We start from the raw sequence: 107,841 nt of genomic DNA on the forward strand, positions 1-107,841 counted from the left end.
CCTCCAGATACTCCGGTTTCCTCCCCAGTCTAAAGACATGTTGTAAGCTGATTGGCATTTACAAATTGTCCATAGTGTATGATTATGCACCCCATCCAGGGTGTCCCCTAGCTTGTGCCCCAAGTCCCCTGGGATAGGCTCCAGGCCAACCCGTGACCCTGCGTAGGATAAGCGGTACAGAGAATGGATGGATGGATGGATGAATGGATTGACATTAATCAAATTGTATAATAAATACATAATACCTTGAACATCAGTATGATATATACTGTATAAAATAAAATTCCAATTTAAACATTCATTTGGACACCATGGTGGCACAGTGGGTAGCATTGCTACCTCATAGCTCCAGGGTCCCAGATAGGATCCTTAGCTCAGGTTACTGTCTATGTGACAACCCTAGGTGAGAATGAGAATAATAGGTTGTGGCTGCCATAGATAAAACAAAGCAAGCTGCCACTGTTGCAAACTACTTTCATACATCAGTGCCCCTGCCACATTAGGAGAGGCATGAGGCCGTGAGTTGACTGTAGTAAGATTTCTGCTTATAGCAGGTGAGGTAAATGTAAATATACCTGCACTGACAATAATTTGATTGAGACAGACTACTGGAAATTTGAGCAAAACTGTGGGATGTAGGTTAATGTAAATGTACTGTAGGACACAAATGATCATAAATCAAAATCTGCCTGTCTTTAAAAAAGTGTTTTAGTGTCACTGATCAATTTTAGATCTACCAAGACTTAGTACAAGACTCAGTAACTATAAATGTATGTCATGTCTATGCCGGAATCAACATTCTATAACAATACAGGGTGTCTGAAAAGTCAGGAACCAATGAAAGTAAAACTACGAATATTTAATTTTGTATTTATTATTTACAACATAACATGCTCTACATGTTCACTCTTACCCTATCGTGTTTTTGTGGATTTTGCTCAACATATTCGGATTGATATATTTACTCAACATTTTCCCAATGGTTCCTGACTTTTCAGACACTCTGTACATTGAATTACACATATATAACAATAATATCATAACAATAAATAGCCTGACATCTTTCATCGCCTGGGTGGCAAAATTTATATAGAATACATAAAATTTATGAGAGTTTGTGTTAACATCATGGCTGTCATTATTACTCGATTAAATTCGAGTACCTGATTTTCAAAAATCCTCGATTGCAATTTACCGTTTCGAGTATTCTGCAAAATGGCAGTGGATAGACAAGGGACCGTGCAACAAACAATAAAGAATGTCAACTGTGTAGAAGCACTTAACATTAGATGTGAAAAACAATGCTGTTGTCTGCCATTACTGCAAAAACGAATACCATAACAGCACATCTTCTATGCTGGCGCACCTGAAAAGGCAACATCTAGGTTTCACAGAACCACCACCAGACACAGCATGGCAAATTCACTACTAGATAGATTTGAATAATTTTGAATAATCTTAACTGGCACACCTGTTTTAAGCACAAGCCCAAAAATGATGTGTATTATATGTATGATGTGTGTGATGTGTATGATATATTCGCATCTCATTATGAAAGAGTTTTTCACCAATTAAACGCCTGTCAGAGCGCACAATTTAATAGAAAGTAGATAGAAATAATATAATAATAATAATAAGAAGAAGAAGAAGAAGAATCTCTGACCAAATATGAAGTAAATGTGAATACGTAAGTATTTTTCCAAATGTTCACATTACTGTTCATCGCATGATTCATAATGAGGTCGTAGGTTCTGCTCTGAGTTTGCATCTTTCCATGGTTACTCACCACACAAATCAAGGAATTATCATCACTGTAGCATTTCTATTGTAAAACAGTGGTCACATATTGAGTGATAGAACCTTTTAAATTATATATAGTTTGGAAAGATTAAATTATTATCTTAAGTGAACTTATTGCTCACTTAAGTCTATTTTTATTGTGAATTTTTAAAAAATCTGGTTACTCGATTAACTGTCAAAATAATCGTCAGATTACTCAACTACCAAAATAATCAATAGTGACAGCCCTAATTAACAATTTTAAAAAAAGGAATAGCAACTCTGTCAAAAAGTACCTACTCAGGACCCTCAAATGCTTTAAAAGCAACGTGTAGGCTGTAGCACAGGTACGTGTAGACTGAACGGATGCCAAAATAAGCTGATCATAAATTCATCTCAATGTCTAATCTAAATGCTCATGTTTCATGAATTCAACAAATAACTTCAGTAAGGAATTGCTCAAATACCATGATAACCATGAGAACAAGGCAAATTAAAAGCACGTATTGTATCAGTTATAGGTTCGTAACATGCTGTTATTTGAAATCTGTTTTGGTAGTGACTGATTAGATATTCATGCCAGGAATTACAGTATCAGTTGCATTATATAACCCTTATGGTCTACAAGACTGTTCCCGCCAAGAGACAAGTGATAATTCATGTTGTCCACAGCTGGGCATCTGTTATGAGTATTTTTACACGATTAACCTTCCATGGTCTTTTCTAACATCCTCGCTACCATAAACAGTCTGAATCGGTGTTTGTGTCAACATCTCGCATGATGACATCAGCCTATGCTGTGAGTGCCAGTGTGTGTGTGTGTGTGTGTGTGTGTGTGTGTGTATGCGTGTGTGTGTGTGTGTGTGCATACTTGCATTTTACAGATCGAAAAAGGGACCGTTTTTATTTACCACAAAGCAATATTCACAACTTGTTAAACAAGCAGCCAAAGGCAGATAAATCTTCATAGAGTGCAAATTATTGCTCCTTTTTTTATTCAAGAATCTTTCTTGCTGCACAAACAATATTTGCTTTAACACTGCAATTTGTTTCTCCCGGCAGCCATTTTTAATGGACTCTGTACATTTCATATTCATACTGGCATGAGCAACAGATATCACGGTGAAGGTTATTAACACTACCCTCTCCAATAATCCATTGAGTCACATCAGTGATCATTTGAAGAGGCTGTACAGTGAATTATGTAAAATGTTTGGCAACATTTCACCTGATATTACTGCAGTAAATCACAGCGGGTCCTTATGAAGAGTCAGGAGTCCTCCGGAAATCTATTTAGGGGAGCTGCGACTACACAGGCTTTCTCCTTGATAATTAGGGTTGGGCTGCAGCCTTGCTTTATAAAACATAGTAATCTGTTTTATCAGTTTGCCAAAGGAGAGTACTCAAATGTAAATATAGTCTTATATTATTTATTGCCAGTGATGTTGGGGTAATGAAACCATGAAATATGCAAGCACATTGCCCTGCACAAATAGTAACGGATGACTTGCATGCCCTTTACTAGCAATAACACATACAGTGTTGTATGCTTTTTTAAAAAATGGAATGGAGATTGTATAAAGGGACTGTATATGCAGTACAGAGTATCATTTTTATGTCAGTAAATGTTAGGAAATATTAAAACATGTGTTTGGGGCTTCAATGTGCTTGGTCACCAGTGAAGAGTCACAGCGTAGCCAATTACTGCGTGATGTGTCTGTCTGTCTGTGTGTCTGAGCATGTCTGTTTATCTGTGTGTGTGTGTGTGTGTGTCTTAGTGCATGTGTTTTTGTTTCTGTGTCTGACTGTCTGTGTGTGTGTGTCCTTCTATCTGTCTATCTTGTCTGTCTCTCTGAGTACATCTGTATCTGTGGCTCTCTCTCTTTCTGTGTGTGTGTGTGTGTGTGTGTGTGGGTGTGTGTGTGTGTGTGTGTGTGTAGGAGGTCTTCTATTGAGGTCAGTTTCAAAAGGTGAAAACTATAATCCATCAGCACCCCCCTCCCCAGTAACCCTGCTGAACCCCAGGTCCAGCGTCTGTTTGAAGAAAACCAGAGGTTGCCTGTCCCGCACGGAAATCCCTCCTCCCCATATATAGGGCTACAAGAGAGATACTACATCCTGTGTTGACAATGTGTAACTCCAGGGCTTATCTCAGGGCAACGTTTCAGTTTTAGCAGTGAATTAATCAGTGTGACGTTGGTCTGGAGGGCTGCTAGTTGGTGATGGACAGAGTGGCCATTGCACATACTGATTGCTGACAGTTCACTAGTTCTTTCCTTAAAAGAGGAGTAGCATGTTGTTGTTTTGAATCCTTTCTAGACAGAGCACAAGCATGTTCCTTTTCCTGAAGAAATAAAAACAGAAACTCAGACTGTCTGCATTTCTATGGAATGAAGCTCACAAGTAAACAGTAGAATAATTAATATGTTATTTTAAGCTTCCTCACTAAATCTGTGTTTCTTTATTTTTGTTGTTTTTCAGGAAAGCAGAGGTTTAACATCGTGAGTTAGTTTGTTGGAATGACTTAGCCAAAGTTGCTGGAGGGCAGGCTTCTCTAGAGCAGAAATGAAGGTATTAAAGGCTAGGATGGCTGCTGGCCCGAGGAAGGTCGTGCTAGCCTGCATTTTTTTAATGAGAACAGCTGCTCCCTCTGCTTCTCTGTTCACATGCATGTTTGGGTAATCATACAGTCTCCCCTGCAGGGTGAAGATAATGTGGGCAGCTTAGGTAGCAAGAAGCCAGAAAGAGAGCTTCAGAGGGTGAGAGAGGGAGGGAGAGGAGGAGAGACAGAGAGAGAGAGAGAGAGAAATGAGTGCATGATAGAGATAGGGAAAGAAGATATCTGGCATGATAACTATAAGGCATTGGAGAAAAGTGAAAAAAGATGACTGGGAGGATGTTAGGAGCCTCAGGTTTTGAGGTTTTCAATGCAATTTATTTTGACAAAAATGGGGAATGGAGAAACAAAGGATGGATGTAAGATCCTTTTTTATGAAAGATGGAAATACTGATCTAGCACAGGGCTATGAGTACTTGCCCCTTTTAGCCTTAGACCTTTCAATCTGTCAAAATATGGATATCCATGAAATACTGTCAATACACTTCTCACTGTCTGAGTAAATGGTCAAAATTACTAGATCTCATATATTATATATATATTAGAATCACATTAGTACAATTTAGAGTTTTCATATTACTGAAACCAGAATAATCTCTCCTGAGTTTGGGTTACAGTTAGAGTTTTGCATGTTCTCCCCTGTCATGTCCCTCCAAGTGCATTTTTGTTTACTGCAAAAAAAAAAGATATCTTAGCAGATAAAAATATCTTGAATGTAGGCAAATCTAACTAATATTTCTCATTCTTAGATTATGAAAATGCCTAGAGTATGCCTAATTTGTCTTTACCACCTGCTTTACCTATATTGACTTAATACATTCACACACAAAATTATGACAACAGCTTCTTGTTTACACCACAGCTGTGTGTATGCATATGTCTTCATCTAGATTATTTATCTATGCTTGAATAAATCATTTACAACGTTAGTGAGGGAGATTGTACCACTACAAATATCACTGCACCTGATTAAATCTTTAGTGCTCCAATTAATGAGATAATACATTCATTGCACTGTGTGATGAAGCAGTTTGATTATCTGTCTTGACAAGCAGAATTCAGCTCTTAATACTAGAATTAGCATTAGCGCAGGCCAGCAGTAGTGTTTTTTAATCTTCAGCTCCTTTTACACAGTAAGTATGTAACCACGAATATTAGTATTAATCACCTTTAAATAGGCACTTCAGCACATTCATAATTGTTTAGTTAATCTGTGTCCACCACATCTGTAGTGTATGTGTGATTGTCTGCAGTGTGTGTGTGGAACAGAAAAGGAAAATTAGTTTCCATGAAACTCACTCATAATTGATGTCAACACTTTACATTAAGGTTCTCTTTAGCTAACATTAGTTACTGCATTAGTAAGCATTATCAAACCATTGACATCAGCATTAATAATGTTCTTAATAAAGTAATAAATATAAGTTCTGTAAATGATTTAATTCATGTTTGTTTAAATTACTGCTGACTGGTCATTCCATGTCTAAAAATAAGTACACTTAAATGAGTAAAAATTAATTTATTAATTTAGGCACCTAATCAGGTTGACAGATTGGATTTTTTTCAGGACAGTGTGTGGGTTTTCCCAACGCGCATGCAAATATCATTGTCCTCATCATCATCAAATGTTAGCAATGTGACAAAACAACAGTGGAGGACAGCAACAGTAGTGACTATATTCAGTGGAGTGAGAAAGGAAACTGGTTATTTACTTGATATTTGGGGACTCGATTCAAGCTAAACTGAAACTGAGCAGTGAAGCAATTGCCCAAGAAATCTATATGCGTATGCATGGTGTTTCAGAGGACAGGTACATTCAAATTACAGACAGATTTGGTTCACTTGCAGTTATGAATGTGAATTGTCAAGATAGACAGATCCAGTTTGAGCAAAAAAAATCAGAACTGTGTAAAGAAGCATGTAATATGAACAGAGCATTAGAGCATGTCCGTGCAGTAAATGTTGATAAAGTGTAAATATTGGAACATGCTATACAGTCTCAGTTCAAGTATGGCAAGTGAACAACAACAAATCTAGGCTTGGAACATCCATTTACTGCCCAATTCACTGGTTTCACTAATGCAGTTTTCTCTGAATCAGATACAGTAACAGAAGGTGGAATGGTGTGCGGTGTCCATGTATCCTTTGAATCAGTCCTGTACAAATAGGCCATTTGAAACAGAAGCTTCTTTCTAACAAACCTCAGACAATTTGAGATGACTCATAATAGCCACTGCAGCATGTCTAAAGATACACAATTTGATTTCAGGTGCTACGTTATAAAGCTTGAAATGGTGTAGGCCAATGTTCCAGGCACAAGGCTAAACAGCGGCCAAACACTGGCTTGGCTTGTCATGCATTGGCCCAGATGTCAAAAGCTGGCTGCTGAGACAGTGCAGCAGAGGCAAAGAGTGAGTGGAGGCAGTCTGTGTCTTTTATAGTCTAATTTTGACAGCAGAGCGAGCTGAAACAGAAGCCACTGAGCCCTGGAAGTCTGGCAGCATCTGCAGACCCACAGGGAAGCTCAATACTTATGGGCAATTAGAAGGACCCACTGCTGTTGTTCTTAGGCCCTGTGTGTTAGTGCTAAACTGTAAATATACTGCTCATACTCCACAAGCATCCATACTCATTCAGATGCATTCATCACATGATCACAGGAACAGTCATGATCGCATGCAAATGCACACACACACACACATTCATTATCCTATTTGGTTTCTCTATACAGGGCTATAGACTTACTGGAGACTGGAGGGGTGGGGGGTTGGGGGGCTGTTGGTTATCATGGTATCATGGCTGTATGTGTTATGAGTGGCTCCTTTAGGAGATATCACTCTGCCCCTGTGGCTGCTCTGCTGCACTTTTCTGCTGTACTGAGTCATATGATACATAGCTGAGGATCGAGCACACTGCAATGTATGAGCATAAAGGGGATGAATGTGGAACCACGTGAAATCTTTAAATAACCAAAATCTTAGTGTGCTCCTTTGTTTCTGCTTTACTGCTTCCGAATAAAAGCTGTCCTTTCTTCCTGTTCCTCACTGTGACTTGCCCTTTTCCATCACACTGTGTGGTGCTGCATGGTGCGCTAACAAATCCATGATCCCACATGTTGTTATTGTTTCCACTACCAAGTAAGCTGTATTGTAACAAAGTACCTATATCATAGCTAAGGGTGCCATTTTCCCCATGCATGCTGTACTGGGATATACCGTATAGGTGAAATTAAAATAGTGGAGACCATTGATTGTTCAACCACAGTCACCAATGTCACTGGCTAGAATCACGTGTTTACCTGACAGCAATCTTCAGTAGTAGTATCTGCCCAACTTTCCTTCTCTTTTATCATAATTGTGGCAATCTCACAATTGTGTTATACGATTTAATGTTTCAGAATTATTTATTTAACCATGATAATGTTTTCTTGTCACTGATGTTTAGCATTATCTCCATCTGTACAATTGACATTTAACATCCATAAAATCCACAATCTTCATTCTACATTTTCACCGTTTGCTTACGACATAGAATATAACATACTGACATTGTACACCCTGCATAGTGTGCTATATGTACTATAGAATGTCATTTCAGCTTCAGACACCAAAAAGGAATGACTTTATTTATATTGGGTTTTAGCATTTTTATTTTATTCCTGTCAAAGAAAATCAATATTTGAATTTTGAGTAGTATTTTCAAATGGATTTGGCTGCTACTTGTATAGCAAGTGTGCTTATCACTAGTTATCATGACATTCTAAACATATCTCCGACTTTCATGTACAGCATTATACAATGGGTAACAGATATTTGACCAGGGACCAGGGACAGTTCTTGATTCAGACTCATTTGTGCCATACTTCATTGTCTGGTACTATTAGAGTACTAGCCAAAGGACACGCTGAGAGATACTCCCATTGAACTCGTTTCACACTTTTCTCTAACTCGGCAGGTCATAAATCCTCCCTCCTTCAGCTGGATGGCCCCTGCTGGCACTTTCACGAGCTCACACATCACTGTTTGGGTGCGTGCAAGCAGCCGTGCTGCGCCGTAACAGAGAGGCACTGTGTTACTGAGCGTGCTCAGGACAGTTGACTAAATAACACAGCACTCTGTATGGGAGCTGAGGAAGAAGACTGTTTTTCTTAAGGGGCAGCACAGGAGAAGTGACAGTTTCTCCTTTAGAGTTAGACCATATTGATTTGTCAGTGGTGTATTGTCTCCCCTGTGGTGAGAGTACTGAGGGATCATGTTGTAGTGGTATCTTGGGCCTTTCTAACATCACACTTTACCCAGTCACTGATATGCCTGGATTAAGACTATAATGGCATGGGATTTCTTAGAAGTTGCATGATAGCGCATGACAACTGCTTGCACTGGTTTCTTCCATACAATACTGTTCAGATGTTTTGACTAGTTAGCTTGTACTGTCCTGTGTATTTAATGTTCTGGGTATATGGCTCATACTGTTGTGTATTTGTACTTTATGTAGTCCTGTGTACTGTGCTGCTCTATTATTATGTTACACCATGGTTCTTAAGGAACAACTTTTCATTTGAATAGCAATAAAAACCCACTTGACTTCACTTTACTTCACTTGAGCTCACTTGAAGTTACCAAAATGTTAACATAACCCAATGTGTGTATTTGGAGGTGGGGGTGCCCTAGCAGAAAAATCACATACGTGGGATTATCTTTTCCACATGTGATCATGTGAGTAGTATGTGATTACATGTGAAAAACATGTGAAGACCCATTTCACCATGTTATGCCCTGAAAATAAGTGTGTGACATAATGTGAATATGTGATCATGTGAAAAATAAAACACATACACTAGAAATAAAACAAGTCCACATGTGAAAAATATGATTACTCGTGTAGTTTGTGCAATTTTTCTGTAAGGGTGCGCCACTATTTTGCTTGGTTATGAAGTAAATGCTGGCAATGGGCCTCATTTATCTATCTGGATACGAACAGATTTATTCGTCAATCATTCGCAGGAGCACTTTCACAAGAAATTTGGCAATCAAATCCCTAATTTTGGAAAAACATTTGTGTCCTACCCATGCTGTGTGTAAATTTACACATAAAAAGACTAATGGATGTAAATCTTGACTTGATTGACTTTAAACCATATACTTTGCATGTATATACTGTGAAGCTTAAATTGTTTACTTTTATTACATTTACAGCATTTAGCACATACCATTTTCCAGAACGACTTACGGAAGTGCTTTGTAGTCTCTATCTAAAACACTAAATGCAAATGAGCTGTGTCGGGATCACGCCTTGCACTTTATGGGTGATTCATCAACATACACATTCGAGTACAGAGAAAATCAGCGTTTCCGAAACTTTTGTTATTCCGGCGGAAAATTTTTTTGTTCAGTTTGGCTTACACAAACATTTACACACAACTTTGCTAAAAGATTGATAAATGAAGCCCGATGTTCCCGCTGAAATCTGCCTCAAAACACAAAGTAACAGCATGTGGAGTTTTATAGAGTATGTGTATACATTGAACTTCTACAGCTTTCATGATTTGTTGCCAAAACATTATTTCTTCTCTCTATCCAGCCCTTTGCCTGTGCAGACATTGTGTTTTACAACTGTGTCATATTTGCACAATGTACATGCAAACTGTATTAATGACCTTCTTTGTGTTGCCATGCAACCCACCTCTTTAAAAGGTCTTTATCAGAGACATTTCAGATTGATGGCTTATCAAACTGTGCGACCTCCGGTGTCTTTTTCAGGCTCAGAGGGACATACTTTGAAAAGTTACCTTTGAAAATAAAGAACAGAAGAAGAAAAATGAACAGAGCACTTGGAAGTTGGCAGAAAGCCTGCCCTCTTGTTAGCCTGCCTCATTGTTACCCACCAAGCACACACGCACACACATACACACACACAGGATTGATTATTGAGATGAACGGCCATAAACTCGCTATTTTAACATGGTGGAGTAAGGGGTCTGTGAAGTAAGAAGATGCCTGGGTCTTAAGCTCACGGGTGAGAAGGCTAAATGGGTGTAGAGGGATTCAAGGGCTTAGTTGGGATAAGAAACTGGGATCTAGATAGTCTCTCTCTCCACCCTAGGGGCTTTCAGCAGTGCACTTTCCAACAGCCTGTGACAAAAAAGTGAGATACTTTAAAGGGAATCTGGGCAATGTCCAGACTGAAACACTCTCCAGCGGTGACAAGGGGCTTGTAAAATATTTACAAACAGGCATGATTAGTGGAGCATGGTTTTACTGTAGGGCATCTACACTCACCGTCCAATTTAATAGGAACACCTGTACACGTGCTCATTTATGCAGTTACCCAATCACCCAATCATATGGCAGCAGCACAATGAATAAAATCATGCAGATACAGGTGAAGAGCTTCAGTTAATGGTCACGTCAAACATCAGAACGGGGAAAAGTGTGATCACTGACTTTAACTGCTGCTTGGTTGTTGGTACCAGATGGGCTGGTTTGAGCATTTCAGAAACTGCTGATCTCCAGGGATTTTCACACTCAACAGTCTCTAGATTTTACACAGAATGGTGCAAAAAACAAAAAACATCCTGTGTGCAAGGGTCTGCAGGCTGAAACACCTTGTTGATAAGAGAGATCAGAGGAGAATGACCAGACTGGTTTGAGCTGACAGGAAGTCTGTAGTAACTCTTTAAGCACTCTTTACAACCGTGGTGAGCAGAAAGGCATCTCAGAACGTACAATACATCAAACCATGAGGTGGATGGGCTACAACAGAAGAAGACCACATCAGGTTCCACTCCTATCAGCCGAGAACAAGAATCTGAGGCTAACATGGGCACAGAGTCACCCAAACTGGACAGTTGAAGACTGGAAAAAGACCAGATGATTTTCTTTCTGATTTTTTCCCAGGTGATTTGATGGCGCTTTAAACAAGTCGTGCCATTAATGGTAGCAAAACAAAAATACAAAAAAAAACTTTTTTTTTTAAGAAAAAGCAGATAAACAGCTGTGAAACAACTCCGCTGCCTTGGTGTTTGTTTTATTCCTTTGGGGAAGAGAGAGGATGCCGTGTGAGTAGGGACAGAGAGAGAGAGAGAGAGAGAGAGAGAGAGAGAGACCTGGAGCACAAAATGAGCATTCCAAGCTCGCCACACGAAATCAATTACTTTGAGTGGTCAGTCCAGCTAAAACAGAAAACATTGACAATACATTGAATCAACTGATTAACTGCAGAGACATTACTGTGAAAACACATAACAGAGCCAAATTTTATTCACAACTTGTTTTTTTGTTATGACTCATTGGTCTAGTTGAGCTGTCAGCAGTTATCTATTTTTCCTCATTCTCCATTCTCCATATATTTTTCCTCATACTCCATGTTTTTTTCACATTGAGGTTCCAGAAATCAACTGATGTTGATTTTATGAATGTGCAGTCAACACTCGCCTCGTTTCCTAGAGCATGATGACACATTGCGCTCACAGTAGGAGAGCGAAGCTGTGGATAATAAGGTGTGTTGTGTCACACTTCGCTGAGCTATAACTGTTGGAAGGCTGGACAAGACAACTGTAAAATATGGAGATTAAGGTGGGATGTGGCTTCGTACATTTTAATGACATATCCTTGTGTGTTTAAATATTTAACAGTTCATCCTGTAGAATCTCCTGGAACACACTGTAGTCTAATTTTTCTGGTGATAAAATGTGGGCCTGTACTCACTATGTGATCACTGGAAAGTATATGCTTTGGAAAAAGGTAAGCTCAAGGTACAATCACTACAGTGTGCTGAAACGAGCTGAAACAAAGAATGCAATATTTGTCAAGCTGAGCTTATTAATGTATCTACTTATTTTCAATGTTAGGGAGTAGCTAGAGATAAGCAGTGCTACCAGTGTAACTACATTTTAGTATTGTGGCAGTAGCTGAACTACTTTCAAAATAATGTAGCTTTTCCAGTTACGTTTTTTTTTTCACCAAGTAGAGGTAATAGCATGACAAAACTCTACACCGCCTTTTCCCTTTTCACATAACCAGTTCAACATTATTTTTAAATAAAAATGTTAATATACAAACTGTTGCATCTGTCTAGAACTAAGATCAGGACTTCTAATTAGAATACCAGCATCACGCTACAGCTACAGAGGATGCATTCTTTTAGTGATGAAAACAAGACTATCAAACATCCATTTCCGTATGTATCAATGTTTATGACCATGAGATATTCACACACAGCGTATATGTTGTTTGAACTCTATGCAAACCAGAAATGAAAATACTGTTGCATGCAATAAATTAGCTGCACATTAATTTAAAAATGTCACCGTTGCTTTTCTTCAGTTTGACAAAGTAGCTTCAGTGTAGTTGGCTACTTTTGCTTAATAGCTTGTGGTGTAGCTAGCTATTTTATCAAATGTATAGTTTGGCTGTAGCTAAGTACTATACTATACAAACTAATTTAATATCATGAGTTGATTGTAGCTTGCCAAGATAAAATTGTAATGTAGCTTCCCAACACTGTGTATTATATACATATTAATACGTGTACACCTAAAGAGATTGTTATAACCATATATGTCAATACAAGATGATTGTAATTGTAAGAAATATAATATTGACCCCTATATGTTAGAAACTCACAGACAAAAGTGTACATTTATATATTTATATAAGATACTTACAGATGTACTGAGAATATACACTTACCAGAGACTTTAATAGGAACACCCGTACTCCTACTCATTCAGGCAAATAATCAATCATCCAATCATCTTGGAGCAGTTTTGGTAAGCCTGTGCCCAATGTAGCCTTCTGTTTTTGGCTGACAGGTGTGGAACCTGATGTGGTCTTCTGCTCTTGTATGTTCACTGTGTAATGAGCTCTGAGCTGCTTTTCAGCTCACCACGGCTGTAAAGAGTGGTGATTCTAGCCATTCTCAAGTACAAAACCCACAGAACTGCTGCTCACTGGATGTTTTCTGTTTGTTGCACCATTCTTTGTAAACTCTAGACACTGTACTCTGATCTGTCTCTGAAATACTCGTCTGGCCCATCTGGCACCAACAGCCACGCTACAGTCAAAGTCACTGAGATCACGTTTTTCCCCATTTGGATGTTTGATTATTATCTGAAGCTCTTGACTTGTATCTGAATGATTTTATGCATTGCACTGCTGCCACATGATTGGCTGATTAGATAATTGCATGAATTAGCAGGTGTTCCTATTAAAGTGGCTATTGAGTGTATGGTGTGTATTTAACAATATGTTTTAAATTTAATTTACCTGCACAGATATCTGTGTTTACATGGATAACCATTAATTAATTATATCAATTATGTCAATTCCCCTCACAGGCACTCAAGTCTAAGATGTAACAGAACAGAAGATCTGAAGCAGGGAATCCCCCACCCCTCACAAACAAACACACACACACACACACACACACACACACACACACACACACATACATATAATCACACACCATCCCAACCTGTGATCCACCCTATACTCTACCACAGTTTGGCAGTTCCGCCAGGCCTGGTGCCAGGCTTCCAAGCCCTCATGCCCACTCTCTTATAGCACCAGGCCTTCACTCACACCACACTTCACACATTATTCATGGTCTCATGGACATCTTCTATTTGATCCACTACTTAGATGGGCCTTGTTGACTTTTGTCTCTGCATCTTTAATTAATTGCATTTTTCTGGTTGGGGTAATGAAATATTGAAGGAGCTGCTTCATGTGAACAGCACACGTGGAAGAGAAGCATGTTAAGTTTCCACTCTTTTCTGGACAGAGCAGTCTGCTTTGGGCCAGCTGTTTCATATTTCACAACACACATATGACCAGATGTGCATTGCAACAGTCGGTGTGGATCTATTTGGTTGGATGTGTGATTATTTATGATTACAGGAAAGTCTCTGGTCATCAATTGTGTATGCTTTGATCATAGGCTACTTTTTTAGTGTCTGGTTTCATGTGCTCATCACTTTAATGTACACAACCATGGAAATGGTCAGAAGAAATGGCCAGAGATGTCATTTTAAAATCTGTCTGTTGTAAATATAATGTATGTTGTCTTTATGAGCACATGAGATCTGGACATACATTTGTAATGTTATAGTGTATTAGGTACAGAGACATGTCTACTACCAGCATGTAGACTTTCTTCTGTAGCTTTTTAATTGTAAATACCGGTGTGCATTTATTGCAAAAGTAAACAAATATCTGAGCTCCATTAGGGCTGTGAGTTTCTCACTGACAACTGAACCTAAGACCCTGAGGCTTCTCTGTGGGAATTAATGTAAATAGTTGAAATATTGGTGTGTAGCGCGAGAGAGAGAGAGAAAGAGAGAGAGAGAGAGAGAGCTCAGGAATCTAAGCTAAAGCAGAGAAGTTTCTCCTCACATTCATACTAGTGAATGTCCTATAATGATTAATGCACATGAACGGTTTTGTCACCAATCTCTACTATAAAACCCATGAATAGTCACTGCAGGGGAAAAGGTATGAGTATAATATATAATACATTTGTGTTAAAGATGCAGTTTGCGTAATTGGCTGAGGGGAGTGTGAGAGTGTGCAACGGCGTGGAAAGACGTCTGGCAGTGATCTACAGGAGTCCATTAATTACTGTATGAATGCTCCTCTCACATCTCCCCAGTGCTGCTGCCAGAGAGAGAGAGAGAGAGAGAGAGAGAGAGAGAGGGAGATGGGTCACTCTGTCTTCCCCAGCCCACATCCGTGCCAAGCTCATAATGACTAAAACCCCTAATTAATCTTGCTATCATGGGTAACTATAAGACTATATAGATGAATTATAGGCCTAGCTGCAATAGGGAGTGTGTGCGTGCGTGTGTGCGTGCGTGTGTGTGCATGTGTTTGTCTACTGAGTAGGGCTAGGGCTGTCTCAGACTAAGGATTTTCTTGATTAACCAAAAGGCCATGTTCTGCAATTAAAGCAAACTACTTCTCCACAGGAGTCATTTCATAAACACATTACACTGCATCCAAAAACACTCACTACTGAACTTGTTTGAGTGTTCCACTAGAAATATACATGGTACATTACAGAAACATAGAACTTGTTCAAAATTAATTTGATGTCTGATTTGTTATCAAACCCATCATGAGTTGGATCAGGTGCACTGAAACTTTAGAAGACTTCAAACTCCCAGAACTTCCCAGGAATATTGTTCTTAAATTTGGTTCCTCAGCAGATTCCTTAATGGTTCTTCGGATGGTTAACAGTTCTAGAAATGTTATGGTTCCCCGAGAATGACAACTTCACATATTTGATGAAGTCAAGTACCCTTTAGGTTGCTACTTTTGGTTAATTAGAGGGAAGATTAGCATGTCCAACTACAATTTACCGTTACAATGTCTTGTACACGTACACTATAAAATCATGCATCATATTAAATGCTTTATTGTGGTGAGAACAAGTCTTCAGAGTTTACATTGCACTTTCTTAGAATAATCTTTACAGATATCAGATTGCACTCGTATTAAATATTTTGATGTAACTGCATTGCATTGCAAATGAACAAATGAGGAAATACAGGAAGGCAGAAATAAATGCTATTACTGACAAATATTTCAGTCAGCCAAGGATGCTAAACTGTTTACTTCTTTGTGCACTGTTAAATGATAATGTGTACATCATGTCCATGGTGAAGAATCTTCCAATATTTGTAAACTAACCAGTAAATATATAACTTAACCTGAACAAGTCTAGAAAGCACGTATTGTATATAACACCACTGGACAGTAATCTCAAAATCACATTTTGCTTTTAAAAGCTGAGTGGAAAGTATGTCCCACACTAAACAGCAGGGGGAAATAAAATAACTTTCCTACGGGACTGCTCTTTATTAATGCTCAGAAACACCTACAACTGGAGGAATTTCCTGGCCCACAAGGCCCTGATAGCTCTTAATGTGGCGTGCTCTCTGAGCTCTCAGAGGAGTGAATGCTGAACTGACCAACAATGGGCCCTTGTGCAGAAATCTAATTGAAGTGATTGATGAATTCACTGAGCCCTTCGGTTCAGTTCCTACGCTCCAGTGTGAGGGGAAAAACATAACATAGAGCGTATGGAACATGCAAGGCTATAACCCTGTATATGGGAGTTGACATCCCGTCCCAGCATTCATAATAACTTTCTCTCTCGTGTCATCAGTGTTACTCTGTGGGAAGTGAACAGGTTGTGACATGTCAGGATACAGGATTTTGATGCCTGCTGGCCATCAGCCATCAACCTCCGGTGCAGCCAATGCAGTCTAAGACCTGGGACTTTTTCAGTGGGGGAGGAGGAACTATTTGTCTAGGGAAAGGTTATGATTATACTAACATCTAGTGGAGATATGAGGTATTGCAGCCTCTAGGAAACTCACTAGTGGACTGGGGTTTACAAGTTGCATTTGTTTCTAATTAAACACAGCACTTGTTGGAGCACATGATCTGGGCTAGGACTGGCATCCACAACCATACAGGCAGGATTCTGGATTCTCTTGTAGGCTTCATCCACTCTAGAAATAAAGCAGGCAAAGTGAGTACAATCAACAGTACTGACATGGCAGATAAGATTTGTAAATATCAGTGGTTAACTTATTTGTGGTCACCTATTTATCATAACCAAAATCCTTTCTGTTTAAAAAAGCAAGACATAGACTTGGGCACCAATAGGTACACCTAGGCATATGTATGTAGGCTATGCCTGTGCTAGGAACTTACTAACTTACCTAAAACTGCTAGATGTCTTAAAACTTTATGGTTCTGCATTTTAAACACTTGGTTTTGGTTTAATTTTGGCAGGAGACAATAGAAAAGGGTGCTGCTGATAATGTCTCCATACTAAAGAAAAAATGCAAGACCTTATTTTCAAAAGGATATAATCGACTCTATTCCAGCATATCAGTTTGGACAGGATTTATTTGCATGGCAACCTGGGAAAAAATCAGATGTTGCTTAGTTCTGGCAAACAGCAGGCAAAAAGACAAAAATCAGGTTTTGGCCAAAATTGGGTTTAGGAAACCGTAAATATATTTGACCGAAAATGACATGAAATATTTTTGTTTATTTTATTTTTAATCATGCCTAGGCTAACTTTCTGCAAAGACTGGATAAGGAGTCAGATTACAAACATGGTGGTAAAAGCAGCTTACTTCAGGTCTACCTGAAGATGTCTAAAGTTAAGTGTGATTTCCTCACACAGTGAATATGAGGCTTTGATCTAGCTAATGGATAGATATGTGTCACAGTGAAATGGACATAAGTTTAATCAATTCAGACTGTAATCAGATACTAGCTTTCAAACTGGAACGAGATCTTTAAATGAATTTTCTCCTTTTTCACTTGTTAACATGTTAGTCTGGGTAACCAGACTTCAAAAATATCAAAATTTCACCATGTGCAGAAGTGTAGCTACAAGACAGGCAAGGCAGACAATTGCACTTGTGCCCCCCGAAAGCCAATAGCCAATCCTTGAAAATATCAACTCTCAGTGTGCAGAATTCCCCCGAAAACCTCCAATGGATAATGTATAACACTATATCAGGAACCCCCAGTAAAAGTGAGTCCTATCTCACTAGCATGTGGGACTTGCTTACGTGTATTGAAGCAAGTGTATTACGTATATTAAGTGCTTACCTGTATTGAAGCAAGAATAGAAAATGAAAACAAAAAGAAAAGGAAAAGAGAAAGCAGAAATATAAGCTAGCCTAATATATTTTTTGATGACAACTGTAGGCTACGCCATAAAGTTATACAACGCTAGCCCAACATTATGTTGGCAAGCAAGCAGCTAGATAGGCGTTGGAGCATGTAATATTAACTATTTTCAGCATTTTACTCAAATTCTGTTGATAGCTTGGTCTTTTAAAGTACAATAATTTGCGAAAGTATTTTTTTAAATGTTTTCTTCATTTAAAATGACTATAAAGAGCAGTAAACAGTAATAGACTAAACAAAGTTAACAAACTTTAATATCCTTATTAAAGGCTCACTTCATACAGTTTAATAAGGAAATTGGCTGCGAAGTTTTACTGAGCATCTTGGAGAATCTGACAGTTCTTCTGGAGACTTTGACTATCATACTTGCTTGTGTTTTTTTTCATGTAAAACCTGACAGACTACATTATGTTTTGTTTTTTTTGTCTAGTGGTGTATTATGTAATATGCTACTTTCTTTACTGACATACAGACATTGATCTGTAACATTTAATTTCCTGTTGGAAAAGTAATAAATGGGAATCTAAAACGTTTTTTTTTTTTACTGGCTTTTTTGTTTTTACTGACTGAAGTCATAAAATCATAAAAGTCATGAAACATCTAAGACAACATTTCTTTTTTAAAAAAAAAGGGGGGGGGGTGCCAAAGACTTTTGCATTGTACTGTATATACAGAGTATAAAAAAAAACAACAATTTACCAAAGGTGTTCTGTCCTACCGTACATTATCCCACCTCCCCATGTAAAACAATCCAGTCTAAATAGGGATTAAGACAGAAAAAGAAGTGAACAGAGGAAAGTTTCTGTTTCATTACATAACCAGTGTTTGCATTTTCACAGAAACCATGCCTGTCACATGAGTCATATGCTGGTCTTTAATAAGCAAGCCCATCCATTCTGCACATGGTTTATGAAGCACCACAGGTTGCGCTGCATGAAATTTGAACAGGATTGTGGGGAACAGAAATGAGTTGACCTACTTGCGACGGAACAGGTGATTGATCTCCAGCTGGCTTTCCTCCTCTGTCTTGTCGAGGCCTCTGTGTGTGAGTCTGCGCAGCCTCTCCTCAGGACTGACGCTGAGCAGCAGGACCAGGCTGGGCCTCAGCAGGTCAGAGGGCCACTCATAGATCTCTGAGCCAACAGCTGGGAGGTTCTCCTCTCGCCCGCTCACTGCAGTGGCTATCGCATATGCTGCAGTGCTGTGCCAGTACCTGAGAAGGAAAATCATTCTACAGTTTGTCGAGCTTTCTCTTTTCTCTCTGTTTGTGTCTCTCTCACTGTTTCTTCTGAAAGAGCCAAATTGAAATCCAATAGATAACACAGTTCAGCTTTAGTTTTGGCTACACAGATCAATATTTGTATTCTCTCTTTTAGTGTCTTTCTCTCTCTGTCTTTCACTCTTAAGCAGAGTTTCCATCCACTTGTGTGAACTCTAATTTTGTGCATTCCAGTCTTTCTATGTCTTTTTTTATGGGAGCATAAACTGCCATATTATTTTAGCATATGATTTAGTGTGTTAGTGTATGCCTTATTGGACATGATGCATGACTGTGTTCGATGGGTACTGTTGGTTACTACATCATCTTGTTGTTCCCTCTACAGAACACATTTTCTAGGTGCATTTGATAAACATGACAATTTGCACTTTTTTTTATCAGTGTTTTGGAAATCTGCTTCAATGATATATAACATTTGATCTGGAACATATCCTCACTCTAGCTATCTCTGACCTTCTCTTTGCCTCCCTTTTTGTTTCACTTACACTTATTCCCACTTATCTCTGAAACAGGTGCCAAATGATGTGTGTTACTATGTGTATTTGTACTACATTTTGTACCTGTCTACAATCACAGGTGCATGTGATGACTCTCTGGCTATCTGTGCTGCAGTGATGTAGTTCCCAAGGGCATAGAATGCCCTGCGAATAAGCGGTGGCTCTGCGTCAAAGCGTTGTCTGAATTGGGCTAGGCATTCAGGAGGAGATTTTAGCAGAACTGCACCCAAGGCCTTTTGCAGGCTGCAGGTCAGAGTAGTTTTACCTGTGTACATAGATAGGAGTGACACAAACCTGTCAACTTTCTGTTGTGTACCATAGAAGAACTTTCTTAGAGAATTCTCAGTGACTTTGCAATTAAGTTACATGAAGATCCTTGTATGCACTGGCACAAGATACATACAACTATAAGTGTAACTTCTAACTATAAGTATAAATTCAACCATTGCAATCTTAATTAAATGACTTGTCAGGAGTTATTTCGACGTATTGACGTATTTCTCACCTGTAGCATCCAGTCCCTCTATCACAATGACTGGAAACCTTTTATCATGACTGCTGTTTGACTCCAATTGCTGCTCCTCCACCAGCTCCAACACTGCTTTGGATTCTGGTATGATGTCACTACACTGGGGACACAAAAGCACAATCAGGTCTTTCTCACATCTCACGACTGGGCAATGTATTTGAATAGCCCAGTTTTCCACTGGTACTTGAAATGTTGAGAAAAGGGGATAGGGATGAACTGCATGTTGGCATTAAAAAGCCCAGTGTGGAATTTCTTCATGTAACGCTTATGTCTGTCTAGACACAATAAAGGTTAAGAGTTTCTTTGTATGTGTTTTTGTTGCCTCAATACCAAACTTTTGACTTTCATGACTTACCATTTTATCTCTCACGATACTGGTAGTTAAATGATATAATGGTAGAAAAATGTCTTGGAAAAAAAATAATAATGGAAAATATAAAAGTAAAATTATGTAACTTGTGACCTCACAGCTCCAGGTGCCTTGACTGTTTCACATGTTCTCCCCATATCTGTATGGATTTTCTCTTACCTCAGGAAAATATACCAGTAGGTGGATTAGCTACTCTAACATTGCCTTTAGTTGTGAATGAGTGCTTGAACTGGTTGTGCATGGTGCCCTGTGATGACTGGCATCCCATCAAGAGTATATTCCTGCTTTGTGCCCAGTGTTCCCAGAATAGACTCCCATTCCACTGCAACACTGACCAGGATAAAGTGGTTACTGAAGATTATGAAATGAATGAATGAATGAATGAAAGCTTAACATGTGCAGTAACAGAATGTCTGTTTGGGATGCATGAACAAGTTTGAGTAGACCTTTAGAAAGAACATATTAGACAAGCGTTAACAGCTAACCCATTCACTGCCTATATATTTATTTGGTACATCAAATATGGCTCAAAGAGGAGACTGCAACACAGGGATCTCAACACAAAAGTTAATGTGGCATGTATAAAAATTCATAATGTGGAAATAAACAAAACTAGCATTAATTTGAATGATGGAGGGCCATGAAAGCAGTGATAGGCCTGAAAATATAGACCAGACTTGCATTACTTTTTCAGGGAGATAAGCGAAAAGAAAAAGAAACAACATGCCTAGAACTATTTAGTGCATTAGTTGGGTTTTTCGTATCATGTCTGAATTGTATTGTACAATATCTAGTACATTCCTGATATCCTATAGCACTTTTAATAATAATGTTTTTATAATATAATATGGGATATGTATCTTTTACTAGAAAGATGCATATAGTGTACCTTGAAAGATTGACTGTAAAAGGGTAAGATTGCAGAGTACAATGACAAGGGAAGGTTTGGATGGGTGTGTGTGCGTGCATGCATGTGTTAAGCAGATAAGCAGAGTTATAAGTAGATAAGCAGAGTTATCCCACGCACATTCAATAACCTGGTCAGCTGGCCTATGTGAATAGGTTTAATTTAACAGGAAGGCATGCCCTAGTGAAAAAGAAAGTATACTTTATTGTATTTGCAATATATTTCCTGTTTCAATAGTACATTGCAAATATACTGACAAAAAATTTTACTAACTTTAAATATATAAAAAGTGTATTACCACCATGCTTTTACCTATTTTTACCATACAACTTTTAACACACTTTAAAATAATTGTAATTTAGTATATTTTCTAAAAATATATTTTACAAAAATATACTTGAATTGAAAGTTTTGTTTATTTTTTTTAAAGTGTATTTATTTGCACTTTATGTAAATATATTTTAGTATTATTTTTAACTGTGTGCAAAGTACATTATTAAATAACCTGAAGTTGTAGTATACTTCTTCATGCTTGCAATGGAACTTAGTTGGCTTGGTATTGCTAACTTCATATAGCTAGCTATTTATAAAGGCAGCGTTGCAGTTTACACACTTGGTAGTCAATGTTTAACTGTGCTCTTGTCTGAGGGGATTTGTGCATTTTTTAAAGTTGCTATTCACACTTCTTGTTTTTGACAGCGAGGCCGTGAATTAGCCATCATCTCAGTCTCCAGTTAGCTTAGCCTGTTAGCTAGCTAGCTAGTTGTGTGAGTGAGAGAGAGACGTTGCTAAAGTTCGGTGCTGTGCCTCGAGATGCCCGCGATGTTGGAAAAGGGTACGATGGAGATTTCAGGGAAAAGAAGAGGCAGAAACTCGGTGAACAACCCGACAAAAAGTTTTACTGCCAACGGCAACAGTAACAATTGTTGGTCAGTGATGAGGAGCACGGTAAGTGACGGGTGGTAGCAGGCCCGGGTTGGCTAATCGGGAGCAGCGGGAGGATTCCCGGGGGGCGGGTCTGTGTTTTGACCGCGAGGGCCGGTGTTCTCATGCCACTGGGTTGAAATATAGATGTCTGTTATTGAAGTTACATGTTATTTATTGTAATGACCCTGACAAGAAGTGCATTCAGCATTGGGGGAAAAAATTAGCATATTTTTACTCAAAAATAATATATTTATGGTATATTGCTTGTGTGTTTTGAAGACACTCTTAATTAATTTGTAATGTACTTGTAATACAAAAAAGTACACTTTAATATCACTAATCAAGCATGCAATTATCTTACACAGGCATATACTTAAAGTGTACTAAGTATACTTGAAGTTGTTCCAATTTAGCACATAAAAGTACACTAAATACACTTAAAGTTATGCTTTACTACAATTTAGTTACAACTAAAATATACTTATCACAAAATTAGTTGTTCCAAAATAGCACACTTCAAGTTAACTAATCATTAACACACTTAAAGTATACTGACAATTAGTCAGGCTGCAAGTATACTTAGCATATTTTTTTTTCACTAGGGATAATATGGTGAAATGAACCTTCTTTTTTTTTACATGTTACATAATCATAATAATGGTATGAAATCCATGTGATTTGTCTGCTCTTGCAGACAATAAACCCAACAAAGCATAAATGGCTTGCATTACCTGAGTCTACGTTTATTTCAACAATAAATAAACAAGAGTTAGTGTAATTCGACGACCCTCTATCTTGTTCAAGGTTGTAAGAGAAGATCCAAGACCAGGTCGAGCTGTATTGTTTAGTGATTTAATCCACAGCAAGGCAAAACAGACTGACCAGCTCCATTTCTCTTTTAAACTTTGTGCCGTCGACGTGATTGTTGTCATGATCTGCATCTGAAAAAGCCTCAGCGTACATTCAAAAATATGTACTAATCTTGAAAAATCCAGAAGACTGGTACTCAAAACAGACCTTTCGGTAGGTTTAAGGTTTTTTTTATTATTCAAACACTAACTGTATTGTGTTAGTACTCAATAACGGTCTAGAATAGGACATATTTGTTAGTTTGTTTGGTCAGTTGGGGACACAGTGTTACATGGTGCTATACCACTATTTACAGACGCGTCGTGTTAATTAGTGACTGTAAAGAGATGAACACTGCAGTAAATAATTCATCCAACACTGTAAGAGTTGATTGAGCTCTGAAGTAATACTTTAAAAGAAACAGACCAAGCCAGAAGCTATTACCTCTTGAAGCACTTTGTAAGCTTCTGCCAGTTGATAGAACACGTCTGAGTTTGTAATGTTGAGGGTTGAGGGATGATGCTGAGGCGCGGGAGCAGGTGTGACGTAATAGCTCCGCTCGCGCTCGGCAGGCTCGTGAGTCACAGCTGAGCACAGGTAGTCTCCGTTTTCCTCGCGCGTGTACCTGAACACACATACTGAACCCTTCTGCTGGAGCTGGGTTACAACTCGCTCCGCAGAGGACAGAGCAGAGTTATCCCGCAGGAAGAACCCCCTTATGAGCGAGTTGTTGACGTCGGGGAGGAAGGAAGCCGTGTCGAAAAGGTCGCATCCTGGCGCCAGCTTTTCAGTCAGAGCGGTTTTAAGGTGCGCGTGAGAGCGCGCGCTCTGAACTCTGCCATCGCAAAGCGCGCACACAGAAAAGAGCTTCCCGCTCCCGAGGAGCGCCTCCAGCTCGCTGTTACGAGCACCTGGTTTTGAGCTCAAAGCGAAATAAATCGGTTCCGTCTTCTGGTTGATTTCCACCATAAATACTCGGGAGCACCACTGTGCTAAACGGGACATGGATCTGTTCGCCATTCTGTAGCCTATAGGTTTACAGTGCAGCATGAACGTGACTGCACGAGCGCAGTTTATTGGTAGGCAGAGCGCGAGAAACGAAACTGAGCGGAAAAACGAAAGTGAGTTAGACAGCTGAAAGAGCGCTGCTGTGCAAGCACGAAACAAAACACAAGTGCGTCAGCTCAGTGCTGAACTGAAAATGCCCTCAGTTTGTCCCTAATGTCCTCAGATCAATAAATGAATAAATTAATAAATCCAGACGTTTGTCAGGGTTGTTTAAAAAAAAAAAAAAAAAAAAAAACAGGTTTGCCAGGGTTGCTCTGTGTTCGCAGTTCTTGCAACTATTAACTTCATTAGATAAAGGGGAAAAAAAAAAAACATGCATTAATGAGGGTGCATTAGTACAGAGAAAAAGGGAATAATTCAATCTTTTCCAGCGCAATTCCGCTTCAGCTTTAGCCTTTCATGGACAATTTACAAAAGTGCGTCAGCTCAGTGCTGAACTCAAAATGCCCTCAGCTTGTCCTTAATTTCCTCAGTTCAATGTGTGTATGTGTGTGTGTGTTTATATATATATATATATATAGATAGATAGATAGATAGATAGATATAGATATCTGAGGGACAACTGAGGGACTCACCGGGGGGTGAAAACTTTTGAACAGAATAGAGATGTGTACATTTTTCTTATTTTGCCTAAATATCGTATTTTTCCATTTAGTACTGCCCTTCAGAGGTTACAGAAGATAGTTACATGTTTCCCAGAAGACAAAATAAGTTAAATTTACCCTGATCTTCAAATTCAAAAAGTTTTCACCCCTGGCTCTTAATGCATGGTTTTTCCTTCTGGAGCATCTGTGAGCATTTGAACCTTCTGTAATAGTTGCATATGAGTCCCTCAGTTGTCCTCAGTGTGAAAAGATGGATCTCAAAATCATACAGTCATTGTTGGAAAGGGTTCAAATACACAAAAAATGCTGGAAAACCAAAGAATTTGTGGAACCTGAAGGATTTTTCTGAAGAACAGCAGGAAGTTTAACTGTTCAGGACAAACAAGGGACTCATGAACGACTATCAGTAAACAAAAAAACACAGCTGTGGATCATTCAGGTAACAAGACAGTATTAAGAATCAAGGGGATGTAAACTTTTGAACGGGGTCATTTTTATAAATTCAGCTATTATTTTCTCTTGTGGACTATATGTAAACATCTTTTATGTGAAATATCTGATTCAGGTCAGCACTAAATAAACAATAACATGCATTTTGTATGATCCTCTTATTTTGGTAAAATAATAAACATTTTGCAGATTCTGAAAGGGGGATGTAAACTTTTGACCTCATACCCATACACACACACACACACACACATACACACACACATAGAATATATACTCCCAGAAAAGGGTACGAAACTGTGTCCTTGCAACTTTAGTACATTTAGGATCTATCACTAGAAAGATGCGTGTAGTACCTTGAAAGCTTTACCATAAGAGAGTAGGATAAGTGTATAGTAACAAAGAAAGGTAGTTTGTGTTCGCAGTTCTTGCAACTTCATCAGAAAAAGGGGGAATAAAGAAAAACTATGGTTTTTATGTGCGTGCGTGCGTGTGTATGTGTGTGTTTGTGTGTGCGTGTGTGTGCGTGTGTGTGTATGTGTGTGTTTGTGTGTGCGTGCGTGCAATAGCTTGGACCTTGATGTGTGTAGGTTTCATTTAGCCGGAATGCATGAGCAAAGGCTCAGAGTGGCACTTTCGTTTTCCTTTCTTCACCCCGCCCATTTCGTAGGTCCATATATAAACACAAGTCAGCTGTCAGCTGAACAGTGTTGAGACTCAGCAGCCCAACATGTTGCTTTCCAATCAAGTGGCCTTGGTGAGGATGCTCCTGCAGCTGTGCATCAGTAATGTGCACTGTATGCTTTCGGAAGTGATGAGATGGATGTTTTCTGTGTGGATGAGAATGAACAGGGCGCAGGTGGACACTCAGCCCAAGCGCCCTCAACTCAGCAGCAGCAGCAGCAGCACGGCGCGAGGTGAAGTCACAACCCCGAGCAGTGTGAACTACCATTTCACCCGCCAGTGCAATTATAAGTGCGGCTTCTGCTTTCACACGGCAAAGACGTCCTTCGTCTTGCCTATAGACGAGGCGAAGAGAGGCCTGCGACTCCTGAAAGAAGCAGGTAGGTCAATTTCTTCACAACACGTGAATGTTGTTTGTTTCACACACTTCTCACATATGGACTTTTCACCTGTAGTGCATGTCTTAAGTGCGTACCTGTTAGTCACGTGATTTCACGTGTCTACTTGAATTCAGATGTGCAATTTCAGAGCATAACATGGAGAAATGCACTTTGCACGTGATCACCTATACACTTAATCAAATATAGAAAAAAAAAAAACACTTATGATCAAATGTGAAATGCATGTGATTTTTCCATAAAGGATGGAGCATGATTTCCCTGTAAGCCACAAAGGGAGGGGTTCCATTTCATTAAATACCCATTAAGTTTATACTGGGCAGCTGTGAAAGAACACAGAACACAGTTTGACAGAGGCCCACATCTGGGCTGAGGCTGTAGAAGTAACTGACTTGTCAAATTTCTGCCACCCCTGATTTAGACTTCCTCCTTTTCTTTTTTCTACCTATCCACTATTACTCTCATTAGGAATGGAGAAAATCAACTTCTCTGGTGGAGAACCTTTCTTGCACCAGAAGGGTGTCTTTCTGGGGGAACTGGTTCAATACTGCAAACAAGAGCTTCAGTTACCGAGCGTCAGTATTGTCAGCAATGGCAGCATGATCAAGGAGACCTGGTTTCAGAAATATGGTAAGCTGTAGGAAAGGACTTGAACACCAGATGGCAGCAGGAGCTCATTCCATAAGCTCTTGGTCCACCTCATTCATGTAACAAGTATGGGTTAGTCAAAATGTTGATTTTGCTCTCAGATCATGAGACCTGGTATCAGCTGACTAAATGTGATGAAGAGTTATTTTTACATATCATTCAAATTAAGATTACAGCAAAATCTGTAAACATTAATGATGACAATGTACATCATCTGTGTCTTTTCCAGGAGAGTATTTGGACATTCTAGCAGTATCCTGTGATAGCTTTGATGAGGAAACCAACCAAGCGATCGGTCGGGCCCAGGGCAGAAAAAGCCACATAGAAAACCTGTATAAAGTGCGAAACTGGTGCAGGGAGTACAAAGTGGCTTTCAAAATCAATTCAGTCATCAACACCTTCAACGTTCAAGAAGACATGACTGAGCACATCACTGGCCTTAATCCTGTGCGCTGGAAGGTAGAGAGCATTGATGTCAGAGTCATGTGGTAGATGTAATATGGCTGCAAATATTCTGTAGGTTACCAAATGTCTAATGTGTTGATGTGTCCTGTAGGTGTTTCAGTGCCTCCTGATTGAGGGTGAGAACACAGGCGAGAATAGCCTTCGAGAAGCAGAGAAATTTGTCATCACTGATCAGGAGTTCCAGGATTTCCTGGACCGCCACCAAAGCATTAACTGTCTGGTCCCAGAGTCGAATCAAAAGGTAATATCAATTATAACTGTCTATATCAGATCCAGAGCTAGCATCTAGTATATCAATACTTGAGAAATATTGCAGTTTCTATTGGTTAATAAGCTATTGTGTAGTCTGCCTACAGTCCTGGGATACAATTTAAGTCTATATTGTTCACCTATATGTTTATTTATTTATTTATATTTATTTTTGCAGATGAAAGACTCCTACTTGATTTTGGATGAATATGTAAGTACAGTCACAGTGGTTATTAAGTTATTACTCAGTGGTTATTATGTTTTCTGTGTGCTTATTCATACATACCATTCATACAGAATATTATGCTAAGGCATATAGTACTGTATGTACTGTATATTACAGAGCAGAACTGGTGCAGTTTTTAAATTTCACTTATATCTCTATCACAGACTTTAACTTGTTTTAGTTTTTGTATAATTTAGTATTTTTATATATAATTAACATACTTCAACTTGGTTATTTTTACCTATGCAGATGCGTTTCCTGGATTGTCGAGCAGGGAGGAAAGACCCATCAAAGTCCATTCTGGATGTCGGAGTAGAGGAGGCTATAAAGTTCAGTGGGTTTGATGAGAGGATGTTTCTTAAAAGAGGGGGAAAATATGTGTGGAGCAAAGCAGATATGAAGCTTGAGTGGTGATACCCCACAATGTTGATCACATGTAACAGCTGTTAGCATAAAATTGATTATATAGAATTTTATTTTTGTTTCTATGTTAACAGCCATTTAATGAAGGAAATGTAATATTATTTTATTTGATATTTATGTTTTAAAGCTATTATTATTATTAAATGGATTTTACTATCTCTGTGTTTCTATATTAACATCCACTTAAAGAATGTAATTCTATTTTATTGTTTCTATTTTGTTGTGTTGTGTTTAAAGCTATTATTTTTTATTAGTAGTAGTAGTAGTAATAGTGGCTCTGCAACATTAATTCAGCATACTTTTTGTACTATTTTATGCACTTTGAACAAATTAAATGTATTGTGTCTATATGTCTCCTAAATAAAGGTCTATATTTGCAACAAAAATGCTCTGTTACTAGAATTCCTAGGAAGAGGTAAAAGACAAATATACATTTAGGCAGTTAAAATACAAAAAAAAAATGAAAGAAAAAAAATAGAACTTTTTAGAATTTTGGATGTAAATTATTAGAGGTTTCTTTGGTTTTGTGCATTGGTTTTGTACCAGTAAACAAAAGTTGGAATAGGTATGGTAGGCAACATATTCACATCATTTTGATAACATACTATAAAGGTTTAACAAGCTCTGTCCAGGCTCTATTTACATCTACCTATGTGTCTTCACTCCTGTTGTGTTGCTACCTGTTGAGCTGTTAAGGTTATTAAAACCTATGTTCCTTGTTATTGTGTGAATTTGTATATGTGGCACAAGACTAGTTGCTTATTTGCTTCTGAAGTTACATAGTTGCTTCTTGTTTCAATATTCAGTTGGACATAAATACTGTATATTTCGGTATTATGTTATCTGCAGCCATTGTTAAAAGCTACCAATCCTTGAAGAAGTTGTTGCCAACTTCAGCCTTGTCTATAAAGTACATCTTTGACTTGTAAGAGTGCATCTTTCATATTTTCTAGACTCTTAGAAGAGAAAGGTTTCTGCAATGCATAACAACAGTAATTACTCACAAAATATGTTGTGAAATTGTGCTTCAAACATAGGAAAACTCAGTATAGACATATATAATAGGAATGACCAGATAATATGTTCTTTTTTTTTTTTTAGAAGACTTCATAGGGCATTTGGTTGAGACTAGAGGTGAGCATCGGGACTGGAATCCCACAGGACATGACAAAAAGTTGTATTGGGGGGGTGTCTTACTTTAATGAAGCTTATGAGACAGAAAGAGACCACATTCATTAACATGAACATGTCGTACTATACAATTCTTTTATTCTTTAATAAATTTTAATAAGTGGGCATGTCCCACTGGTCAGAGATCCAAGGTAGACCCAGAGCCTGCTGGAGAGATTATATCTCACAGCTGGCTTGGTAATGTCTGAGGATAACTTAGAAGGAGTTGGAATCTGAGGTTGGGGATAGAGAAGTCTGGGCTGACCTTCTCAGCCTGTTGTCTCTGTGACCCTTCCATCAGGACAACTGGGTCGAAAATGGTTAACTGAACATCCAGTCTTGAGATGCTTTTTAGTGTAGATGCATAGGCTAGACTGAGATTTTCATAATAACAGTATGATGTTATGGATGCAACATAGGGGTGTAACACAATTACATGATCTGTATCTGCATGTGTTGTATGGCCCCAAATATCCATGTCTGTATCTGGATTTAAACCCAAAGTGGATGTGTTAAAATTGAATATTAACCCTAGGAGTATGCCTCTGGAAACACTGAAAAACACTGGGGGAAAAAAAACAGAATTGAAATGCCAGCATTGTCAGCATGGTGTGTGAATTCTGGCTCTGACAGTTCGCCGACCGCAGCTACACCACCTGACTTCATAAGTGGTCTCAGCTAAAGATGTGTGTAGGACTGTTTTTTTAAAATCACCCTCCCATTCCATTATTTTTGTTTGTACCTGCGCAGAATATCTTCTATCAAATTTAGTTGGGTCTTTTTCCCAAAAAACTACCCTGACCCTGACCAGGCTTCTATTAGAGCTGTATCAGGCATGTCCCACTGGTCAGAGATCCAAGGTAGACCCAGAGCCTGCTAGAGAGATTATATCTCTCCAGCAGGCTCTGGGTCTACCTTGGATCTCTGACCAGTGGGACATGCCTGATACAGCTCTAACAGAAGCTGAGCATGGGGCATTCTGGTAAGATGCCCAAATCACCTCATCTGGCTCCTCTCAATTTGAAGGAACAGGGGCTCTATTCCAAGGCTCTTCTGGATTGTTGAGCTTCTCACCTTAACACAGTAAGCAGGCCTAATCACCGTACCTCTGTGGAGGAACCTCATTTCCACCACCTGTACTTGGGACTTTACTCTTTCAGTCACTACCCACAGTTCAGTAGGGATTGACTTTGTCCACAATCTGAGCTCCTGCTTCACCACCATTACTGTTTGAATTGGATCTCCAACACTCGCTTGTATGTTTCACTGAGTGTTAAGTGGCTGATATGAAATTATCACCTTCAAGTCCATGGATTCTCTCCTGGAAACAACTGGGATGCTCCCTTCAGGTGACGAGAAAGACGTGGTGTAGGTTTTTTTTTGTTTTAAGAGTCATGAAAAGACTGCATGTGCTATTTTTAATAATTAAATAGTCACCTTCAAATAAATTCACATTAACCTATTAAACATCTAGAACCCATTGGCAGGTTCAGACTAACATTCCTTATTGTAATCCCTCTTGTAATTACATACATTTTTTATTAGGTACATACTGTTTTAGGTAACATTTTACTTCAGTTAATAAATAATTCAAAGTCATTACTGAATACTATGTTTGAAGGTAACTCTAATGAAAATTCCAGCTTGGTCTGACCAGCTCCCAGCTGGCAAAACACAGACTGAGCCTGTCAAGCACTCAAATTAGCACTTAATTATCAATCTCTAACTTAAAAAAACTTTTTTTATTTTCTGCTGTACTAACCTCTACCGTCTCCCTAACAGGGTTTTAGCTCAGTGGTATTCTTAGACTCTGACCAACTAAACTAGCATGAGGATATATTTTTGATTGAGACTACAAGGCATAAGTGTGTCTGCTAAATGATGTAAATGTAAATATAAGCTGGTAGACCTTCTTGAACACTTTGATAAGTTATTTCCCTATCAATAAACTGATTAGTAAATGTTTTACATTTTCTAATCGCCTTACTCTTGTGATATATTCTTAAAAACTTGTCTGTGATATTTCATTGGGAGCAATAATTCAAAACCTGTTTCTGTCTACCAACTTGCCTAGCTTGGCCTGTGTTTTGGACAAACTAAGGGGTTAAGGGGTTAAACTAAGGTAATCATAGGGCATTGAAATACATTAAATAGCCAAAAGTAGGTGAACACCTGAGCATGACACCCATATGTGGTTCTTCCCCAAACTGTTGCCACCAAGTTGGAAGCACACAATTGTATTGAATATCTTTGTATGCTGTAATATTAACATTTCCTTTCACTGGATCTAAGAGGCCCAAACCTGTTCCAGCATGACATTGCCCCTGTGCACAAACTGAGTGGTTAGCATGTTTGCCTCGCGGGTTGGGGGTTCGAATCCCACTTCTACCCTGTTCGCGTGAAGTTTCTATGTTCTCTGCGCGCTTTGGGGGTTTTCTCTGGGTACCCCGGTTTCTTCCCCCAGTCTAAAGACATGCATTGTAGGCTGATTGGCATTTCCAAATTGTCTGTAGTGTGTGAGTGTGTGTATGCCATTGTGATCTGTGATGGATTGGCACCCCGTCCAGGGTGTCTCCCTCCTTATACCCTGAGTCCTCTGGGATAGGCTCCAGGCTCCCCATCACCCTGTGTAGGATAAACGGGACAGAAAATGGATGGATGGATGGATGGATGGAAGGAAGGAAGGAAGGAAGGAAAAATTGACTTAGTGGTTAGCACATTTGCCTTGCACCTCTAGGGTAGGGGGTTTGATTCCTGCCTCTGCCCTGTGTGCCTGGAGTTTGCATGTTCTCTCTGTACTTTGGAGGTTTCCTCCAGGTACTCTGGGATCCTCCTCCAATCCAAAGACATGCGTTGTAGGCTGACTGGCATCTCTAAATTGTCTGGTATGTGTTTGATTGTGCCCTGCGATGGATTGGAACCCTGTCCGGGGTGTCCCCTGCCTTGTGCCCTGAGTCCCCTGGGATAGGCTCCATGATCTCCACAACCCTGTGTAGGATAAACAGTACAGAAAATGGATGGATGGATTGAAGGAAAATTTGTACGGGGGGCATGATGGCTTAGTGGTTAGCACATTTTCCTCACACCTTCAGTGTTGGGGGTTTGATTCCTGCCTCTGCCCTGTGTGTGTGGAGTTTGCATGTTCTCCCTGTGCTTTGGGGGTTTCCTCCAGGTACTCTGGGTTCCTCCCCCAGTCCAAAGATGATTGGCATCTCTAAATTGTCCAGTGTGTGCCCTGTGATAGATTGGCACCCCGTCCAGGGTGTCACCTGGGACAGGCTCCAGGCTCCCCACGAGTGTAGGACATCCCCGTGTGTAGGATAAGCGGTACAGAAAATGGATGGATGGGAAAAATTGTACGCGAAATATTAAATGGCGCGTTGTATCCGGCGGGAGGCGCTCGTGCGCAGTTTGTTAGCAGATGTATTGGCACTCATCTTTCTCTAAAGCGCCAACTAGGAAACGCTCAGACAAATGGCGTCTTCATAACACAACGCACTCATCAGCTGATTCTCCCAAACTGCGCGGAGACCTGCGGTAAGCAAAACACTTCACCGCGCTGGCCTTCGACCTGCCATGGCGTTGGTAGAGATGCTACTGCTTTAACAGACATGTTTTTGATGCCGAAAGACGGAATTTCCGCCTCACAAACACAACAAACTGCAGGTTAGCGAGGAGAGCTTTCCTCTCTCCGGCTAGCGGCTGTGTGTGACTTACTGTCAGCTTCGTGTGCTGTCTCATACACACTTTACTGTTTTATTCTATTATACCACTCACTGTACGGCTTTTTCACCTAGAGAGCTAGCTAGCCAGTTTGCATTTTATGGCTTTATACCTTTTCATGGAAGTGAAGAATTTTTTTTTTATCGCTTGTTTTCTTATTTGTCCATTTCTCCACAGGTTATTCGGATGGTCTCTGTGAGATGAAGAGGTCTCAGGGCACAGTGTCTGTCCGAATCTGTGCAGAAGAGTGTACATCTTTATGAAGAGTAGAAGCTTCATGGTGCTCACACTGCACACTAAGCTAACTAGCTAATGCACTATAGATAGCAAGCTACTGTTAGCTGCTCCACATCCTTTAGCAGTAATCTGTGTTGTCTGAGGATTACACACACACACACACACACACACACAGCCAGTTTGTAGCTTCTGAAGCTGGGACTAACTCGGGCAACATCTTTGAAGCTAAGGTGAGTAGTTCTTTAATAGTAATGATAATAATAATAATGGTAATAATAATAGTGGTAGTAGTAGTAGTAATAATAATAATAATAAAAATATACAACTACAACCATGATAAAGAAGTGATGCTGCATATACATGAGTCTGTCACTCCTTGAAGCTAAGATGAGTAGTTCTTTAATAATAATAATAATAATTACAGAGAATTATAATTACAATAATAGTAATTATTATTATTATTGTAGTAGTAGTAGTAGTAGTACATTTTAATATTATTATTATTATTATTATTGTTATTATAATTATTATTATTGTAGTAGTAGTAGTAATAATAATAATAATTTCCAACTACAATCATCATAAAGAAGTGATGCAGCATATACATGATTCTGTCACTCCTTTAAAGAAAAAAAAAATCATCTTGTACAGCTTGCATATTAATCTTTATAATTAACATGTGATCTTCAGTGTTGTCCAGTGAAATACTGAGTTGCCTTTTTTTTTTTTTTTTTCTTTCACTGACCTTGTGGTCTGTTTCCATTTTTTGGTTTGCTACATTACCCACAGTATGGTTTGACAGCCTGCTGATAGTGGTGCCAGTGGGATATAGCCCTTGCTTAATCTCTACTTAAAGTGACTGATGCAGCGGTGCTTTAGCTGTTTAGTCTGTGCAGCTCTCTCACCTCCTCACTTGTGCACTCTGCTCAAACAAATACGGTTCCAAAGCTTCAACTTTGGTTTCGTAGAGCGTTTGCTAACTGAGCAGATTCTCTGCTGTCACTCATAGCATTGCATCGCATTGCATTTTTTTGCCATTGTCCCCTTGTGGTGTCAGGAAACAAATGTGCTAATTAGCTAAACACCTCACAGACATTTTACTATCAATATATTTAATGTGTTTCAGGGTGGACTTTCTCTTTAAGGACTTGTCCTGCCTATGGACTATGTTATGATCATATGTTAGGTTTATTTATTTATGTATTTTTATTATTATTATTTTTTTTAAAAAGCCTCAGGTAATTGAATGTATAAAGCCAAAAATCAAATCTGGATGTGATTCACATTTAATCCATGAGTAAATCGACAAATCCCTTAAAAACTCTGATACGATTTGTATCAGATCAGTTTCAGGTGTCAGTCAATATGCACTGATATCATATAAAAAATGTGGAATAAATGGTCAGTGCATCTCTGCTAAAATCGTTTCAGTGCACTTACTGCATTTTTAGAGCGAAAATGGAAGAAGCCTTATAAGGTAGAATTTTAAGGGAAGGAGTCACCCCTCCCTGGATGGATAGGATAGTGATGGAAGTAGGAATATGCAACACAACAGCAATTGCAGATATAATCAGTGCAGAAGGATGCGTCAGCATTGCACTATAGAAGGAAAATGTCTTTTTGGTCTGTCTTGTTAGCCATATCATTGCATTTATTCTAACATTTGGTGAATGAGGATCCTGCTGTGTTTTTGCTGACAGCAAATGGATGTTTGTTTGTGCTTTGTGTTGTGCTGCTTCTGTCTCAGAGTATCACGCTTCCTCTACCAGTATAAACGTAACAGTGTAGTTTCGACTAAGCCTGAACATGTTTGCACGTTCTATATGCCTTTAGCTTGTATATTAAATGTCTTCCTGTTAGGGGTCAGTGCTAGTGACTTGAAAGTTATGTTCAAATCCCTGGCCTGAGGTGGCCTTAAGTGATCCCTCACATTTATTGCGTTCTGCCTCACTTGTAGGTTTCCTTCTAAAAAAAAATATCTACCCGATGAATAAATGTAAATATCTTCCTATGCTACACAAACAAAAATAGTCCTAAACATTAATTAATAATGACAATCATACTGATTTTTTTTCTGGTCAAACTATAGCCCTGTCCTATTTCAGTATAGTCTAGTCTATTTTGGCTCACCACTCATGAAAGAATATTATCATACTCCTCATTTTTTCTGATATTTCACTTTCAGCAAGCTTACAAATAGAGAAGCTTGAATGTCTCCTTTTCTTTTTAAGCACTACTAAAATTACAGTGGTTGTGTGTGTGCTTCTGTGCGCTTGCATTTATCTTGAGCAGCTTTGTCTGCCCAGTATGCTGTAGTGCTGAGTCTGTCTCCTTTATAGCACGCTGTATTCCAAGAGATACAGCAGTAGGTCATTTACGCTACACCATTTTGATGCTCTTACAGCACAAGTAGTGGCAGAGGCAGAGACCTTCACTTGCCAGGAGAATAATGGCTGTAGCTTTGGCAAAAAGCCTGAAGTTTGTGCTTCTCTGCCTGAGTAGAGAATGAGGAAACTGCAACTTTTTTTCTCGTTAACAAGACAGCCATTTGATATTTTGAGAGCTAAAACACGTCATCCCTTGAGGTGACGCTCAAAATTTAATCACTCTACATCAGAGCTTCTTGTGAGTCATCAGTCGGCCTTGGAACCCTGCTGCTTTTTATTGAATTAATGTATCTGTGATTAGGACTGGGCGAAACTCCTGGTGAGTGCAAAGAGTGTTTAGTTAAGTATTATTATTAATGTGAATGGTGTTTAGACAGGCAGATCCTAGGAATGACATGCTTGATACAGTTGAAGCTTTTTACCTCGTATTTTTAATGTGGTAGTAAGTTGATTGTGCCAAGTGAATGTATAGTAACATGCTATAGGACAGCGTTTGCCAAACTGATCCTTTGGATCACCAGACTGTGCATTTTTTGGTCTTTCCCTCTTCACAGCATGCTAGAACAAAGCCGTAAGAATACTGAGTACAGGGGTATTTGAGGTGGTAAGCGAGCCCAATATGCAGGGGTATCAAGGACCGGTTTGGGAAACACTGCATCAGAGACTCTGTAACAGATAAAATGTGCTTTTTATGGATTGGCTTATCAGTTTACCTGTCAGGTAGTTTAGTGTAAATGGGAGGAATGAAAAATATGCTCATTTAGCTGCTCATATTTCTGGTGATTTTATCCAAAGCAACTTTTTGAGACTGGAAATGCTGGAATTAGAACTCACAACCTTCCAACTGTAGGTTTAGTTCGAAAATCTGAGCTGAGCCACTTGTAAAATCCTGAATATACACACACCTATGACCACACCACAATAACTGAATTCTGTGTAATTTTAAACCAATAAAAAGTGTTACACTTAAGCCATTATTCTGTATATAAAATAAATTAATCTTTGTTTATATGTTGCTTAGCAACCAAAGCTTACTGTTTATAGATGAAATTACATGGCAGAAGTTTGTTTATTGCTAATATTATTAATAATAGATTGTATATTGAACACTGGATGTTTTTATAGCTTTTGTCATCATTTTATAAAAATCAATAAGCCTAAAGCCTTTTTTTTTTTTTAAAGCAGTTAAACAGTTGGTGATTACAGAGATAAAGGTGCATAAAAGATGTATGAAAATAAATTGTACAGGGTCCAATAGCAGGACAAATGATACATCATAAGAAGGACGACTTCTTACGTTTGTAGCTTAAAATATTGTGTTATTAATGTTGTTACTATGTGCGTGTGTTCATCTCAGACACTCCTTCTAATGACCAATTTGTGTATTGAGTCATATAGCAAAAGGCAATGCAAGGGCAGGTTTATACATGGGTACAAACATTTTTTGTGGTATTCTGGTATCTTCTGTTATGTAAAAGTTAGGCTGTTTTCAAAGGTGACTTGTTGTCATCCATACACAACCATCAGCCTTATTCTGCTTATATTCTGCTTGCATGTTTGTACATGTATAAACCTGCCCTTGCATTGCCTTTTGCTATATGACTCAATACACAAATTGGTCATTCGAAGGGGTGTCTGCGATGAACACACCTGGGTGAACTCCAGGATGAAAGTGAAGAAAAAATACATGTCCATCCAAGTATGTACTCTGTGAGCTCACTACTTTGTGTCTCTTCAGGCGTAGTCACACGAACGGCAAAGAAGGCAAAGTCAGAAATCAGGTTCAGTCTCACTGTTAGTGCTTCTAATGAAAACAAAATGATCTTTTTCTTTACTAGAGAAGTGAAGTGCAAGGCTTTGAAAAGAAAGAACAAAGTCAGTGGCATTGAGTCATGTCTCTTTAGAGAACCTTCACCTCAATTATCAAATTAAAAGTCCATCATATTAATACTATTGGTGTTAGCACTACAGATATACAGAATTATATCTCATATCTTATAACTATACAGAATTATGTCTTATGTCTCAGATGCTTTCATGTATTTCAAATGGCTAATTTAGGAATAAGTCTAAAAGGAGGTAGGTGATCTTTTTTTCCGCAATCTGTTATCTATACATTAAATAAGATTAAGATCAAATTTGTACATTATGTGTCATGAAGAACTGTAACACTTAGGAGATTAACATTTTGTGTTATTGAATTTTTTTCTCAGTTCTTCTTTATTTTGCAGCTTTTCTAGAACCATGTATGAACTTCTCAAAAAGCAGTGTTACAGTCAAGCCATTACTCTAAGACCATAAGCTTCTGCCTTAGTGAATTGCAGTGCGATGTAGTAGTTTAATTAAAATAATATTTCCATACTGAAGAAATTATTTATGTGGTCTCTTTCCATGTCAAAGCATGCAGTCTTGCAGTTACATGTTGGGGTTAAATAGTCAAATAATCCTCATTTAAGGTTAAAGCAATAAGTAAACTGTCTGTCTTCTGTGTTTATATGGTGTGTTTGTGTGTGTGTGTGTGTGTGTGTGTGTGTATACATCGATCAGCCATAACATTAAAATCATTGACAGGTGAAGTGAATAACACTGATTATCTCAGTACAGTGGCACCTGTCAAGGAGTGGGACATATTAGGCATCAAATGAACAGTTCTTGAAGTTGATGTGTTGGAAGCAGGAAAAATGGGCAAGCATCTGAGCAACTTTGACAAGGGCCAAATTGTGATGGTTAGACGACTGGGTCAGAGCATCTCCAAAACAGCAGGTCTTGTGGGGTGTTCCCAGTATGCAGTGGTTAGTACCTACCAAAAGTGGTCCAAGGAAGGACAACCGGTGACAGGATCATGGGCACCCAAGTCTCATTGATGCACATGGGGATCGAAGGCTAGCCTGTCGATTCCACAGAAAAGCTATTGTAGCACAAATTGCTGAGGAAGTTAATGCCGGCTATGATAGAAAGGTGTCAGAACACGCAGTGCATCACAGCTTGCTGCGTATGGGGCTGTGTAGCCTCAGACCGGTCAGAGTGCCCATGCTGACCTCCGTCCACTGCCAAAAGCTCCTACAATGGGCACGTGAGCATCAGAACTGGACCATGGAGCAATGGAAGAAGGTGGCCTGGTCTGATGAATCCCATTTTCTTACATCATGTGGACGGCCACGTGCATGTGCGTCGCTTACTTGGGGAAGAGATGGCGCCAGGATGCACTATGGGAAGAAGGCAAGCTGGCGGAGGCAGTGTAATGCTCTGGGCAATGTGCATCTGGGAAACTTTGGGCCCTAGCATTCATGTGGATGTTACTTTGATATCTACCACCTACCAAAACATTGTTGCAGACCAAGTACACCCCTTCATGGCAGTGGTATTCCCTAATGGCAGTGGCCTCTTTCAGCAGGATAACGCACCCTGCCACACTGCAAAAATTGTTCAGGAATGGTTCAAGGAACATGGCAAAGAGTTCAAGGTGTTGACTTGACCTCCAGATTCCCCAGATCTCAATCCAATAGAGGATCTGTGGGATGTGGTAGACAAACAAGTCCAATCCATGGAGTCCCCACCTCGCAACTTACAGGACTTAAATGATCTGCTGCTAACGTCTTGGTGCCAGATACCACAGCACACCTTCAGAGGTCTTTTGGAGTCCATGCCATCGATGGGTCACAGCGATTTTGGTGGCACAAGGCAGAGCTGCACAATATTAGGCAGCTATACAATAGACTGTGTGAGGTCAACACTACTATATAGTTAACAGCTGGGGTGGAATTGCTGGTCAAGCAATAGTTCAAGAATAGTGTTGGTTCTGTAGCATGAAAAGAGCAGCAACCAATGACTGCAACTGAAGTGAAGGAAAGGGGGAAAAGGAAATCTGTGCTATGAGTGAATTCCCACTTCCAGTGTGAAGGAATAAACAAATATTACATATTATATACTTAATATGAATTTCTCAGTTACTAAACAAAATGTGTGAAATGCATATATGTGGTAAGTGAGTCATGTCTGCATGTACCGTCTTGCTCAAATCTGCTTGTGACTCATTACTCATGGAGTTCGTGGGAAAAGAACAGAAACAATGCCGTGATTGATTATTTAACCAGCCTTTAATATCACTAGTTTACTTATCTTTGGGAGGAAACACTGTGCTCTTTGCCCTATAATATAACTATTATAAATAGTATAAGTTTTTATAATGAACAGTTATTTTTGCTTAGGATTTAGGCTAATGCAGTATGAATGTGCCATTTTACATCAGTAATTCAAAATGCAGACAAACTAACGTTCACTGAGAAAATGGAGCTACCACAGTCTGTTAGAGTAATTTAAGAAATTAATGAATACACATATTAGGGCTGATAAATATGAGAAAATAATATTGATATTGTGATAAAAAAAAATTTTTGGGATGATGCGGATATTTGGATATCTTTTTATAATTTAAATTTAAAAAATCAGTTTAATTACAGACTGACTGGAAGTAAACTTTAAAACTGTAAATGTTTTTCGGAGATTTTTTCTTCTTTTCAGTGTTAAATATTTATTTTTATAATGTAAAATATAATAAATAAATAAATTTTTTTAGACAATAAATACATTAAAGAGTTTTCTCTCTAATTTAGTCATGACCAATTCTCAGTTATGTCTCCTCTATCACCTGACAGCTATTAAACAGGAAGGGTGAAAGCTATCACACTTCCTCTGAGACACGTGGAGCTAGCTTTTTCGAACTGCTGCTCGTCCAATGTCAGGGGAGGCATAACACCCTTGCGGGAAAGCGCTATCTGCCTACTTGAGCTCAAATACAGCCATGTTTGGCTAGTGTTGCTGTGATTGATAGGAGAGGGAGTGAATACCACCCCTTCCTCCCTGAGAGCACAGCCAGTTTTGCCCTGTTGAACTTCCAGTCACGGATGGCTGTGGCATCGTTGGGATTTGAACCTGCAATCTCTGAACACTTTTACGTTGCACCACTTGGTATTCAAGCCTATTCAGTGGTGGTGTTGTGTTTTTTGGTGAGCAAAACCTATACAGTATATCGTGGTACATATCGTGTGTTGTAGAAATACCTTTGAGAATTGTGATATGATATTTTTGTCATATCGCCTACCCTAATACATATGGTTTCTTTTGAACTTGGAAAAAGAATAATGATCTTGATTGTAAGCCATAACATCAAATCGTGATTCTTATTTCATCATGAATCGTGCAGTCCTAGATGCCACCCCTACTGCAGATCATTTTAATGTAATGAAGATGCTGAAGGCGTGCAGTGTTTAGATGGGACCTTTGCTCCCAGCAGCCATGTCAGTGACTGTGCATCTTCTCTTTGAGTCACAATGTTTCACATCTCCTTTGCTGTGATCATTGGGCAACTCCTGGTTCTTCTGTATTCACTTCACAGCTTTGGTTAGTCAGAGTCTGTGGTTAGGAAGACTGATGTGGTATGTGGGTGAAATGCAGGAAACATGCTGAAAGGTGCTGTCTCATCATGTTAGGGAAGTATTTATTTCAACCCAACTTAGGCTAGAGTGCCCCATACTTAAGCCCCATACTGGCTAGAGTTCTGTGTAAGATGTTATCTCAGGGGTGAGAGAGGAATGGCAGCAAATTCAGTTTTGGGCTATTAAAAGAGAAAGAAACATGCTGTAATGGATGAAAAAGCTGCTTCTATTTTATTTAGGGGAGTTTTTAATGTGTTTGTTTGCTTGGATGCTTTAATGAGTTTTTTTATACAGTCATTCCTCTAATTCCAAGAGTGATTTTTTTTTTTTCTTACAGCTTTAACTTTGAAATGAAATGTGATCTTCCACTGTCTTTATGCATGACTCATGTAATATTGAGAACTGAGTCTTGCTAAATAATAAGTAATACATCATCTTTGATGTAAATGGGTTTTTAAAAGTCATCATGCTACACTATGAGGGTAGTGAATACAGCAGTAATTTCTCCCTTTTTTTTTTAAACTGTGACATTTGTCACTTGCTGGTCAGTCACCATCATGTAATTTGTCTCATTTGTGAGTAAAACCTTGATAATGTACTGCAAGACACTAATTACTGTAGATTTCAAAAATCTCTAAAATTGCTCAGTGTGCTGTCATTTAAGAAAGCAATGTGCCGTGTCCTCTCTATTCTGAGGTCGACGTCTGTCTCTGTGTCTGTCATTGTTGAGAGACAGTAATGATGATGATGATTGTCGCTCTCACTGGGCTAAATTGTCTCACTGTGCTTGACAGTACCAAATGAAATTGCACTGGAAGATAAAAAAAAAAAAAGTACAAATCCATGAGTGTCAGCCAGTAATATACCAGAACCAGAAATAATAATATTTTTCTGAAATGTGTTTTACACTGGGAGTTTGTCAGTATTAATGTAGCCACTGTTGTGCGTCGAGACATCTGCATTTGTCGTTGTGAGACAGAGAATGTGTTGAAAGGCTGAGTGAAGATGAGGACAGTGAGTCTTGAGGCACTGGCCGAGTCATGTGGCTGTGTATTCTGTTCAAGTGCATCTCTTGTACACAGAGCACAGTGTGTTGCACGTTGAGGAGTAGCCACTCTGTATTGTGTTTAAACCTGGCCACTGTGCTCACTTAGACTGTATTAGGTACTGGTTGATTAGCATCTGATTATGATTAAGGCAAGAGTTATTAAGGTATCAGTTGCACTGGTACTGGAAGCACATGTACATTTGAAGCTGTGTCTATTTTCAGTCATCCACAGTATGTATCTAAGGGGTATTAATGACAAATTATTAATGTATTAGCTTGGAGCACGTAAATGCCCCAGTGTGCTGCCCAGTCCCATGTTTTGGTTTCCTGGGAAAAAAAAAAAACGGCTAAAAAGTGGTCACTAATGTAATGGGGAGCTAGTTAGCTAGAAAAGCACATTTTAGACTTTAAGGAAATTTAAGGAAAGCTAATAAGTATATGAATATTATTCTGTTATATTAACAAAATTTCTAATCCAGCACATCATGTCTCAGACCTTGACAAAAAGCCAGTAAGTCATTGGCTAAAGCTTTGGGCTCTGGCTTTCTGTCCACACATCGCATGTAAAGAATGTTATTCAAGTCTGGCTAGCATATTCGTTTCCTGTCAACATACACTATATAGCTGAAAGTTTGTGAACACTGGGGACCATCACACCCATATGTGCTCGCTGAACATCCCATTCCAGATTAAATCCACCCTTTGCTATTATAATAACCTTCATTCTTCTGGGAAGGCTTTCCATTAGAAATATGGAACATGGCTGTGGGAATTTGCCCATTCATTTACAAGAGCATTAGTGAGGTCAGACACTGATGTCGGGGAGAGGGGGTCTGGTGCGTAGTCGGCATTCCAATTCATCACAAAGGTGTTCAGTGCAGTTGAGGTCAGGGCTCTGTGCAAGCCACTCAAGTTCTTCTACACAAACCAGGGAAAACCATGACTTCATGGAGCACGGGGCATTGTCATGTTGGAACTTGTCTGGGCCTCTTAGTTCCAGTGAAGGGAAATTGAAAGGCTACAGCATACAAAGACATCCTGTGCTACAGTTTAGGGAAGGACCACATATGGGTGTGACGGTCAGGCGTCCACAAGGCTGACTGTGCACTGGATTTAGTTACAACATCAAAATGCGTCACACCACCATGAAATGTGTTAAGATTAAATATAACTACATACCAAATAAATACTTTTGTTTTTGTGAAACTCAATGAAGAGTAGGATTTTTTTTTTTTTTTAAATCCTTGATGAATCTCCTTGTCAACTATGAAAAAAAAACAAATCAAACAACAAAACAGCTAAGAGCCTGGACACAATCTGTATCTTTCTACCATAATCAGCCATTCCCTTACCCTTGTGGCCAAAGTCACATGTCTGTTTTCACTATTGCAGCTGAGGTTTTTTTTTTTTTTTCGTTACTGTAATTTTATGGAAAGCAGAACCATGAGCAACAACAGAATGCAGCTGTGGCTGACCTCACACTCTTCCTGTCTGCGCCTGTCAATAGAAATAAGCAGTGAAGATAATGGGTGTCATATCCTTTTAATTTTGTAGACAGAGATGATATGCCACAGAAGTTCTGGAGAAGTCGTTTATATGCTGCTGTTTCAGCCTGAAATTGTGGACATTAATAAACTTTCTTTCTCTCTGTTTAAAGTCTGCTTCCTTATTTCAGTTTAGGTCAATATAGGCAAACTGACAGATGCGTTATAAACTCACCGAGCACTTTATTAGGAACATCTCTACACCTACACATTCATGCAATTATCTAATCAGCCAATCATGTGACAACATTGCAGTGCATAAAATCATACAGATACAGGCCAGCAGCTTCGTGTAATGGGCACATCAACAATCAGAATGGGGGGAAAATGTCAGTGATTTTGACCGTGGCATGATTGTTGGTGCCAGGCAGGCTGACTTGAGTATTTCTGTAACTGCTGATCTCCTGAGATTTTCAGTCTCTTCATTACAGTCTCTAGAGTTTACTCAGAATGGTGCAATAAAGACATCCAGTGAGCAGCGGTTCTGCAGACAGAAACGCCTTATTGATGAGAGAGCTCAACGGAGAATGGCCAGACTGGTTCGAGCTGACAAAAGGTTACAGTAACTCAGATAACCACTCTGTACAGTTGTGGTGAGTGGAAAAGCATCTCAGAATGCACAACGTGTCTAACCTTGAGGCGGATGGGTTACATCAGCAGAAGACCACGGTGGGTTCCACTTCTGTCAGCCAAGAACGAAAAGCTGAGGCTGCAGTGGGCACTGGCTCACCAAAACTGGACAGCTGAAGACTGGAAAAACATAGACTGGTCTGATGAATCTTGATTTCTGCTGAGGCAAACGGATGGTAGGGTCAGAATTTAGTGCCAACAACATGAATCCATGGACCCAACCTGCTTTGTCTCAACAGTCCAGGCTGGTGGAGGTGGTGTAATGGTGTGGGGAATGTTTTCTTGGCACACTCTGGGCCCGTTAATACCAAGCAATCATCGCTTGAATGCCACAGCCTATTTGAGTATTGTTGCTGACCATGTGCATCCCTTCATGGTCACAATTTACTCATCTTATATTGGCTACTTCCACCATGATAATTCACCATGTCACAAAGCAAAATTCATCTCAAACTGGTTTTATGAACATGACAACGAGTTCATTGTTCTTCACTGACCTTTCCAGTCACCGGATCTGAATCCAGTAGAACAGCTTTGGGATGTGGTAGAATTTTTAAGAAACCTCCACTAGATTTTTGTTGGTATCTGCCAAGACTTAGATATAATACTGGATATTAGTATCGTATTTCTTTTTTGTACTAGTATATTACTACAAATGAGGCTGGCAGAAAGAGTGCTAGCTGCAATAGGGCTGGATGACAGGGTAATCAGATATTGACAATGTTACGTGACATCTGACACGCAATCTGTGCTAATCTTTGACATAATGATCTCACACATTTTTGGAATCCTATAAATCACTAGAGAGGTTGGGCCGGTTAAAATAAGAAACCAGCATGATCATTGAGAAAGAGTTTACCGTGACAATCCACCTGTAAACAGGCTTACACAGGATGTTGGGTGCTGTCAACAAAACGATCGCCTACAGTGTTTCTTATATATATGTGTATGTATATATTTATATAATGTATATGTATGTGTATATGTGCGTGCGTGTATATATATATATATATATAAAACTCTCTGTAAAACATAGTCCTTTAATAGTTGTTGGTGTATGCTGTAATTAAATAGTTGGAATCTGACATTCAAATGAGAATGACAGTAACTTTCAGATTTATATAATGAAACATTCTTCGTCTTTCAGCCCCCTCAGTGAAAGGACAGGATTCGTGAACTTGGATTTTGTGTGCACCCTTAAAATGTTGTATTATTTCTTTCCTGATTGTTATTTTTACTGCCATTTGTAGCCCTCTCATACTCGATTTTGAGGTTTTAGATTTGTATGTTTCATATGAGTCTCAAGTTTACCCTGGGGTTTACTTCAAACTAAAATCTTTTCATATGATTTGTTATGAGGTGTTGAGCTATTCAGTAGAACACGTGCACATTCTCGAGTGCTTTTAGAAACAGGAAACAACAGCTGGTGTGCTGCATTAACCTTTTTAAGTGTTGAGTTAACCTCTGCTTAATTTCTCCAGACAAGGAAGACACTGCATTTTAACAAGGTAGTGTGATGTTGAGTCATGGTTGAAGACTTGATTTAACCTGTTTGGAACATTCTTGACAGTTATTATAATGGGTATCTGACCACATAGAGATGAGAAATGGTGCACTCTTTAATAAGAAGGAATTTAAATGACTAGTTAATCATTCTCTTACAGCAGGTTTCATCTTTTCCCTGAGGTGTGTCTCTCCCGTCAGGAAACAAAATTCCTTACAGAAAGCTGGCACTGGTTTAACTTTGAGTTATCTGCTTGGACTGTTTGGTCATGGCATTTGTTTACTTATCTTAACTTGTTTATCATTGAGGGGAGATTACAGCTTTAGTGTTTTTGACCTGAACCAAAACATTGTTCAGCAGTCTTTCTCATAGAGCCATCTCTGAGGAGTGCGACAGAAGAAGGAGGGTAACAGACCAATTACGAAATGACTGCTTTTAATAGAAACCACACCTTTTAACGATGGCAGCATAATCATTGCATGGTGTTATGGACAGAAGGAACAGAACATAATTGTCAGCTCTTAGAGACGGTGCTACCTCTGAAACACTGAGGTTTATTCGAGAGCCAGAAATAAAGATTGGGTGATGAATGTAAGACAGTCAGAGAGGTCACACAGAAACACCCACAATGTCTTTCGAGAAACACCCATAAGTGATTCTTCTCATCTAACTTGTCCTCTCTGAAAATTGCCGTTCTATTGCATATTCCTAAATTATTGAATTCTGTCTTGTTCAGCTGATTAACAGGTTTGTGGAAATGTTTCTTTTTAGAGATTCTCCCTAAACTGCAGCAGACTTATAGTTAAAGAAAGAAAAGAAGAATAGTTTGGAAGTGCATGAGCAAATTATAATTTACATGAAACCATTTGCAATGCCTGTTTTACATAAAACCATTTCTCATGCAGTGTCATGCAAAATAATTTGCAAAGGGTAGCTTAAGGTTAAGATGGCACAAACATGGTTTATTACATCAGCCAATGTTTCTTTACTTACACAGAAACCCACAGTAATTCCACCTGTACTGAGTCTTACAGATCACTACTTTGTGATTCTGTGGTTATGACGCTGTGATGTGAGGGACACTACCAAGCCTAGGTGATATGATGATATAAAATCAGTATTGTGATTACTTGTCACATTTTTTTGAGATATTATGGATAATAAAAAGGTTTTAAAAAACAAACACTGGAAGCACCTGATTTGATGTTAATGTTTTAAATCATTTTAAAGGCTTTTGAAAAAGCAACACGACTGTTATATAGGTAGTGCTAACAAATCTATGTACACTCCCTAGGTACTTATCCAATCAGTCAGTCATGTGGCAGCAGTGCAACACATGACTTCGTGCAGATACAGGCCAAGAGCTTCAGTTAATGTTCACATCAAACATCAGAATGGGGAAAAACTGTGATCTCAGTGACTTTGAGCATGGCGTTGTTGTTGGTGCCAGACAGGCTGATTTGAATATTTCAGAAACTTCTGGGATTTTCACACACGGCAGTCTCTAGAGTTCACACAGAATGGTGCAAAAAACATCCAGTGTCAGTTCTACAGGTGGAAATGCCTTGTTCATGAGAAAGGCCAGAGGAGAATGAGGAGACTGGCTGGAACTGACAAGAATGTCTTCGATAACTCGTATACATAACTCTTTACATCAGTGGTGAACAGAAAAGCATCACAGAACACAAAGCACATCGAAACTTGAAGCGAAGACCTCACTGGGTTCCACCCCTGTCAGCAAAGAACAGGAATCTGAAGATACAGTAGGTGCAGGCTCACCAAAACTGGAACAGTTAAAGGTTGGAAAAACATTGCCTACACTTGTTTAGTTGACGTTGTGATTTTATGCACTACACTCCACTGCTGCCACATGATTGACTGATTGGATAATTCCATGAATGAGCAAGTGTTACAGATGTTCCTATTAAAATGAGTGTATGTTGTGATACATACATATATTATATATTGTAAAAATGTCTTCAAATATTGTGATATGATGTTGATTTTTTGTAATATCACCAACCCATAGACACAGCCTGCAGTTTGAGATGGGGCTTAATGGAGTACAGCCCTGTTGCTCATAGGGCACACTGTAACTGACATTTTGTTTTCAGTTGCATTTCAGCAGAAAATGTAATCTGTGCTGTAAGGAACATCAGGAGGAAGATATTAACAACAGTGTAGCCTGGTTTTAATATAGAGATTGATTAAAACTCAGTGATCAGAACACTGGGCAGCAATGCTGTCTGACAGCTCCAGGGTCTGGGTTTCTGTCGTCTGTGTGGGGTTTCACATGTTCTCCCCGTGTGTATAAATTCCCTCTGGGTACTGTGGTTTCCTCTCACTTCTCGTATGACTTTGTAGGTTTTTTTGTTTTACCAGAAGAAAACTGACAAACATGCAGCCCTTCATAACTTTTCTTCCTGCCCCATCATGAAGCCTCATTCTTCAGATAGCAAACCGGTTGCTATATTGTTTCTTCTTTTTTTTTTTCCCCCCCATACTCTTGCAGCTTGACCTTCTTGATAGTTTGATTTGACACCTTTCACAGGACCCAACACATTAATTTCTCATGATTTATGTTCTAAAGTAATTGTTGTGTAGTTGTCAGAGTTAGGGTTGTTTTGTTCTTTGTGTGTGAGGTATGAGATTATAGATGGTCATTGCTAGCACTGGAGTGAAAGAATTTAGTAGGCTGACTTGGAGACTGTCAGATAATCTCAGGCATTGAGAAGCAGTGAGAAGTGATTGCAGTTACACTTAAAACTGTCCTAAATGGACATCTCAGCTCTATTTATAGACTGAGAGTGAGAATGGTAAGAATGGTCTGTTTTCTGCTGCCGGTGAAGTTTCAGGGCTGCAGGGCTGCACTGTGCATCACTACATTTTCCCAAGAACATGCATTGACAAGTTTAGCGTCAGAGTGCATCAGAGCTGTTGCTATGTTTGGAAGCGGAGACTGAATGGTTGCTCTGGTAACAAGCCAAAACCTTTCTTATAGCCCTGCAGTGAATGTGTGTAGCTTTAGCAGCTATAGGTAGTTCATGACATGGATCTTTAACACTGATACAGTATATAATATATATAAATATATAAATAATATATATAATATATACTGATTAGTGTCTACTGTGGATTAAAGATGAAATAAAAATGCTGATTGGGTTCAATGAGAGGAACATGATTTAATCACAGCTGTCTTAAATAGTGAAGGCGATTCTGCTGTTAGACATTTCAGGACCAATGCAGGTATGTCTAGTAATCTGCTAGCTTTGAATGGATTTGGTGTTTTATATATAGCAGCTGAGGTTACACTGAGCTCATAAGGCAGCAAAGAGAACCTCACCGATTGTGAAGAAATATAGTTAATAGGACAGATTTGATAAGTGATAAAACATTAAGGCTTTTCAAATTAAATATAGCATTAACTCCTTAAATTCAGTAGCTTTGTATTATTCAGGAAAGCTGTGTAGCTACAAGTCTGAGGAATTTTTACAAGGTTTGTATTTGTACATAAGAAATTCCATCTAGTTCCCCTTTGTCATTTTCATGCATGTTTTCCTTATGCAGCTAACCCAGATCTCTTAAATTTAATTTAAGGTGGAAGTGATGTCAGCATGTAACATGTCCTACTTTCTCTAAGAGACTTATTTTTTCCACAGAACTCAAAGTTTTAGGAAGACAGACTATTTATGTAGATGATTATGTGCAAATTAACTTCAGAGTTTTGTCCAGAAACAAAGCACAAAGCAATTTGTGTCCCAGCAGGGTGGAATCGAGAGCAGATGCTACACACTTGCTGTAAGACAGAGCACAAAATAAGCACCGCTTTCCTGCAAGGTGCTTAATTTTGTTGTGTGAGACTAAACAGGGAAGTTCATTTAATAGCTATGTGAGCAGATAAATTACTGTTTTCTCCTTTCATGGTGAGTTGCTACAGCAATAGAATTTTAATGTAGAAAAGCTCAACATTTTGGAAGCTTTGTTGTTGCTGATGTCTTGCAGAGGAATAATGAACCTGTGGTAAATGATGCAAGCACAGGATTTTTGAGCATACATTTACTACCATGTTTTCTTCAGTTCAGTTTATGGCTGTGATGAAAAGACAGTGGTGCATGTTCCCATTGTTCTTAATGCCACTGAACATATTGATGTTATCATTGCATTGCCATTGTTCATGTCATTGTATTAAAAACATTTATATGTTGATTCTAAAATAGTTTTATAATGAAACAAAATGCTGCAAAACTAGTGATGCATCAGTACCATTTTTCCCCAGACTGAGTAAAGAGTACATGTTTTATGTTACTTGTCACTACATATAATCTATTTAGAATTAAGCAATTTGGGGCAGCATGGAATATTTTATTTAGTTCTGTTTATGTTGGTTGCTGCCATTTGTTGCTAGTAATGAACTCCTAGTGCTGAGGTTATGTTTAAGATGTCATTGACTTTAAACAGTATCTTTAGAGAGTGCACTTGGCTCAGTGCTCAGTGCTCGCAGAACGGAAGTGCTCTTGCGTGCAGCAGTCTGCATTGCTTGCTTCACTGCTCCGTGCTTGTGACTACTTTTGTGTGTATACAGTTCATGGCACCTTGTGCTCATTTTTCATGACTACTTTTGCTGATACTACTTCGCATGTTCAGGTTCACCATTCTTGCCCTCTCTATTAAACATACTGTTTAAACTCCATGAGATATTTTATCATGTCACTTGTATTGGAGTATGATGCTGTAGTTCTTCCTCTTGATATTTTCACAGAGCACAGTTTTCAGTCTGCTTTGTTTGATTGGCATCACTAATTGTGAAATACTTCGAGATCACATCACAAATAAGATAAACTATTTTTTGAACATGTAATATCCACTGCTGCTTGGCTGAGGTAGGTGCACATACAATGTGTTATGCAGTGCTGAGGAATGATAAGAGTGCTAGCAGAGGTGGATAGGGAATGTGGCAGCGATGGATGGATGTGGAATACAGAGCAGCAGGACATGGCAGAATGAGGAGAGGCTGAGGGATGATGTAAGCCTGAACTATGCATACAGAATTAGCCCTGGTCTTGTTGGCTTTGACTTGGGATTAGGTGCTATGCTGTTCAACACTGAGGACTTTTATAAGGATGATGGAATTGCCTTTTGGAAAAGTCTTTTATCAGAAATGAAAACCATGATAGTGCCACAAAGTATCCACAAATTACCTTGCTGTCTCTGAATAGCAGAAAACCTGTCTTAATCATGAGGGGAAAAAATGTGTATGACCTTCTCTGGCTTAAGGCAACAGTCTCACTGGTTGACTGAAACTAATTTATCAAATAAATGATGTAGGGAATATCACATGAGCGGTCAACAAAGGTCAGGCTACAACTAGTGTGATGGTATAGTCTAATAAATCTGAAATAGTGAGAGTTGCAATATTTTTACAGGATGACCTACTTTCTCCAGAGAAAATGTTATTCGTTCCATCTTCTTATCCCCATGAAGATTTGATCACCTTCTAAGTGATCAAAAATAATTTAATACTTGCTGCAGTGCAGCACCATTTCATGTTGTCCTTGAAAATTTGATTTTCTACAGCTTGTTGGATGCATTGCATATTAACTAGTGTTGATGATTCATTCATATAGTTTTCATTATATATTTTTTGCATAAGATTCTGTGAATTCTCTCTGTGGCATTAAATGTCATCAAAACATTACTAAATTTCGGCTACTTTCACCATATGTTCAACCTAGAACTGGTTCTGTGGAGATTAAACTAAGCCTTGCACAAAATGAACTTCAGGGTTGAAAAACGGTGGGCTGGTTTACCTGGAAAACTAAGCTGTTTCACCAACAGGAGAGAATCTCTGCTGTAAAGAATGAGACCTGTTGTTTCAGTCATCAGAACGGTGGGCACTTCTTTCATCATCGTTTTTTTGGCAGGAAAGATGTAAGGTCTTATTTGAATCTGGGAAAACCCACTGGATGGTGCTGTGGTGGAATTCTAGGTTTTGTCCAAAATTGACTTTTTCTATGTATAACCTCCTCTGACACCTCAACACCTAATACACCATAAATATATTTCGCCAAAGATGATGCGGAAATGTTTTTAGTTACTTTATAATCTTGGTTAGGTGAACTTCCTCCAAACCTGTGTTAATGCCCATGGCTTTGGAATGGGCACATAGGGGTGTGATCAGTCGTACACATAATTTTGGCCATATAATGAACATACAAAAGAGAAACATACTTCAGGAAAGTCTGTAGTTCTCGGAAATAACGAGAGTAGAAAATGTTACAATTTCACCATGAGAAGGGTTTCTCAGGCTGCCACATCTATGAGCTGACACAAAAAACAGATCAATAACAGTAAACATTGGTATAATTGGTGCTAAAATTGGAATAACTGCATAAAGTTGCATAACTTGCAGCTGATCTCAATTGCAGTTTAATTGTGAGTACGTGAGCATCTGTCTATTCACAGTTACACAATGTCTTAACTTATTGATTGCAGCTGTATAGATATCTGCAACCTTCAGTACTAGCAGCTTTTGTTTTTTTTTCCATTAGAAATAAGTGTGTGAGCAAATGCTCATAAATGGACCTCTGAGAAGTGTTTGTCTCCCACCATGGCTGCCTTTCAAAATCTAATGTTATTGCTTCACACTCTGATTGACCTGAAGTAGCTTTTAATGGTTTCAAAGGGCTTCCCACCAGAAACAGTTAAAAAGTTCTGCCAGGTCAGAAGCACTGCCCTGTCTACTTGTCTATAGTTCAGGTATCAGCCTCAGTGATGCACTCAAGCTTGGGAACATAGATATTCTCTTTCTCTCTCTCCAGCTGTGTGAGAGACTGTCACAGGTGCTTGTTCACTAACCACAGAAGCCCTTTGACAGGACTTGACGTTGACGTTCGCATAAGCGTTTCCTGTAAACACTTCAGACACAAACCGGTCTGTGTGGCGGAGCCCGGCTCACAATGAGAAACAGGAAGGCACAGAGAGAGATGACTGCCAAAAATAATCCTCCTCCCTCGATCTGCAGAGGAGGACTGGAGGCACATGCAAGTGTGATTTCTGCACCTTTTTTTAGAGCCAGAGTGGAGTTCCAACAAAAGAAGCCTGAAAAGAGGGCCGTTTCCTCTCCACCTCTCAGTCTGTTGTGTGGGCTTGTGTGACTGAGCATTTTAGGCTCAACTCAAATCTTATTCCATTGCAGTTCCACTCTGGAAAGTTATTTAGGAAGCACTTCCACAAGCTCATACCAAAGCATCTCTGACCTTCTCTCAGTGGCATCCATTAGACCTTTCCACATAGTCATACTTTAATGTACATCTGGAGTGTTGGTCACTTTGTTAGTGGTTTTAGCACTGTGCATTATGAAAGCACTTAGCGTTACAGCTGTCTGTACAGATTGCCATTAGTTGAGCTGTGTGAAAGGCTATTTATGAAAGGGGCACTAGAGGGCAGATCGTTTAGTTCTAGGCCCCTCAGATTCTTGAAATTGTGAGCACCATTTCACAAACTCACTGTAGCTGAAAACCGATTCTTATTTCTTGTTTTTCTCGTAGTTTTTAGCACTCTAAACTTGAGTCTGAGAAAAGCACTAAATATTATTCATTCCTTTATGACCAAGTATAGCATGTGTGGACTCTTTAGTGTTCTTTGTAACTTGTCAGGAACTGGCCACTGAGGGCACTGTTTGCAAAGGGTGGTTGGACCCCTCAGATCGCAGCTTCCAGCTATCTTTATTAATTTATTTATTTTTTTAAACTTTATAAGAGAAAAACTTAGCACTTCTGTCTTTGCAATTGTGCTGTCAGGAACCATGACGACGGCTCGCTATAGGCCCACCTGGGACCTGGCTCTGGACCCACTGGTGTCCTGTAAGCTGTGTCTGGGAGAGTTCCCCTTGGAGCAGATGACCACCATCACGCAGTGTCAGTGTGTATTCTGCACGCTGGTGAGTATAAGTCCATTCTTCCAATCTCATTTTCTCAGCTATCCAACCAGCAGAGCTTCTGTGCCTCAGAGAAATGCAGAGATGAGTTTAAGCATGCTGGTGTTCCTGGGTAGCTAACAGTGTATGAAATGAATCATTTGATGATTTAGATTAGCTTGTGGAGGATGAAATGTGGTGTATTGGTGCTTTTCTCTGTGTTTTTGTGTGGCTGTTGCATGCTTGGCCTGTGGTAGACACAACTGTTAAAGTTTACTGTTTACACACTGAATTTTCTTTCTCTGCCCTTTGCTTTCTACTATTAGAGTCAAAATCAGTTCCAGTTATATTATTCAGTTTTGGTCTGCAGTCTGTATTTATTGGCTTTTCTACTACAATCATTGGCAGCACTGTCATCATTCACTTTGTTCACGTAGCACCTGCCTTATTTTAAAATGATTTACAGTAATTGCAAAGAAATGCAACATGGCAGACACAAACATCAATTAAATGTGTGTAACGTTTAATATGAAGTGTAAATCTAATGTAGAAGTAAATACATTGAATTTAACTGTATGTAACTGTCGTATACTTTATTGAAAACGGAATTACTGCATTTCTGAATAAATGCAGAAGTTGAAAAAATTTGGGTTTTAAGCATTTTTTAAAGCTGGAATTTAAAAACAGGGAGTGTTCGTAGGTTTTAACAGTGTAGTCCATCGCTGCAGAAACAACAGTGAGAGGCCAAGAAGACTGTTTGTTATGCCCACATGGCTGAGTGTGATTCAGTTCCAGGAATAAACATTGGAAGCAGCTCTTGTTCTCTCATGCCCCCCGTGGTGGCGCGCTGTGCTGGTACAAGCTGCCCCTTTACACTGATCTGAGGCCAGGTTCATTATTCTGCTTGTGATGCTAAAGGAAGAGGTGAAACATGAACCCTTGCCAAGAGGAAAGGTTTTGCCTAGGTGTGGTATGTCTCACTCAGACACCAAAGAGCCTTGTCTGCTAGTGTGAGCTGTCACAGCATAGTAAAGCAATAGTCGATATTTTTTTTCTATAAAAATAATATGAATAAGCAGAAAATATGTAGAGCGTGATTAAAAAAAAAAAAAGATGGTTTAAGCCCTGACCTCAGGAGAAAAGTATTACGTGGCTGAGGAAACCCCTTTGGAAAGCTGTGTTACAGTCCGGAATGTGTGTTTGTGTTTACGTGGCTATCCTATCAGTCATTTTATAGACACTCCTTTACTCCACACCATGCTAATACCGCTTATTACAAACAAAAAAGGACAGTGACTACACTTGTGACCATTCTCATAAATCATTATGAGCCAGATTTTGCATGTTTAAAGTGTTCTATAGTGCCCTTGAAAGTGATGCCATGATAATCCTGTACTTGAACCACCGCTTTGTGTTCATGGGAAAAGGGGGTGGACTCAAAGAATAAAAAAATCATTTAAATCTTATTCAGCTCAATAATAAATTTTGAGAATTCTTACTCTTAATGCACCTTTGAGATAATGATGATGATGATAACTTTAATTATAGTTGAATTCTCAATTCTGATTGGGCATAAGGTGTTGATTTTCTATGACAGCAGCTCTGCCAGTAGTTCTGACTGCAAAGTAAACTGCAGGGTTAGATTAATGCGGTTGTTCTAATATGTTATCGTCAGTATATAAAAGCTCATTCACAAGGACTTCTACAGCAGACACTTATCAGTAATCTGAGGCTAATAATAAAGGGGTTGAAAAAGCATTTCAGATGTCAGTGCCTTGTAACCATGAATAAATTTTCCAACATGGGGGAAAGTCTCCATGACAGAAAGCTTAGTGATTTCCAGTTTCTTGGCAACATGACAAGCTGCTGGTCAGGGAATGAGCTATAGCGCAAGTTATAACAGGAGCTAACTTATTTTGCAGACACTCCACAGCCTTAAGTGTAAAACTATTAACGGTTAAAGGTGTGATACGTGCTTTGTTAAAAATTAAATATTATAATTGTTGGCCAACTGCTGTGGTATAAGAGGAATAAAGCACTGTTTTGGGGAAAAAAATCAAATTCAGCTTCATACCACCGTCATTGATTAATAAGTTTTCCATGTTTTCCACGTTTCTTTGCATTTTATTCCTTAATCAACAAGCCTTAGCTAGGAAAGCATGAGAGAGAGAGAGAGAGAGAGAGGCTCCATTTGTTGCTGTATTTTAAAGCTGTTATCACTGTTCCCTCTCCGGAGATCAATTAGTCTGAGAGAAGTGACAACTGTGGAATTGCGCTAATTGAGCACTTATTGTAGCTGTCTGGTTAAAAGAACACTGAATTACTATGCATCCTGCTCATCAGTGCATGTTATATTACGTTATTATTACAATACATTACACTTTTATACACCCTTAATTATATACATATACGTCTGTTATGGAATCTTACCACCAAGTGTATTTTTGTTTAGATTTGTATATTGAGAAGATAAGCTAAGAGCAATCCTTACTGAGGAATAATCTCTCTTTCTTTGCAGTGCCTGAAGCAATATGTGGAGCTTCTCATTAAAGAAGGCCTTGAAACTGCTATTAGCTGTCCAGATTCTGCCTGTCCAAAACGAGGACATTTACAAGAAAATGAGGTAATTTCAATTCAGACTTTTCTATTGCTTTGAATGATGTAACATACACTCACTCACAAGTTACTTACTTACTTGTGTATGTATTTATTTTTAAAGCAACTGCAGTTGTCAGTTGTTTTGCCCTGAATCAAACATGCATCAGCAGAAAGTTTGGATTTTTGCCACTACAATATGAAAATTATATTTTTGAGCTCAGCAGTCTTGTATGGCAGAAACCCAACCTCAGCTATGACCATAAAGAATAAGCAAAACAAACTACACTTGTCTTTCTGAAGAATGACCTCCCCACAGAGCAATAACTGAAGAGGATTTAGTTCCCTGTATACTGGCATTTTAAATGATGATTGCTTTTTTAGGGAACATAAAATCTTTAGAATGTGTATGCTGGTCAAGACCTCCTGCAATAAGTATTATAATATTAAGGGAAGAGACCGGTCATGGACAAGACCTTTTAAAATAAATCTCAGTCACTGTGTTTATTTTTACACACACTGGATGAGGCTCTGTGAGGTAAGTGCTTTGGGTTAAGTGTGTGATCCCTGTGTGTGATTGCTGTGTGTACAACCCTATGTTCAAATGCCGCAGTATCTCATGGAGGCAAATCAGAGTTGCTTTGCCAGACCAAGAGCTTTAATTTCTTTCAATATTATGCGTTTGTAGGGTCTTTTAATGCTGTTACAGTCTTTCTCTCACACACACATACTCTCTCTCATACACAGATTGAGTGCATGGTGGCGTCAGAGATAATGCAGAGATACAGGAAGCTGCAGTTTGAAAAAGGTGAGTGGGAAGCGCCTCTGTCCATTATGTTTGCTCGAACAGATATTCGATCAGTTCGATCAATGCATGGTCAAATGCATTAAGTGCCATTTAAGTACATAAGGAAGATGAGGTCCTTTTTGACATGGTACAACTTATTAAAAAAAAAAACTGGCTAGTTGGGTCAATGCGCAGTGAATGTCATAAACATAGAGCCCAAAAACCTGATAAAATATTTAGGCAGAAAGATTGGTGCTAGAAATCTCTTCAAGGTGAGTAGCACCAAAATAATCAATGAAAATATGACTGAGATTTCAAACTCTCTACAGTAATGCAAAATACAATACAAATGTATATTATTAAGCACCCTGTTTCCCTACCTGCCCAACCCGAAAACAAGAGAAAATGCAGTCTTCTCAAAATAAATGCCGCTCACTGTTATGGATACCAAAAAAATAGCAGGTATTAGCAATAATATTGTATGTACAAAGTACTAGTTACCATATGCACGCACTGGCAAAACATTGTGGCCTCGGTATTATAGCTTCTATATCACATTTTGGTTGAACATGAGTTAACCACGTAGACTTCATCACTTTATTCTTGCGTTCTTATAGTCTGTGTTCTGTGTACAAAGCACCAGGCCAGCATAAGGCTGGAATCTGCAGATTCAAGGTCAGCATAAAGCCTAAATCTACAAAGCCCAACAGCAATCTCTCTTTTTATACACACCCACTGCTGACAGACAAGACACCATACACAGGACTGACTGACCATGTGCAACACTGGAAAAACACTGGCATTATTTTATTAATTAGGCAAATTAAAAGTATGATAAACTAGCCTACATCCCATGCACACAATATGATTTTATGATCTTGTGGTTCTTATCTAGTGGTTACATTAAATTGTGTGCACAATGAAATGTCTGTGCATGATATGAAAAAATAATAGGATGTGCTGGATCAAGTGCTATTTAATAAGCTGCTGAATAATAAGGGTTGAAGCTATAGGGTTAAATTAAACCAAATTTCAGTGGTTCATTTGGTAATTACTAATAGGACTATTTGTGCAGCAATATATTGGCAGTATACTAGACTCTTAGATGATATTTATTTAAATACTAGTCATTTTCTATCATATCGTATTGTATTTTTTTCTCATTTTAAACTGTCTCTTTCTTTTATGTTGCATCATATTGCAGTTGAGAGCAAAGTTAAAAATAAAAAATTCTTGTTTCTTGATTTTTTTTTGCGGGGGGATTAAAGGCAAGTGCTTGTGTTAAAAGGCGGTGGTCTAGACTCTACTGAAAACCCCCTTCTCTGACACCTCTACTGAAGAAAAACCTGTCAACTCCAGAGGTGTGACCTACGTGCATGTAATTTGAATATTCTAAATGATAATCAGCTTGAGTGCCTGTGTACCCTGATTCTGAATATGAGGTACTTTGTTTGCATATATATTGACGAAATCCTTAAACTTAAGTTGGCAACTCCTGAATAAGGCCCAGTGTTTACATGTGCAATAAATCTGGTAGAAGCATTGATAATGGCAGAAGGTTGATTAAGGATTGAAGAGAAGAATGTTCCCCGAGCATGTGAGAGGCAATGCTTAGTTGACTTTACAGCGTGATCCAAAGTTAGATTCCATAGAAAATGCCTTTGAATTAAACATCTGCACTGGATATAGTTTCTTAAAAAGAGCAGAAATGAATTAATTGAACTGACTATTTAAATAAAGTGAAATGTGTTCACTTTTCAAATGTGTTCAGATAATATTTAAGGTCTTTTTTTTATTTATGGAAGCACTGCAGGATTCAGTCATGTAGGTTCTGTTGTTTTATAGATCTTGGTTGACAGTTTGAAGGGGATTGTATTAAAATGAGGATGATCACCATTGCTCTCTCTCTCAGTGGTTTTTTTGTGTGTATGAACACATTGCAATTTTTTCTCCTCCTGCATTATTTCTCTCTCCTTTCCGTGTGTGGAAACACAGCCGTTAAGAAACGTGTGTGTGTGTGTGTGTGTGTGTGTAAGAGAGAGAGAGAGAGAGAGAGAGAGAGAGAGCGAGAGAGCGAGCAGGAGTGTGATTCAGTAGACCGGTGTCAGTACATGTGCATCCTGTGGAAGTCACGTTGCCTGAGTGCATCCTCTTTCACCTGAGAGTCCCTGTGGTACACACACACATGTGCACACATGCACACACACCTCCTACCACCTGCTTTCATTCATCAGTGTCAGCCAGACCTGTATGTTGGCCTTTTGCTCACACTTTTTTTTTTATTATTTCTTAATCACAGGAGTTCTTTGGATTACATGTCCATTTCAGAACGAGGAATTAAAAAAAAAAATCTTAAGCTCATCTTTTCTCTTGAGAATACAAATTTCTTACATGCAGATTTGTTGCTCTCATATTACATTACATCAGAATCTTGCATGTTCCTGGCAACTGTGGAAAAATCATCAGCTGAAAACTGATAATGTTATAAGTTTGCAGATAAGATGAACTGCATGCATAATTTTTTGCCAGCAGAACAAGCAGTTATTGCGTCTGTTTATCAAGATCTAACACAGCCCCAGGAGCAGAAGGACAGGAGATGACATTGCAAAAAAACCACAACTGTTGATGAAACTGAGTCAGTTTAAGATGATACAGTTTAATGATAAGTTGTGTAGCCTTTTTATATTGCATTTATAGGGCAAAGTCTTATTAGAGAATTTGAATGGAAATTTTACATATTCTATTATTTAAACTGTATTGTGTAGAAATCCTGGCAGTATGACCAGTGTAGAACATAAATCAAGCAAGTGGGTTAATCTTTTGATAAATTTAATAGTCAGGTTCTCTGACAAGTCACAAAGGAGCATGTATTTTACTTCGCTTTCACTTTGTAGCCAAAAGACGTAAAGCAGACAAAGTTGTGTCTTGATGTGCCATACCTCATATGATGATCTGCTGCCATTACATACAGTGTCTCCAGAAAGTATTCACCCCCTACTGATTATTTCTCTTCTTGTTGTATTGCAACATCAAAGTTAAGTACATCAGAATGTTTTCTTTTTTTGCTTCTTTTTCAGCAACTTTCTACAGAAATAAGATTAAATCAATTATTTAGATGTCCTCAGAATTATTATTATTATTATTATTATTTTTATCTAAAAACTGTTTAATTGATAAGTATTCACCCCTTCCTTGATTTACTGGTCTATATTAGGAGTAGTATTTAATTTTCTTGAGCACTCATACTAAATATGTTATACAGGGTGCACCTGTTTTCATTTTAAATCAACCTTTGTTTTATTGTATGGTTGCACAGTAAATATGTCTGACTTTTGGAGGTCTCTCAGCTAAAACGACAGATTAAATCAATTCTGTTGTCATAAAGACCAAGGAACTGCCCTTGACGCTTTGAGATTAAAGTTGTTAGGAGGAAAAAAAGCTGGAGAAGGGTATAAAAAGATCAGCAAAGCTTTAGGCCTTCCTGTGAGAGGTGAAATCCTATGTGATATCCATTATAAGTGGAAAAAATATGGCACAACTCATACACTACTATTATCTGACTGTCTTTCCAAACTGTGCACTTGGGCGGAAGGGCAACTGTAAGAGAAGTGTCTACAGCACTATGTTTACATGCACATCAATATTCTCATATTAATCCGAATTTGTCAATATTCTTATTAGTATTGAGTCATGTAAATGCCACAGTCCGATTCAGATTAAGACAATATTCTGAATCCCACCCCTAGAATATACCTGTTTTAATTGGAAATTTGTTGCATGTAAACATTTTGAGAAAATCCACTGAAAGGAGATATGTGCACACGCTTAGTCTGCAATGAATTGTGGGTGCTAACAGATGCTTAGCTTAACAGATGCTTACCCAACCCTTTCCATTTCAAGGTGGTGTTGTCAGGCATTTTTTGATGGAGAGAAGTGTCCTAATTAAATTAGTATGAAAAAGTAGTAATAAAACTAATAACTGAGCATACTCTATAACCAACAGCAGCATCTTGAATCTCCTGGGAAATAACAGCAGGAAACAAAAAGCATGTGTATATCGGCATACTTACAACAACCATGTATACAGGAAATATTCCAATGCCTGCACGCATATAATCATCATATCCGGGAAATATGGCTGCATCCCGAATATACATCGTAAATGTAGTCACTGAAGGAGCTATAAAGCTCAGTGGCTAAAATAGGGAAACCTATGTTGACCTTTATCATCAGCTTTTCACAAAACTGGCCTCTGTGGGAGACTGGACAGAAGGAAGCCACTTCTGGGAAAGTCCCCAAAGGCATGGCTAGAGGGGTTTTTTTTTTTGTTTGTTTGTTGTTGTTGTTGTTTTTTCCCCTAAAAATCCGAGAGCTTTTGGAAAATGATTTTGGGGTATTTGGTTTAAAAGCAAAGCAAACACAATTTGTGTTCTGGAATGGCAGAGTCAAAGAGCAGACCTAAATCCAATTGAAAATCTGTGGCATGAGCTGAAAATTGTTGTCCACCAGCGTTCTCCATCTAATTTGAGAGAGCCGGAGAGAATATGCATTAAGGAATGGGAGAAAAAAAAGCACAATGTGCAAAGTTGTAAATGCTGCAAAAGTACAGTGCAATAAATATTTACTTTGGGGGTGAATATTTATCAGTGTTTTTTTTTATTTTTTGAATAATTCTGAAGAAATCTATATAATAGATAGATAGTATAATGCCAGAGTGCTGCAAACCAAAATGAGTAACTACTGTATCAACAGGACATTTAGTGATTGCAAGATAGTCAGGCTTAATTATAATTAACCTGATATTTGTCAGGAACAGGAAAGTTTCAGTGAAAGCTACATCCTATGGTTAAATATGAAAATACTGTTTTTTTTGACAGAGTCAGTATCATCTTGTCAGGAGGCAGTCAGGCATCTGATTGTACAGCAGTGTATTGCATTTTAAAACGAATGTTTACAGCAGCTTTGGTTGGATGAATTGGATTCAGTTTGAACAAATGAAATAAATGCAGTTCTTCATTCAAGCAGGCAGACCTTCAAAGCGAGGTAGTGTTTCTGTCTGGAGTTAGTGATAGCAGTTTTTCTTCATCTTCTTCTTTCTTCTATGGAAGAAGACTTGTATGTAATTGTGTATGGCACTTCTACCCACACTCTTCTCAGTGAAAAAGTCTTTCCTTGTTCCCACACGTGACTGGTATTCTATCTGCTCTACTCATAAATGAATCAGACCCGAGCGTGCGAGAGACAGAAAACTGATTACAGTTTTGTCAATCACTAGAGTAGAAAGATGTAACATTTTTCACTGCTAGTGGGAACAAAGCTGACATTGTCTGGTGTATTCAGAGCAACATGGAAAGGCAGTCAGTCAACATGAAAGTAAAATTTATATTTGCAGTGACACCTCATGGAATCTCTTCAGCTTGCACGTGGAAGAAAATAAGAACTGTGGGAGGTCAGAGCATATCTGACTTGCTGCTAAGGGCTGACCTTATTACCACTTGGTCACCTCAGTATACAGATGTCTTTTAGCTAATACATCAGAGCTGAAAGAAGCAGCCATGCTGACAGTTGCTTTAGGGCAGGTTAATTGAGGATAGTCTTGCTCCGAGCCTCCTTAGTGTAACCATGGTGATCTGACAGTAAACAGCTGGGCAAAATTGGTAAACACACACACACTACTCTTCTGTTCCCCGCTATAGAGGTGCTGTTGGACCCGTGCCGGACGTGGTGCCCGTCATCATCGTGCCAGGCTGTGTGCCAGCTGAAGGAGGCGGACTCTGCCCGGCCGCAGCTGGTACGCTGTGGTAACTGCACGCTGGAATTCTGCTCTGCCTGCAAAGCCAGCTGGCACCCAGGCCAGGAGTGCCAGGAAAACCCGCCCATCACTGCCTTTCTGCCTGGCGAGAGCAGGTACCACTTGGTCTCTTCTTCTTGAGCCTCATTCATGCATCTGTCTTGCATCAACAGCTATTTTCCCCTATTTGGCATTCTTATGTGAGCCCCAGACTAACAGCTTTTGGTATTATGTTGCTATACAATTTGAATGTGGCTGTGAATGTATAGATAATGATCAGACCTGTGCCCTTTGATTTAGGAGTTTCAGGCTTAAGTCTAAATCTATTTTAGCACACCAAACTGAAAAGTAATGCATCAGAGCTATTCAATGTATGAAAAAAAAAAAAAAACAGGCCGTACTTCAGTGACTACAGTTTTCTCAGCATGAGCCATTGTGGTTTCTGTAGCAGATCCTTTGTTGCAGCTTGTTGCAACCAATCATTGCATTGCGTTGCATTTATGTCAAATATTTACCTGAAGGCATCTCACAGAGAGAAGGAAGAGTTTTCGCAGGCTTTCATATCTGATCTGATTAGTGAAGTGACTTTTGGCTTGTTCAAACAAAAAATCTTACAACCAAGAATGTTTAAAAACAGTTGCATTTATTCTTTGCTTTAAGTTATACATGTGTCTCATCTGATAATAGTTTTTGGCCTTGCTCAAAAGTGGAACTAAAATGTGAACTAAAACATGACCACTACAAATTGGTGTGTCTTATTTATAGCCATGAACTAATCATTAATAGCTAAGCATTAAAAGGTTAAGAATAACCACTGAGTCATGTGAGGTGCTTATCCAGACCTTTGTAACCACAGAATTTTATGTGGCCAGACCTTCTCGAATTTTAGATGTGTACCCTTGCTCTAAACTGTTTGGTACATTTAGTTAGATTTTTAGCAGCTTGAATGTGTTATAAGCAACATGGAAATATCTACTGTCTGTAAAGTGTATTTTGAAATCTTTCTCAAACCTTTACAGATGAAATGTACTGCAGAGCTTTTACCTGCCCCTGCTGCATGTTTGCTAGGGAACAATGTGCTCTACACTTTGGAGTCAGTTCAATTAAAGAGGAACACTGTATATACTGTAAATCTACTCTCTGAAAAATCATAATCATAAAAAAATTGTGTTATTTGTATTGTTTCAGTCTTTTATGTACAACATAAAAGTTGACGGAAAAGATGATGGTACTTGAAGGAATCTCTGGATGACAACCTGTCCGTTTCTCTCACAGTTCTTTCTTTAAGAGTGATGATGATGATGCTCCTATCAAGCGCTGTCCCAAATGTAAGGTTTACATTGAGCGAGACGAAGGTTGCGCCCAGATGATGTGCAAGAACTGCAAGCATGCTTTCTGCTGGTACTGCCTGGAGTCTCTGGACGTAAGGACTACCTCTCTTAAATGTTGTCTTTCTGCATCCTCTCACATGTGCTTCCCAGAACAAATATAGCCCAGCATGCTTATATTGCTGCTTGGTGGCCATGTGCCTGTCACTTGTACCATGCTGTGACCACAGCCAAGTCTTTTGTGCAACTGTCTCACACACCCGCCGAGATAAATAGCGCCCTCTCCTGTATTTGACAGGACGACTTCCTCCTGATCCATTACGATAAAGGTCCCTGCCGCAACAAGCTGGGCCACTCCAGAGCCTCCGTGATTTGGCACAGAACACAGGTGGGCACCTATGTTTCCTCCTTCTTCTTTTTCCTTTTCTTTGCTCCTTTACTTTTATAAGCAGAGCAGTGTGACTGAGGAGTGTACACATGCACTCATATACAACTGAGGAAAAGTTATTTATCCCTGATTCTAGGTTACTGTTTGTAATGAACATCTAGTAAGAGTATAAGCAGGTATTTGTGTTTAAATACCTTTTTTGTACCACTCACAGTATGGCAGGTTGTCCTAAATCACAAATTATTCTAAAATGTGTCAGGGGATTCTGTTCAGTCCAACTCAAAGGACTCCATTTATTTATTTTTTTTAGACTGGGTGAAGAAAAACATTTGTGAGCTAAATATTTCATGCTATATTTTATTATTAAAACAAACAAGACAGTTGTGAAATATAGAAGAAACTCTTTAAACGTGAGTGTGTGTGTGTGTGTATGTATATATATATATATATATATATATATATATATATATATATATATATATAATGTATATGTATGTGTGTGTGTGTGTGTGTGTGTGTGTGTGTGTGTACACACAGATCAGCCATAACATTAAAACCACTGACAATGGCAGTGGCACCTGTCAAGGGGTAGGATATATTAGGCAGCAAGTGAACAGTCAGTTCTCGAAGTTGATGTGTTGGAAGCAGGAAAAATGTGCAAGTGTAAGGATCTGAGCGACTTTGACAAGGGCCAAATTGTGATGGCTTGATGACTGGGTCAGAGCATCTCCAAATGGTGTTATGGTGTGTTCCCAGCATGCAGTGGTTAGTAACTACCAAAAGTGGTCTAAGGAAGGATAACCGGTGAATCGGTGACAGGGTCATGGGCACCTAAGGCTCACCGATGTGCATGGGGAGCGAAAGCTAGCCCGTCTGGTCCGATCCTACAGAAGAACTACTGTAGCACAAATTGCTGAAAAAGTTAATGCTGGCTATGATAGAAAGGTGTCAGAACACACAGTGCATCGCAGCTTGCTGTGTTTGGGGCTGCGTAGCCGCAGACCTGTCAGAGTGCCCATGCTGATCCCTGTCCACCACCGAAAGTGCCTACAATGGGCAGGTGAGCATCAGAACTGGACCATGGAGCAACGGAACATGGTAGTCTGGTCTGATGAATCACGTTTTCTTTTACGTCATGTGGACAGCTGGGTGTGTGTGCGTCGCTTACCTGGGGAAGGGATGGCACCAGGATGCACTATGGGAAGAAGGCAAGCCTGTGGAGGCAGTGTGATGCTCTTGGTCCTGGCATTCATGTAGATGTTACTTTGACATGTACCACCTACCTAAACATTGTTACAGACCATGTACACCCCTTCATGGCAACGGTATTCCCTAATGGCAGTGACCTCTTTCAGCAGGATAATGCTTCCTGCCACGCTGCAAAAATTGTTCAGGAATGGTTCGAGGAACATGATAAAGAGTTTGAGGTGTTCACCTGGCCTCCAAATTCCCCAGATCTCAGTCCGATCGAGCATCTGTGGGATGTGCTGGACAAACAAGTCTGATCCATGGAGGACCCACCTCGCAACTTACAGGACTTAAATGATCTGCTGCTAACGTCTTGGTGCCACATACCACAGCACACCTTCAGAGGTCTTGTGGAGTCCATGCCTCAATGGGTCAGAGCTGTTTTGGTGGCACAAGGGGAACCTACACAATATTGTTATGGCTATTTTGTGGCTAATATTGTGGTTTTAATGTTATGGCTGATCGGTGTGTATATAGATATATTATTATCTTTAATGTTGAAATCATGATTCTGATTGTGGTCAAATATTTTTCTATAATGGCACGGCTCTGACAGTAGTATTGGACGTGACAGTAAATTTGAAGCAAATATTAATTCACCATGGTTTCCATGGTAACAGCTGATTCACAGGGACTTATTTGGTGAAATCACCAAACCAATTAATGGAGCTTAACAAAATGAATGAAAGAAAAATGTCGTTAGTAAGTTGCTATAGTCAAAATGTATATCAGAAGAACTGTTATTTAATATTTTTTGAGAGTCCAGGATTAGTGCAGTAAAATGTAGAGACTTTAAGAGGAGAGAAAAGAGGAGAGCGGTGAATGCTAACTGCTTATAACTGCTGTAACATGTGATAAGTGGTAGCAGGGACAAACCTGTTTGTGTGCTCATATCTCATTAGCCGCATGCTGCCACTGAAACCATGGTAACCAGCAGTAACTTATGACAGGAACACCAACCGCAGAAAGACTTGAGTGACCAGAGGTGAAAACACAGGGTAACTGTGACCAGCAGCGAGTGAGAGGCAGATCTGAGGGATTTCACTGAGTAAAAATGTCTAGGCTTTGATGGTCAATAGATGGGGAAAAAATACAGCAGTTTGCTGAAACAATTTGCCAATGTCAGTAAGTTGTGTGCCTGGATGGTTGCCTTTAGTGCCTCATGTCCAAGCAGAGCACAGCACTGTAGGGTGCATAGGGCCGGATCTGTGTGTGACAGGATGGAACAGAGGGACACTGTGACTAGCTTGCTAAATCACTGGACCTCAATCCCAAAGAAAACTTGGGGGATTTTTTGGAACAGCAAGTGAAATGGCAAAATTGAGTTCTGTACCTTGAACTAATCTGTGTACATTTACTAGAAGCATGGGCTAAAATCACTACCTGACAAGATTACTGCTGTTATTAACGCAAAAAGAGGCTTTAGCAAGCATTTTGACCAAGGGGCTTATATTCCCATAACTGCACACCCGGTCATATATATTCTGTATATTTTCCAGGCTTCTTACATAATTCTGGGAGGTCAAGCAAAGTATGGCATTTAAAGGCACTAAGTTAGAGTACACAAAATGAAGAAAACTGGTTTAGAAAATAGTCTGTCTATTTTGGATACAAATATCTGGTGTCAGGTCCTAAACCTGTTATCTTTAGACATTGTCTTATATTCTGTGCTAAACATAGCCTTCCTAGTGCATGTCAGTTCATGTTTGTTTCCTTTCTTTTCATGATGTGAGTTAATGACCTTAGCAAGAAATAGCAAGAAAACTGAACAAAGGAAGTCTAGAAAAAGGGTTTTTTTTTTTAGAGGCTGGAAGTTTTATTACAAGAACAACAACCCTGTAATCTACTAGTATTATCTACTTCAAATCTGAAGTTACTTTCGCTATTAAATAAATGTTGAAATGTCTCATAGACCGCAGTAACACCACTAGTTTTACAATTAAACTTGAACTACATGCAGCGTTGAACACTGCCTAGAGTCTAGATTAACTTTAATGCTTACATCTAAAGGGACGGGCTGAAGTCGCTTTGCGCAGAGCCATCTGTTGCTCAACAGGGAGTTTGGAGTCAGTGAGCCATACAGCTTTGGACCACACCGACACTGCCACATTACTCTCTGCAGCACTGCAGCTGCACCTTCTTCAGTGAGCAGAGCTGCAGGACATTTTACTCATGCTCTTTATTTCCTTTACATCAACCCACTCTTTGCCTGTCAGTGGGAATTCAAAGTTATTTGTGATCAACTTAAGAAGAGATGGGAAAGAGAAGTTGTATATAAAAGGAAATGCCAACATTTTATATTTTCCCATGCTATGTGTTTATGAATCCTGGTATCCTGGTCTCCTGAGAACATTTGTGGTCAGTTATGTGAAGCCAAACCAAGTCGCCATGAATTCAGAATATGTCATGCGCAGTGCTTGAGCGTCCCTGGATGACATAGGCAGGAATTTGTCCTTTGCAGTCGCTCAATTTATGGCACCATTTTAGATGTCATATTGCAGAACAACCCAAAAAAATACTGGGGTAGATGAAATATCAGATATTTTAGAAGCATGTGTCAAACTCAAGGCCCATGGGCTGAATACGGGCTGCTGCCTTGTTTCATTCAGCCCAGGTGAACTTGCAAAAAAAAAAAATATTGAAACAATGAATAGTAGTAAATAGTAACACTAGTAGTAGTATTAGTACATAACATTTTCACACTAGACCAGTAATGTCTACAATAGTACACCAGACCCGTAGAATAACTGCTGCCTTGGTTCCGTGCATGCAGCTGTACAGTGAGTGAGGGATTACATTTCAAAGGGCTAAAACCATGGTTAAAACTGACACCTATACGCCTGTTGATGCGAGTGTGACCTGCGTCACACCAAAAACAATTCAGAAACCCGTCGGGTTTTGGGCTTTAGTGTGATTCTGTGGTTGAATCCAGATCCTGACATGTATCACCCAGTGTACAGACCTATATCTGCTGGGGGGAAGAAGAGCATTAGTATGAAAATGAGAGATGGGAGACTAAGGACAGTTCTTTTCCAATCTTTTTCTTAACTTTTTAGATTTTGGTTATCAAATCAATAGATTCTATAGAATAGATAATAATAGGCTATGTTATAAAATGAATAGCCTTAGTTTATGGTCCTTCATGGGCTCATGAAAATGTTAATGTGACCTGGGAAGAATTTGAGTTTGACACCTTTGTATTAGAGCTTTGATTGTTTTGTCAGAAGTGCTTTGTCTACAGATGATATTGACCCTCTTTGTGTGTGCGTGTGTGTGTGTGTCTCCAGGTCATTGGTATCTTTGCTGGTTTCGGCCTGCTCTTGCTGGTAGCCTCTCCGTTCCTGTTGCTGGCTACACCATTCGTGCTGTGCTGCAAATGTAAGTGCAGCAAAGGGGACGACGACCCCTTACCAACCTAACGGACACCACGACTGCCATCTCCTTTTGTTTTCTTTTTTCCTCTCCCCCACACACTCCGGCTTGGAGCTCTTGGAGCGCATTTGAAGCCGCACTGCGACCCATCTCATGCCACAACTTGGCTCGGTTCTAGGAGACAGGTAGCAGATAGCGGGCACCCTGGCATGATGACATCAGGCAAGACCTTACACATGTGCTGGATGTAACGCAGTACATGGGAGTGGTGGGGTCGCCAGTCGTGCACTCTTGAGGTGTTCTGATTCTTAGGGGACGTGACTTGTTTAGCTTTATGCCTGTTGTTCTAGCTGGGGGTTTTGGGATATAGTGGATCTTCTTTTGGAGGGCTCATTAATGAAATACATACTCACACTGCACTACATGTAGCTCTGTGTGTATAGTAGCACTTGGGTCACGCAACACTTTACTGGTTTCTCACGCTAACTTGGACACACAGGGGGCTCTTTGGTCACTTTACAGCCTGCTGTGTGAGTAGGGTCTTTAAACAAATGTACAGCATGGTGTTTACTTTTAACCTTTTTTTTATCACACTGTCATTTTTTTTCTTGTTCTTAGTAATGCAAGGGTTAGCTTACCAAACTCTCACATCAGCATTGCTGCTATTAGCATGAAGTTCTCTGTTGAGATTATATGTTACATACCATTACTAAACTTATTGCTAGAGAGTTTTTATTTTTTTCTTCTGTCTCATTGGATCAAGTTAGGTTTTCTTACAGCATGTGAAATTCTTCACAAAGCACTTTACCAAATTGACTGAAGCATGTTAGTAAAACGGCCCAAATTATGAGCACCAGAAATATTTTTAAATCAACACTGTTCAAACTTTCTGGCCCGCTTTTAATCAGATCCCCGTAAAAGAGCAGCACAACCAGTGCCACAATTATTTTTACAGTCCTCTATGTGTGTATTAAACAGTGCTTATGTAACAACAACGTACTGTACAGCCCAGTATATCTCGGGTCAGATAGTTGGAAACTTGCATGTGCATTTCGTTCGTGTGACTTGAACCAGGAAATTTCCATCAGAAATAATGCAGTCACTGTAATTTTAGCAGGGATTATAAACTCTGGCTGATTTCAAGACTGTCCTAATTTAAGTCTAGCACTCTATCTATGCAAGTTTGGACAACTTGGAGATGTGGTTTGTGCGGTCCGTTTGTTCTGCCGGCAAAACAGCACCTCCTGCGAGGCACGAAGATGTATTGCAGACAAACATTACAGACGAGTGTCCTGTTCACCCTCCTATTAAATGCTTTAGAAGCCTGTACCTATTAGAAGCTTATTATAATCATTTTTTCATGATATGCACTTAAATGGGACCATATGTAGTCAAGCTCTTATGCCGTATCATTTATTTTTTTAAAAATCTGAATTTCTCATGTCAAGGATAAGAGAATGTGTTGATGTAGCTGGACAGTATGTAGCTCGCTAGAGCCATGTAGATATTTTCCTGTGTTCACCCAGTAAAGGTGCCATATTAGGGGAATAATATAACTAAGCATCTGTCTTTTTGTTTTTTTAATTGCATGTTCATTCAGTAGTTTATTATGTTAGAACCTTTTCCACATTGTTCTTCAGTAGCTATCAGCATTAAGACAGTTTTAGCCTTAAGTTCTGAGTACCTCACTTACTCCCTCACTCTTGTAGCTTTGTTTTGTATCATTTATTCTCAGGTCTACCTGAAAGAAGCAGTTTGTCACTGATGTTTTTATTTTATATTTAGATGCATTTTCAGGGTCATCCATGGATGACATTTGTGCCAAGCAACTTTGTAAAATGCTAAGGGAAAAGAATTTCTTGACATACAAATATTTTGCTTGTATATTTTGGCCCCATTGATGTTCTGTGATTCAAATTTTTCATGTGGCTAACTCATGTAAATGCGTTTTTTGTTTTATTATGGATTTGCACTTAACACGCACTGAAAAACTGACAATCTTAGCAAGCGAAAATTTCTTAAATATAGTCAAATTAGTATTTGACTAGTATTTCCTATTATAAGATTACAGTAAAACAAATTATATGATTATTAATTCTATTTCTAGACAATTTCATTAAATTCATACTTGAAATAGTCTTGTTCTACTGGCAGATAATTCTTCTAATTTTAAGCATTTATTTCTAGAAAGAAGCCATTACAATAAGAACATTATCATAGCATCTAAAAACAGGCTGAACAATATTATAAGATTATTATAACTCAAATATAATAGGAAATGTTACTTAAATTTGCCCATATTCAAGATTTTTTCACTTGCTAAGATGTCATTTATTTTGCAGTACATTTTTTTTTTTATCTTATACACTTCAGGGATTTTGATTGAGCTCACTGACTACACTGAGGAACATTAGCCTAATGACCACATTTAGGTGGTTAAATGGTTATCTTTTCTTCATCATCACTTTAGTATCTTTAAAGATTTCAGAAGTCAGTTTTCCCATACAGGCAACAATTATGGCTCTTGCACAGATATATATATATATACACACACACATAAGAGATTGAGAGAGAGAAAGAGAAAGAGAGAGGGGTAAATCATTTTTATTTGTTCAGCAATGTGATGTCTCTCTGACAACTTGGAGAGAGTTTGTTTTGTACAGTTTTACAGTTATGCTTATCTTTTTACTGCATGCCTATAGCTCTTTTTGTAGCTACAGTTTGTTTGTGAGATTTCTGTGTGTGTAACTCTCCAGCTTTGCCTATTCCACACCTTTTTCACCTGTACACTTTATAAGGAGAGAATGTATGACCATTGTTATGTAATTTGGGGGTCTTTGGCAGTGTTGTAACCTTGCTCCAGAAACTGCTATTAGATGACCTTTAATGTGTAATTTTGTTTGTTTTTGATACATCATAGAAATAAATATTAATTGTATTTTCTGAATATCAGCCAAAAAAAAAATGCACACCACCTTTCACAGGATGGTAAAACTTGTACATTTGCATGTGTGTAAAGTTCTACATAAAAATGAAATTATAGTTTCTCCCATAAAAGGTGTGTATTTATTATTCTCTGTGCCATCAACGCTGAAATTCTACACAGAGTTGACAGTTTATTATCTACTTTGCACATCCATTTATTGGGTATGTTATCAGGTAAACCTACAGTATAGGTCACTTCAGTTTCAGTGCCATCTTAGGTTCCCACACAGACTTCATTTAAAAAAAAAAAAAAAAATTCTTGAATATATCCATCCCTCCTAAATTCTATACACTGCTCTACATAGCACGTATTGTAAAACGTACAAAGTAACATCATACATCTTTAACAGAGCAGCAGTTAAAGCATCCATTTTACGTAAATAGTTTATCAATAAAGTCTAAAATACACCGATCAGCCATAATATTAAAACATCTGACACCTTTCTATCATAGCCAGCATTAACTTTTCAGCAGTTTGTGCTATAGTAGTTCTTCTGTGGGATTGGAAGAGACAGGCTAGCCTTCGCTCCTCACGTGCTTCAATGAGCCTTGAGCACTCGTTACTCTGTCGCCCATTCACCGGTTGCCCTTCCTTGGACCACTTTTGGTAGATACTAACCACTGCATACTGGGAACACCCCACACAAGACCTGTTGTTTTGGAGATGCTCTGACCCAGTCGTCTAGCCATCACAATTTGGCCCTTGTCAGAGTCACTCTGATCCTTACTCTTGCCCATTTTTCCTGCTTCCAACACATCACCTTCAAGAACTGACTGTTCACTTGCTGCCTAATATTATACCCCTAATACCCCTTGACCGCTGCCACTGTAATGAGCTAATCAATGTTATTCACTTCAACTGTCAGTGGTTATAATGTTATGGCTGATTGGTGTATATTCATATTGCGGTTTACAAGAGGATCCACAAACAGCTCGGAGGACAGAAAAGAGGTTTAAATCTCTATGTATGGGTTTAAACGCTTGCATTTTTCTTTCTGAGTCTGAGATAAACAACCTCGATTAAGCATTATGGCCACTCAGCCTTTTATTACAGCCATCATTCTCCTTTCACTCCTGCGGTTGTAATACTCGAAACTGGCCACAGAGGGCAGTGTTTTCAGAGCCCGCGATTATCCCGCCTTCTCTATCAGGATTGGCTCGTGGTTTGTGGTCTGTCCAATCACCTGCCTGCTTGTAAGTATGACTCACTAACCGGTACTAGCGTAGAAAGTTGAAATACGGGTGGGGAAAAAAATTAAACGAAATGAACAGGACCCACATAGTGGTGAACGTTTTTGATCCGGAAGCACACCTACGGGAAGTTCAGTCGACGCGGTTTGTGGAAAGTGGTGGGATATTTTAGTTTATTCGTGTGTATATTTTATTTTCTCATTGCCGAGAAGATACTAGGAGACTCGTAGACCGTTAGCACTATCATGGGTGCGGTTTAAAACCCTGCTGAAGTGCAAATAAAAGCAACACGAGTTGGACATTTTGAGAGCTGGTTTCCTGAGAGTGAGATGCGACGCTGCTAGGATGAAGTTTCTGATCCTTTTGACCCTCACTTTAGCACCTTTCTGGGTGAAGTGTGCCCTAAATCCCAGGTCTGTGGAGAATGAGCTGAGAAAACAGGAAGAGGACGAAGAGTTTGGTGAGTAGCTCTGAGCTAACAGACATTTTTGCTACAGTTCCTTTTAGCTGTGTGCTGCTCTGCCTCAAAACAACAACAACAACAACAAATTTACAACAACAACATTAGCTAGCTAGCTCTTTGCGTTGTAGTGTCTCCCTGAGTTGAGCTGGAAGCTAATTAATGTTTTAGAAACATTTTTTATTAGCCGTAAGGCTTTAATGCAGTAACTCATCCTAATAGAATGAACAGAGCTGCAAAATGTCCTCTCGGATATAAAAGCTTTTATTTACATTCAAATAAACAAAAATAAATGCTGGGGAAAGACGTTGTACTGTAAATATTCAAGTGAGGAGTGGGAAAAGATATTTAAAGACTCTGAGGAATTATTAGTGAACACAAAGCATAAGCTATTACTGTTTAATCTGATTTATTGTACATGCTATACACTATACAAAAGACGTGATTGTTTACTTCAGATTTACCCTCAGTATGTCCACCATGTAAGCGTTTAAATGCAGAGATGATGCATATGTAAACAATTGGGAACATTTTGGAATGAAATATTTGTATTAATGTCAAAAAGTCTTAAACACTGTGGTAAAAGATTCTGGACTTGCTGTGTTGGGTGACTTAAAGTTGCTTGCTAAAAATTTAAAGTTGATAAAGTTGACTTAAAGATGGTTTGTATATAAAGGGAAAATCGTGTTGAGAAATGCTGATAAATGTTCAATTTTATATATATCGACATAACCGACATAACCAACATACATTAAACCATTCTCTGCTGTCTGCTTCGCCCTAAAACTTTGACTTGTAGTAATTTTTTTTGAAGTATTAAAACCATTCAGTTATCGCAAGTCCTTGTGGTATCGCGATATTTACATTTGCGATATTTCGATATGTTGTGCAGCCCTACTGCCATGATGTGTATACTGTGAAACTGGATAATAGTGAAGGCTCCATCAATAACACAGTGGTGGAAGGAGTTATTGTCATTTATTCAACCAGAAAATGATCATGTATAATATAAAGAGACAACCTGAAAAATCTGATGAAATATGGAATCCAGTTTTAAATATAGATAAGGTAAATATGTGATTATTTGAGACTGATATAGCAGTGACATCATGTATTGTGTATGAAATTGAAGATTTATGGGTATGTCGTTTATAATTTTCTGTGAACATGTTGTCTTTTTTCTTGTTTTTCCCCCATGCTCAGAGCAATGTTTCTGTAAAGGTCAGGGATGGGGTTCTGTTTTAATGTACTAGTAAATTTGAATAATAAAGGATATCAGGAAATACGCTTCCGTATTATTTATATTTGTGTCTATATTTAACGCTGAAGCATCCAAATAATTCCTAAAACAAAGTCGTATTACACGAGTTCAGGATTATAAGGATTTCTCGGGGTGAAGAGATGTTTTGAGACACAGAGAATAAAAGCGTTTCCATTGCAGCTAAGCTCTAAAGTGCAGCTCAACAACTAGGCCTACATTAATACAATAAGGTGCCTTGAAATGTATATTATTGAAATTCTAAGACAATTAGAAAGCATTACATTTTTAAATACAGCTTTCTATGGTTTTATGTGCCTGTTTTGTTCTTAAGCAATCACTTAATCTCAATAAATAACTAATAAATGGTTATAAACTCCGCAGAGAAAGACATTTAAAAATTTTTTAAAAACAAGTGGAAATATCTTGAATATAGTCAAATTGATCTAATATTTCCTATTATAAAATTAGTATAAAGCAAATATAAGATTATTAAACCTATTTCAAGCTATTTGTGCTCATTTCAAGCTTGAAATAAGCTTTGTTCTATTGGCAGATAAGTTTACTCATGTTAAGCATTTATTTCTAAAAAGAAGCAAAATTATCTGCCATTAGAATAAGAAAACTACAAGCTTGAAATAAGTAATAATGTCCAGAAATTGGTTTAATTATCTTATATTTGGTTTATTGTAATCTTATAATAAGAAGTACTAGATAAATATGATATATACAGTGAAAATCTTTGGAGTGTTTTGAAATTGGTGAGCCCATCAGATTTCTGTGAAGCGACACACACGTTTTACAAACGATACTAGTCCACTAGCTGACCTTCAGTCTCCAATCTCTCAGGGGTTTTTTCCCATATATTACACTGAAAACATTTTTTAAAAATCACCACAAGAGGATAAAATATCCCCCAGTTCGTGTGAAATTTTCCAAGTAATGTTAGAAATAAGGAGATTTCCACTTGGAGAAATCTTGTTTTGGATTTTGGTGTTGTTTTAGTTATCATATCATTTCCCTCATAGATGAAGCAGCATTCAGTCACTTCCTTGTTTTGGTTTACAAAAAAAGAGATATCAAAACTGCATACCACTGTACTAATCTGACCACATTCAAATAACTGGCGTAAGTGGCTAATTGTTTTGACAAACTGTGTAGTGTGGTAGTATGCTGTTGACAGTACAACACAACACATTGCATGCTCATGAAATCAGTTAATCAGTTTCTGTGTTATTTTATTTGTTGTTGTTGTTTTATTTTTGTTTTGTTTTGTGTTTTCCAATAAGCCTGACTGTCAGTGATTTATAAGAATATTGACACTGGACTATACCAGGTTGCTTTACTCATCATGATTTGCTGAACCTAGCTGGTTTGGTTTGCCAGCTGTTTATTGACTCGATGGTTCACTATGAGAAGAAAAACAGATGGCAGTAGCCCTCAGCCTATCATTTATTAATTAAGGAATAAAATATGACATGCTGTTATAGGAAAATAATCAGTGATGGGATATTATGATGCAGTCGAACAATTTTCCAATGTCAACAATTTTTATTTATTAAAGTAAAACATGTTTTATCCATTTGTAGCTCAGTTTATTGTTGTGGAACGTCCATAGCAGCTAGGGGTGTAATGATCCAATGATTTGGATCGATTAATCGTTATTGAAAAAGGACTAGTGTGTTTACATTTTTTTTTTTAACTGATGTGTAAATAATAATTAATATTTTTTAAGTGATTTGCCTGTAAATCTACATTTAGAATAGTCCTTCTCTAGGCTACATTATCATTTGCAAATTAACGGTAGGCTTAAGCCATATTCTGAACAAAGCTGATGGATAGATTGCAGGCTTACTACATTGTATAGATATGTGTCATATAGCATGTTTTAGCCAAACCTTACTCATGGAAATCCACTATTCAGCTGCCACTGAGGGCTTTAATTAGCTGAGTCAGATGTGTTGAAGACTGGAATTAAATTCTACTGAACCAAAAAGGAGGGTTTGGCACCTGTGGTGTTAGATGGTTAGGTTCTCGAGCAGTCCCTACATAATGATAATAAACGATAAAATACAGTTACTTGGCATTTTAAATATGGTTGATTAGATGTTTAGGTTAGATTATCCTTCACAATTCTGCTTTCGTTATGTGCTACATGATTGCTGTGTGATTGGAAGCAATGAATGTGATTCTCCCTGTGCTGTACTCTGATACAGAGAGCCTCAGCTCGATGCTGGCAGACTTCGAAGTGCTTCCTGCTTCCAGTCTCCAGCAGCATTCCTTAAGGAAGCGAGACGTCGACTCGCCGTCACATGTCGAACGTCTGGTCAGCTTCACAGCACTGAAGAGGTAAAGTCTTGCAAACACTTCCCGTCCTGGAATGCTCAGCAGGCTCATAGAAGTGAACTGAATTAATAGGAAGTCCATCTGAAAAAGTAGTCACAAATACTGCATTATTCCACTTTTTTTGTTATTTACATCGCCTGTACAGTAATTATCTGTACAGTAACTAAATACCCATACTGAACCTTGAGTACCTTCTCGCCAGGTACCATGAGTACTGAACAAGGACATATTCAGGGGTGGACAAATCTTAAATTCATTAGCTATCCAACCAGGCAAGTCAAAGCTCAGTGTGTTTGCAGTCTCTCATTTTGCTTATTTGAAAATTCAGTTAACTAGGCTCAAAGGCAACTAACATAACTCAGAATTATGATCAGCTAATTATGTGCATTAATACGGACCGCAGTTTTAAAAAATGGTAATGTCTGTTATCTCAACAGCGTACTGAACCGGCTCAACTGCTGGGCATCTGTGTATGGAAAAAAATGATAGCTCAGGCACCCGGACTAGTGATTTGTTCCCCCATAAGGGTGTGCAGCGGTCAAATACAATCATCTGTGGATCGTGATTAGTCTTCATTTGAGTCAGACAAGCACCATTCTGAAAACGCTAGAATCACAGAACAGCACAACAGTCTTTAGTAGTAGCGTCTGATAACATTGTTTGGACAGCTGCTTCACTTTGTTTTTATGTCTCTTTACATAGTAGAATAAGATAAGATAAATTAGTCCTTAAAGCTCCTCCTAAATGATGTCACCACCACCACCACCACCAGAACCTGCAGAGAGCTCATACAGTCACAGATATCTTTATATGTTGGGAGGCTAACACAGATTACAGATACAATAAGGGTACAGATAATTCTGATTGTGCCGAAATTCTGATTAGTAACTGTACCGTGCCGTACCACACTGTTATTAGCCGGACGTTACAATTATCATGTTCTAAATATTTCTCGCAAAAGTGTTCTCTTGACTAAATGTATCATGTAAAGCTGAAGATGTGAGACTGTCCATAACGGTTCTGATTGCTTTTCTTCTTTTTCTTTCTTTCTTTTTTTCTTTCTTTATTTCTTTCTTACTTTCTAAAGGCATTTCAAGTTGTACCTGACCACCAACACTGAGCTTTTCACGGACAGTTTCAAAGCTGTGTTCATAGATGATAAAGGGAGGGAGGAGAATTACGACATCGAATTGCAAAATTACTTCAGAGGACATGTAGTAGGTGAGATTTCCAGTTAGGAATCGAAGAGAGAGATAGAGAGTGAGAGAGAGAGAGACGTGGAGACTGATCATTGAACATGTGTGGACACTTTGACTCAGGAGTGAAAACATAATAATAATAATAACCATAATAATAATGATGATGATGATAATACATATCATAGTAATTATAATGATGTTAAGTTGTAGTAATTGTAATACTAATCGTAGTAGTAGTAATGATGATAATTATAATAATCATCATCATGCATTTTAAGAGAACTTGGTTTGAAAACAGGACATTAAGAATAAAATTTACACAGAACTCGAACATAAACAGGAAAACAAGCAGAAAAGAATAATGTGAAAATAACTCGAGATCCTTCACTCTCATATCCTCAGGTGAGGAGCATTCGCGGGTGCAGGCCCACATGGACAGAGATGAATTTTCAGCGCACATTCTCACTGATGAAGCAGAGTACAATGTGGAGGTAATTATGAAGCACAGCAGGAATCTTGGCGTAATGTGGCTTCGTTCTTTTCTGCCTTGGAGCATAAGTGAAATTTGGTCCGAGTGCACCCCCACCCACCCCTTTCCCAGTGCCATATTTATGAAGGGTGAGAAAAATGCAAGCAATTTTGGCTTTTTCTAGTTTCTTATGGCTCTTATACAAATCAGGTCTGTCAAGGTACCTATCTGAGCTTCCATGTCATATTAAAGATTTTACAGAGGAGTTTACTTAGGAAGGCAGTTATCTTTAAGCTTCATGTATAGACAGTGTCTTGCTTGTCTAGCGGTTCTGGAACAGATCTCTCTCTCTCTCTCTCTCTCTCCTCTCCACCTCCATTAGCCTTTATGGAGGTTCACAGAGAAAGCACCAGACAGCCGCCTGCTGGTGTACCGCTCTGAGGACATCAAGAACATTAGCCGATTGGCCTCATCCAAAGTATGTGGCTACATCAGCGCTGAGGCTCCACAGTTGCTTCCTGAGGAGGCCAAAACAGCAACACAGGCACAGAAGGATGGAGGTGAGCATCAGCTTCTGTGAGGACCTGTACGGAAGAAATGATTAAAGTGTAAAAGGAATGAAACTGAATCTGCAGCATTTAGAATTTATAAACCAACAGGGCTTAACTGATGTTTTCCTTAAGTTTTATCTTTTCTTGGAAACTTATTAATGTTGCTGTTTTGTCAGTGGATTCCAGTGGTTATGCAGGCTACTTTCTGTAAGAAGTCTTTCAATATGTCATGCAGTCATTAGAGAGACATATTTGATAAAAGTGAAAGTGAATAAGTGATAAGTAGACTTTGACCTGTTTGCATCTGTCACATCTGCTGCACACATCTCAGTCGTGATCTCCATTATACTGCCCAAATCATGCCTCACTGTTTTATCCATTCTGACAGATATAAGAGCCACTGTCATCTATTACTAATAGCAAATGGAGTTTAAATTACTCAGTCATGCCTGGCTCATTTTTCAGACTTCAGTTTGTAACTATAAGCTGTGAGATCTGGGGTCTCATTTATCATGCTAAGCATTTATCAAGCATGCGAAGAACAAATTCTGAATTCATGTGTAAAAGCTGCCCGCACATACGAGAAAATTGGTATTTATCACATATGCGTATGCACAGCTATACGCAGTGGCCATTGATAAATCCCATACACTGTAAATTGTTGTGCTCGTGCACAGCCACACTCATTTGCATAAAGAAACGCCCTCAAATCACCATATATGGTAAACAGCTTCTGTTTAAAAAGCAGAGTAGCTTGCTCGCAGTGCTGTGTGTTACAGATGACTAGGAGCATGTCAAAAGGTCTAAGAAGATAAACTTCACCAACAGTAAAGTAAAGATACTGTTGCATAAAGTAGAGCAAAAGAAAAATGGTTTATTTGGGACTTAGTAGTTTGTCTAATAAATAAATATGATAAAAAAGATTTTGATTATGTATCTGCATTCTGTTCCCCCAATGACATTTAGAAACACTCCAACAAATGAAAATGCATCATTTTTGCTCTTTATATAGAGCATAAAAAATGTAATGTAACGTATTGCAGTGTGAGCGATATGAATGACTGAGAAATGCCAATTTCTGTTTGAAATGTTCCCGTAGCTAAAAGCCCTGGATTAGAGATCAACTAAAACTGCACTGGACACACAAAGTCAACTGATAAGCCACAAGCTCCCTGATGCGGAATTCCTTTAGGTGTAATTGATTCTGATAATCACCTTTCAGAAACCAATGTCTCATTAATGTAAAGTTTACATTTTCTGAGAAATTGTCTGAAAAGAGAGTTCTGTAAAAGTAAAAAGAGGTGAAGTCATGCTCTACTTGCTGAAGGTTATTTGCAGCTTTGTAAGAGTATGCAAAGATAAGATGAAAGAACAGAGCACGCAACAGCAGACCACAAAGCCTCTCTCTCCAGGATTTTTTTTCCTCCAGGAAATTTCTTACTAAAATGAGCATTTTAGTAAGTGTAGCCAGTTCTTTAATAGGTGTTTGAGCCATTGCAAAAACCAAGTCATTGCAAAAACCAAGCCAAGTCATCTCAAAAGTGAAAGAATATTAGAATATGCAGCAGGCAGAGATACACCAGGCAAAACATAGAACATGTATGCGGTGACCCATAAATATTAAAACCCCATCTAACTGATTGTCGATCGTGGAAAAATATGCTCACTTGTATCCAAATTTCTACAGCTACCGTGATTTCTAGTGCTATAAACTGTTATAAAATCTGTAAGTGAACTATAATCATATGTCATTGTGAAAAAAAATCTCTGCACTGTACAGTGCACACTTATTTGAACAGCCTCATTTTGTGTGAAGATCTCTGGAGCAAGTGAGTTTTTACAAATAACAGTGATCTATTGCAATAACCTCTGCATTATTATGCATGATCATATTTTCTGATGAATCGGTACAGAAGCAAGCCACAGAGTGCGGAGGCAGACACACAACCACAAGAGGAACACCTGCACGCTGCTACTAGTGGCAGACTACCGCTTCTACAAGCACATGGGCCGTGAAGAAGAGAGCACCACGCTAAATTATCTGGTAAACAATAATGGCTAAATCCACTGAGCAAAACTGTGAGAGAAGGAAACTCTGCAGGCATAAATCTATAAAACATAAGGTCATGCTGTGTATGCTGTGCCAAAACCTCTAATAGTTTTAAATGTAGGAGTTTAAATAAATACCAGTACAAAGCAGATATGCTCAAACTTTAAAGCTTCCTTAAATCCTGATTAACAACTTTTCCGTTCTCTTGATTAAGTCCAAGGCTAGACACTACACTCTACACACTACACTGTTTGCCTTTGAATTCTATGATCAGCAATAAAGTGAATGAAAAGTAGAATCATAGAAATACTTACATGAATTTCAGAATTTTTTCATATTTGTTGGCTCTGCCCCCTTTTGTCCCCCTTTTTAATGACTCTGCAAGTTTGTGTAAAACCTTATGATCCATGTTAGGTGAAATCCATCAGTGTCATCAGAACACATGCTACAATGGAAAAGATAAGACTAAAGGAAAATCTGACCTTTTCTACAAAGGAGATAACATGGTCAATATCACAGATTTGCTGAAATTTAAAGAGTGGCCTAGAAATAGTGGAGACACTTAAATATTGAATAGTCAAGATATTGAATAATTCCTTTCTTTGTATTACAATAAATGAAAATTTAGTCCCGTGTTTTCAACGTGGTCAGACTTTTGGACCCTGAATTCTGGCGAACGGGCAAAAATAACAGGTTTTGAAAAAAATTGGGGTTTTCTGTCTATAGCATGGGTCATGCACAAAAATCACATTAGGGCAATAAGGAGCCATTTTTAACAAACAGGGCCACAAAAACAACGGTTTTACTGATAAAGGTGGGCATAAAGAAAGATATACCATATGTACAAAACAGACACACGTTTCAGTTCAGGAAAGCCTCTAATTCTCAAAATGTTATGTGGAAACTGTCAAAATTTCACCATGTGATGATGTTTCATGGGGGGCACGATGGGTTAGTGGTTAGCACTGTTGCCTCGCACCTCTAGGGTTAGGGGTTTGCATTTTGTCCCTGTGCTCTGGGAGTTTTCTCCGGGTACTCTGGTTTCCTCCCCCAGTCCACAGACATGCATTGTAAGCTGATTGGCATTTCCAAATTGTCCGTAGTGTGTGAATGGGGATGTGAGTGTGTGTTTGTTTGTGCACTGCAATGGATTGGCACCCCGTCGCTGCCTGAGATGGGCTCCAAGTTACCCCGCGACCCTATGTAGGATAAACGGTAAAGAAAATGGATGGATGGAAGATGTTTCGCAGCCTGTCACACATATACTATAGGAATACCCTGCCTAAAAATGTTCATAATGCATATTTAGTACTGAATTTGTGTGTATGGTATATTTCAGATCGAGCTGATTGACCGAGTGGATGACATCTACAGGAACACTTCGTGGGATGATGAGTTTAAAGGCTATGGTGTACAGATTCATGAGGTCAGTACCACACAGTTCAAGAGAAACCTCTTATACCAGATAAAGTAACTGTCTCCAATCTGTAATGTTCTTGGTTTTGGTTTCCCCTTCTTGCTCTAGCTGACTTATCATTATCAAGAATGAAATGCCATTTTCCACTGAGTCACTCATATGACATTCACTCAAAAGAACACAACGTCCTTTTTAGGACGCGATCATGAACATTATGTGGTTTGGTTTTTCATTGTGTTTAGTGACTGTTTTCTTTGTGACTGTTTCTGCTACACATCCATCAGCTCTGTCATTGATATTCATATGGTGCCTGTGGTGCGAGTTAATAACTCATGCTTAAGCTTTAATCCTGTTCCATGTAACAGATCATCATAAACAAGTATCCAACTAGAGTTTCTCCGGGACAGATTCACTATAATATGGAAGGCAGTCCACGACCAAAAGACAACCAAGTGTGGGATGTCAAGAAGCTTCTAGAAGTGAGTGCTCATAAATTCTTGAACTTGTAAATCTAAAAATTGTTATTTTGTTGTTGTTTTTTCATGAAAGTATGGTACATTTACCATCATAATATTATTGTGTGTTGACTGCTTCTGGTTTACTAAATGTACAAAGGGTTTTTTTTTTTTTTTTTTTTTTTTTTTAAAAAAACAGTATGCTGGTCTCACATGGCCAATTCTCTAATGCCCTTATTATATGATCTGATATAACTCTACATATTATTGGAATTACACTTTGATCATTTTGATAAAATAATAACGATGTGAAAGAAAGTGTTGACAAGATTGTTGTAAATGAAACAAAAAGCTTTTTGAACAGTCTAGCACAGACCACCACACACACACCACATGCACACACACGTCATCAGAAGGATTCTTTAACATGGCCAGAGATATATTGATTATGATGGTGATATTTGAGAACATGCTGGTAGGTGAATTGGTGACTTTAAAGTGCGTGTGCGTGTGTGTGTGTTGTGCTCTGTGCTAGACTGGTGTGGGTGTGTTTCTATGTGACCAGTGTTCCCTGGATAGGCACCAGATCCACCATGACCCTTACCCAGATAAAGCATTTATGGAAGATGAATTATTCATTTTCAGCTGTATTGATATAAAACCAAAATAATTGGCCTACCTGCATGGCTAAGTAGTGAATAACATATGCTGGCTACATCTAAAAACACTGACATCTTTTTTTTTTTATTATTATTATTATTCTGTTGCTTCTGACTCTTTTCAGCAATTCAGTGTGGACATAGCAGATAACGCCTCAGCCGTGTGCCTGGCTCACCTCTTTACCTATCAGGACTTTGATGAAGGCACTCTTGGACTTGCGTATGTAGCCTCCTCCAGAGACCAGGCCTTGGGAGGACTCTGCTCAAAACGTATGGCTGTGTTTCAAATTCACAAGCTAGAATACACCTTCTCAAAAGCAGGCAGAGGTTAACAGTCAAGGCTTTTCTTTCTCCTCCTTACAGCTTACTATCCATTCCCTTCAGTGAAGAAAGCCAGCTACTTGAACACTGGCTTAACCAGCACTAAGAACTATGGCAAGACCATTCTTACTAAGGTTTGTGTGCAAATGCTTCACATGCGACCACATCCTAGTTACGTGAGCATGTTCATTGGGAGCTGATTTGTTTTTTTTTTTTTATTCATTCAAACCTGCTCTCACTGTGTTAATTATTAACATGCAGGAAGCGGACCTGGTGACCACTCACGAGCTTGGACACAACTTCGGAGCAGAGCACGACCCAGACAACATTGCCTACTGTGCCCCAAGTGACGAGCAAGGAGGCAAGTTTGTAATGTACCCCATCGCCGTGAGTGGAGACCATCCGAACAACAAGGTATCAGTCTACACTCTACAGTGTTTTCACAGCTATTGCACTGAGTTTATCACATTTAATACCATTACACACACATACTGTATATCATCTGATACTGACAGGTTTTATCATGAAACTATACGCTGAATGTTCAGAATGTAAAGCTGCAAAGAATAAATAGCTAGCTAGCATCATAGACAATTGAGATGAGGTTAAAAAATAGCATCCACACAATCACCATCCTTTCACCCGCCCATAACTATATTAACTAAATATTCCCAAAGGCTTAATACCATTTATTTGTGTGAGTTCTGCCATGTCATAATTTGTGCTCTGTGTCTTGGTTTATTCCAGCGGTTCTCCAACTGCAGTAAAGCCTCAGTGAGCAGGACTCTGAAGGTCAAGGCTCCACAGTGCTTCAAGGTACGCACCAGCAATTTGTGTGGCAACTCTCGGGTGGAAGAAGGAGAGGAGTGTGACCCTGGACTCCTCCATCGCAATGATGACCCCTGCTGTACAGCCAACTGCAAACTGAAAAGGGGTGTGCAGTGCAGGTATGCTGTGAGGGAAAGCGGATTCATGTCAAACATTGAAAGAAACAGATAAATCAGTTCAAGATACACCATCAGATATGTGAAAACAACTATTCACACAAATCCTGTAAAATAGGAGACTTTGAAGAAACCTTGCTTGTATTTGATAATTGTGAGAGTAGGGGTGTGATGCAACAAAAGATATCATCTCATATATGATTTTCAAAGGTGTTGTTATGATGCATAGTGTCATGAGGTTTGCTGACAAACTGCCAGCACTACAGTAGTGTTGCATTTTGAGAAATCCTGTTTGATGATTTATATAATTTCTACAAAACTAAATCTAAATTTATTTAAAAACAACATTTAAAAAATGTATAAAAAGATCATGATATCACAGAAAAGGATATTGTAACATAGTTTAGCATCATACCGATATTATATCGTCATATCGCTTTGCTTTGGATGAGAGAGGTATCTGAGCTGTTACTTTTATAGAAAATTATCAGTATGAATAGATATTATGTGATTCTTCAGTTTCCACTCCAGTTTATGCAACAACTTTCACTTCTCCTGACTCTTCACTTCTCCTGACTCTTCATTTCTCCTGACTTGTAGTTTCTTTTCAGGCTTTGCATGGTTTAACTTCAAAATGTTGAAATCCAGCATGATAACCAGTTTTTTGTTTGTTTGTTTGTTTGTTTGTTTGTTTGTTTTTAACTCTGTTGTTTTTCTGCCTGTACTTCAGTGACAGGAACAGTCCGTGCTGCTACAAATGCATGTTCCAAGAAGCTAACAAGATCTGTCAGGAGTCCATCAACGCCACATGTAAAGCTAGCTCGTCATGCACAGGTGAATCAGAATGACATTATTATCCAGAGGTATAAGATACACAGGCAAACACCAGAACATAAAACACAAAATATAAACACACATTGTTATATAACGTACAACCTTACAAAACAATGCTTTTTGCTCTTGTTTGTTCATTTGGAACTATAATGAGGAGCAACAAGCTTCTAGGTTTTTGGGGTCCCCCTCGCAATTTTCTCCCTAATTTGGTCACCTGCTAGTTCGCACCTACCACCCAGCTCTTCCCTATCATATAACAGCTACTAGCTGGGGAGGGTGAAGGCTAACACGGTCTTCTTCCAAGATGTGTGAAGCTAGCAAGCTACATCCTTTCAAACTGTTGCTCATGCTGTGTAATTTTCATAGAGGAATTGTTGTAGAGGAATTCTGTAGAGTCGCTAATCAAAATGGCCAAATGAAAAATAAATGAGGTCATATGTTAAAGTATTTTGTTTATTTCGCATGCTGGATGGACCCCAATAACTTTCAGGGATTTTTTTTTCTGTAGGCAACAGCAGTGAGTGTCCAACTCCTGGAAATCTGCCTAATACCACAGAGTGTGTGGATAGAGGCCAGTGCCGCGGAGGCGAGTGCATTCCTTTTTGTGAGGCCACACAGAACCTTCGCTCCTGCGCGTGCAATGGTGAGTGCAGATTACATTCACACTAGTCTCAGCTGGTACTGGATCTCAGACACTCTGACACATCCACAGTGGGATTCTTATTTAAGGGATAAGCAAGGGGTTCCAGTGGCGCTGGAGTATTGGAAGTGTTTATAGCCTTCTATCAAGTCTAGCGTCATACAGTTGACCATAGACAGGGTTTCAGATGTATTTTAAACCTACTGTTGGACTGATGACATCTGTAAAGGGGATTTACAGTTGCATAAATTAGGGTTAGTATACTAGGGGCGGGTTACTGTTTCTGTAGAGCGGAGGTTTCCAATCTTTTTGTGCAAATGACCCTAAATGGACATCATGAATTTTCGGCGACCGGAGCCTTGACCACCCTACATTATTATTATTTTTTTAATTGCAGATTTATAATTTAAGACCTTTTTTGTAAAATTTGAAAGCCTTATGTCCTTAACATGTGTAATGAAGGAACTCATCACGCATCTCATTTACATGATCACACAAAGCTTTGAACAATAATTGGATTTAATCCAGCTTCACATAGATAGGAGTTTGAAGGAGACCATCTTTTTCGGTGCACACAAAGAAGTATCGAGGTACACTGTTTTTTTTTGTTTGTTTGTTTGTTTTTTTGCGCAGTGTACCAAACTGTGCCACATATAAGGCATATCGGTTTCTCCTTGTTATTTACTGTCTCGCTTAAATCCATATTCAATAAATGTTTCAGCATTTTTTTGTCCGTTTAATTGACCACTGAGACAAAGTCTCTGTGTTGTCGAGCAACTAGCAGTTGTAGCTGGAGGGACTAAAATAGACTAAAATATCACGTACACAGGCTTGTTTAAAAGTGATGCCCAGTAGCATTTCAAACTAGTAGCGCTCACACTCCGTCTTCGTAGTTCGACTGATATTTGTAAAGTAAATGAATAAAGAGAAGAAGAGAACGGAAGAATCTTACGGAAGATTAATGAATAATGAATAGTCACTCACACTGAACTATGAGTTCTCTGCTTTTCTTACAGATACAGACAGCTCATGTAAAGTGTGCTGTAAGAACCCAAATGGACTGTGCACCCCTTTTAAATTTGAAAACGGAGATTATTTGTACCTGCGGAAGGGGAAGCCCTGCACCGTGGGGTTCTGCGATGGCCATGTGAGTGCCTTTATTTCTGTCTTTCTCACTTTTTGTGCAATTTTATTTATTCGATGGCATGAAATGTTAATGCTGAGTCTTTGTCTCTTTTAGGGTAAATGCATGAAGCAGGTACAAGATGTTGTAGAGAGGTTGTGGGACTTTATTGACAAGCTGGACATCAACACATTTGGTTAGTAGTGATAGTTGATTAATTGCGTTATCAAGATGCTCTGTTTGTTTGACTTCAGCTCCAGAACTGTGAACAAAATGTAACTGTAGCTTGTTCCCATTTTGTATTTTCACTAGAAAAGTTCACTAGAGTGTTTAGGAACTCTCAAGTGATCAACCCTGACTTCCTGTTTCACTTGAGTATAAATATGAGGTAATACAGAGGCCATGTTTACTTAACCAACAGTGTGGAGAAGGCTGGAGAATAGAAAAATAAAACAGACAATGGCTATTAAAAAAATAGTTAAGACACCTGGAAATGCTCATATCTAATGCTAGAACAATAGTTAAGAACCAGAGCTGGAACCTAAGAACCTGCCTGGAAAAGGACATAAATGTATGTTTCCACCATGCACAGTAAGGAGGAAGTGAGGGAGGCAAAAATTTCCCCAAGCATCACAGATGGAGATTTGCAGACACATATTTGGGATTACCAAGTCAGTCTACAAGCAAACCAGCAAACTAATCGGAAGGCGTGCCAGAAGAAAGCCTCTTTTCCCATCTAAGCACAAACATAAGCAGTTTACTAAGAGCTACTGGAACTTTGACTGGAACTGGGTTCTGTGGTCAAATGAGACAAACATAGAGCTTTTTGGCAGTGAACAATCAAGGTGGGTTAAATAAGGATAGTTAGATAGAAAACATAAGGATAGTTACATAGGAAACAACCTAATGCGCACTGTTATGTATGCTGGAGGTTCTGTGATGGAGTGGACCTGTTTTCCCTCTAAAGGCCCTGGGAACCTTGTTGGGATACAAGACATTATGGACTTTTAAATGATCTTAAATGAAACTCCGGCTGCCACTCCGATCCAACGTGTCATGGTTGGATCTTCCAGCGGGACAATGATCCAAAATATGCATCCAAATCCACACACAAATGATCATAGGATCAAGCGTTTGAGTGCATCATCCCAGTCCCATGACCTAAATTCCATTGAAAAGCTGTAGTGTGAGCTGAAGAAGAGAATCCACAAAAAAGAATCTAGGAACCCGGAGAACGTGGAGAGAATTTGTATTGAGGAGTGTCTCAGATTCCTTACTCTGTATTCTCCAATCTCATCAAGCTTTATAGGAGAAGACTAAGTGCTGTTAATTTGGCAAATGGAGGTTGCACAAAGTACTACATGCAGGAATGCTAATAATTGTGGTTTTGTTAAAAACATGTTTTTTGATCATTTGGGGTTTTATTTTCTTTGAATAAGTTTACTACAATTGGGGGTTGGATTTCTTGTGGTTTTAGTGTAAGATTAAGCTATTTAACTGCAAAGATATTTCCATATTTCCATAACATTTTTACCCACTTTTTCTAAGGGTGTTAATAATTCCAAAGCTAAATGTAACTGTCTATTCTCTTCAGGGAAGTTCCTGGCTGACAATATAGTGGGCTCTGTGGTGGTCTTTTCTCTTCTCTTCTGGATCCCTCTGAGCATCCTGGTGCACTGTGTGGTAAGAGTGTCCTCTGTTCTATTTTTATTAAGGAATAAAAGACAGCAGGCTGGGCTGTTATAGGAAAATAGTCACCTGTATACCTACTCATTTATGCAACTATCTAATCAGCCATTCCTGTGGCAGCAGTGCATAAAATCATGTAGATACGGGCCACCAGCTTCGGGTAATGCTCACGTCAACCAGAATGGGGGAAAAAATGTGATCTCAGTGACCATGGCACGATTATTGGTGCCAGACGAGCTGCTCTGATTTTCCATATTTGCTGATCTCCTGGGATTTTCACACACAACAGTCTCAGAATGGTGCAGTAAAGAAAAAAACATCTAGTGAGCAGATGGGCTACAACAGCAGAAGACCACGGTGGGTTCCACTTCTGTCAGCCAAGAATAGAAAGCTGAGGCTGCAGTGGGCACTGGCTCAAAAAAAGTGGGGACTGGAAAAACGTAGCCTGGTCCGATGAATCTTGATTTCTGCTGAGGCACACAGATGGTAGGGTCAGAATTTAGTGCCAACAACATGAATCCATGGACCCAACTTGTCCAGGCTGGTGGAGGTGGTGTAATGGTGTGGGGAATGTTTTCTTGGCACACTTTGGGCCGTTAATACCAATCATCGCTTGAATGCCACAGCCTATTTGAGTATTGTTGCTGACCATGTGCATCCCTTCATGGTCACAGTTTACCAATCTTACATTGGCTACTTCCAGCATGATAATTCACCATGTCACAAAGCAAAATTCATCTCAAACTGGTTTTATGAACATGACAATGAGTTCAGTGTTCTTCAGTTGCTTTCCCAGTCACCGGATCTGAATCCAGTAGATCACCTTTGGGATGTGGTAGAACGGGAAATTCATAGCATGAAAAATGCACCTGAAAAATCTGCAGGAATTGCATGATGCAATCATGTCAACATGGACCAGAATCTCAAAGGAATGTTTTCAACATCTTGTGGAATCCATGCCATGAAGATTTGAGGCTGTTTTGTGAGCAAAGGGGGGCCCTACCCAGTATTAGCGTAGTCTTTCTAATAAAGAGCTCCATGTGTGTAGATTGGCCACCATACAAGTCCCTGTCAATGAACTATCACTATAGAAACAATAACATATTAGAATGAGTGTTTTGCTCTAAACCCAAGCCTGAACTACTTTCAGTGTTCAGTAATCGCCATGGTGTAATCATTATTAATGGATAGAAAAGGAAGAAAGTGTTGGTCTAAAAAGTCACAACATAAGAGATTTACAAAATGTTTTCGTTGTGCTTGTTTGCAGGACAAGAAGCTGGACAGACAGTATGAAGAGAACTCCAAGTCTCTAATATACCCCAGCGTACGTGTCTTTTCCTTATCCATGCATCATTATTCCAGAGATGAGAATCATTTACATACCTATAATAAGCAGGTCAAAAAGACAGCTAGCATAACTGTGTGTGTGCGTGAAAGTGTGTACAATGCAGTTAGCATGGCCTTTTCAGAGGGGCTAAACACATTATAAGAGTGTATGAGTGAGTGTGGCTGAAGATGTGACCTGTGGCTCCACTGTTTGCTCTGAGCCTCATGGAACTGCAGCAGATGATGGTGGAAGTGTGTAGTAAAGCCTGAGGTGAGTCTTTGCCCGTGTAGAGTGCAGTGTGTTGAGTTGTGCATCTGTTAGCTAGTTGTTTTCTAAGGTGTGTCGAATGCTGAGCACGGTTGAAGTGTATAGTGTTGTGCAGTCGGTGTTGTAACTGTTACTGAAGTGTGGAAGTGTTATGAGTGCATGGCTTTTTGAGACAAATGGCACATAACCCCAAGAATGCTCGGTGCCCTTGGAACCTGAGATGTGGATTATTGCCTGAGCAGCTCATGGGTGTGTAAGAGGCTGTGTCAGTGTAGCTAAAGGAGTCTGGCATGTTCTTCATGTTTAAGACATTTCCTGTTGTTATAGACAAATAATTTTGTTAAGCTTTAGTTTACAATATTTTACTGTATATTCCTAAAACAGCAGGAACCATTTGTTTTATGTTTGATTACATCTATTAAACTAACCTCTATCACTGGGGCATTGTGTCTTTAAGAACTTTTTTTTTTTTTTTTTTTTTTTTTTCTTAAACCATTATTTACCCAGTTTTGTTTATAATCACACTGAGACTTCTCTTCCTCTCTCAGAATGTGGAGATGCTGGGCGGTATGGAGGGGGCTCCCATGCGCATCATCAAAGCCCCCATTCTTCCTCCTCCTCCTCCCTCTTCTTCTGTTTCAGCAGCGCGACCCGTGCAGGGACTCGCCAGCGGCAGCAGCACCTCTCCGCCTACAACCTCCTCTTCCGAGCCCAGAGCGGATCCTCCGCGTATGGCCACCATCGAGGAGGACTCCAGCGGCGACTCTCCACCAGGGACAGCCTTCCCCCCGAGCTCTGCGACAGCCAAGTCGTTCGAGGACCTCACCGAACATTCACCACTAAACCGTCAGAACAGGCGACTTCAGAGGCAAGGGCGCATTGAGAGTAAAGAGACGGAGTGCTGAGAGATGCACGCTCTGTCCAGTTCACACTTCCACACTCTCTCCACCAGAAGTATGCACTTTGGTACACGACAAACAAATGAGCCTTTGTAAAGAATCAGTTTGGAGACAATCCAACGTCGGTATACACTACAGGTGTAGTGCAGGTGTATTGTGCTGAATGCTAAGTATTTTTGGTTAGTTGTTTAAATGTATGTGTAAATTATAAATGTATTTTTAAAAGATAAGAGCAGGAAAGTAATGTATAAATGCCAGAGGCTGCAGTCTAGAAGCCTGGATATTAAAAGTGCCCTCTGTTACCTCTAAGGAGAAACACAGTTCACCGATTCCTTTTTCCTCCAATTGATCCCACCCGTGTTAAAACTTCTGGGTTGCCTTTTAGGGAAAAGGAGCTGTGCTGAGCAGCGTTCCTTTGGCTGAGGGCCGGAGCTGATTTCAGGGCCAGAAAAATGTAAGCCTGAAACTAACCAGATCCATTGCATAGCCATTGAAGGATGTTTATTATCTTAAGATCTAGAAACACTGCACTTTTAAAGATACGATATAAAGAATAATAATAATAATAAAGTGCCTTGTATAACAGCTTCTGCAGAGTCCCACTGGAATTAAAAATGCAGAAAAAGCTGTAATAGTTTTAACAGTGTGTATGGATCAGTGGAACCTTTCTTGATGCACACATTTACTTGGAAATGTGACCAAGTATTCTTCCTTCATTTTGTAAGTGATCACACCCTATATTTGAATAAAGGTCAGCTGTACAGACACATTAAATTAATTTCCATTAAAGATTCATCACTGGCAGTACTCTAGACCTAGACTCTGCTCTATGTCCGTGTTTAGGCTGCTCCTGTCTGAAGTCACGATAACTCAAATGCAGGATTTCTGCAGGAAAGTCACGAGTTTACTGTGGCTGTATTTGTTCTACTAACTACTGCTCATGAACATATCAAACAGATGATTAGACTGGAATGTGATTATGAATCAAGAATTAGGTGTTCCTCTTAACACTCTGCCATTCCTGTCTCTGCTCTGCTGTGCTGTAGCAGTTCGCGTTACTATGCTTAAGAGTTTCTATTTTGTAAACTGCCTGGAAGTTTTAACTGGAAGAGTCAATGAAATATAAATACACTGAAATCTAATTTAAATGCATATTTGTGAGCCCATATAAACATATCAGGAGGAGAAGTGTTAAAACATGTTTTATATTCAGGCACTGTATTCTTTAGGTGCTGTTTGGGTCTCGGTGTCTGTGGACTCCTGTGTGTGGTCCATAATGACCCAAAAGCTGTTTTAGAGAACAGATAACATTATGGCTTTATGATTAAGCACTATGGATGTGAATCTATATAAATGTCATTTTATTGTTGAAACTGTTGCATTAAATTTAGAACATGAGTGTGCTGTGCTGTGTATTTTTCAGTTATAATATCTAGATTGTGCCTTTTTGTTGATGGTTGATACTGAATTTTATATTCATTCTGATATGTATAAAATGCTATGCCCCATTTATACCAGTCTAATTGTTACTTAAGTGTTGTACTTTATGGCTTGGTGATTCCCAGGTCATAAAATTTAATATTTTACTGTGCCATAAACCCATGGAATACTGCTTTCTTTGCTTTTTATGGTGTTTAAAATGCTACATAATACCTATGCCTTTGGTAGACCAGAAAGTTTAAATGTCATATTTCATATTTCACTTGAAATGTTTCAGGCTGTGTTTAGTGCTAGTATGATACATTTGTCTTCTTGATGTATATAACTTTATTTGCTTACACTGTATGAACCCACAAGAATAAACTCTACCACTATACATGCTCTTGTAATGAACGTGACAGCAAACTGGATAGAAACCCAACCCATTTAATCACATCCTTCAATCACTGTTTATCAATGCAGTAAGAAACAAGTAATTGAGTACATGAACCCAACCTGTCATTACAGACAAACCATCTTAATCACAAATGCTAATTCCAAGTCTGAGCACAGTCCTGCACACACACGTTAATTCATTTTATTTATATAGGTGATTAATACCTGATGAGTGTTTTGGTTCTGATAAAACAGTGCAATAATTGCTCTTTCATGAGTAATGAAGGGACTGCAATCAAGCTAATCAAAATGTCAATACAAATCAATGTCAACGGCTTGGTGTACAGATTACTGCTGCCCTGCTTGCATTGCACCGGACTTGTCCGCTGTTGTATTGACATTAAAACTGATTTAATATTACAGCAAAAAATGACCTGTGCACAGACATTAGAAAATAAAGTATTCACTGAATTAACAGCATAATGCCCTCTATTATTGTATATTCACATTGTGTTGGAATTACAGTCGTTGGTCATTACATGCTTCTGACTTCCACAATTAAAATAGTTAAGAGTATAAAATCAGTATTTAACTCATGTCTATAATACATATCTATAATTCATTTTCTAGTATTGACAAATAATAGTTTAAGTTTACAGTATGTCAGCTTTATAAACTAAACTTTTTGTGAGTCAAAGGAGATTTAAAAAGTTCACAGCAGAACCTCTGAGCTTCCATCTTGTAATTCCAACATGATGTGAACACACTGCTACTTGAGTCAGGCATCATCATTAGCCAAGCACCTGGTTTTCCTTTTTCTCATCCCGCCATCATACACAAAGCCTCAGTGCAAATCGGACAGAAAAAGACATAAAAGACAGAACCAGTTAGAGTAAAACTGCATGAGATTTTAGAAGTTCTGTGTGGTTGCTGACGCTAATCACCCAGTAGGCTGTTCTCAGGGTTCTTACAGTCTACATCAGCCCAGTAAGGCAGGATGAAGGGTAAATCAGCCACTTTGCTCTCCAACAGTCTCCACACGTGCTCGGCTACAAACTGGTTGCCCTTCTCAGAGAGGTGCAAGCCATCTGAGAGATACACTGAGTAGTCCTGAAAGAAAATGAATAAGATTTGTTTACATCCAGGCATATTCACATAACCTTCTTTTGGCTGCTCCCGTTAGGGGTCACCACAGTGGATCATTGGTCCGCATATTTGATTTAGCACAGTTTTTACACCGGAGGCCCTTCCTGATGCAACCCTTCCCAATTTTATCCGGGATTGGGACCGGCACTGGGAATGCACTGTCGTGTGCAACCCTAGGGGCTGGGGTTGGTTCCCTGGCCGGAAATCGAACCCATGTCGCAGCGGTGAGAGCGCTATGGCCTAACCACTAAACCTCCTGGGACCAGGCATATTCACATAACTAATCATGTTTAAATAGTAATAAACATGGAGATTGATTGCAATAAACATTTGTGATTTTAAGAGCGGCTAAACATCAGCTCAACAACGGGTTCAATACTGAATTTTGTCAAATTATCTGAATTATCTGGCTTGTTTAGGCTAGTGCTACATGATATGAGTAAAATATGGTTCCATTATTCTGCTACATACTGCAGTAGTGGTATGGAATATATTAAAACACAGTGGTGAACATGTGTGGCATGGTTAAAGAGCGAGCTGCATTATTTTGAATAAAAGGATATTTATTGGATTGTGTGAATACCATGACTTAAAAAAACACCCTCAGAAACACTCAACTCACCTGAGACACTGAGACACCTTAACCCAAAAACCCTGCCATCTTAATTGTAATTACATTTTTGCAAACGTATCTTTTGCAGCTTCTGAGGCTTATTGTTAAAGAGTGTTAAATACCGTGTGATTGCTAATACTGGAGTAACAAATAACAAATATATTGTGCAGCCCTAATACATGTTTGTTGTGTTTTTGTTAATTGGCTAATTCATGGGTAAGAGTATGTGTGCGTGTAGCACCTCTCCATCTTTTTGCATGAGGGACCAGAGGTCGATCACGTCCACTCCACACTGTCCTGCCGTCTGGACACATGCCTGAGCGTACTGACCAGCCACAGAGTTCAGACGGTTCAGAGAGCATCCTGGAGAGCAAGGGGAAAAATTCATATGGTTCATCTTAATAAAATACAAACAAACAAACAACCATATAAAAATGGCGAGCGACCTTTTAGTATGCACTCTTTTTCCCAGAGAGCTTCTTGAATTGGTGGAGGAGCGATGAATATGACCTTGTCCTTAGGTACGCCAGCTGAGGCCAGATATTTAACTATGTCCTTCAGATTCTCTGAGTATTCCTCACAAGGAACATGCTGCTGTGGGTTCTTATCTAAAAGAAAAATTAGTATTTAAACAATAGGAAATGTTCAAATGGAAGATACATTTTGAGGAAAATCTATCTAGCTAAGTGAGGGAAGGTTAATTTGGCTATGTTGGATACTAAGCTGAACATGTCTTGCCTTCCAGAGCAGAGTCGTTGGCACCGAAGAACACGGTCACTGCTGCGATAGGAGGATGAGAAGCACCATGATTTGGGATGATCCGGGGAAGAACCAATTTCGCCCATCGAGTGTTGTATCCAGACAAACCTCTGTTCACCACGTCACACTTTCTGACAAAACGGTATAACAGATACAGTAGAGAAGGAACTACTGGACACATAGAACAAGGGTTCTCAAACTATTTGTAGCCAGGGACCCAGTGAACTGTAAAATTAATTCCACACACCCTCTCAGCACAGATTTCTTTCAGAAGCATTATTTAAATTTGCTCAGCCATATTCTGACTATTTATTTCTGAGCTTTCTATTCCAGAACTTTTCACCATCATGCATTAGGTCAATGTGTTTCTGAATCAAACCCATTATAATTCAAGTGACCAGTCTAAAAGACTCACAACCATACGAACTCAATAATAACTTAAAAAAAAAAAAATTAAAAATCACAGCTTCATCTTCCCCAGTTTAAGGACCAACAGTGACATATGTAATGATTCTCCACACAGTACTAAACATCCAGAGCAATACACAGTGCAGCAGTGTGGAGTTACACTTCAGGCTCTGATAATCTTATGAAATAATCATGCACTCAGTCCATTTCATTACTATCATCTTGTTTATATCACAGAGAGCCTATGGGAGCCTATACAACACCCTAGCTACTGTACTTAGGCTGTAAAAACGATTATGGGCATAACTTCCGGCGGAAGTAGTAGCGCGATGTTGACCGGCTTGCTCTGACAGTAGTTGGTGTTGTTTATGTCGTGATTCGTGTGTATTAAAAACTAATACTGTGTTAAAGTTTGATTACGAAGCTCAGGAACAACATGTGCTGTTCGTGGCTGCACTTACAACCAGGCAAAACTGAATTTGTGGCTTAAAGAAGAAGGCTACAGACACAGACCTAAAGTTATGGCGGACTCCTCCTAGGACTTTAGCTATAAAACACTAGAGTTCAGATAATGCTACTACTGCTAGCCTAATACTAATACTAGTTATAATAATAATAATATTAATCATCATCTTTTTTTTATCCTTAATTTACTGACCTTCCTCAGTAATACACAGTGCAGAACTGTGGCGTTATACTTCAGGCTCTGATAATATTATGAAATGATCATCATGTTTGTATCACAGAGAGCCTATGGGAGCCTTTGCAACACCCCCTTTTCCTGGCGGCGCTGCTGTAAAACCAATTATGGGTACAACTTCCGGCGGAAGTAGTAGCGCAGTGTTGACCGGCTTGCTCTGACAGTAGTCGGTGTTGTTTATTTCGTGTGTGTTAAAAACTAATACTGTTTGTTGCTTCAGGTGGGAATGGGTTAAAATGTCATTACGAAGCTCAGAAACATGTGCTCTTCGTGGCTGCCTAATAACAGTAATAATAATATTAATCATCATCATCATGTTTTTTTATCCTTAATTTACTGACTTTCCACAGCAGTACACAGTGCAGAAGTGTGGAGTTACACTTCAGGCTCTGATAATACCGCAGCTGTGTGTCTACATGAGACTGACATTAAACCCCATGGTGTGACACGGTCAGGCTTTGACTTAGCTCTACGTCAGCTTTTAAGTACACAAAATCATTTTAAGTAGCACACGACCAACTTTATTACTGTAAAGGTACTGCTAAGCCTCCGAGCTCTTCAGATTGCTCACTGTCCTACCGTCACAAGCATCTGAATCAACAAAATAGCTAATTATGCTACTGTAAGTAGCATCCGCGACCACTTTTTTAATCGTCCTCCCATTCCTCTACTGAGGAAAGGACTGATGCTGATGTCCTTTATAAGCTCCATCAGAGTGTGATTGTGGCAAGAGTAATTCAACATCTTGCATCTTGAGCCTGCTTGAATAAATGACTGGCAATACCGCTGTTAAAGGTTTGTTTACGTCTAAACGGAAGTTACGCCCATAATTCGCGCAAAGCATCATGGGGAGTATGAAAAAGGTGGAATATGAAGACATTAAGGTTATAAAGGGTTAAAAACTCACCTCGCAAGCTTGTGTGCTATGTCAGAGCCCCATCCTTGGGCTTGGAAAGAAAACTGAAAGACATGAATCGTCTCATAATGGAGGAATTATATTATGCACTGCCTGTGTGTGTGTGTGTGTGTGTGTGTGTGTGTGAATCTTGTCCTAACCTACCTGTGTAATCGAGTCTCCAAACAGAATTACCTGAGGCCAGATAATACGCTTTATTTTCGACATTGTGCTAAACCAAAGTATCACATGTAAATGTTTTAAACAGTCTTCTTCCCTGTTTCACTCCGCCGGTGGCTCAGTGCAGAAGTTACTCATCAGCGCCCCCTCCCGGAGCTCGGGAACAGTGCACAACAGCACCTGCAGTAATGCTGTGTTTCTCCTTGGGTTAAACTTAACCTACTTAATTTATGTGTTACACACAGTACTGATCGTTCCTGTTAACCTGGCTCAGAATCCAGTGATGGAAACATCAGAATAGTCTGAAATACACACAAAAAAGGACGTTTGGTCTGGCTATGAAGATATGAAGAATATATTTCTTTTAATATCCATATTTTCTCTGTATAACAAGCCTACAACAGTAATATTCCGCATTTCATATGACATTGAAAATGATATTTTTTTTACAGCAGACTTTTATAGTAGTCCTGGGAATCAGTTCTTCATCTTCACTAAGCAAACTTTTATGTGTTTGCATGTTCATATTGTTATATATATATATATATATATATATATATACATATATATATATAAATTTAAACTTTTAGTTGAAAGCAAATACTGTATATAAAAACAAGGCAACGGACTATATTTTTAAAATAATAAATTTTAATAAAATAAAATTTTAATAATTAAAAAAAAATTATAAAATGGTGTGTCTGTATGTTGATATTGGTCTTAAAATTTCATAATCTACCCTTTAAATTTAGAACAAACCAGAGTGATTAGTAAAATTGCTGTAAAGTTTACTGATCCACAGTTAAATTTACTAAAACACAGTTAAAAGAGGCGTTATTCTTCCTTTTTGGCTGCACTACATGTATTTATTTATTTGTTTGTTTGTTTGTTTATATATATGCATGGAAATGCTGCTCCGTGAATAATTAAGTTTTATTTCCTGTTAGTCAGTTGCACGGAAGTTTGAAGCTTTGCGGATTTCACCGTGAACATGTTTGACCACACAGCACTGCGCCCTTGTTTATGTTCTTGAGCTGAAGAGCAGAAAGTTTGTCTCCCAGGCCGCGGCTCCTTTAAGTTCAGCTGGGTGGAGTCGCACAGGAAGTGAAGTGTCAACGCTAGACTCGCCAAAACACAGAGAGAGCCGGAGACGTGGTGCTGTGATGGTCCTGGACCTCGGTACGCTTTTAAACTGGTAACCACCACACGTCCAGAGCAGAGGTGAGACCCGCGCCGCCATTACACCCGGTCCTGGGCCGCGTGTGTGCTGAAAGAAAGTCGGCTTTAAGAGCGTAAATAATCAAAGTAGGTAGTATGGTGTGGGTGGGGCGAGGGGGTTCTCCTAGCAACGGGCTTCCGTTACTTCCATGGTGAGAAGTCCTTAATGAGAAACCCACAGTGGGAAATTTTAACGCTCGCGAGCGCGGTGTAATCACGCGAGACCAGAGCGCGCGAGGACTCTCGAGCGCGCGCCAAGAACCAAAGCCGGTTAGAGGCGGATTAAGTGGCTAGAAGTTTACTAGACGCTCATGAAGGTGTGGGCGCGTGAGCCCAGGCACGAGAGTGTGCTGTTGTTGAGGCTGAGGTTTCGGTTTTGGTCTGTCTCAAACAAATATTACAGTTAGTTCACTAAGTGCTCATGTCAGCACTTTATCCAGGAGCTGTGTGTGGGTTAGTGCCCAGAACAGTGCCAGGAACAGTCACACTGCCCAGCTGCTCTGTGGGATTGTAGGGGTGGATGGGTGTGTGCATGGACAACTGGCTTTCAGTTCTGCCCAGAAACACTACACTTGATTTGTGCACTCACTGCATGTCATAAAAATGACATAGTGCTACTTTTCAGTTTTACACTCCAATTATTCATATATAATAAGAACTTGGGATCACAAAATGAGATTCATGTTAGAGAAAATTCATTCATTCATCTGCAGTAACTTTATCCTGGTCAGGATCACAGCCTATCCTGGGAACACTGGATGTGAGAAGGGAATACAGCATAGATGAAAAGCCAGTCCATTGCATGCACACACACATTCACACACTCATTCATAGCCAGCCAGTAAACTTACTCGAGGTGGGTGGAAAATAGAGAACTGGGAGGAAACCCACAGAGACACTGAGAGAACATGCACAAAATGCCACACAGACGGAAACCCGAGCTCAGGATCGAACCCTGGAGCTGTGAAGCAGCTACGTTACCTGATACCTACACTGACTTGCCGTTGTGTCTGACAAACCATATTCTTTGTAGGTGAACATTTCCTGACAGTAGCCATTTTCTTGTTATTTCAATTCAGTTCAATTCAATTTTATTTGTATAGCACGTTTAACAATGGACATTGTCACATAGCAGCTTTACAGAAATATATAAATTCCAGATATAAATGTTAAGTTTATAAATTTATGCCTAATGAGTAAGCCAGAGGCGGTGATGGCAAGGAAAAACTCCCAGAGAGGACATGAGGAAGAAACCTTAGAGGAACTCAAAAGGGAACCCATCCTCATCTGAGTGACACCGGATAGTGCAATTATAAAAAAAAATTCTCTTCTATAGCAGTATACTATATAGTCAAAAAATGCAATTGTGTAAACAGAAACTTACAAGCTTATTAGCAACTTATGAGTATGAGCATCAGTCTCATTTCTGAATTTATTATAGTTTTATCTTTAAGTCTATTGTATTGAACTGAAGTTATTAACTGTGCAGTAATGGACACTTGAGTGCACATTGTTCTTAGCAACTGCAGTCGTAAGACACAGACACTGACATGCTAGTGTGTGTGGTGTTGGGACGAGTGTTTCAGCACAGCAAAATTACTGGTCTACCTTGTATGTGTAGCGGTAAGACAATAGGTTTTTTTTTTCTTTAGATCTTTGTTAATCGTCCTCTAGTTATTCTTCATTTTGGTGATTGGATATATTTGGCAAAGTGTTCTCAACTGTTAGAAATAGATCCAGTCCTTAGAAAGAAGACTGTTGTGAGCAAAACAATAGACTGATAACTTGTACCGCACAATTTCTTGCTATATAAAATTACTAATAAAATTCTTGAACAGCCCTGCTGATGTAAATATATGTAAAGGTTAGCTGAGTGTCTGTACTAGTGTAGAGAAAGCAGCACTCTCCACTGTTTACGTACAAAGTCAGACTGATTAATGATCTGCCCACCTCACTGCCCTTTGCTTCTTTTCTTAGCGTTGGTTGGAGTGTGTTTAGAGGACTGGTGTTAGGAAGCGTGGAGTGCTGGCGTCATGGTGAAGAATGTGGTGTCGTGGTGAAGAATGTTCCGCAAGGGCAAGAAGCGCCACAGCAGCAGCAGCTCCCAAAGCAGTGAGATCAGCACCAAGAGCAAGGTGAGCTGTGCTGCAGTCTGACATGTCTCACCTGCAATGCATGAGTCGACTCAAGTCACGATATGACGTTAATGCCTGCTCTCTCCTTATCTAGTCTGTAGACTCCAGTCTGGGAGGCCTGTCCAGGTCCAGCACAGTCGCCAGCCTGGATACAGACTCCACCAAGAGCTCAGGTTAGCCATCATACATTTAATATAAACAATGCAGTATTCATCTATACATAATCCATAATAAATAACAAAATCTTCACACTGAACCTATAGGTAACAGTGCGTCCGAGACATGTGCTGAGTTCAGAGTGAAATATTTGGGAGCTGTTGAGAAGCTGGACTTTGAGATGAGCAAAACCCTCCAGGAGCCATTAGACCTGATCAGCTATATTGACGCAGCTCAGGTAATGGTCACATACTTGTATGATCTACTAAAGGCAAAGCATCTTTGGGATAATGATCTCAACTTAATGTTTAATGGAAACAGTCTGGAAAATATACACAGCTCTAGAAAAAGATCATTTGCAGAGGAATGCACAGAAAATCTTGTTGCCAGTCCCTGATACTCTATTATTATTTTATCGTTTTAACATCTTCACCATCGTCTCGTTCACTGGCTCTGTTTAATTCTTGGAAACCTCTGTATTATTATTATTATTATATTTCTCTCCAAAGCAAGACGGAAAGTTGCCATTTGTGCCTGGAGAAGAGGAGATGATCCTGGGAGTGTCCAAGTATGGAGTCAAAGTGGCGTCTTTGGATCAGTGTGTAAGTCTCTTCATGACGATCTGCCCATATTCAAATTTATTGTCAGGAAAATGGCATGATAAGGCAGTTCAAAAAAAGTAAAGGGAAGTGCAAAATCCCCATGTGTTTTTAGTTGCATTAAAATTAGATTAAAAACATTCAGGCAGTCCACACACACTGTTTGGTGCATCCTATAACTGAATATACCTGTATGCTGATTTATTTTGTGCTACAGTAAGAGGCCCTATATCTTTCTTTTCAGGCATTTTTTGTCTATGTATACTTTGTGTTTTCATATTTAGCTTTTTCTGTCTATCAAGCACTCATTGCCTTGTCGCTGAGAGCAACCACCATGTTCATTAAGTACGGAATAAAAAATGATCAGTGTGATGTTATAAGAAAATAATCAATGATGGGGTGGTCTGAATTCAAAGTTGATTATTTTCCTGTAATAGCACTTCCCAAAGTGCTTTATTCTTTTTACACCACAGCAATTTGACAACAGTAACAATGTTTATTAAACAAAGAATGGCACAGTTAACTTTCTATCTGTTTGTAGTTCCATTTAATGTTGTGGAACATCCACAAAACAAGTTCCTGTTATTACTTACATTATAGTAGCTATTAACAGTTGTTCCCTCACTATCCCCTTTTTTCTCTCTCTTGAAGTTAATAAGACAAAAACGCAGCATTTGATGAAATCAGAAAGCCCAAGCCTTCTACAGAGAATACTTTCCCATGGTGGAAAACTTACTGACTGTTACCAAGAACACCTGAGACCAAAAACTCTACAATATCAATGATTAGACATTTTAATTTGTTAAATAAAGCATGTCCCTTTATTATTGGTCTTGGATTATGTGGAGTGTCCATCATACAAGTCCAAGAACAACAGGAACATTTTATATAAAGCCTGTGATTTGCCGTGTAGTCAACACTATCATTAGAGCCATGCTGTTATAGAAAATTAATCAACGTCTTCTGACCAGTCTGATTCGAGAATTTAACAGTGCTGTGGTATAATATTAATTAGCTTACCATTGGACTTCTCAAGATGTATTTTGCATATCAGTACAAGCAGATGTCTTCTCTCAAGTCTTTTGTAACCTGTTGCTATTTCAAAACCTAAGCAAAAATAAGCATTGTCATCACCAATGTCATAAAACCTTGAGGTAATTCAATTGTTTTGGCAAGAGTTTTGACTTTGAGAAACAAAAACGGGATTTATTATCACTTTGCAGCAGGAATGCTATATTTCTCCCAGCTCTTTTACTCATTATTTTGAATTTATGCTATCACTGGTGTTAACTAGATTTGTGCATCTCATCCATAATTGCATAACCACAGTTGTTACTTCATAGCTTTCTACTTAGAACAATAGTATGCAGTTTAGGATCAGTTTGCTGGGTAGTTGTATGTTGATTGGCCAACATGGATCAAAATCAAATGACATCAAATGAATGTGGACAAATGTAACGGTGAACTGAACTGATGAAAAGTGCTGATTTCCCCAGTGTTTATGTATATAGTGTAAGAACCTCCAAAATCAGGAAATATACCCAGAACATACCCTTTCATTTTTCTCTAAAACCCTCAAGCTGCTCTTTACCCTCCCATTAGGACGTGTTACACCGCCACCCTCTCTACCTGATAGTGCGCATGCTGTGCTATGATGACGGTCTTGGAGCTGGGAGGAACCTCCTGGCACTCAACACCACCGATGCCAAGCAGCAGGAGTGCAGCATCTGGGTCTACCAGTGCAGCAATGCGGTAAGCTGATACACCACATCACTGAGTAGCCTGCATGCTTCATGTTTAGGTGTTTTCCTGTTTGAGTCAGAATTCATATCTTAACCACTGTCTTAATGTCTTACTGCGACTGCAATTGGTTATGGTTAAATTTCCATTTTAGCACTTTGACAGTTTCTGTATTTACATTATCAAAATTTAAATCAGAAATATTTTTGCTTTCTTTATAGAATCACATTGTACTGTATGAGAAATGGAGATCAAATTTTTCTAGTCATATTCATTATCACTGCCTTGTTTATCTTGTCATACAGTTTATCATCTTGTTGATAATGACATATCCATGACATACATGACACACTAATAATTTAAAAATCAGCTTAAGCTGTTTTTTAAATTATTGATATGTCCTGTATTTGCTGCAATCTCCACCCAGAATTTTGGGGAAGAAAAAGGAGTGGATGCACCAGATTTGGTCCCAAATTGGGCTTCTCACTATGAAGAGTTAATCCTCCTGTCTTGGTCGGGGCAAACTATCAAATATACGCTCCTATTCTATTGGCTGTATGGAGTGGAACTTAAACCAGAAATGTTTGAACATAGATCACCCTGCTCATTCAACACCTGTTCTGTTAAAGCTAATGTGTTTGAAATCTCAGAATGAAAATTTCTTGAACTGTGCAAAACCAGCGAACTGATTTTCACCCCTTAAGAATCATTTTGTTTATAGTTTTGCCAGAAATCTTACTTCGATAATGTATTAAAGTTACAGTACTATCTGACACTTTATTCTGTTCACTGCAGGAACAAGCTCAAGCCATCTGTAAAGTGCTCTCAGCTTCCTTTGACTGTGTTCTGGCTTCGGAGAAATCCTGAGGCCCGTCTCTCCTGTGAAGGCCAGGCCTCTAACAAAGGGGTCAAATTGGCATAACGGCATGTAATGTTTACAGTGTCCATAGAAGTCACCCTTTTCACCCCGAACCGAGGCCATTTTTGCTCCTCCTCTTGTAGCGGTTAAGTTCAGGATTAAAACTAAGGTATATCTGCTCCATGATCAGGATATAAGAGCGACCTCTGCAAGGAGCAGTGTTTATATCAGTCATGTACATTCTATCCTCTGCTTCTGATATTACAATCTCCAGCATCCAAAGGCTTTCCAGGCCAGCCTTTAGCCTAATTTAATCTTATTTAATGTAAATATACACTGAGCTCAGCATATGTTCTCTGCTGTGCTCCAGGAACTGTGCATCTCATGGGATTAATGCTATCAGTGGTACAGTATTTACAGAGCACAAGGACTTATTCATCAAACATGCTGTAAATTCCAGCTATCTGTAGCTCTGTGGGTGGAAGGTTGGGGAGGTCTGCTGTTCACTGCTGTTTGTAACAGACCACCCTCTCCTGTCCTCTCATAAATCCTGGTCCAGATGGGACTGGATCAGTTCATACGGTACTATAACCTCAAAAACGGTACAATAAACTTTTTAATTGATTTGAATTTATTGGAGGGTTTTTTTTGTTTGTTTGTTTGTTTTTTTTTAAATCCTCTTGTCTTTGTCTTTGATAAAAGCCAGGAATGGCCAGTCTCAACAGTCGAGGTAATTTTTTTTATAGAAGTAAAATATTAAAGTATTACTATGTAAAAAAAAAACAAACAAAAAGTAATAGAATTGTTCTTTTAAGAAACTGGAGTTCTATAATAAATAAGTAGCCCCCTTTCTAAGTTGTATTTATATACAATCATGTTTGCATAGCTTTTCTACATTTTTTTTTAAATAGCATTTTTTTCAACTATTTTAAATTTTATCATCAGTTTTCTTCCAGTACAGATTATTATATAATAATATTTATCTTTTTATTTTAGGGGTATGTTGCCATAAGGCAACACTGTACAACAATGAAAATAGGCCAACTGAATATTTCAGCACAATACTGCAAAATATATATATATATATATCACACCACTGAATCCACACTTCTGTGCTTGTGTGAGGTTGTGTGACAATGTTTCAGAAATCACTGACATAGATCTTGAATACATTTTTTGTCATTACAAATGATACACTTTCTAATGACACTAAAATAATTTATAGCTTCGTCTTTCAAATGTAAATTATGTGAGCTGGAAGGAGGCAAATAGCAATAGTTCTTGAGTGGAATATTGCTGAAACATTGCTTGGTAGTTAGCTGACATTATAAATACATTGTAGAACTAGCAATGTTTTTGTGTTTGGTCCACTGACTAACCAGGAGCACCAGTAGGACTTTCAGACTTCTGACAGGTTACAGTTTTTATTCTTGCTGTCTAATTTAGATCACTTTAATTGTCTCCACTTTCCTTCTGGCTGTAACTTTAATTTTCTATCCAGCTGAAATGAAACAGGAGTACTGCTAGCCAACAGGTGATTACATGATCCTCGCAGAAGACACACGACACCTACAACATGCCTTACGTCTGTTGCAAAGCTCAGCTAAGCTAAAGTCTCTTTAGACGTCGTTTGAAGACTGCCAGTGACTCAGATGTCCGAACAGCTGAGTCACTGGCAGTCTTCAAACGACGTCTAAAGACTTACCTCTTCATAAAATACTTAAATTAGCACTTTCACCAAAAA

General features: G+C 38.9%; 6 protein-coding genes across 8 annotated transcripts; 4 read left to right on the forward strand and 2 right to left on the reverse strand.

Annotated features, from left to right (window-relative positions):
- Positions 1-15,795: 15,795 nt before the first annotated feature.
- Positions 15,796-24,563, reverse strand: cmpk2 (cytidine monophosphate (UMP-CMP) kinase 2, mitochondrial). Its single transcript, XM_026934505.3, has 5 exons — positions 23,917-24,563; positions 20,396-20,519; positions 19,954-20,155; positions 19,094-19,327; positions 15,796-16,913 (listed from the first exon to the last, which is right to left on the reverse strand). Exons 1-5 carry the CDS (start codon positions 24,520-24,522, stop codon positions 16,793-16,795), a joined length of 1,287 nt encoding a protein of 428 aa, XP_026790306.1. The 5' UTR covers positions 24,523-24,563; the 3' UTR covers positions 15,796-16,792.
- A 1,722-nt stretch (positions 24,564-26,285) lies between these two features.
- rsad2 (radical S-adenosyl methionine domain containing 2) lies at positions 26,286-29,086 on the forward strand. Its single transcript, XM_026934508.3, has 6 exons — positions 26,286-26,656; positions 27,143-27,304; positions 27,552-27,781; positions 27,879-28,028; positions 28,215-28,247; positions 28,512-29,086. The coding sequence occupies exons 1-6, from the start codon at positions 26,323-26,325 to the stop codon at positions 28,674-28,676; spliced, it is 1,074 nt and encodes a 357-aa protein (XP_026790309.1). The 5' UTR covers positions 26,286-26,322; the 3' UTR covers positions 28,677-29,086.
- A 4,184-nt stretch (positions 29,087-33,270) lies between these two features.
- On the forward strand, positions 33,271-72,847 carry rnf144aa (ring finger protein 144aa). Of its 2 annotated transcripts, none has more exons than XM_026934298.3 (9): positions 33,271-33,392; positions 33,756-34,045; positions 54,166-54,305; positions 56,800-56,904; positions 57,624-57,684; positions 63,360-63,570; positions 64,730-64,877; positions 65,081-65,170; positions 69,706-72,847. In XM_026934298.3, the coding sequence occupies exons 3-9, from the start codon at positions 54,171-54,173 to the stop codon at positions 69,835-69,837; spliced, it is 882 nt and encodes a 293-aa protein (XP_026790099.1). In that variant the 5' UTR covers positions 33,271-33,392; positions 33,756-34,045; positions 54,166-54,170; the 3' UTR covers positions 69,838-72,847. The 2 variants fall into 2 exon arrangements, with proteins under 2 accessions (XP_026790099.1, XP_026790100.1); XM_026934299.3 differs by having other exon boundaries at positions 33,385-33,521.
- A 1,176-nt stretch (positions 72,848-74,023) lies between these two features.
- On the forward strand, positions 74,024-94,690 carry adam17a (ADAM metallopeptidase domain 17a). 2 transcript variants are annotated; one of them, XM_026933706.3, is made up of 19 exons: positions 74,024-74,426; positions 77,901-78,033; positions 79,118-79,251; positions 79,632-79,720; positions 80,081-80,258; positions 82,163-82,293; positions 83,639-83,725; positions 84,082-84,195; positions 84,956-85,100; positions 85,194-85,285; positions 85,413-85,565; positions 85,899-86,098; positions 86,826-86,929; positions 87,438-87,572; positions 88,586-88,716; positions 88,810-88,888; positions 90,287-90,375; positions 91,649-91,705; positions 92,618-94,690. In XM_026933706.3, the coding sequence occupies exons 1-19, from the start codon at positions 74,312-74,314 to the stop codon at positions 92,816-92,818; spliced, it is 2,367 nt and encodes a 788-aa protein (XP_026789507.3). In that variant the 5' UTR covers positions 74,024-74,311; the 3' UTR covers positions 92,819-94,690. The 2 variants fall into 2 exon arrangements, with proteins under 2 accessions (XP_026789507.3, XP_026789506.3); XM_026933705.3 differs by having other exon boundaries at positions 74,025-74,426; positions 92,524-94,690.
- Positions 94,691-94,724: 34 nt separating this feature from the next.
- Positions 94,725-99,576, reverse strand: iah1 (isoamyl acetate hydrolyzing esterase 1 (putative)). The gene is made up of 6 exons (XM_026933707.3): positions 99,376-99,576; positions 99,223-99,275; positions 97,187-97,338; positions 96,895-97,056; positions 96,690-96,811; positions 94,725-95,799 (listed from the first exon to the last, which is right to left on the reverse strand). Exons 1-6 carry the CDS (start codon positions 99,436-99,438, stop codon positions 95,626-95,628), a joined length of 726 nt encoding a protein of 241 aa, XP_026789508.2. The 5' UTR covers positions 99,439-99,576; the 3' UTR covers positions 94,725-95,625.
- Positions 99,577-100,382: 806 nt separating this feature from the next.
- On the forward strand, positions 100,383-106,727 carry itgb1bp1 (integrin beta 1 binding protein 1). Its single transcript, XM_026933708.3, has 7 exons — positions 100,383-100,611; positions 102,586-102,743; positions 102,838-102,916; positions 103,007-103,137; positions 103,409-103,501; positions 105,101-105,250; positions 106,034-106,727. The coding sequence occupies exons 2-7, from the start codon at positions 102,672-102,674 to the stop codon at positions 106,103-106,105; spliced, it is 597 nt and encodes a 198-aa protein (XP_026789509.1). The 5' UTR covers positions 100,383-100,611; positions 102,586-102,671; the 3' UTR covers positions 106,106-106,727.
- The last annotated feature ends 1,114 nt before the right edge of the window (positions 106,728-107,841 follow it).

Source organism: Pangasianodon hypophthalmus, chromosome 10 (genome assembly GCF_027358585.1).
Source record: "Pangasianodon hypophthalmus isolate fPanHyp1 chromosome 10, fPanHyp1.pri, whole genome shotgun sequence".
Taxonomy (NCBI): domain Eukaryota; kingdom Metazoa; phylum Chordata; class Actinopteri; order Siluriformes; family Pangasiidae; genus Pangasianodon; species Pangasianodon hypophthalmus.

What these genes read in the sequence shown, in the direction of transcription:
- adam17a (XM_026933705.3), top strand. Translation starts at nt 74,312, where the DNA reads ATGAAGTTTCTGATCCTTTTGACCCTCACTTTAGCACCTTTCTGGGTG. An exon ending in AGCTTCACAGCACTGAAGAG is followed by an intron (nt 78,034 to 79,117) that starts GTAAAGTCTTGC and finishes TACTTTCTAAAG; the next exon opens with GCATTTCAAGTTGTACCTGA. An exon ending in ATGGTGTACAGATTCATGAG is followed by an intron (nt 83,726 to 84,081) that starts GTCAGTACCACA and finishes TCCATGTAACAG; the next exon opens with ATCATCATAAACAAGTATCC.
- rnf144aa (XM_026934298.3), top strand. Translation starts at nt 54,171, where the DNA reads ATGACGACGGCTCGCTATAGGCCCACCTGGGACCTGGCTCTGGACCCA. An exon ending in ACTGCCTGGAGTCTCTGGAC is followed by an intron (nt 64,878 to 65,080) that starts GTAAGGACTACC and finishes TGTATTTGACAG; the next exon opens with GACGACTTCCTCCTGATCCA. An exon ending in TGATTTGGCACAGAACACAG is followed by an intron (nt 65,171 to 69,705) that starts GTGGGCACCTAT and finishes GTGTGTCTCCAG; the next exon opens with GTCATTGGTATCTTTGCTGG.
- itgb1bp1 (XM_026933708.3), top strand. Translation starts at nt 102,672, where the DNA reads ATGTTCCGCAAGGGCAAGAAGCGCCACAGCAGCAGCAGCTCCCAAAGC. An exon ending in AGATCAGCACCAAGAGCAAG is followed by an intron (nt 102,744 to 102,837) that starts GTGAGCTGTGCT and finishes CTCCTTATCTAG; the next exon opens with TCTGTAGACTCCAGTCTGGG. An exon ending in GCTATATTGACGCAGCTCAG is followed by an intron (nt 103,138 to 103,408) that starts GTAATGGTCACA and finishes TTCTCTCCAAAG; the next exon opens with CAAGACGGAAAGTTGCCATT.
- cmpk2 (XM_026934505.3), bottom strand. Translation starts at nt 24,522, where the DNA reads ATGCTGCACTGTAAACCTATAGGCTACAGAATGGCGAACAGATCCATG. An exon ending in AGAGGGACTGGATGCTACAG is followed by an intron (nt 20,156 to 20,395) that starts GTGAGAAATACG and finishes CTATGTACACAG; the next exon opens with GTAAAACTACTCTGACCTGC. An exon ending in AATCACCTGTTCCGTCGCAA is followed by an intron (nt 16,914 to 19,093) that starts GTAGGTCAACTC and finishes CTTTATTTCTAG; the next exon opens with AGTGGATGAAGCCTACAAGA.
- rsad2 (XM_026934508.3), top strand. Translation starts at nt 26,323, where the DNA reads ATGTTGCTTTCCAATCAAGTGGCCTTGGTGAGGATGCTCCTGCAGCTG. An exon ending in GCGACTCCTGAAAGAAGCAG is followed by an intron (nt 26,657 to 27,142) that starts GTAGGTCAATTT and finishes TACTCTCATTAG; the next exon opens with GAATGGAGAAAATCAACTTC. An exon ending in GACCTGGTTTCAGAAATATG is followed by an intron (nt 27,305 to 27,551) that starts GTAAGCTGTAGG and finishes TGTCTTTTCCAG; the next exon opens with GAGAGTATTTGGACATTCTA.
- iah1 (XM_026933707.3), bottom strand. Translation starts at nt 99,438, where the DNA reads ATGTCGAAAATAAAGCGTATTATCTGGCCTCAGGTAATTCTGTTTGGA. An exon ending in TTGGAGACTCGATTACACAG is followed by an intron (nt 99,276 to 99,375) that starts GTAGGTTAGGAC and finishes CATGTCTTTCAG; the next exon opens with TTTTCTTTCCAAGCCCAAGG. An exon ending in TCATGCAAAAAGATGGAGAG is followed by an intron (nt 95,800 to 96,689) that starts GTGCTACACGCA and finishes ATTTTCTTTCAG; the next exon opens with GACTACTCAGTGTATCTCTC.